This window comes from Pogona vitticeps, chromosome 2 (genome assembly GCF_051106095.1).
Source record: "Pogona vitticeps strain Pit_001003342236 chromosome 2, PviZW2.1, whole genome shotgun sequence".
In the NCBI taxonomy this organism is placed as follows: Eukaryota; Metazoa; Chordata; class Lepidosauria; order Squamata; family Agamidae; genus Pogona; species Pogona vitticeps.
The window spans coordinates 251,703,973-251,848,151 of NC_135784.1; the positions used below are offsets into that span (position 1 = coordinate 251,703,973).

A 144,179-nucleotide genomic window follows, 5' to 3' on the forward strand; every position below is an offset into this window, starting at 1 on the left:
TTCATCTTCCACAAGCAGCCTTCCGCCTGCAAGCATTTCAGTGCCCCTTTGTTGAACTGTCATTGCTTTGTGCATATCACCACTGATTTCCTGTGGGAGAACCAAATGAAACGGCAACTACTTAGCACAAAACTTACAGCCTGGTGTGTGAGAGAGATAGAGCTTGTTTAGAGGCCTGCGTGCCTAAGTGGTCAGTGAGGGAAGTCTGTGATTGATTAAATAAGATACAGTGATTGACATCTTGATTAGTTACTTGTGATTTTCATATTTTATTTTGTTATCTCAATAAACCTGTTTTGTTTTGAAGGAAACCATTGTCCTTCTTAATAGTCATTACAATTGGTGGCAGCGAGTGTGAAGTAGTGTGGTGGGCATTCTGAGAGGCCTGAGTTGGCGGTGACATCAGAATGGCCTGCTACGTTGCACCATCTTAGAATCATAGAATAATTTAATTGGAAGGGGCCTATAAGGTCATCAAGTCCAACCCCCTGCTCAATGTAGGAATACAAGTCAAAGCAGATCTGAGAGATGGTTGTCCAATTTTCGCTTTAATGCCTCTAGCGTTGGAGACCTCACCAGCTCCTGAAGTAACTGAGCTCCTCAGAAGAAGCCTTACATACATATGTTTAATTAATGAAACAAACAAACTAATGTACCCTTCAGCCAGACTGTCTTGAGATGTCAGTGTTGGTACTACAGTAGTATGCATGTTCCATCCTCTTCTTTTCCACATATGGGGAATATTTTGAAGGCAAATAGAATTTGCAGATATACCCCAGCCATAGTTTCTTTCTCCTCTGAAGTCACAGCCTTCTTTTATTCATTTGTTCAGGTTGATACGTGGAGAAATTTGCAAACTCCTGAAACAGTCCAACAGTGATGCAACAGTAAGTTTGGAAGTGCAGGTAGTCATTATGGCAGTACTCATAGCCAGCTCCTCTTGTAAGGAGAGCTCATAGGCTGGCAGGTGCATCAGACCGGATAAAGAAATAAGGAACAGCTCTTTTCTAAAGTTAATGATTTTTACCATCTAAAAGATGGGGAAAAACCTCATAAAAAGTATTTCAAAAAAGCAGGGACAAGGCAACAGACAACCAATCTACTCCAGAAGCAGGCAAGAATACAACCAGCTACCATCACCAAACAAAACACCCCCCAATACAAGCATAAATAACCTTTAACACAATAAATACATTGAATAAATAAACAGTTTTTAAAAAGCAAGAAAAGTGCATGCACACACATGCACATATAAACATAGACAGAGGAAGAAACAGTGCCCTCTCCCAAAACTGAGACAGCAAGCAAGCAAACAAACACAGGTGAAAATTACATGTGTCCCCCTCCCAAGCAAAACAAATTGAATATTGGAGTACAGTATTTCTCTCCTCCCTCCACTACCACATGTTTTCTATTATCTTCTAAGTCCAATTCAGCAGCAGGCAGGCAGGCAGAAAAATAATTCCAAAAAAGGAAGGATCAAAGGAACCCTCCCCCCCCCCCAAAAAATCCCAAGGACACAAGCAGGGGAAAATGAAGGACCCAAGACAGGCACGGGCAGGCAAGAGGCAGTTGAGCCAGGCAGCACAAGACGGCTGGGTAACCTTGAGATATACGAAAAGAAAAGGGGAAACAAAAAGGAGAAACATGAAAAGAATGAAACCTCTGTGTCCCACTCATTAACATAAAATATTTGTGTTTAAGAGACCCTCCTTCCGGAATCAACAGAAGGACGTGAAATCAAAAATAAAATAAAATAAAATAAAATAAAATAAATAAATAATATAAATTAAAATTAAAATTAAAATTAAAATTAAAATTAAAATTAAAATTAAAAATAATAATAATAATAATAATAATAATAATAATAATAATAATAATAATAATAATAATAATAATAATAATAATAATAATAATAATAATAATAATAATAATAATAATAATAATAATAATAATAATAATAATAATAATAATTTATTGTCATTCTAAGTATATACACAGTATACCCATACAACGAGAGCCTCTTTCATGGGGTTTATTCTTTTTTCCCATTCTTTTTAACATAAAGATCCCAACCCTAGATTTTTGCAACCACAAATAGATGCAGCGGGACGGGGACAGAAAGGAAATCCTGCTTCTGCTGGTGTTGGATACTAGACTATAGCACTGGATCTTGGCCAGTGACATTCTTGGAATGCTCAAAGCAAAGGGACCCAGAGCTAGTTTTAAAAATCACCCTAAAGCTACATGCATCAAGGTTTCCCTAGGACATGCATTGCCATTTGGATTTTACACTAATGTGGCTTCTCAGGCTTTTGCTTCAGCAGAACTGAATTGTTTGTCACTCTTGTTTATTCCTACTGAATTTACCTTGAGCAAGACAGCTTATTTGCATTACAGCTTGAAAATAGCTTTTTTACAGTATTGCTCCAATGTGGGCTAAGAGAAGACAAGCCTTAGATAAATAGCATTGTTGCCAACAATTTTATTTAAAAAACCCTCCATGAATACACCCTAAACTTGTCCCCACTTGCTGGAGCCGTTCCTTCCTTCTGAGTACAAGTCTTGGATCATCACATCATATAAACCCTATTTTAATGATTTACCAGCTAAGAGGTACATTTTTTTCCTTCCTGGTCGAATTCCCAAATAGGCAGCAGTTTTTGCTGGGATGTTTATGTGATTGTTAAAGTTTTCCCCTTCTGCAAAGAGAAAAAAGTTGCCATTCTAATCACCCAAGACATGGTTCAGCACTCAAGGGGGTGGGGAGGCTTATATAAGAAGCAGAGTTTGGAACTGTAATTGATTTCTGCCAGCTTGCGGGGGGGGGGGGATTTTTTTGTACATCAGTGCTTCCAAAGCAAGCACCTCCTCATGAATAAATCTCTTTCAAAAACACAGCAAAGAGGTAGAAATATTTTAGTGCATTCTGCAAATTCCTCACAAGCGGTTTTGCCTAATCAAAGATTTTTACACGGCAACTAATTCTCTGGCGTCTCCTCTTATTTAGCACCCTATTGCTTTAAGCTTATCTAGACACATAAAGGCCTTTTCCTGTATAAATGTCCGGAAAATAATGCCCCACAAATCTGTAGGGCCATTCAGTAATAAATGTTTTCCCCCTCTCTAAATCAATTCAGAGGCTAATTGGGGTGGAAGGTGACTATCTCTAGCGGTTATAAATACATTTGCATTGCTATCCATCTTTTTGCACCAGTGTGTAAAACAGGCAAGAGAGAGACTGCTCTGGCTGAAATACTTAGGCAATGCTGCCATCAAGTGGCAAAGCTCTTAGTTGAGCAGCTGACAGATAAGGCTAGGATCCATCAATAATAATAAGCGTTAAGTTAATTTTTCTAGCAAAGGGAAGCAGGAGAGAACCAAGAAGAGAAGTTAAAATCCCTGCTGGGTCGGACTTGAGGTCAGTTTAGTCTGACACCTTGCCAAGAAGGGTTATTCATGCTCCGTGAGCAACCAAATCAAGTCTTGCAAAAGACTGTCCATCAAAAGCTCCTCAGAAACCTCAATCTAATTCACAATGCATCTGCTCATTGTGTCCAGTTAGGGCAGGGTTGGACAACAATGCTGAGCTTCAGTTCCCTTTAGACTCAGTTTGGCTGGCTGAGGGTAAGGGATGCTGCTTCTGCAGCGTCATTGGTTCCCCAGCCCTGAATTAAAGGAACTAAAACTTAGCAACAGAACCCTGTAGGGCCATTTCTAGATCCAAATGAAAATGCCTGTACAGTAGGATGCTGAAAAATGCAGATTAAAACATGCATCAGCCTCCTCAAACCAGACACCCTCCCCACCCCCCGCCAACTATCCAGAAGGTATAGGGACAAAAAAAAAAAGGCACCAAGGGCCTCCCTCCAATCCATGCAAACCTGACGGTTAGCTGCGGAAAGGGTGGAGCACAGATGCAGCCATCATCACCCTGGGAGGGCCGCTTATCTGCATGCTGAGCTGTTTGCATGCGTGCTCTCAGGCCTCAAAGCAAAGCAAGCTGGCTGGAGACACCCCTGTCCCATTTCCCCCCTAAATCACCAGGCACTGATACTCGACCCCATCCCGGTAAATCAGCAGGCAGGAGGAGACTCCACGGGGAGACAGCTTGCAAGAGGAGAGGCCTTAAGCAGCCAGAGACCATGCTATGTATTCTTTGTAGCATAGTGTTAGATAGTGAGTGTAGGAGTGGGAACAGTTTTTGTCTGTGTTGTTGGCCAGCTGCAGGTAATTAGTGGGCGTGGGGCAGTTCCTCAAGTGAGCATTGTATCAATGTGAATTTGTGTTTTACAAAGCATCTTCCTTATCGTGTTGACCAGGAATGCTGAATGAAGGTGTACTGATTTACGATTTGGGAGTTATGAATCCACTATTTAACACATTGTCTCTCTGACTCCCTCTGGTTAAAACGTGTCAATTTTTTCCCTGCATATTTCTTTTAATACTTTTAATATTTAATTTAATATTTGCAGACCAGGGAATAAGTGAATCAGCAGATACTAACCCCATGGATAAGGAGGTCCTATGTAATTAATTTCTAAACAACTAAGCACCTTAGTATTAGCACTAACATATTAATTAGAAACCATCACAGTCTTACAATTTGTAACACTAAAACATTAAGGAAGGCTTATGAACTTGGTTTGTTGTGGCGGTTGTCAATTAAAAGCAGTAAAAAATAAATTGTTAAATAAAAACCACCACAAAAACATCAAGAATGGCCAAAAAAGGCCAACTTGCCCTTTCTTACCTCCACTATTAATACATGAAGTTTTAATGTTTACTTTAAGATAAAAAAAATAAACTTGCTAGTTGGAACTTAGCAATTAAAATGAAAATTGTAGTAATTTTTTGTAATGAATCATTTCTAACGTCTGCGTCTTCTGATGCATCTATGTGAACCTATCCTTTTTTGTCCTCATCAGGGAGGCCTCCACTTTCCGCTCACCTTCCAATGTTAAGTGGATAGTATCCAGAATAAAAGCTTGTTTAGCTATGAAGAGATATGGGTATGAACCAGAAAAATGGCAGTTCATGGCTAACCACAAACCATGAACAATCCAAACATTTTAAAAAACAAAGCGTGAACAAGTCCAGTAAAAAAAAATGTGCCTGGGGGGTAAAGGTTCCCCTTGACATTTCGTCCAGTCGTGTCTGACTCTAGGGCGCGGTGCTCACTCCCATCTCCAAGCCGTAGAGCCAGTGTTTGTCTGTAGACAGTTTCCATGGTCACGTGGCCAGCACGACTAGACATAGAACATCATTACCTTCCCACCGTGGTGGTACCTATTTATCTACTCGCATTGGCATGCTTTCAAACTTCTGGGTTGACAGGAGCTAGGAGAAGGGGCTCACTCCATCGCATGGATTTGATCTTACGACTGCTGGTCTTCCGACCCTGCAGCACAGAGGCTTCTGTGGCTTAACCCGCACTGCCACCACATCCCAAGTGCCTGGGGGAGGGGCAATTAAACCCCACACACCCACAGCCTGCTCCCCGCCCCCTTCACACTACCCATGTTGCCTCCCTACCTGGTTCTGCCATCTCCTCCATCACAGCAAATGGACAATCCAGCACTGTGGGGCCCCAATCTGGCTCCACAGCCTGCTCATTCCCCTTTACCACTGCCCCCCATCACCTCCACCTGGGCCTGCCACTGCCACCGCCTCCTCCATCACTGCAAATGGACCATCTGGCAGCATACGATGCTAGATCACCTATTTGCAGCCCCACAGCCTGCCCACTGCCCCATTGCCTCCCTACCTGGTCCTGTCACTTTCTTTCTCCTTCTCCTCCTCCACCACCACTACCATCTTGAGAGACAGGCTGAGCTTCCCTTCCAGAAGCAGGGCCTGCAGGCTTTGTGTGTGCCCTGCCTCTCAGCTGATAGGTGTGGGGAGGCATACACAGGACCAGATCCCAGATGGAAAGCCAGGCCTACTGTGCCTCAAGATGGCAGAGATGGACAAAGAAGAGGAGGCAACAGTATCAGGTTGGTAGGCAATGGGGGCACAAACTAAAAACAAACAAACAAACCAGGAAGATAGTTAAAAATCACTGGTTGGTTGGTTCGGGTTTGTTAAAACCAATGAACCTGAACCGACCCAAACCACAAACATTTTTAGCGATTTAACAAGCTTTCTGGTTTGTCTCCCTCTACTCCCACAGCCTACCCCCTTTCTGCCTGAGAGCTATTCAGATTTTCCCCTCCCCCCTTAAACTAAGGCTAACAATATATAAACAGAAGAGAGAGAGGGAGAAAGAAACACCAGCAGATGTTTTCAGGAAGTGTACAGCTGGACAATAATTTTCCCTAGTGGCTCTCCCCAGGTAGTCCTGTGTGGTTCCACGTAAAACATGTATATATGCATGGATCCTTGACTGCCTGCTTGTATGTGGGTCTCTGTCTTTATGACTATCAACCCTAGCACTGATTCTTCCTGTCAAACATGCCTCTGCCCACTACATTGGTGCCTCGACTTACAAACGTCCCTACTTACAACCAATTGGAGTTACGACTAGCTCAGGCCGCAAAATTTTGCTTCTACTTGCGACCGGAGCTTCCACTTACGAACAGAAAAGGCAGGGGGAAAAGGCGGGAAATTCAAATTGCTAAGTGTAGGTGGTGATGAGGCTGCTTCTTTGTAGCTCTTTCACCCCAGCAGTTGGAGCGTGTGCGTTTGAGGCGGCTTGGGACTGCCTCACTTCTGCCTCTGAGTGAGCATGTGTGTGTGTTCACAGGGAGGCTTCAGGCTGCCTGGTAAGGTAAGGTGCTGTTTTCTGCTTTTAAAAAATTGTTCTGGGTGTTTTTGCAGCGTGGTTTTGGGCTGGGGGGGTTATGTTTCTGTGCTGTGATGGGTCTTGGGAGGTTTGTTTGTTTTTTGGCTCCCCCCCCATTTCTGATGGGTCTTGGAGGGTTTGGTTGCTTTTTCAGGGGACTTCCCCCATTTCCAATGGGTCTTGGGGGTTGTTTGTTTGGGTTTTTTTTTTGCTTTGCCCCATTTCCAATGGGTCTTGGGGGGTTTGGTTGCTTTTGGGGGAGTTTTTCCCCATTTCTGATGGCCCCTGTATTCTTCCCTTGCTTTTCCCCTTATTTTCTTTGCATTTTCGACTGGCTCCCTTTGTTCTCTGTGCATTTCTGATCTGCTCTGTTTGTTTTCTGTGCATTTCCAATGGGTCTTGCACGCTTGATTGTTTTTCTCTCCCCTCCCGCTCGGCTGGAAGGGATTAATTGGGTTTCCAATGAGTCTTGCAGTGATTTGTTTTTGGTTTTTTTTGGTGATTTTTTTTCTTTGGCTGGAACGGATTAATGGGGTTTAAATGTATTTCAAAGGGAAATGGTGCTTTGACTTACGACCATTTCGAGTTACATCCATTTTCTGGAAGAGATTCTGGTTGTAAGTGGATGCACCACTGTACTAGCCACTGTCCAACAACTACAGTGGGCTCCAGGTACTATTGCTGCTCCCTTTTGTTTGGGGTTTGAGAATAAATAGTTCCTGGCAGGAACTGTTTACTCTTCAATGTTCAGTACAGTACTTGGCAAACTTTAAGTACAGTACTTGGCAAATAAAAGCTTTAATTGTGAAGGAGAGATCACTTGTGTGGTCCTTGTACACAATCTGAATGGTGGGCAATATCTTTATTAGACCAGAGTCTTTGGATGGGCCCTTTGGAATAGAACCACTGTTAGTATTCATTCATGTGCTTACAGGGCGCTGTGAAATATTCTTTTGAATGAAGTCACTAAAATTTAACATACAACACTGGGCAAAGCAATGCAAGCTTCATGGCGGTAGGATACGTTGAGGCCTTTCCAGGGCAAATTAAGTTGTATAATAAGGTCTCAAAGCCCCCAAGGGAACCTACATCTGTCCAATACATATTAGTTGTCATACTATTTTGCAAGCTATCACAACAAAATTGGACTAATCACTATTATATATGGAAGCTTGACTTAAAGTCCTTTACCGTCTGAGAGATGAGACATGACCTTTATGATACGAACTCTGTTTCATTTCACTGTCAGCACTCGTATTTATTAACACTTAACTCAACATATTTCAGAAATATAACCTGACAATTTCACTGTATATTTATTCATGCTAAGCTTTCATCTTAACTACTGTTGGCTTAGTGTATTGCTGCTACCACAGGCCTAATATTCTCCCATTGTTTCAGAACCATGAAGGACACACACACTTCATCTTCTTCTAAAAAGAACTGAAAGCTCCAATTTTTCCCACTATGTGATATAAATTAAGTGCATTACTGACATAGGAACAAGATTTTTTTTTTGAGTCTTTTTGCCTCATTCATCTGGGAAGCTACATGATTTAGTCAGTATTTTCCTCATCTGTAAGGCAGTACTGCTACGATCCACCCAGAGTATTCCAAATTATCAAGTTATCTCTAGAATAATTTCCAGAATTTTAAGCAGCATTTAAGTTATGAGCTAATGCATGTTACTCCTCTTCTAAATGCTCTTCATCTAAATATGTGAACGTGGGGGAAGAGGGAAACAAACCAACACGATTTGGCAGTAAAAAAACATTCAGTATTTTCTTTAGATACTGATCAATATGGAACTGGAGGCATAGATATATATTTATATAAATGCCACCTTTCTCCTACAGGATCCAAGGCTTTTACAGTGTTAAAAGAAATGAAGTTAAAAGCTAAATAATAAATTACTACAATACTTTAAAAGCATTAAACAAATACCATATTAAAACTCATAAATAAAAGTTATGTTAAAAGCTCAGATAAAACAACAGAATAAAATACAGTGGTGCCTCGCTTAACGATTGCTTCATTAAACAACAACCAAACAATCGCAAAACAATGTTTTAATAGGCAAAATCCATTTTGCGACAATCTGTTCCCTGCTTCCGGAACCGATTCTTTGCATTACGACAATTTTAAAACGGCTGATTGGTGGTTTAAAAATGGCCACCAGCTGCTCTAAGTGGCTCCCCGCTGTGTTTTAGGATGGATTCCTCGCTATACAGGCACCGAAAATGACCGCCACTATGGAGGATCTTCGCTGGACGGTGAGTTTTCAGCCCATTGGAACACACTGAACGTGTTTTCAATGCATTTCCGTGGGTTTTTTAAATTTTTGCTTAACAAGGATTTTGCTGTACAGCGATTTCGCTGGGACGGATTATCCTCGTTAAGCAAGGCACCACTGTAATCCCTTTTAAAAATTCCCTTGGTCAACCAGTCATTTAAAGGAAAGCCTGCCTGAAGAGAAAGGGCTTTGTCTGCTTGCAGAAGGACAACAAATATGAGGCCAGTCTGGCTTAGGATTTCCAGATACATGGGCACCAAAAGGAGGACATAGAAAGACAAAAAAAGAGGACAGAGGAGGACGTATTGAAAGTTTCATTTGAATTGTTCCAGATTAAACCCACAATTAATACAATTTTATTACAATAGCTGCCAATAAATGTCTCTTAGTGAACCAACCAAGAAACAATCATGTTAAAAAATAAAAATAAATTTAATGGAGGCTTTTTTTCAAAATACCAAAAAAAATGATTTAAACAGCCAATTGTACAATTATTACCATATAATCTTTATTAATTACACAACATTAATTGCACCTGCTGTTGTTGCTCCTTCACTTGCGCCAAGCCGAGCTCTGTGAGAAGGTTCCCCTTTCTTTCCCGCCTCCTTTTGCTGTGGTGGCAGTGGCTGCCACCTCTTCTCCCTTTCTCTCTTTCTCTGGCAGGGGACTGGGGCGGAGCCCCACTCTTGCTATGGCTCCCCTTCCCTGCAGCTTCACTTCTTCTTTGCCAGCCTTCCTCAATCTTTTCTAGCCGCTCCTGCCGCCTCTCCTTTCTCGACTCTTGCTCCTTGCTCAAATACCTCTGGGCAATCCTACAAACTTTTTCCCCCTTTAAAAATAAGATCCCACCCTTCTTCAGCCACTGCTCTCTCTCGACTCTCTCCTTTTGTTTTTCCTGTTGCCTGTTCCATCTCACTCGTGGTGTGTGTGTGTGTATGTATCTTGCTTTCCTTTCCTTGCTAATCTTTATGCGCAGCTTGCTCAAAACGAAGCAGGAAGTCACCTCCAGAAGCAAAGGCTTCACGTGAGCATGGCTGATTTACAGCCCAAAGCGGTGTCTTAGATCGTGACTCCATCAGAGACTGCTTTCTCTCCCCCACCCATCCAAAATTATAACATAAAATACTACAAAAGCCAGACATTTTAAAGGTTTTTAGCTTTGCCTGCCAGTTGGAGGACATTAGGCTAAAAAGGAGGACATGTCCTCCTTTTGCTGGACGTCTGGCAACCCTAGTCAGGCTTCTGGGAGTTCCAGAGTCTGGGAGCAATGACTGAGAAGGCCTTCTCTCAAGTCCCCATCAGACATGCCTATGAGTGTGGTGGGACTGAGAGAAAGCCTCTCTTGATGACCTTAATGCCCAGGTAGGCAACAAAGGGAGATACCGTCTTTTAGATGGCTTGGACGCAAGGCGTTTAGAGCTTCGTCAGTGAAAAAGAGCACTTTGAATTGTGACCAGAAATAGACTGGCAGCCAGTGGAGCCGCTGTGACCTCTTCAGAGGTTTTAAAGAAACAACTAAGATTGATTTCCAATTCCATTGTACCAGATGTTTACTATGGGTATTTGTCAAGAAACTGAAAAATGGTGGATCACGGTTTTGATTGCCTTTTGAAACACAGGCCTTGTAGTTCGTGCCTGAGGCAAATAGGCCAGAAGAAGGGGGATAAAAGGCTCATTAATTGGGAGGCCACATCATCTGTGCCTATCTCTGTGAGAAAAGAAGCTTCAAAGCCAGAGCTTACCAAGCTAATTAGCAAAGAATGGTTTCAGCTGAAGTAAAAGGAAGGAGAGAGGTTATTCTCTTCTTTAAGAAAGTTCAGGATAATTTGATGCCCAATTGGTGCATTTTCTCAAAAGGTTTAGAAATTGAAACAATTTGTATAAAAACAGAGAGGTTACTTAATTTAGCCTGATATATTTAAGGAGAACACTGTGTTCATCTACTACCCTTTTTCCTGATTTGTATTCTGCATATGCTCGGGAACTATGCTGAAATTCTATCAGAATGTATTAGCTCAGGATAGCTAGCTTTCTTGTGGAAAATGGTCTGGAATTGTTCTTGCTTCAAACCTTTTTGAATGCATATTTGCTCCACATAATTTTGATTGTTTCTGTAACTTCTGAGACTCTTTGGAAACATTCTTTTTGATGTTTTCCACCACTTTAATAAAATACAAAATGTTTCAGCTGTTCGGTTATTTTGGGAATAAGAAGTTTGTTGGTACTAGAGACAAGCCTTGCCTCAGTCGCCTACTGGGTGCCTGTATATTTTATAGGTACTTTGGTATTCCTATATTGCAGGGTTGGCGTAAGAGTCAAAGCACTTAGCCTTGTGGTTTTTGGGTAACTTCCAGGTGCACTGAGTAAGGGTGACTTTAAATGTTGGGAGGATATCAGACAGGAAGATTTTTCCCCAGCCATCAGAACCTTTGGCCCTCCTGGAGCTTACCCAGACCAAGAATATATGGGCAATGTGGCTAAGTAGTTATGTGTGGGCTTGTCTCAACTGGAATAATCTTGACAGTATTATTTTGCCATACATCAATTATCACAGTCTATTTTTGACTCACATCGAACTAGTTCATTGCATATAAACAACTAAATCATTACTGCAGCTATCTTAAAATGTCATAGTTATTTCACAAAGAGCATTCTTTAGATCTACAGGTATTCTATATGCATATTGGTTTTCTGAGCCAAGACCACTGTTACAGGATCTCATAATAAATTTATAAAGCTACACAATGCCCTCCAGAGGATTTCAGAAATAAAAATGATAGTTATAGGGACAGAGAACAAATGGCTACTTAAAAGATAGCTTGTGCTTCACCAGTTGGTGTAAGACAGAAAGCTAGTGGTGACAGTCCATTGTGGAAGACCATTGTAATGGCAAGGAGGCTTAATGTTGTATGCATCAATAGTCTTCTCTGGGCCCAATGCTTAAGATATTGTAAATGCTTAGGCTATTGTAAGACACCGACAGGCATCAGAGGCTGGTACAATTTACTGCTGGGAGAGCTGGTATGGGGCTTCAGCGGCACTACTACGCTGATGAAACCCAACTCTATTTCACCTTTCCATCTGATTCGAAGGAAGCAGTTCTGCTCCTAGACCAGTGTCTCATGTCAGTAAAGGACCGGATAAGGGCACACAAACTGAAACTTAATGCAGACAAAAGAGATCAGGGAATTAAAATTCAGATATGGTTACAATATCCTGAAAACTCAGGTCTGCAGACTGCCTGTACTACTGGATTCAGCCCCGAGTCTGGACGTACAGTTGCCAACAGTGGCCAAGATTGTATTTGTACGATAATGTTGGAGCACCAGCTGTGCTGATTCCTTGAGATGTCTGATCTTCTCACAGTGACACATGCCTTAGGGTCAGGACACATGTCCCCTTCATCTTGCCTTCCACCAGCAAAGACCTTCATTTTCAGGCAGGCTGTTAAGTGATTTGGATAAATAGGGTCTTTAGGCTTTCAGAGGCAAAAAATCCTGGTTGCAATGTTATGCAGAATGTGTAACTTTTCACGGTGTATTGCCATAAATTGAAACATAGGCATTATCTGTTGAATATCTTGCCTATGGAGATTTCTTAATTTATGGCAATTTACCACTAAAAGTTACAGCTTTTATGTAACTGTGCAACAAAATTTTGGCCAGGATGTTTTTAAAGAAGTTATGTGTTTAATTGTTTTTATCTTGCAGTGTTTTTAATTGTGGCTATTGTGGTGCTTTAAGTGATTGTGAGTTGCCTCCAGTCCTCCATTGAGAGAAAAGAGGTACAGTGGTGCCTCGCTTAACGAGCGCACCGTTTAACAACGAATCCGCATAGCGACATGTTTTTTGGGATTGCTAATGCGATCGCATTGCAATGTTTTAGATAGGGAAAACATCGCATTGTGATGATCGGTAAGCATTTCGCTTACCGATTTTTGCATTGCAATGTTTTACAAACAGCTGATTGGCAGTTCCAAAATGGCCGCCGGGTTAATAAAATGGCCGCCTGCAGCATTTTTGCGCCCTGCCCTCGCTTACCGGGCGGCGAAAATGGCGGCCGGATGGAGGATTCCCCGCATAACGGTGAGTTTTTCCCCAATAGGAATGCATTAAACAGAGTTTAATGCGTTCCTATGGGTTCCCCCCCTTGCATAGCGACAAATCTGGATAGCGACGTTAATCCTGGAACGGATTAACGTCACTATGCGGGGCACCACTGTATATCATGTACATAACATACACTGCCATCTCCATTGCCATTGAAAAAGACACAGGAGAAAGCTTTCTCTGTGGCTTTGCCCCGGTTATGGAATGCTCTTCCTCAGGAGATTAGGTTGGCCGCTTTCTTATTATCCTTCAACCAACAGATGAAGATGCACTTCTTTAGGCAGGCCTTTAATAATTATTACTTAAGTCACTGGATATTGGTTGGGTTGTTTTATTGTGTGTTTTTCATTTTTTCCAGTCATTTTTAAATGTTTTTAAATTAATGAATTTTAATTATTGTTGCATTTAATTGCTTTTTAATCTGTAATTTATTATGCTTTTAGAGTTACTTGTTTTAACATTGTGAGCCGCCTTGGATCACCTTACTAGGGAAAAAGGTGGACTAGAAAGTAAATAAAACCAGCAGGAGACCAAGGAAAAGGAGATTCAAGTTACCAGCTGAGGGACTGGTCAAATAGGTTGGAGGCATTGAGGCATCATATATTATCAAAATGTAGTTTTCCTGGATGCATTCACTGGGGAGTGTGAGCCTACTCACATCACTGCCAATGACAGTGGGTACTAAGCTAGTCCTTGGCATACTGAGCACCAGTTTCTGACAGTGACCAGCAATCCCTTGACTGACCAGAATGAACGACTAGACTATGACTGAGAAACAAGGCAAAGCGACTATGGCTGAAACAGAAAAGCAGGAGGCAGTTCATTCAGCATTCAGACTATACTACTATATGAAGCCTAGAAAGTTTGACACAAAGAAAAGCATCAGCTTTGTACATTAAAATGGAGATTTTGAACTCATCAAGTACTGAACTATTAAGGATATTCTCATGCCTTCCTGGATGATCCCATTTGTGAGGAAGGCAGGCTGCACAATAGAGTGGCATTATGTAAAATGAAAATAATTCCTAAATTGAATTTTATATTTTGTATGCTTCCTATAATGATTACAGAAAAACAACTGAAAGAGGGGCAGATAATGATAAATTGTTACTGTAATGGAAACAAACAAGTGAGGATTAACAAAAAAATTATGGTACGTTACGCAAAAAAGGGAGGTCTTAGATTACCTAACATAAAATTATATTATATAGCAAATCAGTTTAGAGATGTTCCAGATATAATTAAGGGTAATAAAATTTTAATTTGGACAGAAATAGAAATGGAGGGTAAAGAAGAAAGAGGGGAGGGTATATTGCTTAAAGAAAAAATTGGGGAAGAGGTTAAAAAGATTAATAATCCTTTCCTTAAAAATATGTTAGAAAATTGGAAAAAAAGTGGGGTTACTTACCTGTAACCAGGGTTCTTCAAGTGGTCATTCTGTGAATTCACACATAAAGGGTTAAGTCAGCGCCAGCGTCGGTTCCTTCGGAATTTTCTAGAGCTCTGTAAAGGAAACATAGTTTAACATTACCTACACTGCGCATGCTCCGCCCGCCCAAGCCCCAGTTCCATTTTCCGCCACAATAGTAGAGTGAGTTCTCTAATAAACAGTGACGGAAGTGGGGAGGCCGGGCGGGCATGTGTGAATTCACAGAATGACCACTTGAAGAACCCTGGTTACAGGTAAGTAACCCCACTTTCTTCTTCGTGGTCTTCTGTGAATGCACACATAAAGGGTGACTAGCAAGCTAACTCACCGGAAGGAGGGTCGTCACTGTAGGGCGGACGCCAGCACAGCTCTCCCAAATCTGGTTTCTTTCTTTGCCCTCATGTCCAGCCGGTAATGAGTAATGAAGGTAGATGGCTAAGACCACGTGGCAGTCCGGCAGATATCAGGAAGATCAATGCCATGGAGAAGAGCAGTAGATGAAGCTACAGCCCTCGTGGAGTGAGCACGTAGGCGTTCAGGAGGTGTCAAATGGTGGAGCTGATATGCCAAGGAAATTGTGGATACAAGCCACCGAGAAAGCGACGATGGGGAAGCCGGAAGCCCTTTCTTGTGCCCAAAGTAGCAGAGAAAAAGCTTAGGGGAGGAGCGAAAGTCTTTAGTTCTTGAAACATAAAAGGCAAGGGCCCTTTTGACATCTAGAGTGTGGAGCATGCGCTCTAAGTCAGAAGTGGGAGAAGCAAACAGTGTAGGTAGTACGAGAGGTTGGTTCAAATGAAAATCAGACACGACTTTAGGTAAAAAAGAAATGTCAGTGTGCAACACAACCTTGTCTGGAAAAAATTGAAGAAAAGGTTGATCAGCCCGGAGGGCGGCCAACTCACTGGCCCTATGGGCAGAAGTGATCGCAACAAGAAATAGAACTTTGAGAGACAACAGTTTCAGGTTGCAGGTCGCTAGAGGTTCAAAGGGGGGTCTCATAAGGGACTGTAACACCAAATGGAGAGACCACTGGGGAAGTGGAGGTTTCACAGGGGGGCGCAGATGCGCAAGTCCTTTAAGGAACGCCTTCACCGTAGGATATGAGAACAAACGAGAGGCCGGCGAGCCCCTAGGCTGAAAAAAAAACAATGGCAGCTATATAAATTTTCAATGTAGAAATAGACAACTTAAAGTCAAATAAGTAACGTAGAAATTGCAACAAGGTGGAGAGGTCAACTGGAGAAGACGGGAGACCTCGAGACTGTGTGAACTTGAGGAAGCTCTTTCATTTATATCTATAAAGTAAGGAAGTGGAGTCTTTCCTAGACTTGTCGAGGACCTCTTTTATCTCGGGGATATCCTCCACGCTGTGAGATGGAGCGTCTGCAACTCTGGATGGAATATGTTGCCCTTGTCCTGAGTGAGCAGGGCTGGAAAAATTGGAAGTTTCACTGAATCTACTGCCATCAACGTCAAGGTGGGGAACCACGGCTGTCTGGGCCAACGAGGCGCCACCAGAATCGCCTCGGATCTGTCTTGTTGAAGTTTCACTAGTGTTCTTTGTAACAAGGGAAACGGAGGGAAGAGATACAGAAGACCCTTGGTCCAAGGGATCATGAAGGCATCCCCTAATGAGTGGGGGCCGTGTCCTGCTCTGGAGGCAAAAAGAGGGCATTTTGTATTGACATGGGTGGCAAAAAGATCGATGACCGGCACGTCCCAACGGCGACATAGGTCGTGAAATATCTGAGGATTGAGCTCCCACTCGTGCATCTGAACAGTGCGACGGCTGAGCTCGTCCGCAAGGACATTGTTTTGCGTCAACACATGAACTGCCACTAGGAATATGTGGTGACGGTAACACCATTCCCATAATGTCACTGTTAGATACAGGAGAGACTGAGAGTGCGTGCCTCCCTGTTTGTTGACGTAATACATGGTCGTGGTGTTGTCTGTAACTATCTGTACAGCACGACCATGTACTAGCGGGAAAAATGACTTGAGAGCTTTGATGACGGCTATCATTTCCAAGTGACTGATGTGAAGGTTGCATTCTCGCGGGGACCAAAGGGCGTGAACTCGATGAGGACAGTAATGTGCTCCCCAGCCTGAGGGGCTGGCATCTGTGGTGACTTGAACAGTTAGTTGGAGAGGACGAAATGGGCGTCCAACTTGTAGGTGCGGTTGAAATGTCCACCACCGTAGTTGATGAGCTAACTCTGGAGTGACTCTCAGCCGTCGTAACTGATGATGGGCGAGAGGGTTGAAAAGAGCCAGGAGCCACGACTGTAAGGATCTGAGCTTGAGCCGGGCATGGGCAAGGCCCGGTGTTGTGGAGGACATTAGGCCCAGAAGATGCTGGGCATGTAAAGCTGTCACCTTGGCACCTGGTTTGAATTTGCGCACTGCTTTTAGGATCTTCAATATCCAGGTCTTGGGGAAGAAATATGCGGCCCTTTAAGGCATCCAAGGTCGCCCCTATGTAGTCTACAGTCTGAGAGGGAACAAGGTGAGATTTCTTGTAGTTTATTTGGAGCCCCAAGTTTCGAAGTGTGAATCTTGTGTGTTGTAGGGCCTTGCTCCTGGATGGCGAGACCACTAACCAGTCGTCGATGTACGGGAAGACATGGACCCCATGAAGCCGTAGGTAAGCTGCCACTGGGGCCATACACTTCGTAAATGTCCTGGGGGCTGTGGCTAGGCCGAATGGAAGGACCTGGTACTGGTAAACGGTGTCCAGGAATATGAACCGGAGGAATTTGCGATGGCTGGGATGGATGGAAATGTGAAAATACGCATCCTTCAAGTCTATGACCGTAAACCAATCGTTTTGTTTTAGCAGGTGAATGATGGATTCTAAGGTCACCATGCGGAATCTGCGAGGACAAAGGTAAGTATTTAGAGTCCTGAGGTCCATGATAGGTCTTAACCCGCCGTCTTTTTTGGGTACGGCGAAATACCTTGAGTAAAAACCGTTGAAAACGTCCTTTTTTGGAACTCTTTGGATGGCATGTTTTTTCAGCAAGGATCGAACTTCTGCCTGCAAGGTAGGGTCGAAGGACGTGCATTTTACGTGACCTAAAGGTGGATATTTGGTAAACTCCAGACGGTAACCGGAATGAACGATACCAAGGACCCAGGAGTCGGTTGTAACTATGGACCAATTGGGAAGGTATGGATGAAGTCTTGTGTAGGAAGAGAACATGAGAGGGAACTGCAGAGAGTCAAAGGTACTGTTTATGTTTCTTAGCAGGGGGTTTGTAAGATTGGCGACGGTGAGAAGACTGGCCACGGTAGGTGGAAGCGGAGGTATTGCTTTGCGAGGATGTAGGTTGAGGCTGAGGTTTATACTGCCTAAACTGCTGGGACTGGCCAAACTGATTGGAAGATCTTTTCCATTGATATCTATTAAACTTAGGCTGAGACTGAATAAAGTATGACTTAGCAGTCTTTTTCGCCTTGTGTAACTCCTCAAGGTGACTGTCTGTCTTTTTGCTAAATAGACCAGAGGTGTCGAACGGCAAGTCCTCAATTTTAGCCTTTACGTCGTCAAGGATGGTGGCTGACCGAAGCCAGGCATGCCTGCGCAAGGTAACAGAGGAGACAAGGATACGAGCTGCGGCCTCTACGGAGTGGCGAGTGGCGATCCTCTGATGTTTCGACACCGTTTGGGCCTCTTCAAAGGTGTTAAGATAGCCCTGTCTCACGTCATCAGGCAGCAAATGGAGACCTGGGAGAAGTTTAAGCCATAGCTGCTTTTGGTAAGCACCGAGAACCATTTGATAATTAGCGACTCGCAATAGGAAAGAGACCAGAGAGTAGATTCGTCTTCCAATCATCTCCAACTTTTTGCCCTCCTTATTAGTAGGGATAACATGAGAACGTCCCGTAGGTTTTGAGCAGCTAGTTTCTACAATCAGAGAATTAGGGATGGGATGCTTTAAGAGAAATTTAGTGTCATCCCCCACAATTTTGTACATGTTCTCGGTACGCCTCGGTAGAGGGATGGAGGATGAAGGATGATCCCATAGCTCCTTGATAATTTTGAGCAAGGAAGGTAAGTAGGAGAGGCTAGGAGGGGGAGTGCGTTCTTTAACAATATCTCCAAATATGAGATCTTCCTCTGGAGGTGGAGGTTCATCCACCCGCAGTTTAAGGGTTTTTGCCAGTCTGGATAACATTTGAGAATAAGAGGAAAAATCCTCGGAAGCAGAGGGGTCATGGGGATCACCAGTATCCGACTCTACAGTTTCCCCAACCGGCAACGGAACAGGTTGAGGCTGCTGAGGGAGGTCATCATCAGACTCTGATTGTTGAGATGAGAAAGGCTGGTCATCATCGGAAGATGGCTCATGGACCCTCTTACGAGGTCGAGGTTCGACCTCGACCGCAGGAACAGGAGCAGATGGTGTAGGTAAAATCGTTGGAGCAGTAGGCGGAGGCAAAACTGGTGGATCAGCCGGTTTGGGTGGCAGGGGTACCGGTTGAAGGATAGCGTCGACGTCGTGCTTATGTCGGTGTCGACGACGGCGGGGAGGAGTAGAATCAGAAGAAGAAAGGTAGATGTATCTAACACGACGACGTCTGTGACGTCGATCGGAGGACGTCGAGGAAGAGGAAGAGGAGGAGTCGCGCCTTCGACGTCGCTTATGCTTTGTACTTTGGGAGCTGGAGGATGTAGAGTCCTCCGAGGGAGACCAACGTCGGCGGCGAGACTTTCGATGACGAGCCCCGTGCTCCTTATGAGCGGCTCAACGCCGATCTTTGGAAATATGCTTTGTTTTTCCCGTCTTTTTCGCCGGTGGCGAGCCTGCTCTCGACGGCGACGGAGAGACGGAATGAGCCAGAGAAGCCCGCCTGGTGGAAACAGGGCTGAAATGGGCTAGACCCAAGCTTGTAGTTGCCAGGACAAGCTGACTTGGCGTCGGAGACTGCACGCCAAGGGGTAATACAGGCTCAGGCTGTCGTGGAGGGAGCGAAGTCACTGCCTTCGACACCGACTCGACATCGCGGGACGTATCCTCCAAGATGGGCGAAGAAAGAGAAGTCCCGACAGCATCCAAGTAGTCAGTGGAGAACTTATTTTTGGAAAGTTGTTTAGCCTTCTTTGGAGGCTTGACAGAACCAGGTTTGGAAGTAGAGGATTTCTTCGCCACTTTCTTTGGCGGTTTAGCAGCAGCCGCCCCAGAAACTTCAGCCTCCGATTGAATAGAAACAGCCTGAGGTTCAGGCGCCGAAGCGGTAGATGGAAGCTCCATGGTCGATGGCTTGGAAGCTGATAAGGTGGAGTTCCACAAGCTTCAGCCGCTGTTGCCTAGCTTTCAAGGCGGCCTTAGTGAAGGCTTGGCAGTGTCTACAAGTCTGGGGGGAGTGTGATTCACCCAGACAAAAAAGACACGTGTCGTGCCCGTCCTGAAAGGGGATTTTACCCGAGCACACGACACACCAGCTAAAGGGTCCGGACGGTGGAGGGGGCATAGGCAGGGACCACAGGGACCGGGAAACGGCCGTTAAAAAGGGCAGGAAGAATGGTGGGTGGGAGTGGGAGAGAAAAAAAGTACCCAACCAAGTCCGTAGAGAGAAAGCAATCCGTAGACGATCCGAATCAAGCCAGAAAGACAATACGCGAGGAAAAAACGATCCGAAAAGGGAAACTTTAATAGAGCTAAGCCGAGAGGAACCACTTCACACGGCGGAGAAATGGAACTGGGGCTTGGGCGGGCGGAGCATGCGCAGTGTAGGTAATGTTAAACTATGTTTCCTTTACAGAGCTCTAGAAAATTCCGAAGGAACCGACGCTGGCGCTGACTTAACCCTTTATGTGTGCATTCACAGAAGACCACGAAGAAGAATTAGAGGTTTACTGAGTCCACCAATCTCCCCTTTATCTCAGGTGGTGGAGTTACGGAATTTTCCAGAAAATTTAAAAAACTTTAAGAATATATTAAAAAGTAAAAAGATAAATAGACTAAAAGAATGGAGAGAGAAGATAAGAGGTAAAGAAGACATAAAAAAGGTATTAGGAGGAGAGGGTATTTCATAGTTAAATATTCAATTAGAAAGGTGGACAAGTGAATGGAACACTTAAGAAGGGAAAGGTAGAAAAATGACAAAATTTGAAGAGATTATAGAAAAAAGATTGAAATCAGAGGAAAAGACAGAAAGAAAAGGAACTGTAAGCCAAATGTATAAACTATTAACGCAAGCTGAACAGGGTACACAAGGATTAAAAATGCAATGGCAATATGATTTGGATAAAGGTGAAGAATGGGATAAAATATGGGATCAAAGAATTATGAAGAACATGTCAGTAAGGATAAAAGAAAATTGTTATAAATATGGAGGTGGTATTTAACGCCGGTTAAAATGAATATAATAGATAAAAGTGTGTCAACATTATGTTGGAGGTGTAAAAAAGAGAAGGAGATGTACTTACATATATGGTGATTATGTGGAATGAGAAAGAAAAAAATAGAATTTAATCTTTAAAGAAATATCTGAAATAACTGGAATGAATATTCAAATGTCTCCGTTAGCTGCTTTATTGAATGTGATTAAGAAGGATCAATTGTTGAAAGAAAATAAGGATTTAATAGTAATAATGATTACGGATGCAAGATTAATTTTTGCAAGAAACTGGAGAAATGATAATCAATTTAGTTTAGAGGATTATGTATAGAGAATTATGGGATATGGCAATTAATAATAAACTGACATGTGAGATGAAAATAAGAAGAGGCCAATTGAAAAAATAATGATTTCAAGAAAACATGGAATGTATTTTTGGAATATGTATTTCAGAGATGAAAGGGGTATACACCGAGGGAAGAAAAAATGAAATTTTGGAGAAAATGGATTGAATGAAGGTTAATGCTAGTCCTGAAGGTGATGGGGGCACTTGTGAAATTGTATCTTATTGTTTTGTATTGTTTTTATAGTTCTTTTTGTGGTAGTAGGTTTCTGTTGTATTAATAAAAATAAAAAAAGAAAGGCTGCACAAAGTTGAAGCAGGTGGTGAAGGCCATCTTCAAGGTTTACCTCTTAGCTCAGAAGATAAGAGGTGGAGCTCCTGAGATCTCTGCATTCTAATGAGATGCATGCCAGCTGCATGAAAGGGAAGGAAATATATAAGCCCACTGAGAATGCCACTGTTTGGAAAATTAGATGTATGGCTGGAATGAAGGAGTCCATCAGTGTGGAGGTTGAGCTGCTTCCAAGCTATAATAAGAAATGGGCTTAGTCAACCATCTCCATTAATTTTGAGCCCTTGTTCCCACCATCTGGCATGAACATGTGCTACCAAAGCTGAACTGCATTATGACTATGACAAGTTTGTAAGGGTGAAATATCGCCAGATGTACAAAATGAGCTGCTAATCTTCTACTGGCTCTCTCTTTTCGTTGACATAAAACAATCCGTTGGTCTCAAAGTACAGTTAAAAAAAGAAACATCTAGCCTCTTCTTTGTACAGGGCCGGGAAGCTGGACTTCTTGGAGATCCTCTCTGGAGGGTAAAAAGGCTCCTGAAACTTGCTTTGTTTTGGGCTACTGCTGCAGCCCCAGCTGAAGCCAGCTGCTTCTTCCTTATGTCCCAGGATATAAAAATGGGCATGCATTATATGAGAAACACTCTCCCTTTCAGTTGACACTGCTTGATTTTTATCTTTGTATTTCTGGATATTCTTGTCCACATGTACCAGTAGAACAGGTCTGAAAAACCACAGGCTGAACAAATCTTGAGTTGATTCTGGCTCCCTTACGACTTGCTGTTTTGTTTGCTACAATGCAATAAGAGTGGGGTCATTATATTCCCCCTCCTTGACTCCCCTCTCCCTCTTATTTTCTTCTATTTTGCTGTTAGTATGGCACAAAGCTGTAAATTAGAAATGAAATACATAATATGTACAATGCACAGATAAGACAATATAGTGTGCATAATACACAAACAATAAACATATTAACATACTCTATGATATAGAGATCATATTGCCACGAGATTGCTGACATTATGTGCCCTGAAGTTGTTTCAGCTTATGACTCTGAATTAATGAAAAGTGGAAACCATGGCCTTCAAAAGGCACTATTATTAACAGCCCTGCTCAAGGCCACAGTTCTGACTTCATGTTTGGTTGTCCTTTTTTTCCTACTGTCTTTCTTTCTCCTAGTAGTATTTTCTTTCCCAGGGAGTCTTGCCTTCCCATAATATGTCTAAAGCACAATCATCTCAGCTGTGTCATTTTACCTCCTAGCAACAGTTCAGAGTTGATCTGATCTTGAACCCACTTATTTGTCTCTGGTAGTCCACATATCCATGAAACTCTCCAACACCACATTTCAAACATATCAGTTGTTTCTCTGTCAGCTTTCTCTATATAGTAATCAAGAATGCCATACGATGGATGATCTTGACCTTGACCTCCAGTGACACATCCTTGTTTTCCTTCATAGATGCCTTTCTAAGTTTTAGTTGTCTCCTGTCATTTTTAGCTGCAGTCCCATTTTGATTCACAACCGAAACAAGTTATATTAAAAATCCAGCATCTTTATTGTCAATATTAAAGTTAAGTAATATTCTGGTAGTCATTTTTTTCATATTTAACTGTAAACCTGCTTTTGCATTTTCTTCTTTTATCTTCAATAAATAGTAGCCATTTGAATTCACTCCCCTGTTCTTGTTGGCTTCACAGAACTCAGTGTGTCACTCTCCTACATCACTTCTAATTCCTATGCCAAGTTCTGACAATGTTTAGTTCTACTTTATTTACTACCTACATTTCAATCACCCATGATCATCAGCACACCATTTTGGTGTGTGATCAGTTTCCTTCTGGACACTTGCATAGTTATGCTTTCAACTTAAGTCTAAAATTGTAGCCACAATTCATGAAATTTTCAAGGCAGATGACCTCTCCAGATGACTGTGAGGCAAGAATGGGTTATATGTAGTCTCCATAAAAATATATATTTTCTGCATCACACCACTAATATACAGTATTTGAATTAAAAAAAATGATCCAATATCATTGCTGCACTGTGTTTAATGTAACTATTTCCACATATCTATCGTTAGAGCACTTTTAGGTTAAAAAAGATGAGCAGCTAGAGAGTGCAAAAGTTATTTTTAGTGAAGTTTTGAATGCTACATATTAAATGAAATTCATTCTGTGAAATGCATGAAATATACTGCATCAAAAACTTGGGGAAAAATGCAGACCCATTATTTTAGAAAAACCAAGCTTGTTTTGTGGATCAGACAAACATGGTGATGTATTCGCAAAGGCTTTCATGGCCGGGATCTAATGGTTGTTGTGGGTTTTTCGGGCTCTTTGGCCGTGTTCTGAAGGGGGACAGCGCTGTCCCCTGAAGATGGCAGCCACAGAGACTGGCGAAACGTTAGGAAGAACAACCTTCAGAACACGGCCAAAGATCAAAAAAAAAAAAAAAAAAAAAAAAAAAAAACCACAACAACCAAACATGGTGATATCTACCTACCAAATACAGTGGTGCCTCGCTTAACGACGATAATCCGTTCCAGGAAAATCACCGTTAAGCAAAAACATCGTAAAGCGAAATAAAACCCCCATTGAAACGCATTGAAACCCGTTCAGTGGGTTCCAATGGGGCAAAATACTCACCGTCCAACGAAGATCCTCCATACAGCGGCCATTTTTGCTGCCTGTATAGCGAGGAATCCGTCCCTAAACATGGGGAGCCATTTTAATCACCCGGCAGCCATTCTGAAACCGCCAGTCAGCTGTTAGAAAAACATTGTTTTGCGAAGAATTGGTTCCCGAAGCAGGGAACCGATCATCGCAAAGCGAAATTCCCCCATTTAGACCATCATTTTGTGATCGCAATTGTGATCGCAAAAAGATTGTTGTAAAGCGGATTCGTCGTAATGTGGGGCAATCATAAAGCGAAGCACCATTGTACTGGGAGATGTAGGACATTTCAACAAAATCTATATCCCTTGTTATGTCTTTCCTACTATTACTTTGTTCCTCTCAAGCTTTAAGTGCTTTGGGCACATCACATGATTAATTCTAGAGATGCTAAACAGCTATTTATAGTCACCTACCACATATCTAGATAGATCATTTGTCATTACCAGTTCGAAAGCATCGGCTGTAATGTGATAAATCAAATAAATAACAAATTATCAGGCCACTGAATGATAATTTTTATGCATTTAGAACAAAGCTCAATTTAATTTATGAATAAATTTTAAAAGTGACAAAGTGCATGTATGGTACGATTTGCATGTGGCATCACTACATTATACTTACTACATCAACTAGTTAAAAATTACTATTCCCTGTCTTTTTACTGATGAATTTCCATGACTGTGAAATTGTCAGTTTATTCATTACTGCTTTTTTTTAAAGCAACCCCACTGGGCAAAACATGGTTTCCTGTCAGACACGATATTTGCAGTTAACTAATAAGTTTATCACCAGATGCCCATATAGGGGGCAAAACTCTTTTGGTGTAGTTACACCACAGTAAATTGCATCTGGTTGCTAGCAATAATCGATTTAAACTAATTAAAAGCTTCCTGACTACCCCCAACCCCCTTTCAGATTCCATGGGCTCCCTTTTACCCTGGACCTTTGGGATTCACAGGATGGGGCAGAGAGCTTTTAATAGTAAAACATATATTTTGGATCACCACTGCCAGGATCAGGACCACTACTGGCAATGCAACAGGGACTATTAAAAGCTTTTATAGAAAGCTTTTAATTAGTTAAAATCAATTATTTCTGGCGCCCATATCTGGTTTACAGTAGCAAAACTCTGCCAAAAGGATTTTGTCCCATGTTTCAATATTGATTACTTACAGTTGTGTTCAAAATTATTCAGCCCCCACTGAAATTGAATGTTTTGGCCATTTTGACATTGATTTTGATCATTCAGTCATCTTGCTTACATTTACATGAAAGAGGCACTTGTAGGTCAGAGAAATATAACCTTAAGTTTATAATGAAATAACCACAAATGTCTTTTCTGTGCTCACATCATTATTAGTTTTTATTCAACCCCCAAGTGACATTCAATCTTAGTACTTAGTACAACATCCTTTTACAGTTATAACAGCTTTTAAACGTGAAGCATAGCTTGACACAAGTGTCTTGCAGCGATCTACGGGTATCTTCGCCCATTCTTCATGGGCAAAAGCCTCTAGTTCAGTCAAATTCTTAGGCTTGTGCACTGCAACTGCTTTCTTTAAGTCCCACCAGAGGTTCTCAATCGGATTTAAGTCTGGTGACTGCGATGGCCACTCCAAAATGTTCCAGCCTTTCCTCTGCAACCATGCTCTAGTGGACTTGGAGGTATGCTTGGGATCATTGTCCTGTTGAAAGGTCCAACGTCTCCCAAGCCTCAGGTGTGTGACAGACTGCATCACATTTTCATCCAATATCTCCTGGTACTGAAGAGAATTCATGGTACCTTGTACACGCTGAAGCTTCCCTGTACCTGCAGAAGCAAAACAGCCCCAAAGCATTATTGACCCTCCGCCATGCTTCACAGTAGGCAAGGTGTTCTTTTCGTCATATGCCTTGTTCTTCCTCCTCCAAACATAGCGTTGATCCATGGGCCCAAACAGTTCTAATTTTGTTTCATCAGTCCACAGAACACTATCCCACAACTTTTGTGGTTTGCCCACATGACTTTTGGCATACTGCAGTCGACTCTTCTTATTCTTGGGAGACAGCAAGGGGGTGCGCCTGGGGGTTCTGGCATGGAGACCTTCATTACACAGTGTGGCCTTATTGTCTGAGCTGAAACTTCTATACCCACATCTGACAAATCTTTTTTCAGTTCCTCAGCAGTCACACGGGGACTTTTCACCACTCTACGCTTTAGGTAGCGCACAGCAGTCAAAGTCAGCATCTTCTTTCTTCCACGACCAGGTAGCATTTCAACAGTGCCCTTTGCCTCGAATTTGCGAATGATGCTTCCTATGGTGTCTCTTGGTATGTTTAACTTCTTTGCAATCTTCTTATAGCCATTGCCCTTCCTGTGAAGACAAATCACCTCTTCTCTTGTCTTCCTGGACCATTCTCTTGACTTCACCATGTTTGTAACCACACCAGTAAATGTCTAGAAGGAGCTGAGTATCACAGTCATTTTAAAGCTGCCTAATTGGTGCTTATTATGCTTGATTGGTGCTCGGTGACATCCACAGGTGTTTTCAATACCTGATCGAAAACACCTGAATGACCCTCTCTTCTTCAGAGTGGTAGTCTTTAAGGGGTTGAATAATTGTGGCAATGAAGAAACCACAAAAGAAACATTTACTACTGTATTACATAAACAATTGATGTTATTTTAGTTGCATTTGGTTCTTTAAAACGTCCTTGTAGGATTTTATTCTGAATACAATTCCAAATGTACACTATAGTCCCTAAACCCCTTTACAGCACTGGGGGTTGAATAATTTTGAACACAACTGTATGTGAATACTGCCAGCATAGCAAATAACGACTAATATCCTGTTGTTGAGGAACTGCATGTGGCATTGTTCTTTCCCTGCATGGTTCCTCTGTTTCTGCTGATTTCACAAGAAGGAATCCACTAAACAAGTGGCTTGCAACCCTGGTAACCCAAGTGTTCTTGGTTGTCGTTTAGTCGTGTCCAATTCTTCGTGACCCCATGGACCAGAGCACGCCAGGCCCTCCTCTGTCTTCCACTGCCTCCCGTAGTTGTGTCAAATTCATGTTGGTTGCTTCGCAGACACTGTCCAGCCATCTCATCCTCTGACATCCCCTTCTCCTCTTGCCTTCACACTTTCCCAACATCAGGGTCTTTTCCAGGGAGTCTTCTCTTCTCATGAGATGGCCAAAGTACTGGAGCCTCAGCTTCAGGATCTGTCCTTCCAGTGAACACTCAGGGTTGATTTCCTTTAGAACTGATAGGTTTGTTCTCCTTTTCAGAATTGATAGGTTTGTTCTCCTTGCAGTTCAGGGGACTCTCAAGAGCCTCCTCCAGCACCACAATTCAAAGGCATCAATTCTTCGGCGGTCTGCTTTCTTTATGGTCCAGCTCTCACTTCTGTACATCACGACAGGAAAAACCATAGCTTTGACTATTCAGACTTTTGTTGGCAAGGTGATGTCTCTGCTTTTTAAGATGCTGTCAAGGTTTGTCATCGCTTTCCTCCCTAGAAGCAGGCGTCTTTTAATTTCATGGCAGCTGTCTCCATCTGCAGTGATCATGGAGCCCAAGAAAATAAAATCTGTCACTGCCTCCATATCTTCCCCTTCTATTTCCCAGGAGGTGATGGGACCAGTGGCCATGATGTTAGTTTTTTTGATGTTGAGTTTCACGCCGTTTTTTGCACTGGAGTAGGAAATGGCAATGCCACTCCAGTATCTTTGCCAAGAACGCCCTATGATCAGAAACAAAGTGTTCTTGGAGTGCATTCCAAAAGCCTTAACCACTAGTTTTGCTAGATAGGATTTTGGGAAACTGCAGTTCAAGGACATCTGTGTTACACAAGATTGGGAACTACTTCACTAGACCCTATGTGCAGAAACACCCCGTTCGAATAAATGGGATTATCTCCTGCTTGTAAAATTGTTAGCTCAACAGGCGGGAATCATGGCTACATAGATGTTGCATTAATACATACTAGTCAATATATTAAGAACAGCTGACATTTCTGTCAAGAGCTGCACAGAACTGGCACGTGTGTTATAATAGATAATTTAAGAATGTGGAGCGAGAGCTTGGAATACTGAGGGCTATCATCTCACTTGATCCTTGCCTCTCCTAGTTGGCTTGGATTGATGGTTAACTGTCAAAACACTCTTCTTAGAGAATCCTGCCCTTGACCCAGAAGTTCTGACTAATTATAGGCTAGTCTCAAATTTACTAGTTTTGGCTAAGGTGGTTAGAAAGGATGTGGTCCTGCAACTCCAAATATTCCTGGATACCGATTATCTGGATGCATTTCAACTGGGCCTTCAGACAGGAAATGGAACTGAGACTGCTTTGGCCACCTTGCTAATGGCCTATGCTGGAGAGTGGACAGGAAAGTGCAACCTTATTCTCTTGAACTTTAACGTAGCATTCAACAGCACTGTTGGATCGCCTGGCTAGGTTGGTATTGGAGGTACTGCATTACGGGGGTTCTGACTGTTCCTTTCAGGACACACAGTATTCAAAAGGTAGTACTGGAAGAGCTCTGCTTGACATAATTGCTTTTAGACACCTCGAGGTTCCACCCTGTCCTTTATATTACATAACTTTTTTTTTTTTTAACTATGTAGTGAATATTTTTGTAGAGTAGTGAATATGTGCTGTATCAAGCCGGTATAATCCACTTCTTAATCCACCGCCTTCATTGGCTTTGACGAGAAACACAGGCTCAATTCCTCTTGCACATTCACACTGGTGTAATACTAGCAGTATAACTTTTGAGGCATATTACTCCAGGTTATAATACCACTATAGACATTATCGGTTGCATCTGAGTTATGCAGCACAGCATACAATATGCATTATCTAGGGTGATTTGACTTGAGGAGATTCACTATAAATTAGACTTTTTTGTGAATGTGGCACTGAATGAGATTAGCAGACACTCATTAAATATAGTACATCAGAAACATGTTTCCTCACAAATATTCAGATTAGCAAAATTAAGGAGACTGTAGAGCCAATTACCCCAATATGACAATACTGTACTAAGCCCAAATGCTGTTTTATTCTATAATCTTTTTACATTCTAGTACAAATGATTGTCACAACTGGCTACATGGATCTTTCTTCCTAATACTTACCTTCACCAAGTTAGTGCTGCAGAACAAAAATGAGAGAGACAATTAAAAAAACTACCTTTATTTTTTCTTCTTCATTCATTACATATTTTTAAACAGGGATGAATTTTATTATTCAGACATCCAGGCAATGTTGATTTTATTAGTTTAAACGGGGAAAGCATATGAATGCAAACATTGGTGGTTTAACCTGAACATAACTGCATAACTTACTATTGACCAGTTGTGTGTGGTGAGGACAAAGTCTTCCTTAGCAATAAAATGGAATATTCAAAATATTGCTAAATAGAAATATCTAGATTCTGGTCTTTGCAGTAAACCAACAGGTTTTATATATTTTTTAAAACTTCAAGTCCATAATTGAATTAATATACACACCGTTATGTGTAAGGAGTTCAGATCATATAAACACTGTACAGGTCAAAGAAACCCTTGAGAATGAAACTGAATAGGTGTTTGATAAGAAAGATACTGCATGTATTTACAAACATTATGGAGAAAAAATTTTGGTCAAATACTGCAAAGAAAGTGTTCACATTAGAATGGCCAAGTTCATCACCTACTTTCTCAGCACAAATAAAAATAAAGATCAATCTCCTTGAGAGTGTAAGACATTATCAATAATACAGATAAAGTGAAAACATTTGACCAGGTCATATAGTCTATGTTTTTATAGGCCAGGTTCAAGCTTTTAGATTTACTAAAGTCATTAACAGCAACAGTGACTAACAATGACCAGATCTGCACAATGCCTTTATATGTGCACCTAATTCAAGACAATGCACTGCACTTTTGGCTGTTCAGGAAAAAAAAATTACAAAACAATCCCTGTAAATGCAATAATGAATTCAAAAGGTGTGCATTTATCCGAGTACACATTTTGAATGTTACCACAAGATATTAAAAAATAAATAAATATGCCAAAAGGCATGCATTGATAGACAAAAAGTTATTAAAAGTTAACTCTTAAGAGGCTCTTTTTAAAGGAAGTCACACACAATTTGAGTTTTGGTCAACACATCTGTCTAGCCATTTTTCTTCTTTTATTCCAACTCTTTATCATGCTGGCAGCTAAACATGACAAAAGCACACCTCTGTCATTATGGCTTTTAAATGGAGCAATCTGGAGAGCCAAAAAGGAAAGGGTTGCCTTTCATACTGAACCATTTGTTTGTTCATTATTCAGGCACTTCAAGGAGCTATGGGAGAAGAACCCAACCAATCCTATCAACTGTATTTTAGCATTGCAATATTTCACCAAAGGAAAAGAAAGTTCCAGAAACCCCTTCCAGCAGCCAGGAACTATGGACTAGCATTCCTTAAAGGCAGCATTACATCCAACCCACTTCCATTTTTTAAAACTACATCAAATAGCAAAATAATTTGCAAACAAATCTACATGGCACATCCAGCCCTTCACCTTTCAGGTTGCTATTCACAACTAGCTTTGGATGAACATTTTCAAATTTCCCAGTCTACTAATCCCCATTCACAGTTATTTCTTAATAGTGTGTTTTCACAATCCCAAAGCAATTTTCTGTTGAAGCTCAGCATTGGTGTCATACATAACTGGAAGCACAACCTGCATCACACAAATATTTTGTATTTCTGTACAAGCATTATTGTCACTTCTACCACACTGCATCTTGTTTGGAGGCACAACAAATACAGATTTTGAAACCCAGATTTTACTGACAAGCGATTCACTCCCTCCGCTAAAAAACACAGCATTTAGCTTTATATCATCAGATAGGTCCTCATCTTGCATTTGTCTTAGTACCACTAGGCAGTGACTGTACCATATTTTCTAGTAGGATTTAATGGTAACAATTTGCAAATGCAGTACCATCAAAGCAATGATGGGGGAGGAGGGGATCGATGCAGATATTACTGATAAAATATACTTTAAAGCAAGACATATTTGAAATGCTTGGGTAGTTATGTTTTCATTTTCATTGTTCTCTCAAAAATCAACTGTTTTCAATATAGCATCCCCCAAAAAAACCTCAGCACATGCCAGGGTTCTGAAATATCTGGTCTTCAGTTAATCACTGCTAATGTTTTCTAGGACAGTTTAGTTTTGCTGAAGAAAGAGCAGCATTTTTGCCATTGGTCCAGGATCTCAGTGGTCAAATAAGTCTCAAGCTGACGTAGCATTAAAGCTTCCAGAAGAGATGATCCAAACTAAAATATGTCGAACCACCAAATCAAAGCAAGTATGTAGACCATCTTCAAAAGAGAGGTGCTGGAAAACTGTGGTCACAAGAGATGACTAATCACGACAGCAGATGAACAAGCAAGTAACTACCCATGGTCTGCATTCTTCCAAAGTCATTTGTGACGTTGAATAGTTTTCCTTTTCCTTCGCTTGAAAAAACAGCAGCACCTGAAATTGTGACATACAAACTTTCTTACATAAATAAGGAATAATGCATGTTTAATATAATCATACTGGTCTAAATATGTTCCTATGGAATCTAAGCCAGTTCAGATAATGCTAAAAACAAACAGCACCAGCTTATAAGCAAGTAAGTAAAATAAAACTGACTTTTGACATGTGACATCAACTCATACATAGATGCAAACAATGTGATGAAGATGGTATTAGGAAACAACAGAAGAAAAACATTTCCCAATACAGTGGTTTCATCAGATGCAATTGTCAGCATTTCCAAATGGACTATAGAGTGACAGAGATAATGTACAAATGAGACTTCCCCACACTCAACTGATGGGGCTGGGGGGGAGATGTCAAATTTTGGTATTTGAACAGCAATAAACTGCCTGTAAGAGGTTAATTCAGCTAAGAAGATTAAACCCCAAAACCAGGGGCGCAAAGAGATGGGCATTTATCCCACTGTAGACTGCAGGGACATGTTGATTTGCTCTTTTTTTTTCTAATGATCAGATGATTTTATCTTAACATTATCGTATTTCAGTAAGATAATGTTATATTTATCAGGGTGTACAGAAGGATTGCATGTGTGTATCTTAGTTCATTTTAGGTTTGATTCATCCATGTTCCTTACATGAAAGTTCTAACAATCATATAGCTACAGCAAACCAAACCACCCCCAGAATACACTATCTACAACTGAGGTACAGTGGACCCTCGATGTACGCAAAATTTTGCAGCCGGAGAATCGACCTACAGACCGGAAGGGGGAGGCGGGGAAAGCTTCCCCTTCCAGTCCATAGGCTACCGACTGTGCCTCCAGATGCCTTCCAGGGCTTCTTCGCCACCATGGGATGCATCTTGGAGGTCCCCCCGCTACCAATCGTGCTTCGGAGGCATGATTGGAGGGGAGATCTCTGAGATGCCTCTCATTGCAGCGGAGAAGCCCTGGAAGGCCTCCGGAGGTCCCCCTTGCCACTGATCGTGCCTTCGGAGCTTCTCTGGAGGCACGATTGGCTGTGGCAGCGGGGAAGGCCTCTGGAGGTCCCCCACCGCCGATCGTGCTTCGGAGGCACGACAGGTGGTGGTGGGGACCTCTGAGTGGCTTCCATGGCGGCGGAGAAGGGTAGCAGAGAACTAGCTAAGCAAGCAGCAGAGCCAAGTCAAGCTTAGCTGAGAAGCCAGGGTTGGGGTGGAGAAGAGGAAAACAATAATGCAAAAGCAGTGGCTGGAGATACAGCAGTACAGAGGCAACACACAGAAATCATGGATTTTCCTCCACAGATTTTAACTGGCGGATGGTTGGGTGAGCACTTCAAAACCTTATTTTTACATGTGTGTTCAAATATGGTAAAAGGATAAGAAATGTTTCTCCACTTTAATAAATCTTTCATTTTTAAAGAGATGCAAATTTTCAGACTACAAACTCTTGTATTTTTCAACTGAAATGGTTTAAGTTCTTATTTGTAACTTTTATAGCTAACAGCTTATAACTGAAATATATTTTTCTGACGTAAATATTTGCCTGCAACTTAAGTTCTGTTTTCATTTATCTTTAAGCATTCACAGCATTTGATAATAGTTGTAAGAATGATATTTAAGAAGTTGTATGCTTTTGATGTCTCAAAAAGATAAAAGTTACCAATAACTTTTGAATTCTTGTGCATAAAAGAAATGAAAATGAATAAAGTCGGTAGAATTAGACAAGCCAGTGTTGCCTGGACTCATTTTTCTCTGTTTACTTCATCAAGAGTGAAAACAGTGGTTTATTCATTCACTCAAGAGAGATGGAGCAAGTTTGGAAGCTACACTTCTGGTGAGCCTGGCAGGAGCAAGTAATGATTAACTTGATATCCATATGAACTTTGATATGATTGTCTGTTTGCATAGGAATTAAACCATTTGGGGATAAATGTCAGCTGTGGTGGACAACTATTCACTCAAACTACCAAGGGGTGTTAAAAATTATACAGTGCTCTGAGGTCCATGTTCAAGCATCATGTTTTAGAACTTGACACAGTGTATTACAGTAATCAAAGTTGCAACCACCAGACTCATCATCTCAATGCACTTGGAACATTCGGGGGTGTGTGTGTTAGATCTAAGAAGGAACACTACTAAAACTAAGAGCAGCATATGCAAACAGTTTTTATATGATTCTGGATGTATCTTCCTCTAGTAAATGTCTGTTAACTTTCCTCTTTGACCGCACCAATAGCACTAGTAAAGCTGAATGTTAACAATTTTTTCCTAAAGTTATATGTTGGACAAGCGGGATGGAAGATAATTGCGCTAATTTACCAACAAAAGAGTGTTGAATATGGGATGCTCCTGCAAAGGAATAGAGCAGAAAAGTGCATACGTTTACCACTACACTAGTGCCTTTAGGAGAAAACCTAATGAGAAAGAATCAAGATAGCTTTAGGAGCATACAGCAATGTATAGCCACTTTCACAAAAAAAGAAAAGTGCTCAATATGAAAATAATAAAAATGCAAAATCTTACAAAATTAAAAATGTTATTTAAATCTCAATGAAAACCATTAAGTAAAAATGTGGTTGCTACTTTCTAAAATCTTTTAAAACTGAACACTGGCAGGATATTTTGATCAGTGTCATTTCCAGAGTTATATCCATGACCAATAAAACCTGATTATTATATTCTAACACCATGAAAGAGAAATTTAATTCCACTGCTACAGAAAAACATATCCCTATAAATGGTAACTAATATGATTCAGCACATATGTTTTGTGGTCTACACTTTGAATATAATGAAAGCATACAGGCTACACAATTTTGTGTTCCCTCCTTCTAGTTTTTCTTTTGTTAAACATGAATCCTCCTGTTCATTTTAACCTGTAGTTAATGTTAAATTAACACTTCCATTAATCAGAGTTAATACAAACTAGGTGTTCTGTTAACCAGTTTTTCAGGGTTAGCAGGTAAAGGTAAAGGCTCCCCTTGACAATTTTTGTCCAATCGTGTCCGACTCTAGGGGGCGGTGCTCATCCCCGTTTCCAATCCATGGAGCCAGCGTTTTTGTCCAAAGACAATCTTCCGTGGTCACACGGCCAGTGCAACTTAGACACGGAACGCTGTTACCTTCCCACCATGGTGGTCCCTATTTATCTACTTGCATTTGCATGCTTTCGAACCGCTAGGTTGGCGGGAGCTGGGACAAGCGACGAGCACTCACTCCGTCGCGTGGATTTGATCTTATGACTGCTGGTCTTCTGATCCTGCAGCACAGACTTCTGCGGTTTAACCCGCAGCGCCACCACAGTTAGCATCTAATCCTAAATCAAAATACTGGTTAAAGATGGTGACAACAAACTCCTTAATTGCATTAAGGCCAACAAAAGCAAGTAATGCAACAGTGTCCAAAACAGCTACCATTTAGTGTAAAGGTTAGTCTGGACTTGGTATAAGGTAGCTTTTCATGAGGTGATGGGAAGAGGTAGTGTGATCCAAAAGTTTATCATCAATCCCTTAACCAAATGCTTTGTAGGAAGACCACTGATTTGGATAGCTGTAAAATGGGTGTGTGCATTGAATTTGGAAATTATTTAAAATCTGAAGGGTACTTGTCAGTCCCTAAACAGATTCAATGAAATGTATTCTTGAAGGCTTTCACAGCTGGGATCCAATGGCTGTTGTACTTTTTTGGGTTATTTGTGTTCTGGGATGTTTGCTAGCCAGAGAGATTGGTGAAATGTTAGGAAGAAAAACCTCCAAAACACGGCCAAACAGCCTAAAAAACCTACAACAACCATCATATTCAAAGAAAGGTAGCCCAGAGTAGCACTCAAATTGAAGTGGCATTCTCAAACATCACATATTGCTTTGATTTGTGAAAATTTATTTTAAAAAACTTGGCACTAATGAGACTCACTTGGAAAACAAAACTAATACTTTAATACAAGGGTCCCCAACCCCCAGGCCACAGACCGGTCCCAGTCCATAGCCTTGGAAGGACCAGGCTGCAGGGACAGATGAGCGGTGAGCAGGAGATGAGTGGTGAGCAAAGCTTCATCGCCCGTCAGTGCACTCCTATTAGGTTCTAATGCTGCTGCTGATCTGACAGGAGACAGAGCTTTGCTCCCAGCTCCCCTCCAGCTGCTGCTAGATCAGCTGTGCCTGTGGCATTAGAATCTAATAGGAGCCTGTGCCTTAGGTTCTAAGTCACTGATGATCTAATAGGAGGCAGAACTTCAACTGCAACTCGCCTCCTGCTTGCCATTTCCTTTATGAGTTCGATTCAAAGCTGTCCTCCAACAGCCTGCTGCATAACAAGTACCCCCCCCACACACACACACAAATCCTTGGAAGAATGGTCTTCAACTAAACTGGTCCCTGGTGTCAAGAAACTTGAGGATCACTGCTTTAACAGAACCTGTAAGACCAAAGCTAAAAGAGATTGATAACTCAAGCATGAATGAGAGCCCAAACTCTCCTTGAAATTCCAACCATGGAACTACTGGGAAGGCTCTGATCAACTACATTTGTCCTGCAATTAGCTGCTTATGTTTTGGCAGGGTGTTAAGTCTGTTAGAAATTGCTATTTGCATCATTTTTTTCAGAATAGGTGTACGCTAGCAATTTCTTCATTTTTTTAGCAGCTACAATGTCATTTTGCATTACACTAGACTCTAATTGACTGACTGTGTGTGTGCTATGAATGTCTTCAGTTTCTCATACAAGATGTACATTGAATACACTGATGTTAGAACAATGGACAGGTTCTAAGTTATCTGTCCATCCTGACCACCGCAGCTTTTGTACTTTCCTTTTTTTAAATGGCTGCTGATGGCTTTTATTTTTGCAACATTTTGGCTATTTTTTTTCCACAACACATGCCTTAATTCCAGATGAGATATGCAGCAATGTGACAAACAAAGCAATAGTCAGGTACTTGACTTACCTGGGTACTGAAGCTATTAACTGGGGGCATTCCTTCACCCTTCAACAAACATTTTAGTAAAGTAAATGTGAGTAAATTACATGTCTCTGAGGGGGAGGGAGGAAGGATGCTAGCTAGTGGGAGCTTTGCCTGCACGCTAGAGGTCAAGCAGCTGTTGATAGCACTGAATTTCATCTTCCATTCCAGATCACAGCCCTTTATTTTACCCATTTTCATGGTTTTTCACTAAATTGGCCCCAACAAAGATTTTTTTTTAAATATTCAGGTCCAAACAGAAATAGAGGGACTACAAATTCACTTAAAGTGAATTGGTTATTTGCAAGACAAATAATTTGGATCAAACTGAAGCAGATGGTATTCACACACTCTTATTGCAAAGCATCTGTTCCAAAAACCAGATTTTCTTTAATTGCTTTTAAATGGAGGCTATTAGTAGTTTTTTTAAAAAAAAAAAAAAACGAGAAAATAGGAATTTTGATAAATGTCCTCATCTCCAAGCAATATTAGCCTACAGTTTGGGGATATGACATTTTACAAGCTTCTCCAGTTGTTTGGAGGAGTGTATCTACCCAACTGAAAACAAAACCTGATGACATGCCCTAAACTAAATGGTCACTAGAGGGCCTCCCTTTCACATCCACTAGATACTTCCAAGTGTTTCACTGTATCTTTTCCTTGTGGTACATAAATTTCACTCTATAGGTAAAGAAGAGACAAGCGCATAATCTGTTCCCTTACAGAGGTAGTTTATAGTCTACATTAACTTACCTGCTATTATACTAAAGGCTATTCAATGTTTCAAAACATAACTGATATGTAAAGATATTTTCAGGACATTTGTTATGAGAGTGCTCAGGGTGGAATTGATTTTAATCCAGTTATTCTAAGTCATTGTTTAAAATCATTCTTCAGAAAGTCTTCATTATAATTTTTTCCCCACATGGAAATGAGTCTGCTCTAACTGTGCCTTACTTTAGCATAGTCACAGTTAGAGTAGAGCATATGAATCAATGGAACTTACACAGAAGTAGACCCAGTAAATCTCCATGAATTCAAAGGGGCTACTCTAGTGTGACTGCACATGCTATGGTAGTCCTTCCACATCTTTGGGCAAGCTGATCAAGGGTGACATAACAGATATTTCTGAAGGAAACAGACTACTTTGATCTATTCCAGCTAGGGTTCAGGCTGCAGCACAGTGATGATATAGCACTGGCTATGTTGCACAATAACCTTTCAAAGGAAGCTGATACGGAATGAATGACCCTGTTGGTTTCCCTTGATCTCTCAGCTGTTTTTGACACCATCAACCACAGTATCCTCTTGGACAGCCTATCAACCTTGGTCCTGATCCTTTCTTGAAGGTCATGTGCAGAGAGTTCAGCTAGCAGAGATGTTGTTGTTCCTATGGATCCTTAAGTGTGGGGTCCCTCAGGGGTCTGCTATCACCCCAATGCTTTTTAACATCTATGTAAAGCAACTGGGAGAAGTCAAGCAGAGTTTGGGAGTATGTTGTCATCAGTATACTGGTGACACACAACTCTTATCTCTTTACATCCTCTGCACTGGATGCTGTCCGGGTGCTGGAGCACTGATTGGCCTCGATATTGGACTGGACCAAGGTGTGGTCAAAGCTGAAGCCAGACAAGATGGAGGTCATGTTGGTTGGAGCCTCCCGAAGAGGTTGGAGGTTTTTATTCTCTTTAAGGACCAAGTGCATAACTAGGGCGTGATCTTGGACCTGGTCCTTTCTTTGGCCCATCAAATAACAGCTGTGGCAAGATCAGCTTTCATTCAGTTTTGGCTGATTGCCCAGTTACACTTCTACCTCAAGCAGGATGTGTCCTTGAACACACTGGTGATCTGAAGGATCAATTGTTGCAGTGTTCTCCACATGGGGCTCCCCTTAAAGCTGACTTGGAAATTGCAACAGGTGCAGAATGCAGCAGCCAGATTAATCACTGGGTTTTTTAATTTGATCAGGTTTCTCCAGTGCTGACTCAGCTGCACTGGCTTCCTGTGCTTTTTGAGCCAGATTCAAGGTGTTGGTATTAACATACCAAGCCCTTAACAGTTTGGGACCCTGTCATCTGTCAGAGAGCGTCCCCCAAAGAACATCAACCTGTGCCACCCAATCCACCCATGTTGGTCTTCTATGTGTGGCCACTCCAAGAAAGGCAAATAAGATATTTATGAAGAACTAAGCTTTCTTCATAGTGGCTCCACATCTTTGGAATAGTTTCCCTGTAGAGAGCTGGCAGGCCCTCTTCCTCCCAACCTTTAAGAACTATTAAAGACCAGTCTCTTTGAGGAAGCCTTCAGTGAGATTCTCTCCCTGCAGTAATGAGGAATATAATTTATTTCTATATATCTGTTGGCCATCAGTGTATTTGTATTTGGGGATTCTGGGGGATGTGGGTTATTGAGAATTTGTTCTGGTTAGTGGAGAGATAGAATGGGGTCAATAACTAGTTAGGTGGGTTCTCTTTATTCCTGTCAACCACCCAGAGTAGTGTTGTGCACTAAACTGGATGGTATACCAATTACTGTAATATAGTAGGACCCCCTTATCTGTGGGATCAATATCTGCTGATTCCCTTATCGATGGTCTGCAAGTATTAAATTAAACATAAAAAGTATTTTTAATGCAGAAGAAAATCACGTTTTGCCAGAGTTGGGCATTAGAGGAAGCAAGAGAAAACATGCTATGAAGAATACATAGCATGGTCTCTGGGCGCTTAAGGTTCTCCTCTTGCAAGCTTTCTCCTTGGAGGCTGTGACAGAGGCACCTCCTTCCTGCTGGTTTACTGGGAAGTTTAAACAAAAGTGTCAATGCCAAACAATCTAGGCGGGAAACAGAATGGGGGTTTCTCCAGCCGCCTTGCTTTGCACTGAGGTTTGAGCATATCGGCAAGCGGCATGCAGGTAAGCAGCTCTCCCAAGGCGTTGGCCTCCATGCTTTTCATTTATGGGGGGGGGAGGGCTTGGAACCATATATAATTCACAGGAGCGTTTTGTGGGGACATGTTGCTGCTCCCAGATTTTATATTTGTATGCTCATTGTTTTTAGCTTTAAATATTGTATTTTAATGATATAAGCTGCCTTGTGTCCTTTTTAAGGAGAAAGGCGGGATAAAGTATTTTAAATAAAATAAATATAATGATAATAATTATGCCAAGCAAAAGGATTTGGACTAATGTCTAATAATATTAGAATTGATTGGTCTTACTCCAATATGAGATCTGTGAGCTATAACACATTTTAAATTAAACCTACCATTGCACAAGATGTATTAAAAACCAATTTTAATGATAAAAAATTCAAATCCTGTATTAAGTTGCAACTAGAGTAAGCTAATTGGATCAATGGAGTTTAGTGTGTCAACATTTATGTAAGGGCCTAAATTATTAGCTACTTACTATTGAACTTCAGACAAGTAATTCTTAAAAATCTAATTTAATAAAAAATGATTTTTTGTCACTGATTTTTATCTACCCTGAAATAACCTTTTGAGACAGAGTATTGTGGGCAATGCAAACAGTTTATTAATCCAACAGCCCATATGATGCCATAGCCCTGTTACATAACCTATTGAACAATATCTTACTAGCATCCACAAGCGACACTATCACATCTTGTTCAGTCCAAAAGCTCTAGCACGGGAAGAAGAAATCAATATTTTATCTGACTCTCATTAACTTTGTCCTTTTCATATTTCATTTTTAAGATAAATCTAACAGATGCCATTCTATAGGCCCTTAACAGTCACTGCTTACAACAACTTTGGCTTCATTTGTCCATTAATTTGTTCTCATGAGCATGTATTCTCTCTTGAGCTTATACATCACTTTACACTTGGTCATGCTTGAGAAGCATGTCTTTGACTCTGACTACCTTTTTACTAAATTAAGCTTTTTAAAAATTTGTATTTGACTGCACAACTGCTACAACTATCAAATCCTAGTAAGGGGACTATCTATGAATATATGTTGAAAAGGCATGGGCAAAACAGTGCACCAGATGAAATTTATCTAGATTTGAATCACCAAATGTACTGGGCAAATGGTCGAAATAAAACAGAAATTAAAAAAAAAACCCTAGGTACTGGAAAGCATAAGGTTAGATAACAGAGTCTCAAGAAAAATGTGAAAAACCATCTATGCATATGTTGTAAATGTACAGGCAGCAACACTATTTAAACAATAGATTTTAGTAAAGTAATAGGACCTAGACTAGTCCCCAGTTGTAACTTACATAAATACTATGGGAACTACAAGCACTTTAATGAACTGCTAAAATAATTGTGAAGGAAAAACTGCAATTTTGTTAGAAAACACTTCAATAAACTTTTGCTCTAAAAATAGGCCACCATCTAATCTTCTGTCCCCATTATCTCTGAAGGCTTGGCCAGAGTAGTTCCTGGTAGTAAACTGATGCTCGTACAAAGCATGAGAAAGAAGTCACACAAACCATGCTGAAGGGACAGACCTAGATATGAACAGCAGAAATTTTAAAAAGGAGCACCCAGACACAAATTAGGAGAGAGATAAACTTTATAGGCCCTTTCCATTTTCACTATTCTATGATTCTATGTTTTGACACACATCGTACTCTCATCTTCTCCTTAAACACTCCTCATGTCATAACTCTATCACCCATTAATTACCCACTCCTCATCTTTCTTCTTTTTTTCCCAGTGCATCTCACTTCTCGCTGGCTATTGGCAAAGTACTGTGACTGGCAGTTGGGGCAAGTGACCCAAATAAGAATCCCGAGCCCTGAAAGAATCTGCAGACTGATGATATTTTTAGAAGGATGCACTACCTAAAATGTCCATAGCATATGCTTGAGCTGAGGTGCTTGGAAAGCCAGGCAGGAAAAAGAAAGATTTACAGTGGAGCCATACACTAAACTATTAGATGAACCAAAACATTATCATGTTTCTCTGAGGCTTGGATCAACTATGGATCTAGTGACCAAGATCAATAAAAGAAGCTTAGACTAAATCAGTGAACGTTTGAATAGACCTGCCATAATCTCTATCACAAGAAGGAAAAATGACCAACATACAGTACATCCCTACAACAGTTCTTCTTACCACTGAGGACATGAAACAAAAGATACTGATTATTAGGAAGGGCGTTTCCTGTTTGTGGAAGGATGCAACTCTATTTTGCAAAAAAGAGCTTTTTTTTATAGGAAGAGCTTTCTTGGCTCACTTTACAAGATAAAATTATAACAATAAAATATACAATGCATCTACTAGAATGGAGCACAAAATATTTCTTTAAACAGAAGAAACTTCTGTTTATAATATAAAAGTTAGCAGCCATTCCTTTAGTATTGCATTAAAAACTGGTTTTATTGATCAGTAGACGAACAAAGTTCCCCACTATATCCTTGGGAAAATGTGCTCCAAAAATTAAGCCTACTCACAGGGTGCACATGTGTGCTTTCCCAGCAACCTGAACAATCTGCATCATCTATTGCTTAGACTCACAGAAAACAACGGGACCACGAATTTGGAAAGGTGAGTGGCTATGTCTCTCACATTGATGCACAGCAAGTCTAACAAAGGCCCATAATTCTGGTCATTTCAGACTGAGCAATTAGTCTTCTGATGACTAAGAAGAAGCCACCTCTTGTCTCTAGTAACATTATTTTGCTTCCCAATCCAGGGATAGTTCTTGCATGCTACACTTAGTTGGCTATAGACTGTTGCTTAATATGACCACCTGCAAGGCCTTGTCATGAGCTTATGGACAGGAAAAGAGAATATGATTTAATATACATATGTGCGTATGTTTGGCAAGAGTAGTGATACGTTAATGCAGGAGTACAGTGTCGGTCCAAAAGAGTGACAATTCTCCCATCAGATGCTTCATGTTTTATTCATATGGTAGTCTGCAAGTCAGTTGGAAAGTCACTCTCACACAGATCAGAGGAAATAAGTGAGACTCACTGAAAGCAACTGGACTGTATTTAATTGGCACTGCTGTACCTTTATGATCAAATACCCATCAAATCTGGGATTTCTGAACAACCTTTCCAAAGAATTTTTGCTGCACCAATGACACTATTTTTACAGACACCAAATTAGGCACTGTATAGATCTTCATATACAGTGGAAGCTTTCAGACAGTTTAAGCAAAAGAGATACAGTGGGGTCTTGACTTAAGAACGGCTTGAGTTAAGAACATTTTGACTTAAGAACCACTCTCATAGGAAAATATTGACTTGACTTACATACTTAGATTTGAGTTAAGAACTGAAAAAAAACCACGTGGGAGGCAGGGAAAGTGCAAAATGTGAACTTTCAGTTAACTGTTGGCCAGTGAAAAGGGTGCCTGTCTGCTTCCTCACTCCTCCCAGCGTTTAGAGAGTGGATTGGGAGACAGTCTTCGGACTGCCTGGTACTGTACTGCCTGGACTGTCTTTTCCCTGCCTTCCCTGAACCTTTCTTGACCTAAGAAAAAAAGAAACAAAATATCCCCCTCCAGTGGTCAAAGGCAGAATAGCAGCTTCCCATTAGTTTCTATGGACGGAAAAGAGCAGATACGGATCAAATGGTTTTCAATGCATTCCTATGGGAAATACAGTTTTGACCTGAGAACTTTTTGACTTGAGAACCGCCTTCCAATACGGATTAAGTTCTCAAGTCAAGACCCCACTGTATCTAGAATGCATGTCAGAAGTTATTTTAGATTAGTTTCCCTGATGGGTCTATATTCAACTATAGGGCACAACCATGGGCAAGCACTGGATGTGATGACCAAGAATTATGGAATTAAACAAAGTATCTTTTGCATAGACACAGCCAGATCATGGAGTCTCAACAGATATACAAGAACAATGCCTCTCTGTTATTTGTTTTCTACTTCACTTTCGTTACACATCTCCATTAAGAAAGAGCTTCCTGCATTCATTCTAAACTTGTATGAAGATGAAGTCAGGTCAAAGAAGTGAATTATAATCAAAAGAGATGTCTACAAAATCACCCATAATATATGTAGAAGTAACTTCTTTGGTGAGAGAAGTCATTTCGCCAGCATAACTAGAATACTTTGGAAGTGTCTACCTGATATGTATCCCAGATTTCATGAGTCCTAGTGGATTCAGTGAATCTCAACTGCTCATTCGTACACTATAAGAATATCTCCTGTCTCAGCACAACTTCCATATGCACACAATTTCTACTTGAAATTTGCAAATGTTAAGGTCTTTCTCATAAAAACCTGCACTACCAAGTCCTTTCCACCACTTAAGATTCTCAGGCTGTTCAACAAGAACTCTACTTTGCTAATATAGGAAAGTATATGGGGGGGGGATAACTAGGATGATCTGTAGGTGATCACGGAACAAAAGGAAGGCTAATGATATGGGTGATCACAGACAATAGGAAGGCAGTTAGCCTTTAGAGAGGTTGCAAAGAAATCCACAAGCAGATGTCAGGAGCCAGCAGAGCCTAAAGGCAATACCTTGAGAACTCTTTTATTAACTTAGCAAGGGTTATATCATACTTTGTGAGAATTCAGATAGGATACTAGTTACCAAAATGCCATTAGGATTGACCGGAGAAAGTCTTTGAATCTATGCCCTAATTCTAAGGGAAAAGGCAGAATGAGAGGTCAGCCTGCCCGCTGGGCTGCTGCTTCTCTGCCAGGAGTGTTTGCATGTCACTGTAACAGATAACAACTAACGGCCTTGAGCAGGAGCTTCCCACAATGATCAATTTATGGAATGCATGCAGTGGACAGATATGATGGGATGAGGCTATGGCATAACACTGTTTATGAAACATCCATGCAAATGTTAGAATGCTTAGCAATCTAAGATGGGAACATAGCACATTATAGTTAAAATATATAAAAAGGACTACAGAGATATAAATTCAAGTTACTTCCATATAATAGGACATTTATGACTCACATTTATAACACATTTATGTAATAATCAGTAAAGCCTAATATATTTCTAGCGTTTGCACTGATACTTCTGTCTTTCCACAAATGCACATGCTCAATAAAAAGGGGCATGTGAATGCTTTATCCTGGAAATACAGTGGACCCTCGACTTACAGACTTTTCTGGCCGCAAAATTTAGGTTCGACTTGCAGCTGGAGAATCGACCTACAGACCAGAAGAAAACCAAAATGGAACCAAAATGGAACAAAATGGCCGGTTAAGGGATTAATCGGTTTTCAATGCATTGTAGGTCAATGGAGACTCGACCTACAGAATTTTTGACCTGCAGCCACCATTCCAATATGGATTAATTCCGTAAGTAGAGGGTCCACTGTAGCAACTATGGCACTATAGGTCACTGCAGATATATTAAACAAGTTATTTGTACATAGATTACTTAGTAAATGACTCTAAAATTTTGTTGTTGAATTTTGAAGAAATACTATGGAAATTTCTTCCCAGCTAAGATGTGTTGTTTGTCCCATGAATACGTTTCATCTAAGAGCTGTGTTTTATTTTGCAGCATATTAGGATGCTATTAGTGTTTGTGTCCCCTTCTATGTATTTTATATTAGGACATTTATTAATATAATACAGTATTTTATTTCATCTGTTCTAACCTAATCTGGAGCAGGGTGCCATATTACAAATCCAGCTCTGTTTCTCTATACAGCTGAATTGGAAAATAGTATGGACTAAATCAGCACTTGTGATGGGTTTGATGAGGGCCAATTAATACTGAATCATGGTAAGATTATAAATGGCAAACAGCCATTGAGTGCAGAATTTGGGAGGTTAACCGATTCTTGACAGGGTTGACACTCACTCAGAAAGAATGAGTTAATAAATCATGGTGGTCATGTCATTGTTCCCTCATAAAACTCAGGTATCTTCAGCAACATGATGCACCTACAGTATTACTAATTTTGGCTAATAAGACAGCAATGCACTTTTATGGATTGGGACAGCTTTGCCCCTGTGATTCATGCACTGGAAATGTCACAACTGGATTACTCTAGTGAATTATATGTGAGGCAACAACTGTTTCAGAGTGTCATAGCCAAGACACTGAGTAGAGGGACTGGTAATGCACAATATCAGACCTTTATTGAAAGAACTCTATTGGCTGCCTACGAGGTACCAAGCCATGTTTACGTTTTCAAAACTGACTTTCAGAAGTCAGTATGATAAAAGATCTGCATTTTGAGATAAACACAACCACTGTTGTCCTGGGATGCAGAGGAATTATGAATCTGATAGGAGCTATTTTAGACTGAAGTATCAGTTAGCAATAACCACCAAGAACTAACACTTCAGTAAGCACAAGTGCAAACATTTCTTCTAATTTAGCAGGAAAACAGCTTTGCTTGGTTAAGATATTACTGTTGAAGTTAGAATGTCTCAAAATGTTTGTCTAAACATAAATATTAAAACATAAATTTAGCAGCATTAGATAAAAATACATCAATACTATGTCACTTCAAAATACACAACAAAGCAGGCAAAAGTGTTCCTCAATATGTTAGCATGTTTTTCACCTTACAAAAAACCAATAGTTATTAAGATTAAAATCTTTTTGTATATTTCTTTCCAATTATTTCTTGCTCACAAGAGCTCTATTATTTTTAAGTTACTCTGGAGCCATTTCTGCCTGCCTGCACTTTAGAACTCACCACATGTTCAACACTTTCTGGCAGCTAATACAAAGAAAATACAAGGAAAAAAGAGAATCAGAACACTATAAAGGACAAAGGAGCTGCATTCTGCATATGTAACACTGTACTGAAGAAGTCAGAAGATATCAAAACCAAATTAGCAAATACCAATGAAATGAATGTGAATCAATCTAATCAATCAGAGCTTGCTACTACAAATAGTAAACTATTTTTATTCTTCTTCATATTGCCAATTGTAGCTTAAGTGTTTTTCCAGACAGTTTACAGTACAATATAGGCACGTATTGCTCCCTGTAAAATACCTAAATTATTTATACAACTTTTTGATATGGTATATACTTCCATCCCGTAAGTGCTTTATGTCAGGTGCAGAGGCATCTTCTTTGCAGATAACAGGCCCCCATTTCTTCTATTTTCACCATCATCCTTTGCAAATATTGAATGATTTGCATGAAAGACAAGGAAAGCTAGGTGGGTACACAAAGGATGTACCCAAGATTTCTCACTTCCCATAAACTCTGTGTGCACTACAGTAGAGGAGCAAAAATATAGTGCTCTATTATAGCATCTCCCAAATTAGCTGCCCTGCTCTGGATTTCAATCCCCAATAAGCTCCAACCCACACAGACAATGGCCAGATATCCTCCACATTACAAGAGCAGACAATATTGTGTTACAACACAATATAAAGCTAGCATCACATCAACTCTTCATCTTGGGCTGGGCACTGCACTGCCTGGAAAGTCCAATAGCTTCTGGCGAGAAAACGTATTCCCAGAAAATGAGCAAAGCTTTTGTTTGTTCATTTATTTTTACAAGTTCAAAGTGAAGCTGCTTAAGTGGTTTAAATGACTTGTTTTACTACAGTGAAGAACTAGAAATCATGGGAATCAAGCCATGAATAACTCAGCATCATAAGATGTACTGGCAATGCAAGGTTTATTTAGTTTAAGTCAATACATACTTGGTTTCATCCATTACTTCTACTTCTGTAGGGGCGGTGATAGGTGCATTTGAACGGCCTGCAGTAGGATCATCGGTGTTGAGCTCTCCATTTGTTGAGCTAACAACCTGAAATTAGAAGCATTTTCAAAGATTACGCAACATAAATCTCCAGATTTACTGCACTGTTTGTTTGACAATATACCAAAAGTTGTGATTAGAATATATTAATATAGGTTGCAACCATTTTTTTCGCCAAACCCCATGCATTTCTAACATTAATCTTTCTCCAATTACTTGCAGAATGGGCCATCTATTGAAGAGTGATGGTGGGATGAGAAGAAGACTATAATCCTAAACATACTTATTAGGGAGTAAATCCCGATAAACTAAGTAAAACTCAATTATGGGCAGTTGTGCACAGCATTACCCTATTTATGAAAAATTAACATATTCAGGTCTAACTATGGAACAGAGTTTCAGGGTGCTTTCAAAGCTGCAACAGGAAGTGGGATATATCCCTGTGCTGTGTGCCATAATAAATTATGAAGATTATTATGATACCCAGCTGCAATTTCAAAAATAGTAACAGTCTACTAAGGTAGCAACACATAATTGTTGAAATGTACACTGTAGGCCTATGCTACAATTATCCTGTGAAAAGTAATTTCTCCAGGAATATACATTCAAGGAAAGCTGAACAGAAGAAAAACATTAAATAATATAATGCTAACTATCTGATTTCTCTGCAGCCTCCAAGTACAGCCTGGAGGTGGGAACTTCATCCTATCATTCTTCTGGACTTCATCCCATCATTTTCCACTGCTGCCTATCTTAACAAGGGCTGATAGGAATTGCATTACAACAACTGAAAGATTGCATTTATCACACTACAGTGTTAATTTTCTCCCTAAGAAATGAGAAATGTGATGGGGTTTTTTTTTCACTGCATCAAAATCTTTGTGTTGTTCACTATTTATCTCCTATAACTACCAAAGATCTGGAATGATGATTGCACAGACCAGGCTATATTTTCGTAGTAATATACCAAATGGCCCATAGAAAAACAGTTCTACATAATAAATCACTGTTTAAAAACAGCAAAATAATAGTACAAAAACTCCAGATGAATTAATGATATAATACAACTTCTGGTTTTGAAAAAGTGGCTCTGTACATTTAACATGTTATTCAGTCTATTTCTAAAAAATAAACTTTGTCGTGCAAGATCATATTTCTACTTTAACCATTTTTAAAGAGACAGCTGTGTTAGTTTCTCTGCGTAACACAGTATTCTTACTTTACTCCTGCACAACCTGTTCTTAAGTAAACCTTCAATATAACTTGGCAACTTCTGTACAACATATTTATACAATCTATTTCTGTATCTTTCAGAAATAGATTCTATACCTGTATACAATAGGTATACAGTTCTATGAGGAACTAGACATGTATTTTTAATACAGATACCTATGTCTATGCATGTTACAAGCTATTTATAAAATAGAGAAAATCTTAAGAGCAGGAACAACAAATTGGAAGACCGTAGACAGCTGAGTCTGAAACATTGCTTTAAAAGGTTGAGACATGCTGAACATAAAGAGAAATCAGCCTCCTACGATAAACAGCAAGATTTCTGAGTGATTTGCCAGAAGGAAAACAGGAACACAATTTAAAGAGACCTTCTATAAGTGTTTCAAGTTACTGCAATGCCAAGTACTGTGAAAGGGACAATTTATTAATGCTATTCAGCTGACATTTTCAGGCACTAAGACAAACTTTTGTGGAACAAGGAATGGAGGAGGCTAGCTAGTGAAACATTAACAATGAATGGCATGTCAATTCCAGAAACTAAAGCAAAAGGTTAAAATGTAGAGCAGGAAATATTCCTTTTAAAGGATCATATTGACAAGTCAAACATTCTTCGACAACAAGCCAATTTCTCTCCACCACTTAAATCATTCAGTTTCTTTAACAGAATCTGAAACCACAGAATAAAACAAAGGACAGAATTCCAAAAGTACCTTAACCACATCTATTAGAGACTTCAAAAACCCTAATCACGGCCAATGGATTGCTTCAATTTTATACCTACTGTACTGAAATTGTAGACAAATGAGAACAATTTTACCTCTGTAAGGTCAAGGTTACATTTTTCCATTTAAGATTTACTTTGTAACTGCCAATCTTAATAATGTAGGCTACTTTCCTCAATGCAAAAAGTCTTATTGAAGAAATAGTACATGCTGTCCACCCATTTCTGACCCATTTCACATTTTTGCTCACAGTAAGATTCTCTTTGCTCACCTCCCGGAATCTTTAGCATCTTAATGTGCAGGAAGCATACAGCTCCACTCTTCCATTGGCCAGGCAGGGTAATATGGAGTCTAGTAGTACCATGGAAGAGTGGAGCTGTATGCTTCCTGCATATGAACATGCTAAAGATTCCGGGAGGTGAGCAAACAGAATCTTACTGTAAGCAAAAATGTGAAATGGGTGGACAACATGTGGCCAGAGGATTGGAAAAGATCAGTCAACATCCCAATCCCAAAGAATGCTCCAACTACCGTACAACTGCACTCATTTCACACGCTAGCAAGGTTATGCTCAAAATCCTCAGGCTTCAGTATGTAGACCAAGAACTCCCAGAAGTACAAGCTGGATTTCGAAAGGGCAGAGGAACTAGAGACCAAATTGCTAATATGTGCTGGATTATGGAGAAAGCCAGAGAGTTCCAGAAAAACATGTACTTCTGATTCATTTGACCACGCAAAAACCTATGTCTGTGTGGACCACAGCAAACTATGGCACGTTCGTAAAGAAATGGGAGTGCCGGACCACCTTATCTATCTCCTGAGAAATCTCTTTATGTGGGACAGGAAGCAACAGTTAGAACAGGATATGGAATAACTGATTGGTTCAAAATTGGGAAAGGAGTATGACAAAGCTGTATATTGTCTCCCTGTTTATTTAATTTATATGCAGAATATATCATGCGAAAGGCTGAACTGGATGAATTCCAAACTGGAATTAAGATTGCCGCCTCCTCATACGTCACAGAGGGGACGCCACTTCACACTTTCTTTCTCTTAACACGCTGCCACCAACCACACACATATATCTGACTCTTCAGACAAAGGTATGGATTTTAAGAATAAAAATTATTGTTTATTGGTACAACTTAATATATAGTAAATCAATATATGAACTGAATAAGTCAATCATTAAAATAAAGAATCCCTTCAGTCACGCTATCACTCATACCTTGTCTAACACAGTACTTCATAACATACATGCCCTAACTCAAACTGCAACTCTCCTTCTCTGGTTCCTATCTCTATCTTATCATACTAGCTCAATCTCCCACACATCATTCACTCCCCCTTTATATACATAGCTCCACCTCCTGGAGTCCCACCTCCTGCCCTGCCATAGGCAGATGAGCTCCAGCATAACATTGATAGGCAGGTGACGTCATCGCAGCCGTCACAGGAAAGGAGTATGACAAGGCTGTATATTGTCTCCCTGTTTATTTAATTTATATGCAGAATATATCACGCAAAAGGCTGAACTGGATGAATTCCAAACTGGAATTAAGATTGCTGGAAGAAATATCAACAACCTCTGACAGTGTCATTGAAGCTACCAACATGAATTTGACCCAACTGTGGGAGGCAGTGGAAGACAGGAGGGCCTGCCTTGCTCTGGTCCATGGGGTCATGAAGTGCTGGACATAACTTAATGACTAAACAACAAGTAGTACCAGTAACTTCCCAATAACAGTGCAAAAGGAGAACAATCCAATTGCTCTGGGAGTGAACTATGCCAGCAATCTACAGGTTAGCACAAAAGCTCATATGCGCAACTGTCAGCCTGATCACACCAGCCCAATGTTCCCAATGTTTATGTTGTAAGCCGCCCCGAGTAGACATGGTCTAGAGAGGCGGGGTATAAATTTAATAAATAAATAAATGAACGAATAAATAAATACAGTAAATACTCATGTTAGATTGTTGCATCAATTTCAGTTCACACGACACACTGTCATTATTGAATCATTTTCCTGGCCATCAATGTATATGCAGTTTATTTTCCCTCACCAGGAGGGTTGTCGTATTTTGTTCCAATGACGTAACAGATCATTCCTTACCAGTATTATGTACATGAATGCCAATCCCACCAAGGCAAACAGAGAAGGGAGAGTGGCCAGGACCAAGGTGTGACCTCGAAGAAGCATGCCTGCCCTGCAGGACTCAATGCAGGGGCAGGGGCAGGTATGCCAGGCCTTTGCTGGTGCAGGGAGGGAGGCATGGGCTGATAGGAATCGCATGGAGGAGCCTTAGAGCAGTCCCATATGGGGAAACAGGCAGGAATGGGCACTGGGGAAGGAATTACATGGGAGGATGGGTGTTGTGGATACCTCACCCTGTCGATGCCCCAGCTCCCCACAAAGCCAATCCACATAATCCAGACTGCAGCCTAACACAACTGGAAGCAACTAATGAGGCAAAGGGCTCAAGAAATCAACCTAAGCCATAAGGTGCAAGGGCTTGGGGCGTTAGTATCTCTGCACTGTGCCAAGGAACAAGAGAGGAAATAAATCAGTTCCACAGTGTAGCTGGCCATAACGTTTCAAACACGAAGAAATGAATCGGTAACATTAAAACAAATGGTAACGTTTGCCCCAATATACATACTACATGACAGCGATTCAGTACAACAGAGGTATGGAATGTATCATTAGAACTGGAGAACTTTCAGCTGGTACTGTATGTATGATCAGGAAGATAAGATCACAGATTGGACAAACATCTTCTCTTTCAAATCAGATGCACAGAAGTTTTCACATCTAGAAGGGTGTTTCAAACATATGATAAAACACCAACAATATACCCAGGGTATGTCACTGAACACTAAACAGCTTGTACCAATTTTTAATATGTAAATCTGTCAGAAAGTTACATTTATATTTTTCTGTTTGCCTTCTTTATAGAAGGTTCCTCTAATAGCACTCCCTAGCCAACTACACCAGAGCACAGAGTGCTGTCCTCTGAAGATGCCGGCCACAGAGACTGGCGAAACGTTAGGAAGAACAACCTTCAGAACACGGCCAAAGAGCCCGAAAAACCCACAACAACCATTCCTCTAATACATGCATCACAAAATGATCCACTCAAAAACTCTTTGCCAGACAAAAAGCATCATAGCTCTTCCTGTACCTATTTCAAAATCTGTGGCCTGAGAACATTAGTTAAAATGTCAATGACTAATCTCGTAAAATATCTCACTTTGGAATGTATTGCTAAACTGAGAGTTTCTGCTAACCAAAGTTAATACATCCAGTTTTAAAGCTTGATTTCGCCATGGGGTGACTTTTTAGGAGAGAACTACAAAAACCTGGGGGATTAATCTTCCACACCACTGTGCCATGAACTCCACACCCTTCCATGCCACAATCAAATGCAATATGACTTGATTTTCACCCAATTTTTGTGAAAACAAAAATACTAAAATCATTTCTAAAAGGCATGAAGTCCCCTAACATATGCTTGAATACATGGTCTTTTGTTTTTGACTTAAGATCTAAATAATACTGTCACTAGTCAGCATTAATGTGTCCCCTCAAACCATGGCACTGCTATATGTATTACCATCACCACCACTGAGTGACCCGGGGTTAAGGGTCATGCAGTCAATCATGCCAACATGGTTTCTTCAAAATGCAGATGGCTGATCTTCTACAAGCATTTGCAGAAACAACGTAATGTTTTGAATAATTTTTCATTGTACTGTATCTATTTTAACCAAAGAAACAGGATTATGAACATTGTTATGACACAAATCTTCAACAGAAAGCTAAATGTATACCATGTGTGTCCAAGAAGATCAAAATGTGGAAAAAAATCATGCAAAGAACAGAAAATACCTGTACCGAGCCACCATGTCTGTCAGCTGCTAGGTGAGCTCTCAGGTGATGGGGATTGGCCTGATGGGGGTCCCAAGCTGCCCTGTGGTCTGTCGACTGCCAGTTATATAGTGCATTAAACATGCATGGAAGAGGAGGAATAAGAACCCAGAACATATTAAAGACATCATGCTAATCAAATCTATTCTACATAAACATCACAGGAACACATGGTCACCTATGCGCATGTAACAATATGTGTACATACATATCGGAACACAGAAAGACATGTTTAAAGTTTTTCACTTGGAACACTTTTTTTCAACAAAAACTTCAAACATGAGACTTCATGCAGAACAGGAATTCTTGGGAGCAGCCATTTGGTATGGGATGTGCTTTTCTTTCTAAAAATGTTAGTATCGCAGTGGAACACAAGGAAAGAAAATGAGAACTTTGGTACTTCCATAGCATGCACACTCAACTAATACAGATTCTGTTCATTAAAAAATATGTTCAGTTACTAAAATAAAACCTGCCACAGCTATTTTTCTAAACAGTAATGGATTTACAAAGGAGGGAAACTATATAATGATGCTACAATAGCACTCTTAATTTTTCTATACAATATGCAGAAAAAAAGTTTGTTACTAACACAGTATTTTCTTTCTTTTACATGTACAAATCTTATGGAATGGAGGAAAATCAATGAACCTCCAGATATTGGTGGATTCCAATTTCCATCAGATACAGTTAACATAGCAAATGGGCAGGGAAGACGGGAGTTGTAACCCAACATCTGAAGGCCCCTAGTTCCTCCTCACTTCTGTGGGCTATATACTTATTGTCTTTGCCCCCATCATTGCTTCATGGAGCAGAGTGCACAAACTCATCATTTGTAAGCATATGCTAGGACTAGTTATACTTTAGTCATTTTACAGTTCCTCAGACAGACCATACCCTTTCCACATACTCAGGTTTGAAAAGGACTAGCTGTCCTTCTGAAAAAAATCAATGAAGATATAGAACCAGAGCAGGCTGCTACAAGTAGCTTGAACAAAGAAACTGCCAATCAATAAGAATGTTAGGTATTATTTGTGATTTTACATATTTTTATTCAGTGCTTGGTGTAAAACCAGCCATAAGAGTTCAGTGAATCAATCCTGAAAATGCAAAAAGGTGAACCATGTACCATCTTCCATAAATGAAAACACAAAAACTTTTATTTCAAGAACACTTATACAGCTCAGAGATTTCTGGCCAGGTCAACAACACATTGCTCACATGGAAATGTTTACAAATGAAAACAATTGCTGATGTCACTTCATACGATTATTATTAATTTTCATGAAGTGTCTCCTCTGAACAGACAGCCAGATATAGGCAAATATAAAGGAAATACAATGATTTCAAAGATTTTCCTCACTTCTGAAATTCAAACTATATCTTTTTAAAAAATGAATTAAAATGAATTATTTTTGGCAAGGAACTACCGTAAGTTCTAGAAATAATAAACAGAACAGTTTTTACAAGTTCTTCAGAGTGAATTCCTCCCAAATGAAACACAATATGGAAACAATATTAACTGGAGAAGACTAACAAGAAATCATTCTAAAACAGACTGAAACCTACATTTGAGGTTGGTTTCAAACTTGATTTTGGGGAAGACTTATTAATTTTAAGTATATATACTTTTATATTCATTCTGGAGCCTGAAGTGGAAAACATTGCACACACTACCTATCGCTGAAATGCCTCTATAATGTTCCTTCAGTGATTGCAGGAGATCATTAAAATGACACAATATAGGTAAGCACCATGTGGCCCTCAGGTGGGATGTGACCACCACATCCAGACAGGGGCATTTTTGCAGCCCAAAAGGGTACCGAAAATCTCTTCAAGATCCAGACCTAAACACATATGCACACAAAACCAAGTACTGTAAGTTTCTTTCTGCTCTAACAGACTTCTGAGACCAGCAATTTCTAGAACAGCTCCAAAATTAGAAACAAAACCAAAAGAGCTATCCAGGTATTTCAAATTTTCTTTTCTTTTTTTGTAGAGGCCAAAAACAGTATTTTCCGGCCCCTGTGCAGGACACAGAAGGGGATAGGGCAAAATTTCAAACCTCCCGTGCTTCGCACCCCAGACATACAAAGTAGGACAATAAGAGTCATAATGAATTTGGGATCTTTACTTAAAAGCTTACGTTGAAACACTCATGTTAATAAACATTTTTTAAAAACCCCAAAAGCAAAGAGTTAATACTAGAAGCATTCTTCTAGTAGCATAAACTAGAGCAAAACTGTCAGATTATAAAGCTTGGAAACATTAATGATGGACTGTATACCTGATTTTTGGATTGCTGCATCTTGTCTCTATGTGGATGTGCTTCTCGGTTGGAAGATATTGCAGGATCTGAATGGATTGAACCCACTGGAGTAGGCTGCAAACAATATATTATGCTGAATACTGGTAAAATAAAATTACAGATTTCAAAGTCACAGTTTTTTATTTTTAGAAAAACTCATCTGAAAAGATCTTGAAATTTCCATGGTATTAGCATAAGTCTGCCACACTTCCCTGGAAGCCTTTAATAACTAAACAATTACTTACATATAAAGATGATCTTGTTAAGTACTAGCACTGGTATGTCATTAGGCAAGGTAAGTAACAGTAAACCTATCTGAAAGGCTTAACTTAGCGCAACTACAGGTTAAACAACAGTTCAAATAATTAATTCAGGCCCACTATTTTATTAAATAGTTCAAAGGGTCTGTCAGAAAGTAAAGCACAACCTTTTACAGCGGACCCTCGACTTACTTACAGACTTTTCGAGTTACAGACTTCTATGGCTGCAAAATTTAGGTTCGACTTGCAGCTGGAGAATCGACTTATAGACCAGAAAAAAAAATGGAACAAAAACGGCTGGTTATGGGGTTAATTGGTTTTCAATGCATTGTAGGTCAATGGAGACTCGACCTACAGACTTTTCGACCTGCAGCCACCATTCCAATGCCGATTAATTCCATAAGTAGAGGGTCCACTGTATTAGAATATGATGAGGTGAAAAATCTATACAGACCTATGTCAATTAGACTGGTCAATGTCCTGTAATGAGAGTTTCATACCACTGTAGCAAGTGACATCTAACGGCTAGCAAACTGCACTTGCTAACTAAAACAATTACAATTGTGTGGACTAGATACATTGAAAAGATTACTAAGACTTATACACTCAAGGTCACTTTATATAGTTAAATGTGCACATTTGAAAGGTTCACATACACTCAACTTGAGGAACATAAATTAAAATTCAGTGGTAACTAATGTAAGAATTTTTAAAAAATTAAACTACAAACAAAACAAAACAAAAGCCTCAGCATCAAGGTCTGATACAATGGAATGTGAAACAAGATATAGCCTTTGGGCTTCTTACTGCAATAGTTCTGTTCCAACAACAAACAATATCTTCCATGCACTCAAAATACACAACAAATATACCCCCTTATTCCTGTCAGGAAAAACAAAGAAGGGGCCTATAAACATCTGCCTAAAGTCTTGGGAAAAACTGAGACGTGTTCAAGGTTATACAGACTCTCTCCTGCAACTTTATAATGCTCCAATTTCTATATTGTAGCACTTGAATTTCAGGAGCATTTGAACAATTTGTTAAACTGTACTTACCAACTGTTTACCGATCCAGTCATATTCATAATCAAACATATAGCCTTTCCGATCAAATAAATCTGTAAAGAGCTTTCTTAAGTAGTCATAATCTGGTTTTTCAAAAAAATCTAGTCTTCTCACATAACGAAGATATGTAGCCATTTCTTCTATATGAACGAAAAAAGTTCATTATTTCAACTGTTGCGTTAATTAATTATTCTAATACAGAATAGCAAACTAGCTTACTCATCAATTTAGTTTTCCATTCAGTGCATAAGCACAGGATAAAATTTTACCTCATGTTTAAACAGAGGTTCTGGGCTAAACTATACCATCCTATTCTTATATATATGTAGCAATGTCATTTGTGCACTAATAGTTGCTTCAAAGACAAATACAACTGTTAATGGCACTTAGTGATGTTTGTATTCTTAGTGGGGAATTTTAGTGGGTGGGGAGTGTTTGGGGATTTTTTATGTGTGTGCATATGGGTCTGGTCTCTGGGTGTCTGTGTGAATTTCGTTGTATGGGTATACTATGTATATACTTACAATGACAATAAATTTATTTGATTTGATTTACTGTAATATTTAGTGCTTTCTTTTTCCAAGCAGTGTATGTTACTCCTTTCATGTACCACATATTTTATTGATATCTTATCATCTCTATCTAAAATTTTAAAAAGCTCCAGAAACACCGATATCTTTTTTGCCATTAAACCCACTTCTGACAAAATAGCTGAAGCACTATGTACATACAACTGGAATCATACACAAAAAATAACATCACAAGTATAAACTATCTGGTATATAACTTAGTGACCCATTTAAAACTGCCAATGCAGCCGCTATATAGATTATTCTTCATTAGAAGAACAGACTACCTGGGAAGTTTTCACACAATACTTCTATGGGTGTTGCTCTCTTGGTGTCTCCAATCTTCTGATACCTTTCTTTCAATGTGTCTGCCTAAATTTGAAGATACATCAATCATAATGATTACTCAGAAACATCTATAAAATTATGAGAATAGCTCAGGAAACAAGACAAACTGAACAAATTAACACACTACCTTTAGGCCTTGCCATGGAAGACTGCCTCTTAAAAAATACATGAACATATGACCTAAAGCTTCCAAATCATCTCTTCTACTTTGCTCTGAAAAAAGTAAATTGAAATATTAAAACTAACACAGTTATAAACTGGTGCAAAAAAAGTCAGTGATACAAATAAAAGGTATAATTATAAATTGTATGTTATTACTATTTTACATTTTTTCTTTAAAAATAAAATATCTCTATACAGAAAACATTACCATATTTTACCGTGTACAAGATGACACTTTTTCAAAAAATAATCAGAGGAAAAATTGAGGGTTGTCTTATAAACGGAAAGAAACAGTCACGTGCTTGTGCGCTTGGGCGCCTCCTGCTACAGCCACTATCGCTCAATTGCCTCTTTCAGAGCTCAGGGCTTGTCCCCTCTGTGGCCGAGGCAGCAGCAGCAGCAGGAGGAGGCAGAGATGGAAGCAAAGGAACATTCACACACGTTCCAGCGCCTCTTAATGCCTGCCTTCCACCCCCCGCCTGCCCGATCATCACCTCCAGCAAGCTCAGTCTCTGCCTTGTCCCCTCCGTCCCTTCCAGGAGCAGAGACAGCAGGAGGCACATGCAAAGGAGCATTCACACACGCTCCAGCCCCTCCAACTGCTGCCTCTCCCCCCCCCGCCTGCCCGATCACCACTGCCCTGTCCCCTGCCGTGGTGGAGGCAGCGGGAGGCACATGCTGGGGTGCCTCTTCCTGCCTCCTTAGCAAAGGAAAGGCAGCACTGGCTCTCCTTCCTTTTTTGATAAACCCAGCGTGCCTTTTGCTAACCTTCTCAAAAGGTGAGGAAAAGTGGCAGTCACTTTGACAGCCGCTTTCCTTGCCTTTTGCCAAGGCACGGGGCTTAGCAAAAAGGGAGCCCTTTGATCCCTGCTTTTTAAAATTTGGGGTTAGAAAAAGGGGAGTTCGTCTTATACTTTGGGTTGTCTTGTAAACGGAAAAATACAGTATTTACCATAAAATCCATAAACAGCATTTGTGCAGAAAGATAAAACAAGTAATGATATACATTGGTAAGAATCATATTCTTCTAAATAATGTCATGCTTAAAGTATATAATTAGATAAAAAGTTGCTCAGAAATGGGCCTTGAACAACCAAAAAAGAAAGGTAAGGAAAAAAATACTGAGCAAATTGTGGGTCTCTAGATAACAGTTTATTTCCCATTTTGTAGCATGGGCACATACAAGAAAGGCAGAATAAAGGTATTTTCAATAACTGCATAAATAATGGATACCAAGTTCAAGGTAGGTAACAGGTACTATTAGTGCTAGACTAGACCAAGCTTCACAGCAATAATGGTTACTATATCCATGACTCATTTGTTTTCTGCTAGAGTAAGGCAGGGAAAAAAAGATAATGCAAAGAAAAAAGCATGGGGAAAAGAGGAGTCTCAAACATACATTATAGGCTTGGAACAATGAGACCCTAACAAATTTTTCACAGAAAGGAAACCAAACAGTTCTCCCTCTTCACAGGATAATCTAACACTAATGGTCCTTCTTGACACTGGTACCAGATGCTACTGCCTGTTGGAGCACTACTACAGGTCTTCACTTTTTTTCCTTGTCTTTTCTTTTATGACTAAGAAATTGAGGCAGGGGCAGAAAAAATCCTAAGCAATAAGATTAGTAAACAAGCTCATGTCCAGTAACAATGATTCCTTCTTTATTTCTAGACCTTACATATTGCTCACTATTCAAGAGAATTTCCAACTTGGAAAAATTGTCCATATCTCTAAGTTCCAGTATGGCATCCAACAAATGCTTACTGCCTCAAGTCAGTAAGCATGTGTAAGTCAGCTGTACTCCTCTGGTATACCATGTATATTTGACCTAGTCCTTTGAAGTGAAACCGGTTGCTCATTTGTACATATTTTTCCTCTAAACTATACTATATATGAGCATCTTTCTCAATTAAAGAGTAAACAGAAGGAGTGCTTTACAAGACCTTTTTTGGTTTGCTTTTTTTTTTTTTTTGGCTGCATGGAGTTTCTAGGGACATTTACAAAATAAAACTGCTCACTTGGAAAGCCTAGATTCTTCTTTCATACAATAGGTGATTGCTTTAGACATTCTCTACCAAATCCATGCTTCTGTATTCCAAATAATCCTGGCCAAATTGGCAGAAGAAAGAATTGCTAGGGCCTCATTACTGTTCTATGAACCATTTGACGTAAGGGAACACATTAATACAGAAAACAACCACTGCACCCAGGAGTAGAAGTGATTTGGTCTAGCCACCGGTGCCAATCGCATATCAGCATAGCAAAAAGGGTATTTGACACCATTGTGTACTACCCCAAAATAAAACAGTTGTGATCAGTCATTTTTAAAAAGCTTCCAAAGTTAGGAGGTCTTCAGAGCTCCAATAAAATTAAGAGTATTCAAATGTGATTATTAAAATACAAAGAAGCAGTCACAGAAATCTAGCAAATTGCTAAGTTTCTGCTATAAAAATGAATACGTACCTTTTCCTAAATGTGTATTTATACTCATGTATCTAGCAGTTCCTGTAAGGCTTTTGTGTTCTCGGTATGGTATGTGCTTCTTTGTCTCTGGATCTATATATTCTTTTGCCAAACCAAAATCTATAATATGAATAATTTGTTGAGTTTTGTTTCCTGGTCGTCCTATTAAGAAGTTTTCAGGTTTTACATCTCTGTATATTAAGTTCTTTGAATGAACATATTCCATTCGAGAAATCTATTAAACAGAATGAAAGAGAAGTTTTTTTTCCCAACAGGAACTAGAGAAGCAGAACAAATAAAAGCAACCACTGCTGCATCTTCTCAGTTTCGAAGGAATGTATTTCTTTACAAAACAAATTGGAAACTGAGACATTCCTTCTTGGTAAACCTTGTTTTGGCTGAGGGTGCAAAAACAGGGGATCTTATATACCTACAGAGGAAAAACAGTAATTTTTGTAAATGCCTCTGTTAAAATGAGTGATGCATATTATAGTTAAAATGAGTGATGCTGTTCATAAACATCTCATATTCTATTAAGCTCTAAAATACCTAAGAAAAAGCTGATTCTCTTCGCAGGAAGGAAGGAAGGAAGGAAATGAGGAAGGAAGGACCTTGAGGACTTTAGTAAATACCTTTTTCATTACATTGCTAAATGGATGAACACTGGCAAAAATACAGGCAGCATGCTTTTAGCTGCAGCCCTGTCTTCTATACAAAGTGGCTGCAGAGAGGATAACAATCAATGATTTTTTTAAAAATCAAGATTTTAAATTTAAATCAGATTTTTTAAAAAATCTGAATCTTTCTATAATTTGTATTGTTAAGATGTTACATAAAGCCTGATGTAATAATAATTTTAATTTGAAATGTGCTTTAGGTCAAAGAGCTCAATATGGAATGTTATATTATGCGCTATCAAGTCAAAACAACTTATAATGATCCTAATAGGGCTTTCAAAGTACCGTATTTTTCGCTCCATAAGATGCACTCCCCCCCAAATAGTGGGGGGAAAATATGTGCGTCTTATGCAGTAAATACAGTAAAAAAGGGGTTCAGCCACCACCACCCAGAAGCCTCCCACTGCCATGCTAGGAGGCCTCTGAACTGGCACCAGACTGCTTGTTGCTTGGACCTCACCATTCTGCACTGCTAGCTTTCCAGGATCTGCTTCCTACAGCCTACCTGGAAAACCAGCAAGCAGTAGGCAATGAAAATAGGCAAGGACCAAAGGGGAAAAAAAGAGTGATTCTAGAAAAACCAGGAGAAACCACAAACACAGTTCCCCACTTAGGCAGTTGATTTTCCCACATTTGGGGAAATCATACGGGTCAGGACATCCAAAGTGCAATAGATGAGCCTTACCCTGGGAAAACCACTTTTACAATAACGGTATCTCCCCTGCCAGGTATGAGTTTGGAATGGCCCCTGAAAATTCTTCCCCTTTCTGTGCCTTACCCCCAAAAGGCATGGTGACCTCCCGGCTGCACCTCCTGATCAGAACAGGGCTGCACAGCCCCAGTCCTGAAAGAGGCCAAGAGACCTACTCAGTGTTTTGGGGTGTCCCACAGGACCCCCCATCAGAGGCTGGAATGTTCCTCCCACAATCCTCCAGTGCACAGATATTAGCATACCTAATATGCGGGGAAGGCAGGGAAAGTAGGGAAATTCAAACTTTCAGTTAGTGAAGAGGCTGCTTGTCTGCTTCCTTGCTAGTCCAAGCAGTTAGAGAGCTGGGAGAGAGACCTGGGACTGCCTGGTATTGTCATTTTAAAATGTAAAATTTAGTTTAAAGGCTGTTTGTTTGGGGTTAGTACTTGGGTGAAACGGTGCTCCGTTTGAGTTGAAACCTGCTTGTGTAGAAACATGCATACTTGCTTTAAAAGCTGCTAGTTTTGCTTTAAAAGCTGCTTGTTTTGGGTTAAACCATGTTTGGGTGAAAAGGTGCTCTGTTTGAGTTGAAACCTGCTTGTGTAGAAACGTACATGCTTGCCTTAAAAATCTGCTTGTTTTTCTTTAAAAGCTGCTAGTTTTGCTTTAAAAGCTGCTAGTTTTGCTTTAAAAGCTGCTTGTTTTAGGTTAAACTCTGTTTGGGTGAAAAGGTGCTTGTTTGAGTTGAAACCTGCTTGCCTGGGAAGCGTTTCAGACCAGCACCGATCAGCTGTTAGGTGGGGAGATGGAAGGGAGCAGGAGCGGAGAAGAGCACAAAATGGCTGCCAGCTGCCGGCTACCTGCTGGCTTTTAGCTGTTTGGGGCTCTTTTTTTACTGTTCTGGGGTCTACCAAGGCACTGTGGAGAGCAAGGCTCAGTCTACAGTACCTGGTAAGTGACTTTCTTTTAAGTTTTTAAAAGTTCCTGACCTTTCCCCCCGCAGAAAAATGCATTAATTAATTTTCAGTGCATTTCTATGGGAAATTTGGATTCAAATTGCAAACACCAAAGGGTGTTGCAGCAAGGAAACTAACTGTGCCTCGTGACTTCTAACTGGATTACAGTACCTGCTTCCTGATTTTAGCTACTATAGTTTGTATTCAGTTTTTTTGGCTTTGTGTGGCCTAACCTGTTGTGCCTTGCATGCTATAAATGTTCAATTATGTCAGAAACCCGAGATTTCGTCTTATGCTGAGCATGTGCTACTGCTGGTGAATGGGTTAAGCTTTGTGTTGCTGTTCTTTTGCATAACCTAAAGTAAATAAGGAAAACCAGCTGTTACATAGTTTAATTCCACTATTTATCCTCCACACAACTAAAAGGGACCTCTCAATGCAGTGCCAAATCAGACAAATCATTTCTAACTTAATATAGGCTTGAGCTGTAGCTGGGCAGAGTTGCACAACAATCTCATCTGTCATTGAGACATTTCTATAAGCCTGGGGAGGAGGTGGATGAAAGGAAGTGTAAAATATTGGTAGCGTGGTTTAGGTCTTATCACTGGCTGATAATGGTCTATATGTACTTGAATTAAATTTATGGTACACAAATTTATGGTATATAAACTGGAGTACACAAAGCTTTAAGTCTCTCCATTTGTTAATGACAGTGGTAATGGTTCTTAATGCCACTGTTGACTGCTGTTCACTTTACTGAACCATATTTTTTCCGTTTTCCTCCTCTAAAAATTATGTGTGTCTTAAGGTCCGGTGCATCTTATGGAGCAAAAAATACGGTAAGTGAGATGCAGTTAGGTCTGGAAATAATTGCACACTGATATAATTTTCATAATTCTGGATCTGTACGTCACCACAATGGATTTGAAATGAAACAACCAAGATGCAATTGAAGTGCAGGCTTTCATTTTTAATTCAAGGGACTGAACAAAAATAACATATGAAACATTTAGGAGTCACAACCATTTTCATACATAGTCCCCTTATTTCAGGGGCTCAAATGTAACTGGCAAATTAACACAATTATAAATAAAATTTTTATTTTTTATTTTTTAATTTTTAATACTTTGTCGAGAATCCTTTGCAGGCAACAACTGCTTGAAGTCTGGAATACATGGACATCACAAAATGTTGTGTTTCCTCCTTTGTGATGCTTTGCCAGGCGTTTACTGCAACTGTCTTCAGTTGTTTGTGGATCTTTCTGCCTTAAGGTTTTGTTTTTTTGTTTTTTGTCTTCAGCAAGTGAAGTCAGGTTGAGATCAGCCACTGCAGAGTATTACACTTCTTTGCCTTAAAAAACTCTGAGTTGCTTTCACAGTATGTTTTTAGTCATTTTCCATCTGTAAAGTGAGGTGCCATCCAGTCAACTTCCATGAATTTAACTGAATCTGAGCAGACAATATATCCCTATACACTTCAGAATTCATCTGGCTGTTTCTTTCTTCTGTCACATTATCAATAAACACTAGCAACCCAGTGCCATTGGAAGCCAGGCATGCCTGTGCCATCACACTGCCTCCAACATGTTTTACAGATGATGTGGTATGCTTCGGATCATGAGCCATTCCAAGCCTTCTCCATACTTTTTTATTCCCATCATTCTTGTACAAGTTGATCTTAGTTTAATCTGACCAAAGAATGCTATTTCAGAACTGGAATGGCTTTTTAAGATTTTTTTTTTATTTTTTTTTTTTTTTTTTTTTTTTTTTTGGGCAAAGTCTAATCTGGCCTCTTCTATTCTTGAGGCTTATGAATGGTTTGCACCTTCTGGTGAAACCTCTGTATTTGCTTTAATGAAGTCTTCTCTTTATGGTAGACTTGAATAATGGCATGCCTTCCTTCTGGAGAGTGCTCTTCACTTGACTGGATGTTGTGAAGGGGCCTTCTTTATCATGGAAATGATCCTACAGTCATCCAGCACTGTTGTCTTCCATGGACATCCAGGCCGTTTTGTGCTGCAGAGCTCACCTGTACATTCTTTTTTTCTCAGAATGTACCAAACTGCTGATTTAGCCATTCCTAATGCTCCCGCTGTCTGTCTCTCTCTCTCTCTCATGGATTTCTTTCTTTTCTTCTTTCTAGCTTAAGGATGGACTGTTCCACTTGCATTGAGAGCATTTCTGAACACGTTATGGGTTCATAGCAAAAGCTTCCGAATGAGACTGCCCTAACTGGACTCAACTCCAGACCTTTTACTTGCTTAATTGACGATGAAATAATAAAGGGATAGCCCACACCTGTCTATGAAACAGTTTTTAGTCAATCATCCAATTACATTTGGTCCCTTGAAAAAGATGGAGCTACATATTAAAGAGTTGTAATTTCTAAACTCTCCCTCTAATTTGGATGTAAATACCCTCAAATTAAAGCTGAAAGACTGCACTTTAAGACCATATTCATTATTTAACTGTAACTTCAATTTATTTTGGTAGACAGCCAAAATAAAAAAAACTCATGTCAGTGTCCAATTATTTCTGGACTTAACTTATTTTAAGGAGTGGTTTTACCAGTTCCACACCTGAGCAGGGATTTGAACCCAAGCCACCTGAGTCCTAGTCCATTACTTTATCTACAACTACACGCAGCATCTTCATGATGGAATAGGGGTTATACATTCTATGTTAAGAAATATATAACTAACAGTATTTTTAAATGGATTGTGAATGAGGTTCTTGGTTTGTGGATTCAGTTTCATTGAATCTCATAGGCTTGCATAGAGGTTATTTATGTTAATCTTTATATCTCTCCAAGTGTTCAGTCTAGCCAAGGCCATCAGAAAAGAATTCTGAAGTTTTCTGACTGAAATTGTGTCTCCAAAAACACATATTTGGTAAAAGCAAAATATAGAGGTGATAAATCAAAACTGAAGTTGTTCTTGCAGCTTTTTTTCTTGACAAGATATAATGTTGAAAATCCTTGAAATCTGTATTAAGAACTCCAGGGCTTGTTTTCACAATAGTTTCCTTCAGTGATACGGATTCCTTTACAGCAGGAGTCTCCAAAGTACGGCCCATGGGCCACACCTGGCCCACCTGGCCTTTTTATCCAGCCCATGTGCATAGGGGTGAGTGAAGGGGGTGTGCGGGCAGGTGGGAGTACATGCATGCGGGCGGGTCCTCCGTGTGCAAAGTTTGGGGACCCCTTGCTTTACAGTTTCAGTTACTTAGCTACTGTCCTCTGTAACTTTGGGTAGAAAAAGTAAAGCTACTACCTGTCTATCTGAAAGTACACTCTTCAGATACTGACTGAAATCCTGCTGCACAATTATGCAAACAGCATAACGTTTGAAAGCAAACTGCTATAAATTAAGAATTTTCCATAGACATTATTTGTTACACACCAATTTGCACAGGAGATTTCTTATTCTACTGCTCTCTGCACCTAAAAGGTATGATGCTTGCATAACTGTCGGACAGGACTTCAGCTACTGTGTCAATGAACAGAGGATTATTGGAGTCAGACTAGGCAAAGATATGGTGAAAAAAATATAACATTATAAAAAGAACTAGGAAGAGCACAATTTGGGTCCGGGATTCCATGAGCCTTTCTGAGTAGTGACTGAAATCAAATCCATCCCAAATGCTTTTGGACTTCTGACCTCTGAATTCTCTGCAATGCTGCATCAGTACAAAGATGTACTAGGAGCAGAATGCAGAAGCCTGAAAATAGTTTCTGAAACAAGTTTCAAATATTAAGGCGATAAAGACAAGCCCAAAAAGTTTCACAAACTGAAGTGTGATAGGAGTCAGGAAGTGGACTTGTCCACTAAGGCTCACACTAAAATATAGCAGTTAGTCTTTAAGGTGCCTAAACATTGTTCTCTTCTTCTCCTTCTTCTTTTTTTGGTTAGGAAAAAAGTGAAGACATCTTCTAGTGGTCCGCAGGTATGGCTTCTTCCATGAATAACCATGGCAAACCTATGCAATTCATAGAATTCAATTTTTCTAGAGATGGATTTTCTGTCAGTGAGTATTACATCATCTTCAAGATACAATGAATTTAAATGCAACGTTTAGTTTATTTTTTAGTTTATTCTTGGACAAAGATTTTGGCTTGGATTCAGAGTATCCTTCCCTCGTATGGAAGATTACATTTTTAGAAGGGTTGGTGATGCAGCAGGAACTGTCTCTCAGGTATTTCCCTCAGCCCAATGAAGCCACCTGCAGTGCTGTTCTAGAAAGTGGGGATCTATGAATATAGATCTGGCTGATAATATCTGGCTAATATTGAACAGAACACAATTTAGCAGATTGGGAAGAAGTTATACTCACCAACTGTATGGCTATCATTAGAACAGTTTTCAGAGAAAAAGTCCTATCACACAAGTCAAATAAATCTTCCAAACTAGGTCCCAGTAGTTCCAGCACCATGGCATTGTACTTGCCACAAGGGCCAAAATAGTAAACCTGAGGTATTCCATCTGGAAAAATGAAAAGTGCACATATTTTGATACTCCTGGTTGGTTTAACACCTTTAAAAAGCCATATATCAAGTGGATATTACCTTAAGAACCTATCTCACATAAAAATTTCATAGGATTTAAGCTACTTATACTACTTAATTTCTTCTGGAGGAAATGGCAAAATTCAGAAAGATTTATTTCATTAAAGAATGACTTCTAAGTTCTTCTGGGGAGCTTGGAACATCTTTAAAATACTCATCATGTACACATGGTACAAATGAAGTCTCACAAAGCTCCATTTCTATGATGTCTTAGCAAGTCTTCATTACTTATCTAAAAGACCGGATCGGCTCCTGCCTTCTCCCCCACCACCCGGCTTCTCCCAAAGGGCTGTCCCGATGGTGCTTGCAGCAGCGGAGAAGGTGTCCGGTGGAGGAGAAATGCCAGATCGGCTCCTGCCTTCTCCCCCACCGGGCACCTCCTCCGCTGGTGCAAGCACCATCGGGACAGCCTTTCGGGAGGAGCCGTGCTGTGGGGAAGGAAGGCAGAAGCCGATCCGGTCTTTTTCCCCCACCAGGAGGCTTCTCCCAAAGCGCTGCGCCCAATGGTGGGGGGGAAAGACTGGATCGGCTTCAGACTTCCTCCCCCACAGCTCGGCTCCTCCCAAAGAGCTGCCCCGAGGCTACCGCCGGCATTTCCCCCCAGCTGAGCGGCGGGGCTCCCGCTCAGCGCGGGGAAAATGCCCCCTCCGAAGGGGAATGCCTGCAGTGGCCTCGGAAGGACCCTTCGGAAGGGTCCTTCCAAGGCTACTGCCGGCATTTTCTCCCAGCTGAGCGGCGGGAGCGGTCCTTCAGAGGCTCCCGCCGCTCAGCTGGGGGAAAATGGGGCCTATGGGGAAAAAATCGCAAAGTGATTTTTCCCCATAGGCAACATCGCAATGCAATCGCAAAAGTGATCGCAAAAAACCCTTCGCTATGCGGATTCATTGTTAAACAGGGTGCTCGTTATACGAGGCACCACTGCACTTCACTGTGGATTTCATCAGCCACACCAACCTAAATTTACTAATAAACTGCAATAAAAGAAATGGCAAATTCTTCAGGCACTTGCCTATACATAAATAATTGTGTTCCATCAAGTCAATTCCAATTTATGTTGACCCTTTTCAGGATTTTCTAGTACGTAAACAGTACTCAGACATAGTTTACTATCCCCTTCTTCTGGTGCACCCTGGGAAAGTGCAGTTTATCCAAAGCCACACAGACTGGCACTAATCACAGGAGGCACAGTGGGGAATTTAACTCCCAACCTCTACCTAATTCACTGAGCTATCTAGACAGCTCCTGCCTATACATACCAGATATAAAACTTTTACTTGGTTTAAATTAGCTGCTCTGAAAAATAAACTAACTCACTGGCAGCTTTATGGAATGTTATTTACAGCAGTATAAAACAGATACATTTTACTACAACATAAAATTCTTCCATGGCTCTATCACAGAATTACATGAAGGTAATATGACAATGTCTCTTTGTCATCAATAGCTGAACTCTCTAAAAACCTGGAAAAAAGAAATGTAGACACATTTTTGGTTTGATATATCCATGAAACTGAATGAACCTTTTCCAAGAGACTACACACTAGATGTCCTAACAGTGAACACAACAGAACTATGCAGTCTTTTCATGTGCATTAAATAATTCTCTGAATTTTCTTTGGGCAAAGAAATACATTGGCTAAACTCCTGCAGCTGCAATAGCATAACTTATCCTACTGCCACCAGTCTGTTTGTTTAGCACCTTTTTACATGTTTGTTTACTACAGTAAAGGATGAGAAAAGGACTTTCTAAAACAGATCATTCGTAAAGAATTCAGTAAATGAGATTTCATCATATCCTACAAGAGTTTACAGAGGAACATCTGCAACGCAGGTCTGTTACCCAGTTCCGGCTGCTTACTACTTACTGTTTATTTCTGCTTCGAACCTCAGAACTGCAAGCCGCTGAAACTCCTTGTAATACCAAGTCCCTGGGTTGTGGGATGCAACATTTCCCCAGCAAGACGACTGTTCTGCAGCTCTTCCTGTGCAGCAAGAATGAAGCAGCAGATTGTTGCTGATTAAAGGCATCCTTTTTGTGATTTCATTTGTGATTTCAGCTCACACACAATGCAACAAAGCTGTGTGTATCCTAAAATTGCAAAAGGAAGCCTTCAATCAGCTGCAACTTGCCATTGCCAACTAGATCATTCCTGTTGCACAGGTGGACCGAGCCAAATAAGACTTTGGCCAGTAGTCCTGGTTAAGTGTTTTGCCTCCTGTTCTGCTTTTCTGTGATAATTCATTGGTGCCACTGGTTTTTATGGTTTCTTACATTATTGCTGTTTGCATTAGTTTAGTGCTTACTGTTTGTAGAATCTTGGTTTAAATCTTTTATGAACCACCCAATACAGTGCTTCAGCACTAATGGGATGGTATATAAAGTAAAGTAATAAGCAAATGCCAGTCCATTCCTATCCCTAGCTTGCATCATGCTTTTGGAGCTGAAGAATAGAACATGAGCTCCTGCAGCAGGGGAGGGGACTGCTACTGGCAGGCTTGACACTGAAGGAGCTCCCTCCTTAGTGAAAGATGAGGATAAAGGCCACTCTCCTAATCTGAAGGAGGAAAGAAATAGGAATGACTTGGTGCTTGTGTGCCTGTTTCATTTATGTGTGTGCAAGTTACTACAAGCTGCTTTCTTCTGGTGGAGAGATGTGACAAAAAAAGATGGGAATGAAGTAAAGCAGAGAACGGTCACTAAAATTGTATTTGGCAAGGGGAAGATATGGTAAGGGACAGCCATACCAGGACTTTGAGAAAGGACTTGCTGGGACAAGAGTGCAGATCACTCTATGCTGTGGACAATCTACGCAGCACTTCACAGCTCAGTTCTGTTCTGGCTTAGATGTTGTAAATGATATAGGGCCACCCAGCTACAGGGAATCCTAGATGAAAATGATTATCTAGATCCACTTCAACCTGGCTTCACATCTGGGTATGGGACCAAAACTATTTTCCTCACCTTAGCAGACAACTGATGCTGGGAAGTGGGTGGGCGACTGCATCCATGTTAATTCTGCTACACTTCTGAGCAGCTTTCAATATCATTGACCAAGTCTTTTGGGCCACCTCTCTCAGATGGTAGCGGGACACACAGTCTAATAGTGGCTCTGGCCCTTCCTAGAAGGGTGAGCTCATAAACCAGAGTCTGATGTCAGTAACTGACTAGATGAGGGCATACAAATTAAAGCTTGATCCAGACAAGACAGAAGCACTCCTGGGCAGTGGAAAGGCAGATCAAGAAAGACAGATTCAGTCTGTACTTGATGGACTTACACTCCCCTTGAAAACTCAGATCTATCACTTGGGTGTGGTCATGGACTCCAGTCTGCACAATGGATGGCCAGAAGCAGAATTACATAGTCAAAGCCAGTGTGCTAGCTTCTTGGAGATGTCTGACTTGACTAAGATGACACATGCCAATCTGTAGATTGTTGAGTAAATCTGACTGGTTCAAAACAGGGCCTATTATTATTATCATTATTTATTATTTATTTAATTTATACCCCGCCTATCTGGTCGGTGTATAAAGAATATACAACTACAATGTTTGTTGTAGGTTTTTCGGGCTACCTGGCCATGTTCTTAAGGTTTTTCTTCCCAACATTTCACCAGTCTCTGTGGCTGGCATCTTCAAAGGACAGGAGTCAGAACTCTGGCCGTGAAAGACTTCGAGAATACAATATACAAATCGCTTTTGATAACAGCTCAGTTATCTAGCACAACTATATGTGCTGGTTGAGGGAAATAGCCTCACTGAGGAACAGGCCTGATTCAGAACAGGCAGGGCCACTATAGACCAGGCATTAGTTTTGCAACATCTAGTGAATAAATATTCCACTCCTAAAGGGGGCTCTCTGTATAAGGCTTTTATAGACTTCAAATCTGCATTTGATTTGATTCATAGGGAAAAATTGTGGGCAAAATTAGAGGCTACAAATATTGACAAAAGATTCCTTTTTTCTAATGAGGTGACTGCATGAAAATACTAGTCTTAAGGTTATTTGTAATAAGGTGGGACTGTTATCTAATGTGATACCATCATTTAATGGGGTCAAGGAAGACTGTAGTCTAGCCTTAGCATTGTTTAATTTCTATACTAATGAAATAGTGAATAATTTTTTTGAAAGCAGACTTTCATCCCCCAAGCTGAGTACTCGCCCCCTCTCAATTTTGCTGTACCCAGATGATACGGTCTAGATGTCAACTTTGCGTGTGGGTCTACGGAGAATTCTGAAAACCCTAGCCCCATATTCCTCCAAAGAGGAACTTTCGATTAATTACAAGACAAAGGTTATGGTTATTAGCAGAAGACAAAATAAACATAGATGGGCATTAAATGGGAACAACATAGAGCAAGTATCCTGTTACACACATTTAGGTAAGATATTTCATTTCTCAGGACAGAGGTCCTCCCATTTGAACCATGTAATATCAAATGCACAGAAATGCAGGACTGTGCTATTGAGGTTCTTTTACACTAAAAGTGGACAATATGTACCATCAGCGATCCAAGTCTTCAAAGCTAGAATTATAGCCCAAATGCTTTATGAGACTCAACTGTTCGAATATTCTAATTTGAAGCCCTTGGAAATTTGTTTAGTCATTAAGTCATGTCTGACTCTTTGTGACCCCATGGACCAGAGCACACCAGGCCTTAATGTCTTCCACTGTCTCCCGGAGTTGGGTCAAATTCATGTTGGTCGCTTCAATGACACTGTCCAACCATCTCATCCTCTGTTGTTCTCTTCTCCTTTTGCCTTCACACTTTCCCAGCATCAGGGTCTTATCCAGGGAGATTTCTCATGAGGTGGCCAAAGTATTGGAGCCTCAGCTTCAGGATCTGTCCTTCCAGTGAGCACTCAGGATTGAGTTCCTTAAGAATTGATAGGTTTGTTCTCCTTGCAGTCCAGGGGACTCTCAAGAGTCTCCTCCAGCACCACAATTCAAAAGCATCAATTCTTCGGTGGTCAGCCTTCTTTATGGTCCAGCTCTCACTTCCATGCATTGCTACTGGAAAAACCATAGCTTTGACTATGCGGACCTTTGTCGGCAAGGTGAGGTCTCTGCTTTTTAAGATACTGTCTAGGTTTGTCATCGCTTTCCTCCCAAGAAGCAGGAGTCTTTTACTTTTGTGGTGCTGCTGTCACCATCTGCAGTGATCATGGAGCCCAAGAAAGTAAAATCTGTCACTGCCTCCATATCTTGCACTTCTATTTCCCAGGAGATGATGGGACCAGTGGCCATGATCTTGTTGTTGTTGTTTTTATGTTGAGCTTCAGACTATCTTTTGCGCTCTTCCCTTTCACCTTCATTAAGAGGTTCTTTAATCCCTCCTCACTGTCTGCCATCAGAGTGGTATCATCTGCATATTTGAGGTTGTTGATATTTCTTCCCGCAATCTTATTCCTGGCTTGGGATTCCTCCAGTCCAGCCTTTCACATGATGTATTCTGCATATTAGTTAAATAAGCAGGGAGACAATATACAGCCTTGTCATACTCCTTTCCCAATTTTGAACCAATCAATTGTTCCATGACCAGTTCTAACTGTTGCTTCCTGTCCCACATATAGATTTCTCAGGAGATAGATAAGGTGGTCGGTCAGGCACTCTCATTTCGTTAAGAACTTGCCACAGTTTGCTGTGGTCCATTGCTAACATGCGCTGGATTATGGAGAAAGCCAGAGAGTTCCAGAAAAATATCTACTTCTGCTTCATTGACTATGCGAAAGCCTTTGACTGTGTGGACCACAGCAAACTATGGCAAGTTCTTAAAGAAATGGGAGTGCCTGACCACTTTATCTGTCTCCTGAGAAACCTATATGTGGGACAGGAAGCAACAGTTAGAACTGGTCATGGAACAACTGAGTGGTTCAAAATTGGGAAAGGAGTACAGCAAGGCTGTATATTGTCCCCCAGCTTATTTAACTTATATGCAGAATACATCATGCGGAAGGCTGGACTGGAAGAAACCCAAGCCGGAATTAAGATTGCCGGAAGAAATATCAACAACCTCAGATATGCAGATGATACCACTCTGATGGCAGAAAGTGAGGAGGAATTAAAGAACCTTGTAATGAGAGTGAAAGAGGAGAGTGCAAAAAACGGTCTGAAACTCAACATCAAAAAAACTAAGATCATGGCCACTGGTCCCATCACCTCCTGGGAAATAGAAGGGGAAGATATGGAGGCAGTGTCAAATTTTATCTTCCTGGGCTCCATGATCACTGCAGATGGAGACAGCAGCCCTGAAATTAAAAGGCGCCTTCTTCTTGGGAGGAAAGCGATGACAAATCTTGACAGCATCTTGAAAAGCAGAGACATCACCTTGCCAACAAAAGTCCGAATAGTCAAAGCTATGGTTTTTCCTGTAGTGATGTATGGAAGTGAGAGCTGGACCATAAAGAAAGCAGACCGCCGAAGAATTGATGCTTTTGAATTGTGGTGCTGGAGGAGGCTCTTGAGAATCCCCTGGACTGCAAGGAGAACAAACCTATCAGTTCTAAAGGAAATCAACCCTGAATGCTCACTTGAAGGACAGATCCTGAAGCTGAGGCTCCAGTACTTTGGCCATCTCATGAGAAGAAAAGAGTCCTTGGAAAAAACCTTGATGTTAGGAAGGTGTGATGGCAAGAGGAGAAGGGGACGACCGAGGATGAGATGGCTGGACAGTGTCTGCGAAGCAACCAACATGAACCTGACACAACTCCGGGAGGCAGTAGAAGACAGGAGGGCCTGGCGTGCTCTGGTCCATGGGGTCACGAAGGGTCGGACACGACTAAACGACTAAACACACACACACAGTCAAAGACTTTTGTGTAGTCAATGAAGCAGAAGTAGATTTTTTTTTTTTTGGAGCTCTCTGGTTTTCTCCATACAGTGGACCCTCAACTTACAGACGGCTCGACTTACAGACTTTTCGAATTACAAACTTCTCTAGCTGCAAAATTTAGGTTCGACTTGCAGCCGGAGAATCGACTTCCGGACCAGAAAAAAAAAAAAAAAAAAAAATGGAACAAAAACGGAACAAAAACGTCCGGTTACGGATTAATCGGTTTTCAATGCATTGTAGGTCAATGGAGACTCGACCTACAGACTTTTCGACCTGCAGCCACTGTTCCAATACGGATTAATTTCATAAGTAGAGGGTCCACTGTAATCCAGTGCATGTTAGCAATTTGGTCTCTAATTCCTCTGTCCCTTCGGAATCCAGCTTGTAGTTCTGGGAGTTCTCAGTCCACATACTGCTGAAGCCTGCCATGGAGGATTTGGAGCATAACCTTGCTAGCGTGTGAAATTAATGCAACTGTACGGTAGTTGGGGTATTCTTTGGCATTGCCCTTTTTGGGATTGGGATGTAGACTGATCTTTTCCAATCCTCTGGCCATTGCTGAGATTTCCAAACTTGCTGGCATATTGAGTGTAGCACCTTAACAGCATCATATTTTAAGATTTTAAATAGTTCAGCTGGAATGCCATCACCTCCACTGGCCTTGTTGTTAACCATGCTTTCTAAAGCCCATGATTTCACTCTCCAAGATATCTGGCTCAAGGTCAGCAACCACACTATCTAGGTTGTCCGGGACATCCAGATCTTTCTGGTGTAATTCGTCTGTGTATTCTTGCCACCTCTTCTTGATGCCTTCTGCTTCTGCAAGGTCCCTACCATTTTTGTCTTTTATCATGTCCACCTTTGCACTAAAGGTTCCTTTAATATCTCCAAATTTCTTGAACAGATCTCTGGTTTTTCCATTTCTATCATTTTCCTCTATTTCTTTGCACTGTTCATTTAGGAAGGCCCTCTTGTCTCTCCTTGCTATTCTTTGGAAGTCTGCATTCAATTTTCTGTAACTTTCCCTATCCCCCTAGCATTTTGTTTCCCTTCTCTTCTCTGCTGTTTGGACGGCCTCGTTGGACAGCCACTTTGCTTTCTTGCATTTCCTTTTCTTTGGGATGGTTTTTGTTGCTGTCTCCTGTAGAAAGTTACAAACCTCCATCCATAGTTCTTCAGGCACTCTGTCCATCAAATCAAGTTCCTTAAATCTGTTCTTCATTTCCACTGTGTATTCATAAGGGATTTGGTTTAGATTAGACCTGACTAGCCCAGTGGTTTTTCCTACTTTCATCAGCTTAAGCTTGAATTTTGCTGTAAGACGCTGATGATCAGAGCCACAATCAGCTCCAGGTCTTGTTTTTGCTGACTATATAGACCTTCTCCATCCTTGGCTGCAGAGAATATAGTCAATCTGATTACGGTATTGCCCATCTGGTAATTTCCATGTGTAGAGTTGCCTCTTGTGTTGTTGGAAAAGAGTGTTTGTGATGACCAGCTTGTTCTCTTGACAAAACTCTTTTAGCTTTGCCATGCTTCATTTGTAACTCCAAGGCCAAACTTCCCTGTTGTTCCTTTTATCTCTTGACTCCCTGCTTTAGCATTCCAGTCCCCTATAATGAGAAGAACATCTTTCTTTGGTGTCAGTTCTAGAAGTTGTTGTAAGTTTTCACAGAATTGGTTAATTTCAGCCTCTTTAGCATCAGTGGTTGGTGCATAAACTTGGATTACTGTGATGCTGAAAAGTCTTCCTTGGATTTGTACTGAAATCATTCTATCATTTTTGAGATTGTATCCCAATATAGCTTTTCCCACTCTTTTGTTGACTATGAGGTCTACTCCATTTCTTCTACAGGATTCTTGCCCACAATAGTAAATATGGTAATAGTCTGAATTGAATTCTCCCATTCCCATCCGTTTTAATTCATTGATACTCAGCATGTCAATATTTATTCTTGCCATTTTCTGTTTGACCAGATCCAGCTTACCAAGATTCATAGATTCCAGGTTCCTATGCAGTATTTTTCTTTGCAGCATTGGACTTTCATTCCAGGCACGTCTGCAGCTGAGCATCCTTTCGGCTTTGGCCCATCCGCTTCATTAGCTCTGGAGCTACTTGTCCTTGTCCTCTGTTCTTCTTTAATAGCATGCTGGATGCCTTTGGACCTGAGGGGCTCATCTTCCAGCGTCTTATCTTTTAGACTTTTGTTTCTGTCTATGGAGTTTTCTTGACAGGGATACTGGAGTGGCTTGCCAGTTCCTGCTCCAGGTGGATCGCATTTAATCAGAACTCTCCACTATGACCTGTCCGTCTTCGGTGTCCTTGCATGGCATAGCCCATAGCTTCTGTGAATTACTCAAGCCCCTTTGCCACAACAAGGCAGCAATCCGTGAAGGGGCGCTTGGAAATAGTACAGACAAATTTTTGAGAGGGATCTTCCTGGTGCCTCAAAGTGTCTTGAAGGCTACACTTTGATTGGAGGCAGGATTAGTTTCCATCAAAGCACATGCTTTGGCGCACATGTTTAATTACTGGTTGAAACTTATTTTTGCTCCAACAGGTTTGGCACCCTTTATATTAGTAGACATCTTTTAATCAACTTGGAAGAGGAGTCTATCTGCTGAATTACTGAGTAGGGCTTCTCCTCAGGTGTTAGAATAGCAATGGCCATATTAATGCCAAGGCAGCCACCAAAAAGAGGATCTGGGAAGTCGAGCTCCAAGAACAAATGCTGGACAAACTTAGTGTATTTAGGAACAGTGCATTTAGAACGCCCAGTTATCTATTTAAAATAACAATCTCCAAATTTAGGAAATCTTATGTCAGCTAGATTTAACGTACTTCCATCTAGAGTACTAGAAGGCAGATATCAGAGTTTGCCAGTCACTAATGAAGTGTGACTTTAGAATGAGGCAAAGACTGAAAGTGCTGATCATGTCATCTTAGTGCTTCTTCTATCGAGACATTCGGAAGGATCTCCTCCAGCCCATACTGCAAAAATTTCAAAGGAGGTCCAGAGAATTTTATGTTGCGCTCTTATTCTCAGACAAGAAATAACTAAAGCAGTGGCGAAGTTTTGTGTGGCAGCAATGAAGTGTCGCTGTTCTCTCCTTGCACCAATTAAAGCAATGCAGATGTTTAGTAATGGTGTGTGCTGGCCACCATCTCCACAGTCCTGTGAAACTATGGAAACTCTATAAAACTGAGTCATATTATAATAGGCTGTATATTTCAAATTGTATTTTCACGTTTTACTATTATATACAATAATAATATCTGAATATATATGTGGGTCAGTGACCGCAATAAAGATCAGAATCAGTATGTGCTGGTTGTGATGTATAAAGCCCTATAAGGCCTGGGTCCAGGCTACCTGAAAGATTGTATTCTCATATACAATCTTGCTTGGGTTTTGAAAAAAGCAGGAGAGGGCCTTCTCTCAGTCACAACACCTGCAAACCCTGTGACACAGTAGTTAAACTGCAGTACTGCAGTCAAGCCTCTGTTCACAAGCTAAGTTCTATCCTGACAAATTCAGGATGTCAGCTCAAAGTTGACTCAGTCTTCCATGCTTCCAAGGTTGGTAAATCGAGCACCCCAGTTTCACTGGAGGGTGGGCAAAGTGTTGTTTGCATAAGTGTTGTAAGCTCCCCAAAGGTTGTTTTAGCACTACAGGGTGGTATATAAGTCAAAACAACAACAACATTCAGAAGTTTGCTTGGATATGAGAGAAGGCCTTCTCTGTTACTGCTCCCAGGCTATGGAAATACCTGCCAGATATAGGATGGTCCCTCTTTTCCATCCTTCTACTTTCTATTCAGCCAGGCCACTGGTGGCTGGCACCTTAATGGTCCAGGGTGTGGGACTGGGTGCGCTGAGTTTGCTATATATTCAATGTGAAGTCTGACCTGCTATTTTAAAGGCAGTATGTTTTAAAGAGTTTTCTCTGAATTGTGTTTTAATATCATAATAATATATTGATTTAGTTATAGTTTATACTTTGGCATGTAAAATAATTTTATCAGACTGAACACCCAGTTTCTTCAGTCACACAGACCAATGAAGTGGGTAGCATAATTAATACAATTAGCTCCCTTTATGGAACTTCACTTAGGTAGGAACTCAAACAATTTACCAATTGCCCAACAAAAAAGGTAAACTGGAGTCTCACACAATAGACACCTCTCTTAACAGAAGCAACCACAGAGGATTTAAGAGGTGGGTTCACCATGTATGCAATTTACAAGATGAAATGCTGGCTTTATATGAAAAATATTACTGTATATTCCATCTAAAAAAAGATAATTTAATGCAATGTGGAACACAATATGACAGACTAAACTCCTTTTTTAAGTGAAATGATATACACTTGTCATCCTAGGTTCTGAAGAACATGCAACATGAGCAGAAACAAAAGGCAGAACTTATATTCAACCTCTACATTTCTCTATTTATACTATTTGTTAGCTATAGCATAATTTTTAAACTTTGTTGTAAACATATCTGCTAGTATTTATCACAATTATTGTTAACAACAGTGAAGAATGAAAAAATGATAAAAGAATTTATTAAACACAGCTAAATAGAAATGTGGGAAAAAGCAGTGCCTTTCACTCTAAACCACAGTGGGTTCAAGTTTTGTGTCATTATACTCATTTTCAAAGTGAATAACTTTGGAGGAGCTCCCAACTAACAGAGGTATGAGGCAATTCTTCCATTTGTCATTCCTGGATAGCTCAGTGAATTAGGTAACTGGCTGAAACAGAAGAGCTGGCCTGTGTGTGACCTTGGTCAAGCAATATAGTCCCAGGATGCCCCTGGAAGAAGTGAAACCACTTCTGAGTTCAGTGGTGCCCCGCTTGACGATTACCTTGTTAGACGAGGAAATTGCTTAACAATGAAGTTTTTGTCATCGCTTTTGCGATCGCAAAACAATGTTTTAAATGGGAAAAATCGCTTCACGATGATCGGTTCCCTACTTCGGGAAACGATTTTTCGCTAAACAACTATCAGAAAACAGCTGACTGCTGGGTTTCAAAATGGCCGCCCGCTGTGCTTAGGATGGATTCCTCGCATTACAAGCACCAGAAAATGGCCACCCTATGGAGGATCTTCACTGGATGCTGAGGTATTTTGCCCACTGGAACGCAGTGAGTGGTTTTCAATGCATTTCAATGGGCTTTTTCATTTCACTTGACGAGGATTTCACTTAACAGCGATTTTGCTGGAGTGGATTATCCTCATCAAGCGAGGCACCACTGTACTGTCTACCTAGAAAACCCTGAAAAAGGTTGCCATAAGTCACAAATACTACTACTACTACTACTACTACTACTACTACTAAACATTTTTGCCTTTCTGTCTCATTGGAAATGGTTAGAAATTACTATATACTCAAAGATGAGCAGTCAACATTTGTTGTAAGTTACTGTGTATCACTTTATCCCATGACTATGCTATAATGCTAGCCAGGGACTGTATACCGTATTTTTCCACATATAAGATGCCCACTCACTTTTCTAACCCAAAATTTCTTTCATTGCAAGAAAGTGGAGGGGGAAGGCAGGGATCAAAGCGCTCTGATTCCTGCTTTCCCTCTCCACTTTCTTGCAAGGAAAGTGCTTTCCCTCCACTTTCTTTGCAAAAAGCTGCTTTTCCCCTCCACTTTTTGCAATGAAACTGCAAGGGGAAAGCAGCTTTTTAAACTAAAGTGTAGGGGGAAAGAAGGAATCGCTTTCCCTCTCCACTTTTGTTGCAAAAAGTGTAGGAAGAAAGCAGCTTTTGCAATGAAAGTGTAGGGGGAAAGCAGGAATTGCTTTCCCCTCCACTTTCTTGCAAGGAAAGTATAGGGGGAAAGCAGGGATCAAAGCGCTTTGATCCCTTCCCCTTCCTTATTTCTGCGTATAAAACAACCCTCAATTTTCCTCTAATTATTTTAGGCAAAAATGTCCTTTTATACATGAAAAAATACGGTATACGTACAACAAATAAATCTGCACTCCACTTTTTCATGGCCAACAGCCAATGCAGCTTCTTTCTACAGCAACTGCCTAATAATTTTCTACAGTGAATTGTTCGATATCTGATTCTACTCAAGAATCATAGAGAATTCCTCTTCTGAATAATGTAATGAAATAAACAAAGCTGTTGAACACCAAAAGGAGAAAAATAATTTGTCAAGTGCCTTCAGCAGACAAATCGGTCTTCAGCAAATGTTTCATATAGCTGCAGTAAAATGTGCATTCTGGCACTTTGTCTTTGAAAGCAGTTACAGCCAATGATATGCACTAAACACAACAATCTCTAATAAAACACCAAACATTTGAATTAATCAGCTGTTACATATCTAAGTAGGTGCTCAATAATATTATTGTTGCTAATAGTTTCCATTCCAGTAAAACTTGTTAAATTATACTTACCTCCAGATCCTAATTGCTTATAGAATCTGTATTCCAAGTGCAACTGTGGTGCTCTTGACTTCATTGGCTCCTAAAAAGACCAAGATTTTGAATTTTAAAAGTCAAGATCTCAATGAAACACTTATACTAATGCATGGTAATAAACCGTGAGGTGATTATATCCGTGTTTACAATTAGTTTAAGACTATATGAAAAGAAACCTTTCCAATCTATGTGTTTTCTACTTCAGCCACTTTCCAAAAAGTTGTTCTTGTGACAATATGAGATTGTTAATAACAATGTTTCACTTCTTAACCTATATTCCATATTGCATACAGAACTGTTCTTTTCAAAACTGCTTCTTCTCTAAGAGTTAGATCAAATGTAAAATACCCAAGAATTCCAAAAATTGAGATAATCCCAGAAAACATAATAATTGAGGGATTACAGGAGTAAAATATTCCCCACCTTGAAAGAACACAAGCCACTGGGACAATGGCTAAACTACTTGGGAAGGTGCACCCACAGAGCTTTCCATTTCCTGCAATAGTAATCATACCAAGTGATGCACAGTAGCTCCCATTTGCTATTATAGTTATCTGCCTCCCTCCAAATAACTGAGTCTCACCCTTTGGTCCTCTAGTAGTTTTAAATTTCTAGCAGCCACAGACAGCATGACCACAGTTAAGGATTCTGAGAGTTCAGTTTAGTTCAGTTTATTGTTACAGTCCTTAGACCAATCACATAGCAAAAATAAACCTTTACAAATTTCCAGAATTCAAAATACATCATAAAAACTTTTAGCATTAAAAGACAATTTAAAATCTAATGTCTAGTTACTGTAGAATTTCCAAGACCCAAGTCCATAGAGAATCTGGCTACTTGGAAACTGATCTTGAGGTCTATATCAGGAAGTAGTTCAAGTCTGTTTTTCTTCTGAATGCCCAGGAATGTTTTCAATCAATGGGGTGATGATCTCCTTGCGTACCACCTCATAATGTGGGCAGGTAAAGAACATGTGCTCTGTAGTCTTAAGAGACAAGTACAAAGCCTTTCAGTGAAAGGGATATTCTTGTGCTTCCCTTCAAGTACAGCAGAAGAGAGTGCCAAGCACCTTGCCAAGGTGAAGGCTTTTCTAAACCCCTTTGCTTCCAGTGATGTTAAAATAATTTTCCAGTTCAGCAGTTTTTTTAGATACGCCATCACCATAATATCCTGAATTCTCTATTCATCTAATATTTTTTGCCTGATCTATTCCAAAAGATAAAAGCATCTGAGGGGAAAGGTTGATTTTTCAGTGTATAGCTCTGGACAGATCCGAACCAGTTGGATTGAAAATTGTCACAGAGTATCAAAGACACAGGCCTTGTGGATTTAGATGTCTCTTTAAGATTCAGAGAATGAAAGCCCCACAAGATTGAGATCCACTGCTCCCAACATAAGAAATTAAGATATGTCCCTAAATACTGTAGTCCATTACAGCATTTATTCTGCTCTGTGCTTTGGCCCTCTGAAAGTGGAAAAGGCAGCAATTCAAAGAAACAATTTCCTCAAGTTTTCAGAATCAATTATTGTTTGTCCTTTCATAATATGACAACATTCAGACAAGAACTGCTCAAATGGTAAAATTAACCACATAGACAAGGACATGCAGCACTTCAGTGCAACAATCTTAGCTGGACCACAACACTCACTAGGAAAGAACAGGCAGAAGCTCAGGCCACATTGGCAGGTGCTTACCACTCTTTTAAAAACTCACAGACTTAAAAGCTTTCTCTATTCCTGACCGCAAATGTGAACAAAAAACAAATCTTGCTTGGACTTAGTATTTCTCAGTGTTCTCTAGTCACTTATAGTACAGTGGTGCCTCACTAGATGATTACCTCGCAAAACGATGAATTCGCTAGACAATGACTTTTTTGAGCCATGTTGCGCTTCGCAAAACGATTGTTCCTATGGGCAATTTTCGCTAGATGATGTTTGGGTCCTTGCCCCACAAGATTTTTTTTTTTTTTTTAAAAACAGTTTCACAAGACTTTTTCTCCCCCATTGGAACAGATTAATTACATAAGATCTACTTTTTTATCCCAAAAAAGTGGGGGAGAAATTGTATGCTGCTGGCTTTCCAGGGTCTGCCTCCTAGAAAGCCAGCAGCATACGCTTTCTCCCCCACTTTTTTGGGATAAAAAATGTAGCTCTTATGTAATTAATCTGTTACAATGGGGGAAAAAATCTTGCAAAGCATCACCAATGGGGCGATGGCTGCAAATTTAAATAGTAGAGGATGGTGAAAACAGCTAGGAACCAAAGGGTAAAGAGATTGTAAAAACACCAAGGAAATCACAAACGCAATCCCCCATTAACACAAATTATGCAGTTGGGTTCCCCACATTTAGGGACATAAGGGGTATTAGCATAAGGTATATTAGCATATGCTAATACCTGTGCACTAGAGGATTGTGGGAGGAACACCTAGCCCTGATGGGGGTCCCGCAGGGCACCCCAAAACACTGAGGAACTCTCTTGGCCTCTGGCAGGACTGGGGCTGTGCAGCCTTGTACTGAGTGGGAGGTGCAGCCAGAGGGTCACCATGCCTTGGGGGGGGGGTCAGGGGACAGAAGGGGGTAGGAGGTGCAAGGGCCATTCCAACTCATATCTTGCAGGGGAAATACCATGTCATAAAAGTGGTTTTCCCAGGGTAAGGCTCATCCATTGCACTTTGGGTGTGCTGATGATTCCTGTGGTTTCCCCAAATGTGGGGAATTCAACTGCATAATTTATGTTAATGGGGGATTGCATTTGTGATTTCCCTGGTCTTTATAGAATCCTTTTCATCTCTTTTTCCGTTATCAGGACCCATTGCAAAAGCAGCAAGTCCTGGTAAAGGAACAGGGCAAAAGGAGTCATCATTATCAGGAGCCAGGGGGCTACTTTGACTCCTTTCACCCTTTCTTTGCTGCTGGAAAGAGAAAGAGGGGGAAGGCCATCTGGTACCCATTGCATTTCCAAAGGCAGTGCAGGTGAGGGGATTGCTTTTCCCCAGTATGGTATGGGGAACTGTGTTTTGCAAGATGATGTTCTCTATGGACAATTTTCGCAAGACAGTGATTTTTTTTCCCCATTGGAACGCATTAAATAGATTTCAATGCATTCCTATGGGGAACTGCATTTCGTAAGACGATGTTTTCGCAAGACAGTGATTTCCACGGAACGAATTAAAATCGTCTTGCGAGGCACCACTGTATACCAATACTTGGGGAGGGAGGGAGGGACTGCTCCATACTATGAACTCTGAAGAAGGGCTTAATGAGTAACAACTTGAACTAAAAATATTAATCTCACCACCATTTAACTGGCACAATGAAGCAGGAGAATGTTTTTCTCTAATGGAAATTAGTGTGGGTCTGTACATTTATAGCAATGAAAAAAACACAATGTTCTTTAGAAGTCTTCAACACAAAAATGCAGAGGCTGGCATTCCAATGGCATCAAGTGGGAAGGGACATCCAAAAGCAACTTTTATTATTTATGTAGTCTGAAAACAGCAAGAAAAAAAAACTGGAAATCTTTACAAGCAGTCTTAGAACAAACAAGAATAATATATTTAAGACTACTATTATTAATAAAATGACAAAAATTACTGTAAGGGCCGTCCTCACAAAAATAAACCTATTATATAAAAATGTACCCTAGTTGCCAGTGATGAAACATTGCAATTCTACAAGTATCGTCTTAGAAGTAAGCACCAGTGAGGGCAACATGGCTCATTCCTGTGTAAAGATTCATAGGATAGATTACAGTCTTAATGGGAGTTGGGTAGTATTATTCCCTGACAAAACAATTTCCAGAAAAGCATGCTATGATTATCAACAAGACACAGAGAACTATATATTTAAATATTTCTATACAGACACAGTTTTAAAATAATTTTTATCCAAGTAGCACATGTCATTTCCTGTAGAGAAATGACAGCAAAAATGTGTAATATTGGTCACCAGAAATTTCTTGGCAACATTCTGGAGCCTCTTGGCAACTGCCAAAATGAACCAGTGATCTGACCAATAATGCGTAATTTGAAAATATTAAGCAATGCAGATTAGTCCCCAAACAAAAAGCAAACCACCTTTAGAAAGATTAGGTAAGTTCAGCCCAAAGAATTAAGCAAAGTGTGCTGCTTATACACCATCTTTAAAGCCCTCTCTGGGCTGTTTACAATTTAATTATGGAGGCTATATATTGCCCCACCCCAGCAAGCTGGATACTTAATTTACCAATTTTGGAAGGACAAAAGGCTGTCTACCTTGAGCTGGATACCTGGGACTGTCAGGATCAAACTGAGGTAATCAGCAGAGTTTTCACTGCAGTACTGCAGTTTAATCATTGCACCACGAGGCTCTTCATGTCATCAACTTTACGAGCTAGCAATACCCGAATATTAAGGGTCTGAACCAAGAAAAATATTGCAACATGCCAGTTTTTGTGATTATTCATGGATATTTATTTATTATATACTGGCCAAAATCCTGTTATCCCAGTCTGTGACCTTGGAAGGACCGGGCTGCCGGGACAGCAGCACAGTGGGTAGGACCGGGGGATCCCCTTCGCTGGCTCCCTACCCTGCAGACTCACCAGTGTCTGCAGCGACTCCCAAGCTCTGTGGGCAAAAGAGCAGGAGTGTGAAAAAGGCAAGGTGCAAGGGGCACCCCAGCTGGGGCAGCCACGTTGGATCAAGAGAGGCACCGCCAGTGGCAGCCACCCAAATGGCAGGGAAGCAGTGGCAGCATGCAGGCGAGGGCTGCCGTTGAGAACTTCTGCCAGGTGGCTTCATGGCTCATAGCTTCCTTCGGGGAAGGCCAGAGGGTGGGTGGGGCAGGGTGACTGAAGTAGCGGTGCTGAGGAAGAGGTGCCTGATCTCAATGTGGAAGCAGATGGGTGGGGGGGCGCTTGGGGCTGGGCCCCTTCCCAGGCAAAGGTGGTGGAGTGGCTCAGCACCGAAGCAAAATAATGTCAAGACCCAGCAACATTCCCTCTCCAAGAAAAAATAAGCTGCCACAGCCTCTGCCCAGTAGTTACCTACTTGGGGGGAAAGTGTGCATATGTACTTGGAGCAAAACAGAGGAAAGGTCAGGGCTAGGAATCAAAAAGAAAGCTTCTGAAGGCAGGGGAATAAAATATTGGCGGCAGCGGGGGAAGTCCAGGAGTCCGAATATGGCCGGGATCGCCCGGCGCGGCGCGGCTCCCAGCAGATTAGGCCCCAAACACCAATCCCAACGCCGATTGTGCTTCCGAAGCACGATCGGCGGCGGCGGGGGACCTCCGAGATGCCTCCCATGGCGGCAGAGAAGCCCTGGAAGGCATCCGGAGGCACGATCATTGGCCAAACAAACAAAGGAACACCAAATTTGAATTTGGCGCTTTCCCTGCCTCCCCCTTCCAGTCTGTAGGTCGATTCTCCAGCTGCAAGTCGACTGGAAATCTTGCGGCCGGGGAAGTCCAGACCTCAAAAAGTACGTCAAGGGTCCTCTCTCTCTCTCTCTCTCTCTCTCTCTCTCTCTCTCTCTCTCTCTCTCTGTGTGTGTGTGTGTGTGCGCGTGCGTGCCTTTAGATATATACAGTGGTACCCCACATAGCAACGATAATCCGTGCAACCAAAATCGTCACTATACGGATTTGTCGCTATGCGAAATAAAAAAGGCCATAGGAATGCATTAAAATCCGTTTAATGCGTTCCTATGGGCAAAAAAAAATCACCTTTATGCGAAAATCCTCCATATGGCTGCCATTTTCGCTGCCCGGTAAGCGAGGAATCTGGGCGAAAACACAGAGGGCGGCCATTTTTTTACCCGGCGGCCACTTTGGAACCGCCGATCAGCTGTTGGGAAATCATCGTTATGGGAAAATTGGTAAGCGAAACAGCTTACCAATCATCGCAAAGCAATTTTTCCCATTAGAAACATCACAATGCGATTGCAAAAACGATTGCAAAAAATCCGTCGCTATGCAGATTCGTCGTTAAATGGGGTGCCCGTTAAGCGAGGCACCACTGTATGTATATGCCTTTAGAAAGGTTGTCAAAACTGAACTCTTTGAAGAGGCCTTTAAAAATATTCTCACCCTGTGATAGATTAACCCACTATATTTAAATTTTGTCTACATTTAGCTGTCACGGGGTGAGGGGATGGGAGTCTTCTGTTGGAATTACATGTTGATGTGAGGTGTGTGTGTGTCTATATAAACAAACAAACAAAGGAACAAGCAGGCAAACAAAATAGGCAGAAGAGAAGACAGAGGATAATATGTACACAGAAAAACAGAAAGGCATGCTTGTTACAAGTGGACAATCCAAGTATCATAGGCTCTCAGCAATTACTCTCCTCTTTACCTGATCAGGTATGAGACCAGGTATGCAATTACCCTTTGTGGAGACCTGCACAGGTCTCCAAAGGTGATATCAGAATATCTCAATGCATCTTAACTTTTTTACCCAGGGTCATGTCACTACCTTTTGTTTGCAAAAAAGGAGGGGCATGCCCCAGGAACATACTTCACCTAAACAGCTAGAAACTGCAATTAAGAAAAACTTTTCTCCATCATAACTATGAAAATGTACCAAGGAAGCCACTCAATCAGGGGAAAACACACACTTTTGAAATGAAATGGTTATTTACAGTTTAGGTTTCTTTTATTCTTATTAAATGTTAAGCTATTCTTACAGAATTGTTCCATGAGGCCAACTATTTCTTTACTCTTTAATCCAACCACATCTAAGCAAGCAAGAATTCATGCTTTTGAGCAATGATATCACCATATTATAAGCACCAATGTAATTTGGGATTCTGTTTTGCACAGTGCCAAGGAGGTCCAAACTATTCTGGGACCCAGATATGGGAAGGATATGAGAGAAGAGGGCTTAAATGTCCCCCACTGCACTCATACAGTACTATAAAAGATATAATGCCACAACACTTTTAATAATTGTTATTTAATAAATTAAGCAACACTCCCAAATCTAAATGGAATTAACTCAGAGTGCAAGCATTAAGCTTATTAAAATGTAATGCCTTGTATTTCAAATATTAACTACGGTCAACTTACCAGCTTAATTGCCACATATTCATTTGTATACAAATTTTTACCTTAAAAGATAGAAAGACAAAGGTTTTAGATTCTGCATACTTAAAATAGGTTACATACATAATTAATTTATGAAAATAAATAATACCCAGCTAGTTCAATAAATACACTCTATTTGTCAAATTCTTTATTTTCGATATTAAAAAATACAATTTCATGAGTATAGTATCAAACTGGATACCAATTGCAGTAAAGTAGGGATGGGGAACCCTAGAGCTGTTGCTGCATTCCCATTTGCCCTAGCAGGTACGAGCAATGGTCAAAGGTAATAAGAATTATAATCCAGCAATATCTGGAAAAATATATGTTCACTCCACATTAAAGTTAACTTTAGCAAAAGTGATATATAGTAGCCAACAACATATACACATTTGTGTCTTGATTGCAGTTCTTTTTACCTCTTCACTATTTGAACTGCACTGTTATTCTAAACTGTGTAAACTGGGATTCCCATTGTGGCATAGTGAATAGACTGACATACTAGGTCTCTGGAGAACAGGGCTTGAATCCCTATTTGGCCATGGAAATTCAACAGGTGGATGGAACTGGAAAAAACACTCCTTAAATATCTCACTTACCTTGAAAGCCCTGTCAGGGTCAACATAAATCAGTTTTGATTTGACAGCACAGAACTCACAGTCTCCTTTAGCCTGTGCTAATGGTAGCTAATAATTCCACATATACATATACATATACATGTGCATATACACAAACCTCTGCATACCTTAGAAACACAGACTTGGGTCCTTTTTTTCTACTGTAAATAAAACATGAAATGCTGCTTTCCTATCTACCCTTTCCCTCAGCAGCCACATGCATCCCAGAAAATCCATTCTGAGGACTTGGATTCCATAGAAATTGTGGTGTGGGAGCTGCAGTTGGAGGGTATACTGATGTGAACTTTTCCTCTTAAGCAAACAGAAAAAAAACTTATCTCAGTTTCAGTAATTGCATAATCAATGTTGCACTTCCTTAATAAGCCATGATTAACTATACAGGATATTTCATTTAAAAATATGAGTTTTCAAAAATTTGTCTGATTCCTCTGAATGCCCAACTTTGTGATTCAATTAAATGTTTTCATCATTTAGGAATTATATAAAATAATCAGCATACAAGCACATCAAAATGCTAAATCTAAATAGGTTTAATGCTTCATACTACATACATATATTGTACATATCAATTTCATTCTATGATTCTTAAAGTATGTCATATATAAAGTTTTTAATCACAACTTACATCAATGAAGTGTCAGCTAACTAATATTACAGAAAACAGACATATCAGCAAATTCTTTGATCTATATTAAAGATATTACAAGGAAAATTATTAGGATTTCTAAGAACAAGACAGCCTTCCCAAAGTGCAACCATAAGTGTTTATGTTCCTATAATTATGTTATAAACAAGTGCTTATGTTTCTAGCATTAAGTGTTACTAAGACACACTCAACATGGAGGGTAGCATAAACAATAACTTTGCTAGATAAACTACTTAAATTTTTCAAACAGAAGCTGACACACTAATATTCCATGCAAGCAAAAGAATGTTCAAGGTGTTGCAACAAAGACTTTTACCCTATATGAAGCCAGAAATGCCCAGTCTTCAGGCTGTATCCCCAAAAGGAAGAGACACTTGAGATAATATTGCAAATATAAATTGTCTACTGGAACATGGAAAAAATAATATGATGTAGTGTAGAAGGTGACAGACTAGGACTAGGTAATACATATCACTGGCAGAAAGCAGTGAGTTGAAATTATTCCTGATAAAGATGAAAGAAGAAAGTGCAAAAGCAGAACTGCAGCTGAACATTAAGAACACAAAATTATGACTAAAGAAGAACTAGATAACTTTAGCATTGACCATGAAGAAACTCAAACGGTTAAAGACTTTGCATACCTTGGTTTAATCATTAATACAAATGGATACTGCACCTAAGAAATCAGAAGACTCAGACTTGGAAGGGCAGCAGTGAAGAAACTAGAAAAGATCATCAAATGTAAGGATGTGTCACTAGAGACCAAGGCCAAGACCATCCACATATTTCCAACTACTATGTGCTGATATAAAACTGGACAGTGAAGGAGGTTGACAGTAAAAGAACTGATTCATTTGAAATAATGGTGCTGGAGGAGAACTTTGTGGATACTCTGGAATGCCAGAAAGATGAACAAATGAGACCTAAAACAAATCAAGTTTGGACTCTCTCTAGAAGCAAAAATGATGAAACTCAGGTTGTCATACTTTGGATACATCAAGAAAAGAAAGGACTTTGGGGTAGAAAAGACAATAATGTTAGGAAAAGTTGAACTTAGCAGGAGATTAGGAAGACAGACTATAATAAGGATTGACTCCATAAAGGAAGCTATAGGCTTGAGTTTGCAAAAGCTGAGCAGGGCTTTCAATGGTAGGACATTTAGGAGATTGCTCATTCACAGAGTCACTGTAACTCAGAGGTAAATTGATTGCACATAATTCTTTCAAAAAGGGTAAAAAGCATTTCAAGCCCAACACAAACCAAAATAATTTCAGCAGCACAAAAAAAGAAAATAAGTGAGAAAGAATCAAGCAAACAGTAAAATACAAATGAAATTAATTGAATGTGTTTAAAGAAAACATACTAGAGCAATAACACAACATAGACTAAGTAATGGGGTTGGACTGAAGGAGCTTAAATTTAAGTACATACTAACCAACAAAGTTCAGCAGGTGGCTGTTGTTACTCTTCCTCAAATTTATTTACTGCAGGAAGATATTAAAAAGCTAAAATGACACAACCCTGAGTTCCATAGAGAAAAAGTGAAATATAGAAGCAATATTGTACTAATAAAGTAAAACACTGGAAAGTTGCCAAAAAAGTTCCTTCTGGTTTAATACAGAAAAATCCAAGAATGGATTAACTCCTTTTATAAACCAAGAAAACTAGGAACCATATTATGGAAATCTTTGTACTATGACCTCTCCAGTTCCACCCCATGACCAAGCTTGAGAAGGAGTCTCACACTATTAACAGAATACAGTGGTGCCTCGACTTATGAACTTCCTTACTTACGAACATTTCAACTTACGAACAGCTCTGGTTGCAACATTTTGCTTCCACTTGCGAACAGAGCTTCTACTTACAAATAGAAAAAAGGCAGGCAATTCAGATTTCTAACTATAGGTGGTGACGAAGGTGCTTTGTACTGTAGCTCTTTCAGTTAGAGAGTGTGTCGTTGTCGTCAGAGGCTTGAAAGAGCCTCCTGCTTCGGAGTGAGTGTGTGTGTGTGTCTGCAGGGAGATAAACTACTGTTTTCTCCTTTTAAAAAACTGTTCTGGGTGGGTTTTGGCTGGGGCGGGTATGTTTCTGTGCTGTGTTGTTGGTGGCTTTAGTGTTTGTTTCTGGAGGTTTTTCCTTCTTCTTAAATCTCAGCAACGGAGTGCCTTCCGACCAGGCTTGCTGTGTTCTTTTTGCGGCTTTTTTGTGATTATCTTTCTTCAGCTGGAAATGATTACTCAGTTTTCAATGCTTTCCTATGGGAATGGTGCTTCGGCTTATGAACATTTCAACTTACAACCACCATTCCAATACAGATTAACTTCGTAAATTGAGGCACCACTGTACAGAGGAAGAAAGAATAACATAGCAAAAGGTGGACTGAAGCATTAAGTATATGAGTAGTTCCATAATGACATAAGCAACTCCAGAACCTGTGAATAGGATATGGCATATGTACCTCCTTCCCATCAGGTCAGAAGAACCCATCACAGCTAACAGTCTGGTGCTTCATGTGGGGAGACATCCAGTACAGATGTGCACAACCTAACATATATATAAGGGCTGGAATGAAAATATACAGTAGTTGAGACCACTGGAAAATAAGACTACACTATGGCACCCATCTCACAAAGCCTGCCTCAGAAAAGGAAAAAATGATTGAAAGGTGTTTGAAGTATAACCAGAATCAACTGCACATATTTCTGTGAAGCACACTGTTAAAGAGAATTGGCTTTTAATGAGAAGTGTGCTTTGTTCAGAATTTCTTTTCACAGATATAATCACTGAAAGGAAGCTCATCTTCAGCAGAAGGTTTGGCATTAGGGATGAAATGTACCTCTGAGCAGCTTGGAATCCATTCATCTGAAGATTCTGTATCCAGTTGGTTCCAGTTGCTTTGAAATGAGAGAGCTGACCAACAAGTAAGTGTTCCTTTGACTTATGGAATTGTGGACAAAATTGTGTTTCCTCTCCAAATCATAGGGGCCACACTGCTGATCATGTTTTTCAGAATCTCCCTCAGTTTTCTATTCTAGCAACACATCATTTTATCTGGCAAGCAACACTGGTGACTTCCTGGCATTGGCCTCAACATGTCCACATGTTTTCAACTGACAAATGCAAATAAAAGATCCCCCCATCTAATAATAATTATTATGTGTCTGATTACAACTTACGGTGACCTGTGCCAGGGTATAAAATACTCAGAAGTGCTTTACTAATCCCTTCTTCTGTAAAACTGTGCAACTTTCCCATGGCTACACAGGCGGGCTCGTCTCCCGGAAGGACAACTGGAAATCAGACTCTGTACAGCCAGATACTGTACTCCAAATCTCTGAGCTATCTAGCTTTGAGTACTTTTACTCTGAGCCAAAACAGGAGCCCTGTGCAGTGGAGCTTTCACTGAATGACTGGCAGTCCTTTGTCAAAATATAGAGAAAGACAACTGTTTAGGTAAAACCTGATTATCACCAGACCTGAATCTGATTCTTTACATTTCCAGTTTCTTTCTTGGAACTTATTAGGTGATTCTGAATTTTCCATCCCATTCTAAATTCTGCAATGGCCAACCTCAAGAGGAGTCCAACAGGACTCAAAAAATTTTTTGTTAAATTTTAGTATTATAGTATATGATGAACCTTGATTTTTGATTTTGCAAATGCAACAGAGAGCTGTATTTCTCTTTTTCTTTTGCTGACTTTCTGAAGGAACAGATCCTTTAAGATAGGCTTGAGGAGAGACTCTGGAGCAAGTGGGATGGAAAAAATGAAGCCTGAGACAAGAGAAGAAGCAGTGAGGGAGAAATAGATGACTGGGTGTCATAAGCAGAGGTTTGGAAAGAATTGCCACCAGTGCTCTGCACCTTGGTAGAGGTGAGGCTAAATTTTCTGCACAATCCATGGGCTGGAGAATGGGCCATGGATACATGGAGGCACACCCATCTTTGCTTCTATAGAACATCACGACCACCAACCTCGGAAACCAAAGAAGGCTCACCCATTGGAACCAACTCTGCAACCAGCTTGCTCGGGGACTGGAGAAAATCTCTCTCTATGAAGACCAGTATATGTCAGGGACTACCAATCCCCAATGAAGTATGCCATTATACAGGGTCTAGTGAAGGGAACTCAGCCCAGGGAAGGGTAAACTGGGGACTTTTGGGTAGTGTGGGCGGCATGACAGACAGACAGACAGACAGACAGACAGACAGAGTAAGTTAGTAAGTAAGTACAGGAAATCTCTGCCTCGAGCGAAAAGAGCAGCTGGTGGTGGGATAACTCAAGAGTCCTCAGTCTGCTGATTTTGAGTGACTGGCGAACCCAATAAAAGCTGTTAAATTGCATCCTCACTTCAGTGTGTCCATGGAGCCTATGACAGAATATCCTTTTCAACACCCCCCTTTCTTAGAATGGGTGGTGGTGCACACTCAAGGAATCAAAAAGGGACATGCTTATTAGCAGCAGAAAAACTTCAAAATGATGCATTGATAGTAAAAGACTGATTCAATTTTACTGCAGAAAAACAATTTTACTAGAAGACACCACACATCTGACCTCTCTACCTCTTCTAAAACTGACATCTCTATGTGACTGTCCAGCAGACAATACTGACAGCTGGTTGTTGTGGTTTTTTTGAGAAAACTCCTTCTTCTGACACCAAGAAGCAAGAAACCAGGAAGTAGGGTGGACCACTAGTCCCATGACACAGTCCAGCTCAAAAAAATCTTTTCATTGAACCTAAGAGGCTGCTTTTCACTGAGGTCTCCCTGGGGCTGAGTTCCCTATAGACTTGTCATAAATCAAGAATGCCCTGACTGAAAAAGAGTCTCTGAGTACCTCTTGTCAGTGCCTGGAAATCCCTAGTGGCAAGAAGTGACAGACAGACATAAGCTCCAAAGTATTATCTCCAAAATAATAACTCAATAAAGAATTGAGGTATGAAATGAAGAAGACGGAAGCTATGCTTAGTAAGAATCTTGGAAGTGAGTTGCACAGAATGTTGTTCGTTTTGCATCAAAAAATATATGCTAAAACACTATATTTGCTTTGACTAGTCTAGGAAAAGTTTGTTTTCCCACTAGTACCACAATAGAATAAGGAAATAATGGAAGGAGTTTAGAAAACAACAGAAAGAACACTTCAGTTATTTGCAATAAAGAAATGCATCACAATGAAGAACATGAAAATATATTTGACTTATACCCTGCTTTTCCCCACAATCTCTGGGACTCATTTTTTGGATCAGAAGAACAGGAACAAAAGAGTTCTGATACATGACTGACATGAAGGCAAGATGCATTGTCCTGGGTGAGAGAAAAGGATGAGAAGCTGTGTATTAGCACTGAATACTGTGCAAAGATCTACATCATGTGTTCCTTACATTTTCCTGGACAATAGGAAAAATCAACCCATTGCTGGATGCTTCCTTTCACCAGAGAACAATCATAAATCTATAAACATTTCTGACAATAATTTAAAGAAATTGACAGTTGACAGACACCTGTGTTGTTGGACCCTGGTGTAATAAGCTATAATAAGCTAAAAATAAACTTTCTCCTCCTCCAACATACACCACCTTCAGTGCTTTTATCACCACCACAGTTTTTCCTTTATTAGAAAGTGACAGTGTATCAACAGGTACTCACAGAAGAAACTAACTAGAAACTGAAACCAGGATCACAGCACAATTTCACATCCTAGATGGTAAACTAACATTAAAGCACAGTTCTCTGTTTCAGACATAAGGAAAATTATACATCCTAGTTGATATACCAGCATTAAACCAGTTTCTTGTTTCATACATAATGAAATCATCATATTCCAGATGGTAAACTAACATTGTCACAATCTTTGTTTCAGATATAATGAAAACTGTGGTTCAAAGAAAGCACAATCCACATAAATTGAATCATCAGCTGAAAAGGATAACATGGCCGTGATCTTGATTCCAACTTAATTAAAATCCAAACTGGCCCACTATGTATATAAGATCATGTCACTTAATCCAATGGTTTAACACTAGTGTCCTTCATTATTTTGAACCACAATACTAAAACGTACAAGGGGGAACCAGACTGAATGCCTCCAAGTGCCCTTACCAGGTCCAACAAGAACTCCAAAATCGGAAAATTACTGTGCCATTTCTATATTTGGAACACAACACAAATCAAGATGACCCTCAACTTATTAGTCAAAGAGAGAAGTTTAGTACTCAACATACAAAGAGTCCACCTGCAACTGTGCACCCTTTTAAAATCATAAAATCCACTATCAATATCCACATCACAGATGAGACATGAGCCCATTCACAGGATCAAAAATCCCATTTAATTGCACTGCTGTTTACTCTTATGTTCAGACTCAAACTACCGTGTTTTCCCGAAAATAAGACAGGGTATTATATAAATTTTTGCTCCAAAAATGCATTAGGGCTTATTTTCAGGGGATGTTTTATTTTTCCATGTACAGCAATCTACATTTAGTCAAATACAGTCATGTGTTCTGGTTGCTGCACAATGGTGGAGAGTGGGCTTTCATTTAACTAGGGCTTATTTGGGGGGTAGGGCTTATATTAAAAGCATCCTGAAAAACCATACTAGGGCTTATTTTCAGGGAAACAGGGTATGCTATTCCATCCAATAACCTCCCCAAGGACTGCCAATGGGCCCTTAATGGCCACTGGCAGACCATTAACATGTCACAGCACCTGCATTTGCATTGCATTTTATCTTGCATCCTTCCACTACCGCATAAATATTTATATATGGAAGCTATACTCCATGCATCAAGAATGGATTGCAGTCCACAAAAGTATATTCCAAATTATAAGCTTTCTAACCTCAGAAGTGCCACAGGACTATTTGTTATTTTCACATATTTAACCTAACAATGCATTTCAATTCTGTATCACTGTCCAAATGAACACCTCTCATTGTTTTGACACACTGCAGGAATACCTCTAAAACATTAACAAGTCATCACAATATACACATTTTCATACAGCATGTGGCACTGTCATCTACATCTACGCTTCAGTGAAGAATATTTATTTATTTATTTATTTATTTATTTATTTATTTATTTATTTATTTATTTATTTATTTATTTATTTATTTATTTATTTATTTATTTATTTATTTATTTATTTATTTATTTATACCACACCCATCTGGTCTAAAAGACCACTCTAGGAATATCTTACCTAATCGTAGCTCTCCAAAATTGCCACAACCAATTTTTTTTCCAACTCTGAAATTAGGTCCAACCATCAATACTCCAGAGTTTGAAGAGCTGCTGCCGCGTGAGTTATGACTTGATCGTCCACTAGGCCTTGCCATTCTATCATCTGGTTTCTCCTTGTCTTTTTTTTTGCTATCCATATCAAGTTTATGGTACTCCACTTTGAACGTCTTTCCCCAATAAAGACAACAAATCTCAAATGGGGTAAAGCAGAAATTGAAACATCACTAGGTATGTTTTCCAGCTAGTTACTGTAAGTCAGGAAGCTGCTGCAGGCAGTCACTACTTGCATATTCATCCCATTCGCAAAGTATTTTCCTTTGTAGCTTTTAGACCCAAGTATAATCTCTGTAAATCTTCTATTTGCACCATTCACTGATGGTTTAGATGCTTCTGTAACAAGAAAAATAAATTGTTAAATAAATGTGCAAATTGCAAAGTTATTTATACCACCTGCAGCAATGTTCCCTCTAATTTTCATCCCCACTGCGCAAGAACCTCATCCATCTGTGCACGAGGGTGGGGTTTCATACGAAACCAGGATATACCCTGGCTGCCACTGTGCAGCGCCAATGGAGCTCTATGTGCACATGCACCCGCCTTAGAGGGAATGTTGACCTGAGCGTTATCAGCAGAGCCAAGGGCCAATTTTCAGATCTGCCAGCAGCCCAAGGACCTTGCTTCTAAGGTTGTTACAACTGAGTTGTTATGCAAAAAGATGGTGTAACTTAAACAAAAAAATTAAACTGAAAAAGCCGTTTGCCCATCCCTGTGCAGCCACATAATACACATGAATATTAATTACATAAAACAATCTTTAAATTAACTTTTTATAAATGTCATAATAAATTCATAGAATACCACAGAGATGTTTGCATATTGTTAACTATAGTACAACTGTAACTAAGCATTACAACACACACAAGGGAAAATGGTCCCAAGATTTATCTCTCCATTAATTACTCTCTGAAACACTTTAATACAGTGGTGCCTCGCATAAGGAGCGCACCGTATAACAACAAATCCGCATAGCGATCCCTTTTCCAGGATCGCTAATGCGGAGGCATAGCGTCGGTCCCTATGGAAAAAACTCGCTTACCAAAGACAGGTGCCAGGAAGAAGCCGCCGCCGCCGCGAGAGTGATACGGGGCCGCGCTGGCCGGGGAGGAACGCAGGCGGGCAGGCAGGCAGGCAGATGGAGGGAGGGAAATGGCGCTCGCTCGCTCGCCCCCCCCGCTTTCCCCCTTCCTCCTTGTCCTTTTCCGCTTTCCCTCTTCCTCCTCCTCCTCCTCCCTCTCCTGCCGCTGGCGGGGAGAAACGCAGGCGGGCAGGCAGGCAGATGGAGGGAGGGAAACGGCGCTCACCCGCCACCCCCCGCTTTCCCTCTTCCTCCTCGTCCTTCTCCTGATGCCCCCGGGGAGGAAGGCAGGCGGCGAGGCAGGCAGGCAAAGGGAGGGAAGCCGCGCGCTCGCGCGTCCTCCCCCCACTTTCCCTCTTCTCCTCTTGCCGCTGCCCCCCCAAGCCTCCCACAGAGTCGGGCAATCAGCTGTTCGGAGGTTCCAAAATGGCCGCTGGATGCCCGAAATGGCTGCGCGCAGCGTTTTTGCGCCCTCCCCTTGCTTACCGAGGGCGCGGAAATGGCTGCCGCTATGGAGGAAACTTCGCTGAACGTTAAGTTTAGGGCCCATTGGAACGCATTAAACGATGTTCAATGTGTTCCAATGGGCTTTTACGTTCCGTTTAGCGACAATTTCACATAGCGAGGGTTAATCCGGAACGGATTAACCCTCGCTATGCGGGGCATCACTGTAACTTGTCCAAGTCACTCTCTCTTTCAAAGTATGCTCAACGAATTCCAAAGTTCACATGAATATAAATCAACAAAACTGCACAATGAAATGTTTTTGCACTTCTTAAGTAAAAATGTCATTCACATCAGCACATACTAACAGGCAGTTTTTAAAGTCCTCCAAACAAAATTATAAAACGTGATTGCTTTCACTTTTCCATTACCACTCTATTGAGTACTACAAGGCTGAAAATGACCCCTTTTTCTAGTTCCACGCTTTATAATAAAATTAGTTAACCTGCCAGCTGCTCAGTTTAATCCCCCTGACTTCCACAAGCATCCTACAGAATCTGTAGATGTTTAAGAATCACTTGATTTTTTCATATTTCCATGCATATTTTACGTAAGAAATTAAATTTAGAAATCATACTTACCAAAGAAAATACTGCAGTATTCATAGCTTTTATCCCCATCACAATTCATAGACTGTTTTATATAGAGATGTTGTTCTGAAAATAAAAACGAATGTAAAATTAGCAAAAACAGTGACACACTAGATAATTTTACTATAACTATTTACATCTTTCTTTCAGTGTTTAACAATTTAATCCACCATATATAGATCCAGAAACATATATTATTGAGTATGGAGCAGTATACCAGCAGTATACGTTTCACAGGTTGAGTGGAATATTACACCATCAATATATTTTAGGCATTCTCAGTATCTAGGCAAGCAAAGGCAAATCTATGGCATGCGTGCCACAGCTGGCACACAAAGCCCTCTCTGTGGGCACCTGAGCCATAAGTCACCATCGAGAAATACTTACCCATCCTCTGATCCCAGATTATGACACTCCCCTCTGCTGATGCAGTGGTCCGGCGGAGTGGTGCAATGGCGACCATTACCGGTCTAGCCCAATGAGGGATTGGAAGACCGATAAGTATTTCTTTGTTAATACCACCCATAGAAAAACAAAGTACAAGTATTTAACCCTTGCAGTGCACGAGAAGTTTTTTTTTCTAAACAAAAACCTCAGTATTGGGTTTAAACTGCAGTGTTGGCACTTTGAAATAAGTTAATTTTGTGTTGCAGTTTGGGCACTCGAGCTCAAAAAGGTTCACCATCACTGATCTAGGCAGACTTCTCTTCTATTAATCGACAGTAACAATGTATTATGGACAAGTTACAATCAGTTAGTTGTAAACACTTGGTTGGTGATCTTCACTGACTTTATTACTAAACATCAGTCTTCAAATCAAAGGACTGTAAAGTAACTAATGTTATTCTGAACTTTAAATCCAGAGCTTCTGTGGGGTTAAGATAATAGAAACTATAGACTGCTTAGTTAAAAATAATAACCATGTGCCATCAAGTAAATTCTAACTCATGGTTTCCCTCCCAGGGATTTCTAGGAATAAAGGACTTAGGATTGGTTTACTGATCTTTCATTCTAGTGGTGGTCTGGGACTGTCACCTTGCTCAAGGCTGTGCAGGTGGTAGATCATATTACCCATTAGTCACACATACTCCGGGTAATCTTAGATGGCCCCTGGTAAGAGGCACAATAGGAATTTGAATCCCTAGTCTCTCATGTGCTCCAATCTAGTGAGTTATGGCAATTTATCTTAGCTTACAAACAGATAACATTTCTGAAGACATTTTTTCCAATGACATGGAAGTCCCACTGAACATGAATCAAGATGGTTTCTGGAAAAGTAAGTCCTTTCTCATTAATTTTTTTAAAGATAACCAAGACTGTCAAGAAGCAGAAATAAAAGTGATCTGACAGGAACTATACATCTTGGTTTTTAAATGTTTCAACAAATTGGCCAGAATCTATCTATCTATCTATCTATCTATCTATCTATCTATCTATCTATCTATCTATCTATCTATCTATCTATCTATCTATCTATCTATCTATCTATCTATCTATCTATCTATCTGTCTCTCTGTCTCTCTGTCTCTCTGTCTCTCTGTCTGTCTCTCTGTCTGTTTCTATACTGCCTGACTCAGTGAAATACTACTTGGGGCTGTTTACACAACTGAGTAAAACACAAACTAAAATAATAAAAAATGCACAGACAAAGAACAACAAAAACAGGAAGGTGACTGATTATTGCCATTTGTTGGCTTAGATGAGCCAAATTATATAACTCATAACTGCAGTAGAATATGGGTCTCAAATTTAACCTAGGATGTTGCCAAGGCCTCTTAATATAATTCCGTTTTTACTGATCTCTTAAAAATCTGTAGAGATGGGGCCTGTTTAATTTCTGGTGGAAGTTTAGCTGGAGTATATTAAACCATGTAAGTTGCAGCACTGAAGTGCAGCTAATTAAGAAGGTACCAGTGTATGCCTGGTCACATCCAATAGGCTCCCGCTTGCCAGTTATGGCAAAACAGAACAGGTTTCTTTACAGTCTGGTAATTGATTGAAAAATTGAAAGCTGTGTTTAGGTATAGAGAAATGATTCTCTAAATGGGAAAGTATAAAGTAGCTTGTTACAAAGACTTGCACTGGGTCTAGTCTTTTTCAAATTTCTCATTATTCATAGTAGTGAAAACAACATGAACTTTGAAGTGCTCATGAGGGTGCTCAGTGAACTGATAGAATGGGGGAAAGGTCAAACATGATTCAATGTCAGTAAAAACTGAAGTACACAGGTGAAGAAGACATCCTAATTCCCCATATAACATGAGGAATCTGAACTGGCAATAAGTAACTTCGATTTTATGATAGCTACTATAGAATAAGGACACAGGTAAGGGCAACTTTGGTAGGCCCAGAGCCCAAATACTCACTGCTAACACCAACTACAGAACTCACCAGGAGCAGAAATGGCAAAGGGGGAGGGGATCAAAACAGGAAGTATACTGATAGTCATTTTGAGTTGATGGGATAACATTGTTGAATGAAATATAGCAATCAAATAGCGTATTTTGTTTAAACAAAAAGACCCCAAAAGAAGGGCATGGAAATACCGTATTTTTCGCTCCATAAAATGCACCTTTTCTCCCCCAGGGGGGAGAAAGTATGTCCCTCTTATGGAGCGAATATAGTAAAAAGGGTTCAGCCGCCACCACCCAGAAGCCTCCTACTGCAACTCTGGGAGGCCTCTGAACTGGCACCAGAGACTGCTTGCTATGGCAGCCACATTGGACCTCACCATTCTGTCATCTGCACTGCTGACTTTCCAGGATCTGCTTCCTGGAGCCCAGCGGGGAAACCAGCAGGGCCAACAGGCCTATAGCAGCAAATTTAAATGGTAGAATGCAATGAAAATAGCCAAGGAACAAAGGGAAAATAGTGATTCTAAAAAGATCAAGGGAAACCATAAACACAGCCCCCCCATTACCACAAACTAGGCAGTTAATTTTCCCATATTTGGGGAAATCACAGGCATCGGCATATCCAAAGCACAATAGATGAGCCTTACCCTAGGAAAACCACTTTTACAATAACGGTATCTCCCCTGCCAGGTATGAGTTGGAATGGCCCTTGAAACTCCTGCCCCTTTCTGTGCCCTGTTCCCCAAATGCATGGTGACCCCCCAGCTGCACCTCCTGATCAGAACAGGGCTGCACAGCCCCAGTCCCACCAGAGGCCAAGAGAGCTCCTCAGTGTTTTGGGGTGCCCCACAGGACCCCCCATCAGGGGCTGGGTGTTCCTCCCAGAATCCTCCAGTGCACAGATATTAGCATACCTAATATGCGGGGAAGGCAGGGAAAGTGGGGAAATTCAAACTTTCAGTTAGTGAAGAGGCTGCTTGTCTGCTTCCTTGCTAGTCCAAGCAGTTAGAGAGCTGGGAGAGAGACCTGGGACTGCCTGGTATTGTCATTTTAAAATGTAAAATCTAGTTTAAAAGCTGTTTGTTTGGGGTTAGTGCTTGGGTGAAAAGGTGCTCCGTTTGAGTTGAAACCTGCTTGTGTAGAAACATGCATACTTGCTTTAGAAGCTGCTTGTTTTGGGTTAAACCGTGCTTGGGTGAAAAGGTGCTCCCTTTGAGTTGAAACCTGCTTGTGTAGAAACGTGCATACTTGCTTTAAAAGGTGCTAGTTTTGCTTTAAAATCTCCTTGTTTTGGGTTCAACTGTGCTTGGGTGAAAAGATGCTCCCTTTGAGTTGAAACCTGCTTGTGTAGTAATGTGCATACCGGTACTTGCTAATTTAAAAGCTGCTGGGAAGCCTTTTAGACCAGCGCTGATCAGCTGTTAGGTGGGGAGAAGGAATGGGGCAGGAGCGGAGAGGAGCACAAAATGGCTGCCGGCTGCCTGCCGACTTTTAGCTGTTTGGTGTTCTTTTTTGGCTGTTTGGGGGGGCTATCAAGGCACTATGAAGAGCCAGGCTCAGTCTACAGTACCTGGTAAGTGATTTTCTTTAATTTTTTAAAAATTTCTGACCTCCCCCCCCCCATAAAAATGCATTAATTAATTTTCAATGCATTTCTATGGGAAATTTGGATTCGACTTGCAAACTTTTCAACTAGTTCTGGGCATCTAATAGAGAATGTATTTCCAAAGGGTGTTGCAGCAAGGAAACTAACTGTGTTAACAACTGTTAAATAGTTTAATTCCACTATTTATCCTCCACACAACTAAAAGGGACCTCTAAATGCAGTGCCAAATCAGACAAATCATTTCTAACTTAATATAGGCTTGAGCTGTAGCTGGGCAGAGTTGCACAACAATCTCATCTGTCATTGAGACATTTCTATAAGCATGGGGAGGAGGTGGATGAAAGGAAATGCAAAATATAGGTAGAGTGGTACAGGTCTTATCACTGGCTGATAACGGTCTATATGTACTTGACTAAAATTTATGGCACACAAATTTATGGTATATAAACTACAGTACACAAACCTTTAAATCTCTCCATTTGTTAATGACAATGGTAATGGTTCTTAATGCCACTGTTGACTGCTGTTCACTTTACATGGTTCAAATGTTATTCTGTTATAGTTTATTAAATATTTTAGTACACTATTTGGTTCAGAATATATTTTCCCTGTTTTCCTCCTCTAAAAATTAGGTGCGTCTTAAGGTCAGGTGCGTCTTATGGAGCAAAAAATATAGTATATAAGGGACATTGAAAGCTATACAAAAAGAAACAATTCTGCAACTGCAAGCCATACTGAAAGTCTCTGGGCAAAGACAAAGGGCATTATAAATAAGAATGGTAATGTTATGCAGACAGAGGGCATGATAAATAAGAATGGCAATGTTCTATAGCCCCTTCATAGATCACTGCCTTGTCCTGCAAAATGTACTAGGATAGAAACTCAAAAACAGAATTATTTCAAGACAAATCCAAGGCAGACCTTTCAACATCACAGTCATCCACATTTATGAACCAATCACTGATGCTGAAGAGGCTGAAATTAACCAATTCCATGAAGACTTACAATACCTTCTAGAACTGACAACAAAGAAAGATGTTCTTCTCATTATAGGGGACTGGAATGCTAAAGCAGGGAGTCAAGAGATAAAAGGAACAACAAGGAAGTTTGGCCTTGGAGTTCCAAATGAAGCAGGGCAAAGGCTAATAGAGTTTTGTCAAGAGAACATGTTGGTCATCACAAACACTCTTTTCCAACAACACAAGAGGCGAGTCTACACATGGACATCACAAGATGGGGAATACCGAAATCAGATCGATTATATTCTCTGCAGCCAAAGATGGAGAAGGTATAATAGCAAAATTCAAGCTTAAGCTGAAGAAAGTAGGAAAAACCACTGGGCTAGTGAGGTCTAATCTAAACCAAATCCCTTATGAATACACAGTGGAAGTGAAGAACAGATTTAAGGAACTCAATTTGGTGGACAGAGTGCCTGAAGAACTATGGATGGAGGCTCATAACATTGTACAGGAAGCAGCAACAAAAACCATCCCAAAGAAAAGGAAATGCAAGAAAGCAAAGTGGCTGTCCAACGAGGCCTTCCAAACAGCAGAGAAGAGAAGGGAAACAAAATGCAAGGGGGATAGTGAAAAGTACAGAAAATTGAATGCAGACTTTCAAAGAATGGAAAGGAGAGACAAGAGGGCCTTCCTAAATGAACAGTGCAAAGAAATACAGTGGGGTCTTGACTTAAGAACGGCTCGAGTTAAGAACATTTTGACTTAAGAACCACTCTCATAGGAAAATATTGACTCAACTTACATACTTAGATTTGAGTTAAGAACTGAAAAAAAACCACGTGGGAGGCAGGGAAAGTGCAAAATGTGAACTTTCAGTTAACTGTTGGCCAGTGAAAAGGGTGCCTGTCTGCTTCCTCACTCCTCCCAGCGTTTAGAGAGTGGATTGGGAGACAGTCTTCAGACTGCCTGGTACTGTACTGCCTGGACTGTATTTTCCCTGCCTTCCCTGAACCTTTCTTGACCTAAGAAAAAAAGAAACACAATATCCCCCTCTAGTGGTCGAAGGCAAAATAGCAGCTTCCCATTAGTTTCTATGGACGGAAAAGAGCAGATACGGATCAAATGGTTTTCAATGCCTTCCTATGGGAAATGCAGATTTGACTTGAGAACTTTTTGACTTGAGAACTGCCTTCCAATACGGATTAAGTTCTCAAGTCAAGACTCCACTGTAGAGAAAAATAACAGAAAGGGGAAAACCAGAGATCTGTTAAAAAAAATTGGAGATACAGCATTAAAGGAACATTTTGTGCAAAGATGGACATGATAAAGGACAAAAATAGTAGGGGCCTTACAGAAGCAAAAGACAATGACTAAAAGGCTACACTATCCTGAACGTAATCTTGATCAAGAGAGAAAAAGTGGTAAATGAAGGAAAGTAGCAGAAATCTTGGCAGAAATGACCATGTTTCTTGGAAACTGTGATAGAAGAGATGTAAAAACAATTTCTTCAGACATGTACCTTCAGCTTTAGGCTTTTCTAATTTTTAGAAAAGCTGGGCATGATCCCATCACTAGACAACTTGGAAGAAGAAAAGTGGGATAGAAATTTCTCAAAACTGAAATAGGAAGGTACAGTTGCAAACTATCTGTGCAAGAAGTTAAACTAGGGAATATTTAAAGAAGCCAGCACACAGAGATCTCTGACTAGCTGAGATTCAAATGGGGTATGTATGGGGGTCATATAATCAAAATGAACACAACTGGGGTAAATTAGGTAAAGGTTCCCCTTGACATTTTTAGTCCAGTCATGTCCGACTCTAGGGGGCTCATCCCATTTTTCAAGCCGTAGAGCCAGCGCTTGTCCAAAGACAGTTTCCATTGTCACACGGCCAGCATGACTAGGGAACGCCGTTTTACCTTCCCACCGAGATGGTACCTATTTATCTACTCGCATTTTTACATGCTTTCAAACTGCTAGGTTGGCAAGGAGCTGGGACAAAGCGACAGGAGCTCACTCCATTGCGTGGATTAGATCTTACAACTGCTGGTCTTCTGACCATGCAGCACAGGCTTCTGCAGTTTAGCCTGCAGCGCCATCATGTCCCTCGGGGTAAATTAAATGTATCCAAATAAACCAGGATTTTGAAGCCAATAACCACTGTTTTACAGATAATCTTGCCTTGAACATGCTCAACTACGTCAGATATAAATGTCTTGTATCTTTCGGTCTTCTTTATGCACCTGCAGGAAGAGAAAAGCAAACGGGTTGCATTTGCTAGCTTGTGTCTTTTGCGCTGGTACAGTAGTTTATTTAGCCACGTATAGTGAAGTGCAAATGTGTTTCTAACTTAGGGTGGATTTGATTTAAATCAAATCTATTTAAATCACAATGTACATCAAAATTTAGATTGTTTAAATGGATTTGTTGACAATTTAAATAAAAATAATAATTTTGTTATTTACCATTGTGATTTAAATCAAATTGATTTTTAAAAACCATTGATTTATATCCACCCTGCTAAATCTACATGCTCAAATGCAAGTACCAGTGAATTCCTTTGAGCACTTTCCCAGTAAGCATATAGAAAATTGAAGTTTTATTTCTCTTACTATTTGTTGAACATTTTCTTGCCTGCTCGAATTTGTTCATAAAATAATGACCAAATAATACTTGCAATAGTTAATAGAAAAAGGGCATTCCTTACCACACGCTGTCCTTGGTCAGAGATTTTTAATTACTAATTAAAGTTTTTTTATTAGAGTATTCAAAGTTTTGAGGTGAGTTATAAAATTAATTACTTCTATCAGCAAAATAACTATAACATTAAGCTGTATAAATACTCAAGATTTTCACTTAAAATATCAATACTATCCCACATACTGGTGTTCAGTTAAACTCCAGAAACTATTTATGGAATGAGCAAATTATATTTTATAATTACATGATGCTTTAAGAGGCCTGAAAAAATTTTTAGCTGTAGGAAAGGAAATCTATATTTGAAAAGAGACTGTTTATGCCATGGTCATAATACACTGTGCATATTTATCCATATCTCACTGAATTCAAGTGGCTCCCACATAATAACAATTAAATACTGTACTGTACCATCAAGTAAGGTGACTAGCTCACAGACAATACAAAGATTGATTTCTTTGAAAATGAAAAAGCCTTTCTTTAGCTTTTTAAAGAATTAAGTTGTTTCTTTTAAAACAGGATACAGAATTTCAGGAGATTTTTATCTCAATTGAACCTGGAAGTATGTATTTATTTATTCGTGTCAAGTATAATACTGGAACAGACTGAATTATGCTATTGAAATAAACATTAGTTTAAATTTCCCAAATTATAGACCACAATGTCACAGGTCAATACAGAATCCAATCAGTTTTGCTTCTCATGATTTCATCCTCCTTCCTCTACTTCACACAGATTTCTACTGCAATCCACCTGAATGAATGCCAAACAAGTTATGACACAGGAAACAAGTGCTGAGGGACGGAAACACTCACAGACATAACTTAGTAGACTGTGGGAAATGAACCTCAAATCAAAATACTGGTAAAGTATCACCATCTACACTATAAGAACTTGCTACTATACGTGTATGCTAGGAATTGCTAGGAACTGTCTACCTCTCATTTGTATACTGATAAGCTACAGTACATGCAATATCGCCATTACTGATATCCTTCAAGTAAACCTTTTCTTTCGACTGCTGCTTTTGACCCTAATCCAGATATTATTATATACAACAACTGGGAATCTGCATTCAGATAAGCATTGCTATGTCGATGCAGAAGCATATCTAAATCAGCACAAGCCACATGTGGAAACGAATTCTCTGACCTTACCTTCCATGTTGGACTGAAGTGTTTGTTTCTAAAATCACAAGCAAATAGTCTCAATACCACTGGAATCCAGTGATAGCCAAGTCACATACTTGACTATGCTCACTTGTAACTAAAACTATCTAAAACACAGTACAGTGGTGCCCTGTATAGCAAGGTTAATCCGTTCCAGATTAACCCTCGCTATACGGAATCATCGCTAAACGGGTAGGGGAAAGGTATTGGAACGCATTAAACTTCGTTTAATGCGTTCCAATACCTTCGTTACTTACCCGTTCAGTGAGGATTCCAGGTGCCGGCAGCCATTTTCGCGCCTTCGCTAAGTGAGGGCAGGGCGCGAAAACGGCTGCCGGCAGCCATTTCCGGGCTTCCGGTGGCCATTTTGGAACCGCCGATCGGCTGTTCAGCGGCTCCAAAATGGCCGCCGCAATACCCGATCTTCGCAATGCGGGTTTTCCCCATTGCGAAGATCGGGTATGTTTCCGTATAGCGATCCCGAAAAAGGGATCGCTATACGGAAACATCGCTATACGGTGCACTCGTTAAGCGAGGCACCACTGTATATATAGACCATACCAAACAAGCATTCAGTATCACTACAGCTCTTTAGCAGTTTCAAATTTTTAAAATATTTCTGGACCATAACTACTATTAAAAGATATTTCATTTAGGCAACTGCAAAGACAAAGACTTTTGATTTTTATTTAACACATTCAACTATAAACCTTAATCTGTCACACACTGTCGAAACTGAAGAATATGTGCATATACAGCAGTCTATTTTTTGAGTGCAGATTTATTATTCAATGGCTGTCTACTAAGACTTCCAGTAATAACTGTATCATACGACTCTCATGTCTGCGTAGCAAATCATTACTCATCCTTCGATTTTCTCAGAATAAAAACTATTTGTAACCTGAAAAGTTTGGATGCCAACAGAATGTTTTAATAAAACATGTGGCCTAAATGTAGCTGTTAGCCACATATACAGTAGATCCAGTGAATGAGTGGGACTTCAGTCAACAGTAATGCAAGTCCCATTGATTTCATAGGTGTATTCTGGCTGAGAGCAAGAACTGGATTTAGACTTTCATTTCCTGTTCGTATTCAATGGCACAGTACCTGTTCATTTCAGCTTTATTCCCTAAAAGGACAGTAGAAATTTGATGCAGAGGTATATCATTTGATTGTTGAGTTACCTGCATAGTGTTCTATGATTTCTTACATTTTTGAATGTTTTTAAACTGGTTCTTACAGACATATGGTTCTGACATCTATCAATAAAAAGGTATAGCTGTATTTTCCTAAAATGTTAATTGCTCTTTAAACAATTAAACATTCTTTACATCCTTTGCTGCACATATACAGTAGGGCTAAGAAGATGAAACAGAAAAAAGCTTTAAAGTGCATTCTTTGTAGGTGAATATGAATACTATGAGAATAAATCCCACATTTTCCCAAGGATTCTTCCATTCACCACAGATAGTAATTTATACTAAGAGAAATTATTTTATTTTATTTATTTAAAATATTTCTATCCCACCTTTCTCCCCAAAATGACCCAATATATACTGTATATAAAGCCCTTGGATCCCTCAACTACACCTTCATTGAGCATAATCCTCCTGGGGGAAAATAACATTATGTACTTGTGTTCTTTAAAAACATATTAGACATACATACATATTACAGCAATACATTAGATTAAACTATTTGAATCAATGTGAAACATATCAAAAGCATAAAGGCAAATGATTTCCGGGTTATTATAATCATATAAAAATACCAATGAGAAATTCACATTACCTCAAAGCAACACAAAATAAAATTAAATGTGCATATGCAGCAACATACCTATAAAGTCAGATTGAACAGAAGTCTTGACCTAGTAATTCCAAAATGACAAAAGTGTAACTTGAATGGCTGTTACTGCTTTACATGCTTTCTCTTTCTAATCATCATTCTCTACTCTCCCTGCTTCTAAACGAGGGGTTATGTGATGCACAGCAGATTAAACTGATAAATGGACACCTTGGAAAATAACAGGAGCTCCATTAGGCACCTGTGTCCCAAGCTTTAACTGAGCTCAAAAACTGGAGTGGGCAGCTAGTGAAGCCCTTATGTCTGGTTAATGGTAACTTAGGCCTCATTCGGAAAGAAAGAGATGGCATCATCCATTAAGATTCAGAGGAACAATCATTCTCTGGGTTGATTCTCTACTGTTTTCTGTAGAACCGTCACTACATGTAGCATCCACATAAGAAATATACAGAACAAAATGTGAGACTATGCACCAGGATGCTGTTATTTACCTGCAATGAAAAAGACCTATTTGGCTGAAACATTTTGCATTTTAAAAAATTAATCAGCATCATTATGGGATGTTGTCTCTCTTTTTTGTGTATGTTCAATCATGACCTCTGGGAACAACTGCTATATAGTGAACAAATTATCAGACTAAGACTCAGGAGAGCTGGGCTCATACATCCACTTGGCCACTGAAATTGATCTGAAGGCATCAATGGTAAATCAGTTCTTGAACATCCCACATACCTCAAAACCCTTTATAGTCACCATAATTTGGCAGTGATTTCACAGCACATTCCCTAAGGAGAGAAAGGCAGCATAGAAATAAATAAAATAAAAGCAACTGTGAGCATGCACAGACCACTGCTTTAGAACTAAACAGGAAACGAAACCTAAAAGCTTCCTAGATGAGAGAAGAGCAAAATTTACATTCAGTAAACTCAATTAACATATACACATATGAAGTGCTCTCAATATAAATCAGATTAGTGTAGCTATCTATGTACAACAGGAGTACATCCTGCAAAGTTAGTAAGCAGCACAATTCAATGCACGTCTAATCAGAACTAAGTCCATCAGAATTCAATCGTATTTGCACATGAATTTAATTATTTTAAACTGCATGCCACACAAATTTGGTTGTTTAAAATGCCATAGTGTTCATTTTTCCTTCTGCTGCAACAGATTCACACAGTCCCTTGGAAAGCCCCAGAAAAGTGTGTATAGAAGTATTACCCTCAACCACTCCTTGTGATTGTAGTTGTTATCTCACTTCCAACACCAAATGAGGATCTGGATTCAGATTTCCAGAGTCCTAAATACTTCAAGCACTGCATATCAAATGTTTCTAAAAAATATGCTCTACTAAGAACTGTTGAGATCTAGATAAAAATTAACTATAACATGCTAACTACATACTTGAGACAAAGATTTTGCTTAAATATTTTCATTTTTTTAAAAAGAATCAGAAGTGATAATTTAAAGAAGCAGTTGTACTAATGTTTAAAACAAGTATCAGAAAACTATTCAGCCTTTTTTTCTTAAAGGTATGCCAAACAATTAATATTCTTTCTGCAATGAATGTATGTAAATCACTTAACTTTAAAAATTGATATCAATTTCTACAAGGTAGTTTTCCTTAGTTCTTAATATTATAGGATGTTACTACTACTGACTAAAAGCAACCATGATTTTATCACACGCAAAACAAGATACAAACTTTTCTGTATCAAACTGTTTCATACAGTGGGGCTCTACTTAAGAACGTCCCTACTTAAGAACAATCCAACTTAAGAACAGCTCCATTTGCTAAATTTTGCTTCTACTTGAGAACAGAAATCCAAGATAAGAACAGGAAAAAACCTTTTCTGCTCTTTTTTTAACCTTAGGTCATCTTAGGTTAAAAAAAATTCTCCCCCTAGTGGTAGAGTACGTATTAACCAGCTTTGCATTAGTTCCTATGGGAACTAATGCTTCAATGTACGAACGCACCTCTACATAACAAAAAAACAGCCAGAACGGATTAATTGGTTTTCAGTCCATTCCTATGGGAAATTTTGCTTCAACTTAAGAACGTTTCAACTTAAGAACACCATTCCAAAACCGATTAAGTTCTTAAGTAGAGGTTCCACTGTAGTTTCTATGGACGGAAAAGAGCAGATACGGATTAAATGGTTTTCAATGCATTCCTATGGGAAATGCAGATTCAACATAAGAACTTTTCAACTTGAGAACCACCTTCCAATAAGGATTAAGTTCTTAAGTAGAGACCCCACTGTATTAAAGATGGCTTCATTATGCACTGATGTTTATGTCACAGCCAGGATATATCTGTATCACTACTACATCATGGAGGGATTTACAGAGCCATAATATGTAGATCTCCATAATACTGTACTGCGTAAGGAGATAGTCACTGCAGCCACAACCTTGACTTGAAGCAATGGAACATATTGTATATTTCTGTTCTCTAGCATGGAAGGCTTGTTGTGCATAACTTTGATTTATGGAGCTTTCAAGTCTCTAGAAAGTTTTCTGCTTAGTATCAATTAATTCAAATTGGCATACATGTCCAACAACTAGATGATCAGTATGGAAATCTCTGATATTATTATTCATGTACTAGAGAAGGGGGACCTGAATTAATCTTCACCTCCTCTTATACAAGCAATCTACTGACATTTTTGGAGGAAGGTTCAAGTTCTAAATTCTCAAAACAAACAATCAGATATTGTGTTAGTAAATAGTACATAGATCCTGGGGAGCAAACATAAAAGAAAACTGTTTCAATATTCTTTTTATGGGCCTCATATGCATTCTAACTGGCCAATCAATGAAATACGATGCTGTGTCACATCGCCTTAAAGAACAGTTGAAATTTTTTTTTAGTATTAAACACAACTACTACCAGAAGGAGCATGCACACACAACTGAAACATATGAATTGGCATTACTAGATTGAGATACACATTTTTGAGACCTGTAGAGGTCCTTCTTGGTATGTCCATATGGAAATCAAGTACTGTACTGTATCAATAAACTGAATTCCCATACCATGCTGGCATATATGTTTCACAATTACTTTTTATTCATTCTTTCTTAGTTACTGGCTGGGTTTGCATGTCACCACAAGACAAGGTTGAAAGGAAACCTTTCCTTATTGTTTAGAATCAGTGTTTCCCAAATGATCCCACTGCAAGGAGAAATACTGTAGTTCAACAAACTACAGGTTGTTCCATAAATAATCTGTACTGCAATCTAAACCCACCATTCCAACCTCTTCATCCAACAGACAAGAGAAACAAGAACCAGACATGGCAGAATGCTGGATTTGGTCATTATGAAAAGCACTAAGCTCACAGTTGAAGCAATTTGAGTGGTGCACCAGAAACCTAGCACTTCATGATAAACCAAAGTTTTCATCCGCTACCATGACATTCAAACATGCTCTTTGCCTAGAATACTGTTTCCCAACTTGGGAGTCATGATCCCCTAGAATAGTGATGGTGAACCTTTTTGGGCCTAAGTGCCCAAAATGGTGGTGTGGACCCAGCAGGCCACAGCAGTGGCGGAACCAGAAGTGATGGAGGAAGGGGGAATCCCGGGGCATGGAGGTGCCTCAAGACCCCACTCTAGATCTGCCGCCAGCACCAGCTGCTCCAGGTCCTGGCCCACCGCCTGCTGAAGCACCAGCATTGTGGCAGCAGCCGCCTTGCAGGTTTGGCTGCGGGGGGGGGGGGATAGCTATCTGGCGACTTATGACTTGTACAGTATGCCCAAAGAAAGGGCTCTGTGTGCCAGCTATGGCACACGTGCCATAGGTTTGCCATTACTGCCCTAGAAGGTTGCAACATGTTTTCTGGCGGGTTGCAGGTCACATTAATTGTATTGTAGCCCTTGTTAAATAATTTCTTCCTTGACCTTTCACAGTGGGATATTAAAGTTAATGTGTACATGTATGCAAGAAAAGCAGGCCCATTGGGGGATAAAGAAGCCTCTACTTCCTGAGACAGGATGATATTACCCTATTAAAAATGCCTTTCTATCCAAAAGTTGGATTGGTCACAGATTACTTGCCTATTTTAAAAGATTGGGAAACTCTGGCCTACAGGAATCTAGCAGCAAAGCCATAATACATGCATATATTAAAAAAAGTTGTTAAGAACAGTTCCTCTAACAATGGCCAGTAGGAAAATTATTCTACATTTCATAAATAGTAATTGTGTGCCATCAAGTCAATTCTGACTTTTGTTGTTGTTGTTTAGTCGTGCCCAACTTTTCATGACCCCATGGACCAGAGCATGCCAGGCCCTCCTGTCTTCCACTGCCTCCTGGGGTTGGGTCAAATTCATACTGGTCACTTCAATGACACTGTCCAACCATCTCATCCTCTGTTGTCCCCTTCTCCTCCTTCCTTCACACTTCTGACTTATGGTAACCCTTTTCAAGGTTTTCTAGGTAGAGAGTACTCATAACTGGTTTACCATTCCCTTCTTCTGGGGACACCCTGGGACTGCAGCTTACCCAAGGTCATAGCCATATAGCTTGGCTCTTCTGGGAAGCACCATGGGAAACGGAGCTCCCAACTTCTGGTTCCACATAACTCACTGAACTATCCACTCATTTACACTGTTTCTGCATATTTTCTCTAACAGAAATATGAAAAGCTTTATGCAAATTCTTATGCAGCAGCAACTGAAATATAGAAGTACCATTGCAATTCATTATTTAGTCTCATCTAATAATAGTCTGTAAGAAACCTTCTCAAACTTAATTTGCTCTACAGACACGAAGAAGTGAGAAGCAGCTTCAGAAAGTATCCGAATAACAACATGACCAATAGCTCTTGCTATTGCTGAAAACTGTGAAATACTATACACGTCCATTTTTCATGATCCAAAATCAGGAATGTTAATGAAAGAACTGCTTTAGTAGTTTCACTTAAGTGTAACTTGTAGGGTTACTTCACAAGTTATACTTCTAGAGGACACCTGATACCTGAAGAAATATAACTCTTTCACATATTATAATTTTATAGTGAGTATGATAACCCAGTCTATGACTCACAAAACCTAGTAACATAGCATATAAAGAATAAACAGTTCTGATATATTTTTAATGCAGTTGGATTATCTGGTACAGATGTGCTATTTTGGTTTATTATGATTCTGGAGTTTTTGCAGACATGCACACATACACACATGGCATCTCTTGCACATAAAGCAAACTCGCAATCTGGAAGGTAAAGGACCATATTTTTAAAAAACCTCAGGTGTATCAAATAATCTAGATATGACACAACAAAACTGCAGGTAAGAATTTGGACCATGACAAATTTAACTAAAATGCATCCTGCATCTGAAGCACACATCCTCCCAAACTTTTAAGAAAGAAGCCAAGTAAATGCTCTTACTACACTACACAAGTCATCAATTTAATAAGTCAATCTCTCAAGCAGAAACATAAGGGTAGGCCTACAAAAACAGACCTATTCAAGGTTGGCTGCAGTGCTGCAATCAATTATTAGTAGCCATAAGTACAGTGATAGATCCTTACAGGAAATGGCCCTGTTTCCAAGTACTGTATAAGAATCAGTCATCCAAAATTTGTCATCCTACCTTTGTATGAAAGAAAAGTGAAAAGGGGAGGGCTAACAACCACGCAGCAACACATTCTCCTTATCACGGTAACAAATCCCGTCTGTTGAGGCTTGTCCCTCACAGGGATGAGATTAAGCTGCTAATTCCCTTCTGCGTTCTGCTTGGAGGAGCAGCCAAATCTCAACCTGTCTCCTCACCCCTGCCTTCCACCCAGGATGCGCACGCGGATTTCTGCGATTTCCACCCTCATGTATTATGCACATACAGTTCCTTCCACCACACTCACACACACACTAAAACAACAACAACAACACCGCACTCCCGAACACCAGCACAACACACGGCACTGAAAAGTACAGAGCGCTTGTTTCCCACCCTAAAGCCAGATCGAGAGCTCCAGTTCACACGACGTGGCCCTCCGCGGGAAGCTTCCTGCCCCGAGAAAACACACAATAAACAAACACATACCCACACACGCTAGATACGTATCCACGCATCTCAGTCACCCGCAGGGCACGAGCCTTCGTCATCTTTTCCCTCATAAAAGCAAGCGCTACGCCTCACACCCAACAGGCAGGGCCCCAATCCTCCACCTCCCTCCCCCCACCTCCACTTCGGCCATGGCTGCCTCCTCCTCCTCCTCCATTGTGCACCATCCAAGGAGACCTTCCTCCCCTCCCCACAGCCTTCCTCCTCCTCCTCCTCCTCCTCGGGAATCCACTCCAATGCCGCCGCCTCCCACACATCCTCTCAGACCCCCGCGCTGTTTAAGAGGGTCTACCTCGGAGGGACGAGCGCGGCCGACTCCGGCCTTGTCGGACGCTGGCTGCGGCGGGGGAGGGGGTGCAGGTGCCTCTCCGGTGCGGGAGCACCAGGAACCCGGAGAAGGAAGGAAGGTAGGAAGGTGGCGCTGCCGCCGCCGCCGCTGCGAGTGCCGCGGTGGGGGAAAAAAGCAAGAGGGAAGAGGAGGAGCCTCCGCTGCTCCTGCTGCTGCTGCTGCTCCCGGCCGGCGCAGGAAAGGAAAAGGGAGGGCAAGGGGAAGGAGGCGCCGCCGCCGGGGTCCCCACTACTGCTGGCGGCGGCAAGGCACCGCGGTGAGTGGCCCGGTGTCTCTCGCTCCTCCTGCGGCTGGCCTCTCCGTAAAGAAGTCCGGGGCCAAACCTGAGGGCGGTTCGGAGTCGGGAAGGGAACCAGCGGCGGAAGTCAGCCCGGCGGCGGCGGCTCTGAAGAGACACATAGACCCAGAGCGCCACAGGACTTGCTCATGCCCTCTCTCCCCCCGCCTCACGACAGCAACGGCAGCAAGGACCGGGCTGGCTATTCACTCCGGCCGGCGGCCTAGGACGGAGGGGGGGCGGGGCGAGCTCGAAAAGGGGCGGAGCCGCACCCACGAGAAAGCCGGCCATGAGAAGAAGAAGAACGGGACGAAGAAGCCCCTCAGAATGCGTGGAGAAAGGGGGCGGGGCTTCGTAGGACTGGGAAGTGGGAGGAGCCTCCGGCTCGTGCGGGCTAGGGGAGAATGAGGCGGGCCCGGGAAGCAGGGGCAGGAACCGAGGGTGGAGTTTTGGAGGTGGGGCTTCTGCCTCCCGCGGCTGTGAAGGACAGGGGTTCAGGCCAATCCGCAGGGAGGAGCCGGTCGCGTAACTCTGGAGTAGTACGTTGCAGAACGTTGTCCTGTGAGGTGATTTTCAGAGGTGCGGCGGCGGGCGGACGATCACCTTTGTTTCCGGGGCCATGCATTTCTCCCCCTTGCCCTTTGCGGCTCAACTATATTACGCCTCTTCTTGATTTTGAAGATAGCCTGAGGTAATGTCGGGACGGTTATAGCGTTCCAGTGACTTCATAACCGTCCTTATTAAAAAAAAAACCTAACTTCTACCGCATTGAGTAGGGTTTCTTCCCCCTGAGGAAACTGCTGCACCCACGTAATCCGGCCCTAGGCGTGATTGCTTAATCATTAACTTGGTTCGAAGTTGGATCCAGACGTTTCTAGCCTTAAAAGGTATTGCTGGCTCTCTTTACTCGGGGGAAAACTAGTGAGTTGAATATGGTTTACTCTCAGGGGAGCCTGCATTGAAGCGCAGCCTCTGGCCCATTCCTTTCCTACATGAATGTGTGGAGATTAAAATAATCATGTGCCGTCAGATCAGGTCTGATTTATGGCGATTGTGTGTGTGTGTTTAGTCGTGTCCGATTATTTTGGTCCGATTATTATGGCGATTATTTTCATGGTTTTCCAGGTAGAGAATTACTCGGAAGTGGTTTACCACCCCCTTCCCAGGACCTTTGGTACTCTGCAGCTTGCCCAAGGCCCCACAGGTTGGCTCTACTTCCCAGGAAGCCCCGTGGGGGATCGAACTCTCAACATCTGTCTCCACAGACAGATATCTGAGCACTGAAGGGCAGTTCTTTCAAGTTTAGTTTTGATTTGTGCTCTCTTCTAGAAAGCTTGGCGCTTTTTCCAGCTGCTTTCAGAGAGATATAGTAGAGTTGGGACAGGAATACTGGCTGGTGTTTGTTTGCTATTTGAAAAAAATGGGGAAAAAACGAATACAGATTGGAGGGGGAAGGAAATAGCCTGATTTTTGGTGGCTTTGGCCTGCTGGGAGGTGGGATATTCATGCCCCCCCTTGTTCTCCCTTCAAGATAACCATTCCAGAGTCATTCCCTGCCTTGTAACCATCAACATTTATTAAAGAAGGCTCAACAGGAGCAACTTCTACTTAACTATATTTAATACCTCTTGCCTTTCCAACTAGAAAAGGAAAGAGTTCCAAGAATATTGTTCCACCTTAACTTCCCCCCCCCTCCATCCACAATCCAAGGGTCCTCTGCCCAGGATTTTAATCCAGGTGTAGACTCCTTTGGCAATGGCAACAGTGGCAGTGGCTCCTTTCTCCACCACTCCGCAGTCCCCAGAGTTCATATCAGGTCTCAACTTGTTCTCTGACAGTAGAGCATATCTCCCTTGCCTCAAAGCACCCCTTTGTCTCCCTCACTCCCCAGTAGGAGGACTTCTGAGGGACCCTCTCTCCCTGCTCAGCTTCTTCCTGAGGCTTTTCTTCAGGTAAACTGGCTATGATAGGTTGAAAACGTTCCCAAATACTGTGAACTGATCATATGCACCCATCATTTCTTAATAATTAGAAAAATGTGCATATGAAGTGCAGCTGTCGAATATATCTTCTTGCCTGAGGCATCTAATTTCCTTCCTTCTTTATTCATTGGTAGTTTTTGTAACTCCCTTAGCTCTGTATTGAAAAGGATGTTTAAACAAAGTTTACACGCCTTTCCTAAACTCTGTAAAAATATTCAATTTGTTTAGATGTTGGTAGTATTGAAGATGCCATTTTCCAAGACTGAGTATTAAATCTATTAAAGTTTCCAACATTGGGATGTGATGATAATGATGCACTCTTGCAAAAACAGGGTCTTTATAACTTGTAGCTGCAGAGGTTTAGTCATTCTTTCATGATATGAGGAAATATCTTCTGAAGGAGATAGTGGAGTATTACCGTGTACCTCCAAATCTGGAGAAGATATTAAAGCAGCCTCTTCTTCATCAGAACCAGTACATTCATTATCTGTGTGTCTCCCAACAACCAGTTATATTATTTGGCTGTTGTGTAATTTGTGGGTTGATGTTATTTGTAATTGAAATTGCCACCGGGGCACTGACTGAATTAACTGAGTTGCATGCCTATTTGGAATATTATCAGGTATTTATTTGAGAATTTAAAGCAGTCCATATTCGATATTGGCGATTGAGAGCATTGACTCTCAAGAATGTGATTTATATCTATCATATTCATCCCCACAATAGCGATGTTGAGGAGACAAACTTGTAGAACGATATCTGTGAAGCCCTCAAAATCGTGAGGACTGCCGTTCATACTCATCACAAAGATATACTGGTAAACAACACCAAGCATAAAGACCATCTGCTATGTATCGAGAGCTACAGTTGTGTTCAAAATTATTCAGCTCCCACTGAAATTGAATGTTTTGGCCATTTTGACATTGATTTTGATCATTCAATCATCTTGCTTACATTTACATGAAAGAGGCACTTGTAGGTCAGAGAAATATAACCTTAAGTTTATAATGAAATAACCACAAATGTCTTTTCTGTGCTGACATCATTATTAGTTTTTATTCAACCCCCAAGTGACATTCAATCTTAGTACTTAGTACAACATCCTTTTACAGTTATAACAGCTTTTAAACGTGAAGCATAGCTTGACACAAGTGTCTTGCAGCGATCTACGGGTATCTTCGCCCATTCTTCATGGGCAAAAGCCTCCAGTTCAGTCAAATTCTTAGGCTTGCGCACTGTAACTGCTTTCTTTAAGTCCCACCAGAGGTTCTCAATCGGATTTAAGTCTGGTGACTGCGATGGCCACTCCAAAATGTTCCAGCCTTTCCTCTGCAACCATGCTCTAGTGGACTTGGAGGTATGCTTGGGATCATTGTCCTGTTGAAAGGTCCAACGTCTCCCAAGCCTCAGGTGTGTGACGGACTGCATCACATTTTCATCCAATATCTCCTGGTACTGAAGAGAATTCATGGTACCTTGTACACGCTGAAGCTTCCCTGTACCTGCAGAAGCAAAACAGCCCCAAAGCATTATTGACCCTCCGCCATGCTTCACAGTAGGCAGGGTGTTCTTTTCGTCATATGCCTTGTTCTTCCTCCTCCAAACATAGCGTTGATCCATGGGCCCAAACAGTTCTAATTTTGTTTCATCAGTCCACAGAACACTATCCCACAACTTTTGTGGTTTGCCCACATGACTTTTGGCATACTGCAGTCGACTCTTCTTATTCTTGGGAGACAGCAAGGGGGTGCGCCTGGGGGTTCTGGCATGGAGACCTTCATTACGCAGTGTGCGCCTTATTGTCTGAGCTGAAACTTCTATACCCACATCTGACAAATCTCTTTTCAGTTCCTCAGCAGTCACACGGGGACTTTTCACCACTCTACGCTTTAGGTAGCGCACAGCAGTCGAAGTCAGCATCTTCTTTCTTCCACGACCAGGTAGCATTTCAACAGTGCCCTTTGCCTTGAATTTGCGAATGATGCTTCCTATGGTGTCTCTTGGTATGTTTAACTTCTTTGCAATCTTCTTATAGCCATTGCCCTTCCTGTGAAGACAAATCACCTCTTCTCTTGTCTTCCTGGACCATTCTCTTGACTTCACCATGTTTGTAACCACACCAGTAAATGTCCAGAAGGAGCTGAGTATCACAGTCCTTTTAAAGCTGCCTAATTGGTGCTTATTATGCTTGATTGGTGCTCGGTGACATCCACAGGTGTTTTCAATACCTGATCGAAAACACCTGAATACACCTCTCTTCTTCAGAGTGGTAGTCTTTAAGGGGTTGAATAATTGTGGCAATGAAGAAACCACAAAAGAAACATTTACTACTGTATTACATAAACAATTGATGTTATTTTAGTTGCATTTGGTTCTTTAAAACGTCCTTGTAGGATTTCATTCTGAATACAATTCCAAATGTACACTATAGTCCCTAAACCCCTTTACAGCATTGGGGGTTGAATAATTTTGAACACAACTGTAATTAATGAGGAATGTGAATGACTGTCCCCAGTCTCTTTCCTCCTTCGACTTCAGGCGTGATCCTGAGGACACCCCCACACCTTCCAGGGTAGAGGGGATGGCACACAGGCAGGAAGTAGTCTCCTCTTGCCCCCTTGCTCACATCTGCATATTAATTTTTTATACTTGACTTATGTTCATATCAATGGATTGTTGTTTGATTTATTTATTAAATTATTAATTAGACATACACACACAGCTTCTGAATTAAACTTGATTTAAGTTCTCCAGATATCAGAATTAGAATATTTTCTTTTAATATGCCTGATGTACATGTGTTGGTTGTGTAATGGTGACAGAACACATAATTATAGTGGCATACTTATTATACTAGTTGGATCTCAATAGTACAAGATGCAAAAATAAATGGAGCTGTGTCTGTAGCAGGGAAGATCAAACTGTAGATCGAATCCGGTACTTGCTTAGATACCATTCCAAACAGTAATGAGAGCATTGTACATGTGTATAGGCACTCAGCAGTGTAACATTCTTTCTTGGTGGAGTCCTGGCTCTTCAAGAGAGAAACTTCATTCAGGAAATTGATGCCATGGAGTGGATAAACCCCAAACAGCCTCAGAATAGAACCATTGATGATTACATCCAGTTTGAACGTATTAATGTTTTTGTTACTGTTATCCAGAATGGATTCAAAACTGCCCAAATGTTTCTATTACTTCTGTACTGAAAGGCTTTTTCAATAAAAGCTGCAACTATTTCAATAATTATGGGCATTGGTGTCATTAATATATATTTATTGTGCTGTATTTAGGCAATTTTTGGTTTGAGTTCTGTGTTCTTGTATAAAGTAATCAAATGAATACTTCAAATACATCCAGGAGCTCCACTAGGTGCCAGTCCATTTCTGGGCACAGGGAGGGACTTTCAGAGTTTGTGGACCTTTGGAGACTATAAGGACTCCCAGTGAATCTGCTTTCTAACTGTGTGCCTCACTACACAGGAATTTGTTGCACCGGTCTGTCTGGGGGTGGCTTGGTTTGCTCCTTTTACTAGTGACCTGACAACGTATGTACCAGCATGAACCAGGCCATCCCCAGAGTATTCCTACCCACACTTTTCAAGCTCCCTGTAAGAAGTTACTCTTTTGCAGGTGTAGGTATGGTTGCTCCATTCAAGGTAAGCAAGATGTCTTTTCAGTTTATTTAATATCTTTTAAATTGAGGGACGTTGAAGACTGCTTGTCTCTACATGGGGGAAGAAATATGCCCATATTTCTCCAAATTTGGCACACAGCACGAGCCAACTATCAGCTACATCTATGCCAAATTTGTTGCTCATTTGGAGTCCAGTGTCAGAGTTATAAATGTTAGTTTGGGCTGCCCCCAGTTTTAGAATTGTCATATAGAATGCTGATTTTCTCCATTGCACAATAACATCACTGCACTCTTGTGCTGCGGTAATGCTGCATGGAACGACTTGTCATGTTTGGTGTGTTATCTCTTGTTTCCAAATCAGCATTAGCTCTTTATATTGGAACTGTGAAAGCACAGGATTAGTATTATAACACTGACATTATTCTGGAATAGCAGTTACCCATGTAAAATACGGAACATGGAAGTTAATTTTGGGGGACTGTAACTCCCAGAATACTAGCCATGTTTTCAAACACTATGAGGAAGGAGACAAATGCATGGAGGCCTGTGCCAGCAGGCCATCTCTTCTCTCCAGGGATAGTAAAATTCCACCCCAGCAATTCCCCCATAGTTCTGGGTAAGATTTTTGTGGACTAGAATTATCCTGAGGAGTCAGAGGATCTAGGAGAAGATGAAGGCAAGCTAGAGAGGGTCCTGGAAACAACTTTGACAGAGGGAAAACGAAGGAACAAATGAAAAAAGGAAGAAAACTTGGAAAAAGACTCATGGGAGATGGAAATTATAATAAGTGAGTTAAATGAGGTGAATTGGTAGAGAGAACAAGGGGAGGAGGAAAGGTAAGCATGGGGAGGATGCTATAGAAGATGAGAGGAAGTTTACCAAATACATTTTGAACCCCTTGAGGATCCCCTGTGCTCAGAAGAACAGGAAAGAGGTAAGTAAGTAAAGAGTTGATTGCGACCAAAGACCAATAAAATGGGATATATCTTTGAGGTATATCCCTAGATGAGGGTGTTAGTACAACTCCTGGTCCCCAAAGTGGATATAGAGAAGCATCTCCACCCTCAAACTCATATTAAACCTTATTGGGAGAAAGAAAGAGGACCGGTGCCATCTGCTCCAAACCCAGACCCAGCCTGAGGCCCAGGAAAGATCCTGGTGACAAGACAGGAGACAAGTGGAGGGAACCCAACCTCAGGTTCTTTCAGGAAAGGTGAACTGATAACCCCAGCACTGAGAAGAAGACATAACCCATCCCTGGTGCAACACTCGTTTGAAGTTCATAAGTTACGGGCGTTGGACAGGGTGAGAGGAAGTAAAAAGAAGAGTTATAAATTCTGTTAAAGCTGAAATTGTTGGAAATTCTGTGAATATAATAAATCCTGTATTGTTAAATAACATGTCAACATCATTTATGGAGTAAATGTTGGATGAGAGGATCCCAGCTTACACTCCAGGGGTTAGAGGAGGTCACAAGCACATTCAGGAATTATAGTTTTAAAAAAAGCCAAAAGCTTTTCCAAGTTCTGGTAAAAGGACAATAGGATAGGCCTGTAAGTGATTCAAAGATGGATGAAAAATTGAATAAGAGATTTCTTTCTGGGTGGAAACAAAGGGTTTAATTTGAAAAGTCATATTTTTGGATCTAAAATACGTCTTAATCTTTTAAAACAGTTGAACATTTTCTGTTCTTTGACTCTATAACAAGCAGCTTTTGTTTATTTCAGTCCCAGGGCAGCCAATAAAGATAATATTAATACAAAAGTAACATGATCTCGGGAATAAAAATACAGTAGCAGTAACCCATATATTCCTTTAGTAGCCCTGCTGTTTGTGACATAGTATTTTGACAACATCAGCTGCCTGTTGAGCATTTTAAACAAAAAAGTTACATTTTTCTGAGCAGGAATGGTTCTATAATGCAGCAGGGTTTTGCTCCAATCAATTTTCTCCTGGTAACCTGTGTGCTTTATACACTCTATATGTATATATGAGTTATACATCACTCATAAGCCTTGAATATATTTCAGGCTACTCAACTATTTCTCTTCATAAGACTCAATGTTCAACATGCAGTTTTGCTCTTTCCTGCTTCTGTTTACTCACCACATCTTGGGTTTGCAGTGTTATCAAATGCAGGAAAAAAAGTGAGTAGTGGCATGGTGTGACTTGGAGATGAACAACCCAAGATACTGAAACTGAAATAGGCAGAAACCACCAGTTCAGAGGTTCATGCCGGTTTGTTGGCTGAACAGGTGTTTGGTGCTTCAAAGCCCCGCTTCCTCTGGCAGGTTCCCACTCAGAGGCAGTGACCCAAGGAGGTGGGGCAGGAAAGTCAGGCCAATAACTCCCAGTGGGCACTTGCTAGAGGGGGCGGAGCTTTGAAGCACCTGTTCAGCGATAAACAAACTGGCATGAACCACCAAACCAGCAATTTGTGCCCATCTCTACAAGAGACCACAGTTATTTTCCATTGTAGCATAGAGCATCGTATTCATTGCTTACAACAACGTATTTGCAGGGGCGGAGCTCTCCGCCTTTCTTCTTAACAAAGATAACGGGTGCAGACATGGGTGACGTGGACGGCCAGATAAATCCGTTTCAGGTTTTTATCAAGAAAGGCCTGCAAGGCCGCAAGTTCTGGTTTAGACATAGGGTAGATCCACACCACAGGAAGAGGTGCCCCAGGCACCAAACTGATAGCACAATCATAGAATCGGTGCAGGAGTAGCTGGTCAGCACCCTTTTCCTCAAAGACATCAGCAAAGTCCTTGTATTCAAAGGATATCAACTATCTGTTGACCCTGCTGCACCCAAGGTAGCCAGTGGACCAAGATGCAGATATGGGTCCCTGAAACGCAACTCCCCTTCTGCCCAGTCCATTAGAGGGTTATGTGTTCAGAGCCAGGAAAATCCAAGAATGAGCGGGAAACGGGGCATGCGTGCAACGTTGAATTGTAGTTGTTCCTGATGCTGTTGGACCTGGAGAATGACCAGATGGGTTTCCTGGATCACTGGGCCAGAGCGGAGAAGACGCCCGTCGGGGTCTCTTTATCCTGTACGGGGATCTGGTGCTGTTTCACAAAGGCCATGTCAATGAAACAGCAGTCGGCTCCAGAATCAACCATGGCGTAAATAAACAGCCAGCGTCCATCTAGCAGGCAAAGTTTCACTGGTACGAGGAATGGACCCGGGATGTTAACATAGGGTTCAGGGGACCCAGCTAAGTGCCCCACGTCTGGGGGGCACTCAGACATGGGGCAAATCTTTTACTGACAGTGGTAGTGCAGAGCCGGGGTTACGCCGCTTAACCAAACAGCCAGAAGCGAAGTGTCCTGCTCCCCCACAGTACAGGCAGAGATTCTGGGAGCGGCATTGTGTTTTTTCCTCAGGGGTGAGGTGTGGCCAAGCAGCCCCTAACTGCTTGGGCTCAGAATCCTCTTGTCTAGTGTTGGTGGGCGTCGGGGGTGGCTGCGAGGGACAGGAACTGCCCTGTGCTAGGCGTTGGCTCTCCAGGTGGCCATCAATGCGAAGGCATAGAGTAATCAATTCTTGCAGCCTACTGGGTTGATCTACACGTGCTGGCTCATCTAAGATCCCATCAGCCAACCTCTCCATATATTGGTCCATGACCGCTGCCTCTTTCCAGAGCAAGTCTTGAGCCAAGAGTCTGAACTCAGTGGAAGACTGGGAAACCAAACCCTTACCCTGTTTCAGGGCCCAAATCTTCCTATTGGCAGTAGCAGCTTGCAAGGGATTAGCAAAAACTGCTGAAATATGGTCCAAAAAGCCTGGTAACGGGTGAAGGAGCAAGGAGTAGAGGAGTAGCCCATTTAGCTGCCTGTCCCTTGAGAAGGCTGACTATGAAGTATACCTTGGTTTTGTCTGTGGGAAAGTCTCTGGCACAGAACTCAATACACAGTTTACACTGTGCCAGGAATGCTGGAAACTCCTCCACCTTTCCTCCAAACTTTTCTGGAGGAAGCACAGGGCACTTGACCTGGGAAGCAGCGTAGGCTTGGGATTGCAGTTGTTGCTGCTGAAGCTGTGCCACCGTTTGTGTAAGAAACTGCACTTGAGTAAGTACAGCATTCAGCTGACCCAAACCTTCGCTTGCTTCTCCTTCCATCTTGTGGGGGGCGTGTGGGTAGAAGCAATCTGTCACATTCCTATCGGTTTTACAAGCAAAGTCCAATAAGCTAGTCCTATATCAGAAGTTCAGAGGATACAGAGCTGATACCAAAATGCCAAAGCCAAATCAAAAACCATAAGCCAAGGTCAGGGTCCAAAGCCAAATCACACAACATAGTCCGAGGTCAGAGTCCAAAGCCAAGGGTCCAAAGAACAAGGTTCAAGGTAGTCAGGAGTGTGGATGTGAGCCAGAGATTTGACTTGCTTCCAAGCCATCTAGGAGCTGATTATATAGCAAAACAGTCATTGAACTGCTGGAAGCCTTTCATCCTGTCAAAGCTCAGGATTAGCCAACCTGATGTTTCTGCAGGCAGCATTCAAGCAATCCTCTGACCTTTGCATCATAAGTCTTTGCCGAAGTCTAGCCCTCACCCTGGCTACTGGGGGAGGAGAATCTGGTTGTGATTCAGGTGTCTGTGCTTCTAATCTCTCAGCATTCTCCTCACCTGTAGGTTCCGGATCTTCAGCTGAACTCATGACAGCAGTACTGCAAGACTGTCTGGGACCCTGTTGCTGATAACGCCGGTGGGGTGTTTTCCACCCAAACCCACAGAATAGTTTTTCTCATGTTTTGTTGCATCTCACAGTCTTCATACTACATTTCTCTTCAACTGCATCTCTCAGTGAGGCTTTAGCATGTCACCTCCTCCATAAATTCCACTGATTCAATGGACCCAACTCTAAATGGGACTTACAATGCTAAGTAACGACTTTAGTCTGGCTCTTTTTCTTTGCATACTACTGCACTCTTTTCCCAAATCCCTTTTCTGTTCCTCCCTTTCATTCTTTTTTTACACAAACCAAATATTTCTGCAACCCTGTTTCCCAGATATTCCTCTTTCTCTGTTATTCAGATCTCTCATTATCTTCATCTCTATGGCATCTTTGTTCCTGTTCCTCACACCTGTTGTTTTCATGTGCCATCAAGTTGCCTCCAACTTTTGATGACCCAATGAATAAGAGATCTCAAAAATGTCCTGTCCTCAACAGCCCTGTTCAGCTCCATAAACTGATGGCTGTAGGTTCACTTATGGAGTCAATCCATCTCACATTTGGCTTTCCACTTTTCCTCATTCCCTTTCCCAGCATTATTGTCTTTTCCAGCAAATCTTACCTTCTCATGATGTGCCCAAAGTAAACATCCTCACTTTCAACATTTTGGCCTCCAGAGACAGTCCGAGTTTGATTTGATTAAGGATCCACTTGTTTGTCTTTCTGGCAGTCTAGGGTATCTTCTCCAGCAACATATTTCAAATGAATCATTTTTTTCCTGTCAGCTTTCATTACTGTCCTGCTTTCACACCCAGACATAGTGATCAGGAACACAATAATTGGATGATCTTGGCCTTGGTCTCCAGTGACACATCCTTACACTTGACATTTTTACTTTTTTCTAATTCTTTCACTGTTGCCCTTCTGAGTCTTAGTCTTCTGATTTCTTTTCTGTAGCCTCCATTTTGATTGATGATTGAGCCAAGGTATACAAAATCTTTAACAACTTTTATTTCTTCATTGTCAGCATTACAGTTCTATACTTCTGTAATCATGATCTTTCTAATATTCAGTTCTGCTTTGGTACTTTGTTTTTTCACTTTCTCCAAAAAATCATGTCATTGCTGCTTTCTGCCAGTAATTTGATGTCATCTGCATAATTGCATTTTAATTATTTTGCCTTTTTATTGTATTTTACATGTTGCAAGCTGCCCAGAGACCTTCGGGTAGTGTGGACGGCATATAAGTTAAATGAATAAACAAACAAACAAACAAACATCTTAAACTACAGATGTTTCACCAGTTTTTGCTCCTCTTTCATCTGAATCTAGTCTGGTACTCTGTATGATATGTTCTGCATGCAGATATAATAGGTAAGAGGATAAAATGCATTCCTGTCTGACACCTTTGCCTATAGGAAACCATTCTGTCTCCATATTCTATCCTAACAGTAGCTTCTTGTCCACAATACAAGTTACATACTATCAGGATGATAAAGTGTTGAGGTACACCCCTTTCTTTCAAAACAACCCATGGTTTCTCATGATCTATACAGTCAAAGGCTTTGCTGCAATCTATAAAGCATAGACTGGTCTTCTTGTGGAATTCTTTGGTGCTCTCCAGTAGCCAATGGATATTTACAATATGGTCTCAAGTACCTCTTCATTTTTAAAATCCAGCTTCAACATCAGGTATTTCTCATTCCATATAAGGTAAAAGTCTTTCTTGCAACATTTTGATCATCACTCTGCTTGCATGAGAAATTAAAGCAATGGTCCTATAGTTACTACTGTACTCCTTGGTATCTCCTTTCTTAAGGACTGGAATGTATATGGAGTATTTCCAGTCTGTCAGCCATTATTTTATTTCCATATTCACAGAATCATAGAAACGTGAATTTGGAAGGGGCTTACAAGGCCATCAAGTCCAGCCCCCTGCTCAATGCAGGAATACAATCCAAGTATATCTGCCAGGTGATCATGTAAGTTTTACTTGAATGCCTCCAGTGTCGGAGCACACACCAACTCCCAAGGTAACTGGTTCCACTGTCGTACTGCTCTGTTAGGAATTTTTTCATATATATTCAACCGAAATCTGACTTTCTTTAACTTGAGCCCACTGTTGCATGTCCTGCACTCTGGGATGATCGAGAAAAGATCATGCCCTTCCTCTGTATGTGAGCCTTTCAAATATTTGAAAACTGCTATGTATCACATTTTCCCCTCAGTCTTCTTTTTTCAAGGCTAAACATGCCCAATTCTTTCAGCCTTTCCTCATAAGGCTTGATTTCCAGCCCCCTGACCATCCTTGTCGCCCTCCTCTGAACTTGCTCCAATTTGTAAGCATCCTTCTTGAAGTGTGGTGTCCACAATTGGACACAGTACTCAACATGAGGACTAACCAGTGTTGAATACTGTAGAGGGGGACTAGCACATTGTGGGATCTGGAAACTATACTTCTATTTACGTATATTTCTATAAACAAAAGCTAATAGCATTTGCCTTTTTTGTAGCAATATCACACTGTTGGCTCATAATTAACTTGTGATCTATGACAATTCCAAGGTCCTCCTCACTTGTTGTTTTGCTAAGCCATTGTAACTGTGCAATTGGTTTCTTTTTCCGAGGTGCAGTACTATGCACTAATCCCTGTTGAATTTCATTCTGTTGCTTTCAGCCCAGTGCTCCATCCTATCAAAGTCATTTTTAATTTTGTTTCTGTCTTCTATGGCAGGGGTCCATGGCCATGGCAGAATTGGGCCATGGAGACAGATCTGCCCCCCACTCCCTCACGCACCCCACACAAACGCATGGCTTGCCCACCTACACACATGGGTGCGCCACCCACCCAGAAGCGTGCCCCACCAATCCGTGAGTGTGCCCCACCCATGCGCACAAGAGTGCTTTACCCATCTGCAAGTGCACCCAGCCCCCACACACATGCGCATGAGCATGCCTCGTCCATCCATGAGCATGCCCTGCCTCCCCGTAAGTGCGGGGGGTGCCCCCCCTGCATGGACCTTGGCCCCTTTTTGCAGTTCAGAAAAGGTTGGGGACCATTGTTCTAGGACAGTGGTTGTTAACCTGGGCGATATTGCCCCCGAGGGAGCGGTTTCATTTTTCAAGGGGGCAATGGAATGAAAAGGGGTGACGTGGGGGTAAAGGAACAGAAGGGGGCGATGGAGCCGCCGTGCTGCCGCCATTGAGGAAGTTATCATCGTCTCCCCACTGCTGCCACACTGCCAGATCCAGAGCAGCTGGTGCTGGCAGCAGATGTGGTGCCGCTGGCGCTGCCGCGCCTCCATTAAGGAAGTTATCACTCCCCTCCCTGTGGCCGGTGCCACCATCACGGGGAGGGGGGTGGTGATGATTTCCTCAATGGCTCAAGGGGGCGTTTCTTTCAAAAAGGTTAAGAACCACTGTTCTAGTATTAGTTATTCCACCCAATTTTGTATAATGACCAAAATTTACAAGCATTCCCCGCACTCCCTCATCCAAGTCATTAATAAAAATATTTAAAAGCACCAGGCCAGGACTGAGCCTTGGGGTACCCCCCCCCAGTTAGAGAAGGACCCATTAATCATCACCCCCTGAGTATGATTCTGTAGCCAATTGTGTATCCACCTGACACTTGATCTATCCAGCCCACACCTAGTTAGCTTGCTGAAGCTTTGCTGAAGTTAAGATATACTATGTCTACAGCATTCCCTCTGTCTATCAGGGAGGTTACCCAATCAAAAAATGAGATTAAATTAGTTTGGCAGGATTTGCTCTTGACAAATCTGTGTTGGTTTCTAGTTACAGTGGACCCTTGACTTACAAAGGTCCCTACTCATGAAAATTTTGAGGTACTGATATGGGGGGATACGGAAACTGTATTTTAACATAACTACTGCAACTGTATGTGCTGACAATGCTTGGAAGTTTCTCTATGCATTTCTATGTACTTATGAAACATAAACACTGTTCTGTATCTATGCCACAAGCCCTCTTGATGTACTTTAATATATCTCAATATACTTGGTGTACTGTAACATAACTGGTACTTTATATTTGTATTATCACTCATGATGTAGCTTACCTGAAATGTACTTAGCCTATATACTTATACCCTTACCATAGCTTGCATTCCTACAATGTCCTCAATCCAGGCCCATTGGGTCATGTAGCTCACATCTACAATACTCTTCAGCCTGGGAATAACAACCTCCACCGGAAATAGCTATACCTGATAGCAGTTTATGGCCCATTCATGGGCCATCAAAATAAACAAAGGGACCCTTGTCGCGACTGCCACCTCCTCTTATGTCACCTCAAGAGATGACAGGTCACGATCCTTCACACACACACAGTACTTCGCTGCCACCAACCACACATAAACCTGACACTTCAGACTATGTATGGATTTTAAAATAAAAATAATGATTTATTGAATACAGACTCAAAATGGTAATCACTGAATAAAGGAATCACTTATCACACTATATTTCTCAGACCTTAACCCTGCACAGTTCTTGGTTACTTAACACTCAGGTACCTAACCTATATCTAACCCTGTCACTCTCCCACTCTCTAATTCCCCAACAACCCTTTCTCTCTTTGCACACCCCCCCTTATATACACAAACTCCACCCCTTTAAGACCCACCTCCTGCCCTGCCATAGGCCAGGAAACTCCAGCCTTAGCCAAGACAGGCAGGTGACGTCATGGCACACGTCACATACCTTCCCCCTTTAATAAGTTGTTTTGTGGGGGAAAGCTAAGGTGCTTTTTCCCCAAAACAACTGCAACAAACATAAAGCATTACATTTATTACACAGTTTAACACAACTACAAATATACTTACACTTCCTCCATACAGGTAAATAAAAACATGCAATGCAAACATTTATCATAATACAATACATAACTTTCCAAACACTTTACATTGCCATATACCATACACAGAGTCCATAAGTCCTTTAGATGTCGTCTTCCGGTCTTCTGGATAAGGCGTCAGCCACACAGTTTATAGTCCCTCTGACCACCTTAACCTCGAAATCATAGTCCTGCAAAAGAAGCGCCCACCTCATCAGTTTACTGTTCTGTGATTTCATAGTCCGCAACCATGATAGAGGTGAGTGATCAGTGCACAAGGTAAAATGTCGACCCCAGACGTAAGCCTTCAGCTTCCGGATCGCAAAGATGATCGCCAAACACTCTTTCTCGATGGTAGAAAGATTCTTCTCCCTGGGAAGCAACTTCTTGCTCAGGTACGCCACTGGATGTTGGTCTCCGCTGTCATCCTGTTGGCACAGTACCGCTCCCACACCGGCATTAGACGCATCTGTGTAGATGATGAACTCTCTGTTGAAGTCAGGAGCATGCAGCACTGGATGGTTGGTTAGAGCATCTTTCAGCCGTCCAAACGCCATCTCACACTCTTCCGACCAGGAAACGCTGTTGCTGCACTGCTTCTTTGTCAGGTCTGACAATCTCACTGCAGCAATCTCACTGAAACCGGGTATAAACCTTCTGTAATACCCTGCCAGACCTAGAAAGGACCTCACTTTCTTTTTAGTGGTAGGTCTGGGCCAATTCAGGATTGCTTCTACCTTGGCCTCTAAAGGTTTGATTAGGCCTCCTCCCACTATGTGACCTAGGTACTTCATCTCTGAGTTACCTAGCTGACACTTACTAGCTTTAACGGTTAAGCCAGCATCTTTCAGTCTTTGTAGCACTAACTCTAGATGATGCAGGTGATCTTGCCAGGTGTTGCTAAAGACCCCTATGTCATCGATATAAGCTACTGTGAAGTCACTAAGCCCTTTCAGAGTATGGTCCATGAGCCTTTGAAATGTTGCTGGTGAATTTCTCAGGCCACAACTGAGGACCCGAAACTCAAACAGACCAAATGGACTGCAAAATGCGTTTTTTTCTTGGGCCCTAGGATCACTTCTTCCTTGCAAACACTCTTTGGTTAGACCTAAAAAGGATACGACTCTGCAACATCCAATCATCTTACTTAGGTCATCAAGCCTAGGCCTAGGATAAGCATCAGGTTTGGTTACTGAATATAACTTGCTGTAGTACACACAGAACCTGACCCTGCCATCCGGCTTGTCTACCAAAACTACAAGGGCTAACCAAGCGCTAGATGAGTGTACAATAATTTGATCGTTTAGCATTTCGTCTAGCGTTCTGTGAATATTGTCAAAGTAATAACCTCTTACTCTATATGGTGTTACAGACTGAGAAGCATTCCCTATGTCAGTCCTGGGTAGCACTCCCTTGTCAACACCAGGTTTGTTTGAGAACACTTCTTGAGGTTTTGTAATCAGAGTTCTACAACTATTCTGCTGTTCTCTGGATAGAGCAGGGCTGATCTGCACCTCTAGTGGATTGAACTTTTGTGGGCCCCTCCCTTCCCTGAAGGGCAACCCATGTTCCTCCTTATCATCCTCTTTTATTACAAACTGCACATGGATGGTCTCTCTTTAATATGGCTTCAGGGCATTTATGTGAATGACCCCCCTGCCTAACCTTTTCATAAGTTTGGATGTATGAGAGGTTCCTAAGTCTGTGATTATCTCAGAAGGAAAACCCATCCTACTCCTGTAATTTACTAAGGCTTCTGCCACAGTCTGGGTCTCTATAGTTAAAATAAATCTGTTCCCCCGCTTAGTGGCATTGGGCATTGGACCTATGATATCCACCCCTAGACGTGTAAAAGGAGTTGAAATCACTGGTAATGGGCATAGCTTTGCTCTAGTTTTATCACAGTTAGAGCCCTGTCTCTGACAAATATGGCATCTTTGACAGAAACTCTTAATATGTTTACCCATATCAGGCCAGTAAAAGTTTTGAGCTATTCTTTGTTTGGTCTTGTTGATCCCCATATGAGCTGAGAAAATGTCTGCATGTCCCTTTTCCAGAATCATAGGGCAATATTTCTCAGGCACCACCAGCTGTCTCTTAACTTCAGGCCCCCCTTTTGAAAGATTATTCAGTTTTTCCCTATAAAGTAAACCACCCTTAATAATAAAACGTTCAGGGCACTCAGGTGATAAATATCAGTCACCTTTGCAAAACAGTCTTTTAAGGTGGGGTCTGCTGTTTGTTCCTTGACAAAGAGGCTTTTCTGAGGTATTTCAACTGAAAATGCCTCAGGTTGTGGTACAAATTTCTCTGGCTCTTGAGAGTCAGTCTCATTACTGGCTTCACCTTGTACTGATTGTGCACGTGTTACCACCAGGGCACTCTTGACATGCTTTGTTAAGTCATTACCAATAAGAAAAGGGGTAGGGATCTCAGAAGACACCCCCACTCTCCACAATCCCTTCCAACCTTGATATTCAATTTTCAAGTCAGCTACAGGTAGTGAAACTAGTTCTGACCCAATCCCTTTCACAGATAGAGTCTGGTCAGCAATCATACAACTTTGTGGTACTATGTCTGAGTGGCAAATAGAAATTTGAGAACAGGTGTCTCTCAAAGCTGAATAGTCATTTTCAAAAACTTTTATCCTGTCCCCAGCAGATTCCAATAAAGCACAATTGGTCTGTATGTAATAACAGTGGACAACTTCAGCGAGAGGTAGCTCCTTCAATGTATCCAATTCAGAGCTCCTAACTGCCTCTGCCTGGGTTTCCATGACAACCGAGCTTTCACTAGAAGAAGCTTGAGGTTTACTCTGAACACAAAATACAGCCTTTGCTTCTTTTACATTAACTTTCTGAGGTGGAACCTCTTTATTTTGCCTTGTACTAAAACATTGTGCAGCAATGTGGCCTTTCTTTTTGCAAATGAAGCAGATTCTCTCCCCCCATGAGCTTTTCCCATCTAATCTTTCAAGTTTCTCTTTTCCCTCCAAAACTTGTTTACTGTGCTGGCCCTGTTCTGAGGGCTTTTCACTAAAATGGCCGCCCACTTTAGTCTGTCTCTGTGCTTGTTCCTTAGAGAACTTTGGGTCCCATGTTTTCCTCACACCTCTCCCCTCATAACAACTAGGACCCCTTATTTGAGAAATAAAATCAGCTATTTGAGCAGCGTTTCTAACATCAGTTGGTTTCCGTTCTTGAACTAAATATTTAAGTTCCCCATGGAGTAAGGAATAAAACTGCTCCAGGCCCACAACATTTTTCAATTCCTGAAAAGTTTTTACATTCTCTTGTTCAAGCCACCGATCTAAACACTTTTCTAAGTTAAAACCAAGTTGGGTATAAGATTCATCTGATCTTTTAGTAAGTTTTCTGAACTTCAGCCTAAGATGTTCTGAATTAATGCCAAACCGTTTGTAAACCATTTTTTTGAACTCTGAATAATCTTTACTTAGCTCAACTGGCATATCGGCATACACATCAGCCATTTTTCCACTCAGGAGAGACCTCAAAATTATCATTTTCTCTGTTTCCCTCACAGAAAAATCAGCACAACTTCGTTCAAAGATTTTAAGGAAGTTTTCAGGACAATCTCCCTGTTTATATGTAGGAAATTTCTTCAAATCTGATTTTGATAACTGGCTTGGTTCAGTACCAGAATCTCTGTTGTTGTTGTTGTTTTGGTTCAGTATTTCCAATTTCCTAAGTTCAAAAGCCATCCTCTCTCTCTCCAATCTTTCTTCTCTTTCCATCTCCATTTGCCTCATTCTTTCCTCCTTTTCTAATTGTCTCATCCTATATTCATGTTCCTGAGCTAATTGAATTTTCCTCAGTTCTGATAACTGTTCACCATTAGCTTCTTCCTGCACTGAGGCAACTCTTCCCTCACCATTTGACTCATCCCCAGACCAGTCTGACATTGCTTGGTCTCTTTGTTCACTCACTTCTGCCATTTGACTGCGCGTGAGAGGCATTTTAATCACACAGAAGGCTCTTTTCCTATTTTCAAGCCTCTGTTTAAAACGTCACTTTTTCCTTTCCTGTGCTAAGGTCTGACACTCTCTAACAGGGTATACAAACAGATATGGCTAGGCTTGTTACTGTAGTCTCTAATGGCTTCTGCCCCTTCACTGGGCCTCTTGCCAGATTTAGAGCTACTTTAATTTTCTGCCCTTGGCTCTACTTCAAATCCACCACAGCTTCACCTTCTCTCAGGTTCTGTAGTTCACCAGAGAGATCCCAAATCTTCGCTGCCCTTGGTCTGTCTGTCCCTTCCGAGTTCTCCCAACTCTGGACTCTCAGACCAAGTCACAACAGCCTCCTACTTTGGGCCAATCTCCCTCACAAAATGGACCTTCTAGAGCTCATAAGTCAGTTCCCTCACTCTGAAGTTTAGGTGCCTCTCTACTAGATCTGCTCCCCCCTGGAGGCAAATCCTAGAGAGTTACCCACACCCCACTTCAGGTGCACCTAACTGAAATCCTTTTGCTCTGGTCACACTAGCCAAGGCTTTTCTGGGCAACTGGGCAACTGGACAACTCGTATCCCACACGCTGGCACCAGTTTTGTCGCGACTGCCACCTCCTCTTATGTCACCTCAAGAGATGACAGGTCACGATCCTTCACACACACACAGTACTTCGCTGCCACCAACCACACATAAACCTGACACTTCAGACTATGTATGGATTTTAAAATAAAAATAATGATTTATTGAATACAGACTTAAAATGGTAATCACTGAATAAAGGAATCACTTATCACACTATATTTCTCAGACCTTAACCCTGCACAGTTCTTGGTTACTTAACACTCAGGTACCTAACCTATATCTAACCCTGTCACTCTCCCACTCTCTAATTCCCCAACAACCCTTTCTCTCTTTGCACACACCCCTTATATACACAAACTCCACCCCTTTAAGACCCACCTCCTGCCCTGCCATAGGCCAGGAAACTCCAGCCTTAGCCAAGACAGGCAGGTGACGTCATGGCACACGTCACATCTACAATACTCTTCAGCCTGGGAATAACAACCTCCACCGGAAATAGCTATACCTGATAGCAGTTTATGGCCCATTCATGGGCCATCAAAATAAACAAAGGGACCCTTATCCAATTCCAAGGGCTGGCAGCTTGGAAGAAACATAGGCCGTCTGGCCACATATTGGTATGCGAAGGGCAAGGAGACCACTGATAAGGGTTGTAGCAAACCTCCATGAATCGCCCTCCTTTGAAGGGCATTCCGAGATTCAGGAAGAAAATACATCAACATATCAAAGGAGATAGCAGGATGGTTACATTATTCCCAGACTGAGGGGCGCATCTTGGGTATGAGGTCAAGACATAAAATGTATATTCTTTCCTAGCCAATGAGTCAACTGGACGGAGACCTTAGGATCCAATCAGGGCAAGGATCCAAATTTGGGGTACAAATGACCAATGGGAATGTAGTTTTTTATTGCTCTTTGTCTACATCATTATAAAATGTAGTCGATACATCCTCTCGGGGCCTTTTTCTCTGCTATCAAGAGGGAGGCCGGACTGATTTATTTTCTAAATAAATTGGCTCCTGAATCGGTCGCATGCGTCTTGGCCTGATTGTCCTTGCCAGAAACCTGAAGCCAGAATTGACCTGTAACAGTATGAAAAGCTCCGGCTGCAAAATTTTGGTTCGACTTGCGGCCGGAGCTTCGACCTACGAAAGACAGGGGGAAAGGGTGGGAAATTCAAAGCCACCCCTGCTGCCCTCTGCCTCCCATCCCCATGGGGACATGCAGAGGGCAGTGGGTGCAGCTTTCTAAGCCCGGCAAGCTGAAGGCCACTCGACTCTGCCTCCCATCCCTGCTGCCCTCTGCCTCCCATCCCCATGGGGACATGAGGCAGAGGGCAGTGGCTAAGCCCGGCAAGCTGAAGGCCACTCCACGCGTGCTGCCGGCTTCCCAACCTCCGTGCCCACTGCTGGCTTTCAGCCTCCCAGGCTCCCAAACCCCCTCCGCTGCCCTCTATCTCCCACAGGGAAAGGAGGCAGAGGGCACCAGGGACAGGAGACAGAGGACACCGGGGAGGGGAAACAGAGGACAGCGAAGGGGGTTCGGAAGCCTCGGAAGCCGGCAGCGGGTGCGGAGTGGCTTTCAGCTTGCTGGGCTTCCAAAACTGGGGACGGAAGGCAGAGGGCAGAGGGTGCAGCTTTGGAAGCCCAGGATTTTTTTTTCTTTGGCTGGAATGGATTAAATGGTTTTCAATGCATTCCTATGGGAAATGGACCCTCGACCTAAGGACTTTTTGACCTGCGGCCACCGTTCCAACACGGATTAATTCCATAAGTCGAGGGTCCACTGTATTACTGCATTGTTTTATAGGTGCTTGCACAATGACCACTTTATGATCTGTTTCATAATTTTGCCTGGGATTGATAGCCCTTTTTGAAGATAAAGACAACATTAGCCCTCCTCGAGTCCTCTGGCACCTCACCCATTTCCCATGATTTCACACATTTGTTCACATATTCTTGTTAGGATTTTGACAGATGCAATCTCTGTAATAGTTCTATCAGTATACCATTTACCCTTGTGATTTATTCCTTCCCATTTCTTTTAGAGCAACTTGCATTTCACTTTCTCAGTTCTTCATTATAGGATTCCTGTTATAGGAATCTGTCATATTTTTATCATTTTTATAGGTCTTCAATGTATTGTTTCCATCTTCTCTTTATTTTATCCTGATCATAAAGTGTGCTTTTTTGTTGCTTTTTCAGCATTCCTAATCTACGCTTAGGGGATGTGGTGGCGCTGCGGGCTAAACCGCAGAAGCCTGTGCTGCAGGGTCAGAAGACCAAGCAGTCGTAAGATCGAATCCACGTGACGGAGTGAGCGTCCGTTGCACGCCCCAGCTCCCGCCAACCTAGCGGTTCGAAAGCATGCAAATGCAAGTAGATCAATAGGGACCACCTCGGTGGGAAGTTAACAGCGTTCCGTGTCTAAGTTGCACTGGCCATGTGACCACGGAAGATTGTCTTCGGACAAAATGCTGGCTCTGTGGCTTGGAAACGGGGATGAGCACCGCCCCCTAGAGTCGAACACGACTGGACAAAAATTGTCAAGGGGAACCTTTACCTTTACCTTTAATCTAGGCTTAAATTTCCTTTTGATTTCTTGGATCTTCAGGAAGAGATCTCATGTTTTTCATCTTTTGTTATTCTTTTCAGTTTCTTTGCATTACGGTAATAGTTCTGTTTGTCTCTACATAACAGTCACTAAAAGGCTGTATTCATGATTCTGACCCTAACTCTGTCACCCTTTACTTTTGTTTCCCACATGTCCTTAACAATTTTGAGTGTTTCTTTCATCATCCATTTTTTTTGCTACAGAAATTATCTTTTGCCTCACACCTGTATTTTCATTTCTCTGTCCTTGCCTTTTAAAATAGATATCTTTCATCATATCTGATTCCTTCTGCTTGAAGATTTCTAACACGGTTTTCACTCCATCAACAATTCACAGAATGAATACTTTTGATGGGTGTGGCATTCGCCCTTGTGGCCCCCTGCTTGTCTTTCTGTCACAAAGGTTCATGTTGTGTTTTCCTCTCACTGCCACCAGTGGATTACCCCAATCCACAATATAAATGACGTTTGTCTGAACACTTGTCTTGCAAACAGAAACAGAACTTATTTATTGAAGTGAATCAGATTGAATAATAACAGAAGTTTCTCAGATAAACATTATACACAAGCAAATCATCAACAATTCTCTCAGTACATACTTTTCTCTTGCTATATCATTACCACCTTCTCTACCTATTTTCCTAACCAGCTCTATCTCTCAGTATCTATTCCCTCTCTCTCTGACTAACCAGCCCTTATCTGACTCTTCCTTCTCCCGCCAAACCTCATGTAGCTGCTGACTCTGCCTCTCCAGTCCTCTCATAGGTTCATGCAAATCAGGTCATGAATATGAATGGCATGAGTGATGTAGGTGATTGTCACAATGGGCTTTGGCCAGACTTTGCAGCAAAGATGTGAGGAAAGGATGGGAACAATCAAAGTGGATACCTGAAATTCCCAGCAAAGCCCCAGCAAATAAATAGAGAGTGGGCCAAGAGGCCTAATATCACTCGTAGGCTTCGTCTACGTACCTTAAACAATATTGTTCTGCCTATACATGGTGCCTCGCTAGACAGTTACCCCGCATGACAGTTTTTTCGCTAGACATTGACTTTTTGTGACCGCTATAGCAATTCGCAAAACAGTGATTCCTATGGGGGAATTTCGCTGGACAATGTTTGGTCCCTGCTTCGCAAACCGATTTTCGCTAGACAACGATTTTGACAGCTTCCTCTGCGCTCGCAAAACAGGTGTTTTCGGGACCTAAGCTTCGCAAGACAGCGATTTAAACAGCTGGTCGGCGGTTCGCAAAGCGGCTTTCCTATGGCAGATCTTCGCTAGATAACAACAATTCTTCCCCATTGGAATGCATTAAACAGGTTTCAATGCATTCCAATGGGGAAATGCTTTTCGCCAGACAATGATTTCGCTAAACAGCAATTTCAGTGGAACAGATTATCATCGTCTAGCGAGGCACCACTGTACATTTAATATTAAAAGTCCAATGCATCAAACCAATTGTTCTCTTTTCTTAGCATAAGGACACATTTTTGATGGCTAACTATTTCACCTACAAGTCTTCACCCATGTGAATGTCATATTATTAAATATTACCAATAACAATGAAGAGACACCAAGGGTTTTCCAGATAGCTGCAAAGCAGTTATTTTAATTTTAATCCCCCCTCCCCCTGTTAATGAGATGATGCAAGGCTCAGTCTGATAAGCCTGACACATGCTTTTTTGGTCTTCGTGGGGGGTATGGTATCATTTTGTTCCAGGACTTGATCTGGGCAACAAGAGTTCAGTGCTGTAGGCCTTTCTAGGGAGAGTTCATTTTCACATCAGAGGCTTCCAGTTGGAAGTCTTTAATTAGCTCTTAAATTATCTTTTAAAAACGGGCACACATACAGTATATGCAAAAACAAGACATCTCCAGAGGCAAAACTTTAGGAGGGAAGGAGGTTTATAAGGATGTCTTTCATAGGAAGCCTGGAAAAGCAATTTTTCCAAACATGTGACTTTTGCAGTGCAGTGCAGTGCAGATATGCATACTAGTAAACTCTAGCCTCCTTTGGGATGGACTATAAGCAAGCATACTCATTTCCTGAATAGCTTTTGCCTATCTGCCCAAGCTCTGAGATTATATAGGCTTGTGCAGGAGAGGATCTAAAGGTTTGTGCAGAAGTACTTTGGGAGATCTGCTGCAGCTATTTGCACAGTTGTAAAGGAAAGCCACTTTTCCTGTCTGAAATGTGTCTTGCTTCCACATGAACATTAGTAGCTGCGAGGGTAGCTCTAAAGAAACCTGCAGCTGGGTGAGTGCTACTCAACAAAATATAACACTAGATAATAGTTACCAAAATATAATAAAAAGCAGTGATACTCTGTCTCTAGCTGAAACTAATTTTAAATAAAAATACACCAATTAAAACCCATGTGAATATCTCAGGACAAATTTACATTAGTAGAAGAAAGCCTTGTATAATTTGTACTTAATTAGCTTCCTAAAAACAAAGAGGGATGGTGTCCAGCTTCTGTAGGAAGCTTATTCTAAAGGGAAGGGGCTATAACCCATGAAAGCTTAGTTCCTCAAGTTGAGATTGTTGTTGTTAATGTTTTTGTTTTTTGACTTCCTTAGTTATTACAATTCTTAACATTAACGACTGCGAGGAGCATGTGGGATGGATAGTTATTTTGGGGGAGAGATGTTCTGCCAAAAATCAAAGTTGAAATGTTAACTCCTTGTTGATACCAGTATATCTGACTGAGATGTCTAGTCAGTTAAATTGGAATAATTTCAGCTAGTACACCCCGAGGATGTGGACAAGGCACTTATATTCAAGATCTATGTTTGTGTCATGGAAATCGTGGTGGCAAGCTACCCTTCATTAATGGGGCACTGGTTACATTCCTGAGAGCAACCAGCACCTTCAGAATTGAGTAGCAATTTGCTATTGAGCCTTCCACAAGGATAAAATCAGGGTTAGGCTTCTGGCTCTAGAATGGAAGATTGAGATGGATTAAAAGTACCATTACAAAAAGTTCCAAAATAGCATGGTGCTATCATTTCCAGTATTTTTTATCTAATGTTGATATGAAAAAACAAAGAGACATAGGATTACTGTGGGAGAAGTTTGTTAAGAGTTGTTCATGTGCAATACCCCTTTCTTCTTCCTAGCTGTAGTGGGAGGTGAGATCAAGTGGCCAATAGGATAAGCAAGTAGCCAGCAGGAATAAAGGGAGCAACTGGCTAGATGGCTTATTACACATATAGCAGAAGGAAGACCAGTGGCATGGGATGAAAATTTTTCCAGTGCTTAATTTTTCCATATGATACAGTGGTGCCTCACTTGACGAGGATAATCCATTCCAACAAAATCGCTGTAGAATGAAATCGTTGTCAAGCGAAAGTTAAAAAAAACATTGAAATGTATTGAAAACCTGTTCAATGTGTTCCAATGGGCGAAATACCTCAGTGTCCAGCGAAGATCCTCCATAGGGCGGCCATTTTCCAGTGCCTGTATAGCGAGGAATCCATCCTAAAACACAGCAGGGAGCCATTTTGCACAGCGGGCAGGCTTTTTGAAAACCCAACGATCAGCTGTTTTGATTGTTGTTAAGTGAAAAATTGGTTCCCGAAGCAGGGAACTGATCGTCGTTAAATGAAAAAAAAACCCATACAAACATCGTTTTGCGATCACTATAGCAATCGCAAAATACTCATCGTTAAGCGATTTCCTTGTCTAATGAGGTAATTGTCAAGCGGGACACCACTGTACTTTCTATTTCTAGAAGTCATATTTGTAGTAATAGTAATAACAATACTGTAACAATACAGTATAAATCAGTTTCATTACATTATCTGGTAATAGTTTATAGGTGCCAATTCAATGCTGGACAGACATGCTTGGTGGCTCTTTCCAACCCAAACAAATTTTGACCACCACTCCCTCTGATTCCTCTCATTCTGGGAGAAGACAGCCACAGAAAAGTAACATCTTTGCCGTGTACCGGGACGGAGCAGAGGACCAAAGCAGGAACCTTGCATACATTTGAGTATTGGTGGAACTGCTGGGAGGAGAAGAAAAAATTAACCTCTTGCTGGAAGTGGTCCAAAACATCTGGAGAGCCTTTGGCACTCCAGATGTTTCAGACTACAATTTGCACAGTCTGTTATCATTGGCAATACAAGCTATGGATTTATTTATTTATTTACTCAATTTTTACCCCGCCCCTCTAGACAACGTCTAGTACTGGCATTTGTAGCAGAAAAACAAACAGAAAAACACCGGTGTGAGAAAGATTCACCAATCCTGGTCTAGAAGCAAAAAAGATTCTTAAGAACGTCAGGACTAGGGACCGAATAGGGATTTTATCAGTGGAACTAATGCAGCTTAGTGTATCCTTGGAGCAAGCCGTGAAAGAAATGAGAGCCGAGATCCCCTTGCCAGAGGAAATTACAATGATTGTTAAACAACCTTTTGTTTGTAGCAGTCTCAGATTTGGTTTTCCTCTAGCCAAAGTAATCTAAACCACTTTCGCTTGTCATTCCAACTAAGCGGAAGCTGCTTCAAAGCTTCTTTGTAAAAAAAAGTCTTTCAAACATCTATGTAATCAAAACCATTTTGCAAACAAAAATTCCAGGTCAATTTTGCTTATCATTTCTGCACTCAAGAACCACAAAACCAAAATTCATTTGGCCTAGAAAACAAGAAATGGCTGCAATCCAGTGTGCAGTTAAGCACAACTCCCATTGTGCCTCTTTCATTTCAGAGGAACTTAAGCATGCTTCATGTACACTGAATTGCTGCCAATACCTCATCATGGATCTTTTTCAAGAAAACACAATAAACCTTGCATTCAAACTACCCAGATTATATATTAAAAGTGCAAATAATGAGATATATATGTTTAATTTTCAAGTATTTTTAATCAACACCATTCCTTTTGATGACTGTTCCACACCAGGTCTTATCACTTACATTGGTAATGAAAATGATGGTAATTAGTGAACTGTAATTTTTTATATTGTTACAGGAGAGTCACATGCCTGTTCATTTACTACCGTATAAGCAAGAATATGATTTTTTTAAAATGGTATTTATACTCACACAGCACATCAGGTTAGTGCAGAGCTTATAGCTATTAAATAAACAGTTATTCTAGAAAATCATAATTGGATTAAATAGCAAAATTACAACTTTAGAAAATCCACTGAAGGACAGTGGAGGTGAGGAAAAAATACTTTCAAACTTGGTGACAGAAGCTCCTAACTCCTACCTCACATGCTGCCACTCTTACAAGGAGCTCAATACGAAGACTATACAGAAGATGGAAGTAAATCCTTAAGGAAACAATTTACACCTCAGCAAGTAGTTACTCAGAAAAGACAAAAAAGCAGGGATGTTGGCAAATATTTGGGTCCAAGTCACATGGTAGCGCTGCGGGCTAAACTGCCTCTGTGCTGCAGGTTCAGAAGACCAGCAGTCGTAAGATTGAATCCACACGACGGAGTCAGCTCCTGTCGCTTTGTCCCAGCTCCTCGCCAACCTAGCAGTTCGAAAGCATGCAAATGCGAGTAGATAAATAGGTAACACCTCGGTGGGAAGGTAAAATGGCGTTCCCTAGTCACGCTGGCCACGTGACAACGGAAACTGTCTTCAGACAAGCGCTGGCTCTACGGCTTGAAAATGGGATGAGCATTGCCCCCAAGGGTCAGACACGACTAGACTAAGAATGTCAAGGGGAACCTTTACCTTTTACCCAAGTCTGAGTCTGAATATTTGGTACCAAGTCCCAAATCCAAAGTCCCAAGTCCTATTAAAAACAATTTTTCCCCAGAAAAAAGGGAGGGGTGGGTGGGTTCTGAGCCACATTGAGTCCAAGTCATTAAAAAAACCTCAGTTGAGTTGAGTCACCATCTGACTTGACAACGAGTCCAGTGATTCACGTCTCCATACCTGCAAGAGGCAAAACGTCTAAGCCCCCTGCAGATTCAATTATTTGTCATATGCACTGGTACTTTGACTTTCAATTATTTTAACATAATACTGACTGTGGGCATTAGACGCCCCAAGGACATTTATAGATATTATTATTATTATTATTATTTATTTGATTTATATCCTGCTAAAGATATCTGCATCCTTGAAGATTAAATAGAGAAATGTGTTCAAAGTGGCAAGCCAAGATAATTCACCT

At 40.9% G+C, this 144,179-nt stretch overlaps 1 protein-coding gene, 2 non-coding genes and 1 pseudogene across 11 annotated transcripts; 1 reads left to right on the plus strand and 3 right to left on the minus strand.

Annotated features, from left to right (window-relative positions):
* Positions 1-29,442: 29,442 nt before the first annotated feature.
* On the minus strand, positions 29,443-115,519 carry CSNK1G3 (casein kinase 1 gamma 3). Of its 9 annotated transcripts, none has more exons than XM_020790670.3 (15): positions 115,381-115,519; positions 98,417-98,491; positions 96,156-96,586; positions 87,654-87,694; positions 80,580-80,649; positions 67,096-67,244; positions 60,441-60,675; positions 57,940-58,025; positions 57,752-57,836; positions 56,887-57,032; positions 55,551-55,646; positions 53,225-53,320; positions 47,321-47,427; positions 46,354-46,377; positions 29,443-31,783 (listed from the first exon to the last, which is right to left on the minus strand). In XM_020790670.3, exons 3-15 carry the CDS (start codon positions 96,331-96,333, stop codon positions 31,729-31,731), a joined length of 1,368 nt encoding a protein of 455 aa, XP_020646329.1. In that variant the 5' UTR covers positions 96,334-96,586; positions 98,417-98,491; positions 115,381-115,519; the 3' UTR covers positions 29,443-31,728. The 9 variants fall into 9 exon arrangements, with proteins under 9 accessions (XP_020646329.1, XP_020646324.1, XP_020646325.1 ...); XM_020790665.3 differs by having other exon boundaries at positions 56,887-57,035; XM_020790666.3 differs by lacking the exon at positions 115,381-115,519 and adding an exon at positions 115,068-115,203 and having other exon boundaries at positions 56,887-57,035.
* On the minus strand, positions 61,699-61,853 carry LOC140705080 (U1 spliceosomal RNA; annotated as a pseudogene).
* Positions 83,207-83,372, plus strand: LOC140705054 (U1 spliceosomal RNA). The gene has a single exon (XR_012084617.2). It is a non-coding gene; the product is annotated as a U1 spliceosomal RNA (small nuclear RNA).
* LOC140705120 (U1 spliceosomal RNA) lies at positions 101,313-101,477 on the minus strand. The gene has a single exon (XR_012084644.2). It is a non-coding gene; the product is annotated as a U1 spliceosomal RNA (small nuclear RNA).
* Positions 115,520-144,179: the final 28,660 nt, after the last annotated feature.

Bases quoted from the DNA above. Each gene is read 5' to 3' on its own strand.
- CSNK1G3 (XM_020790665.3), bottom strand. From the start codon at position 96,333: ATGGATAGCAAAAAAAAAGACAAGGAGAAACCAGATGATAGAATGGCA. The intron at 53,321-55,550 runs GTATACAGTCCA...TATAACTGGCAG, and splicing joins TGCAGCAATCCAAAAATCAG to TCGACAGACCACAGGGCAGC. The intron at 47,428-53,224 runs GTATTTTCTGTT...TTCTAATTTCAG, and splicing joins GACATGGTGGCTCGGTACAG to GTTGTTAGCTCAACAAATGG.